At 41.9% G+C, this 144179-nt stretch overlaps 6 protein-coding genes, 1 long non-coding RNA gene and 1 other non-coding gene across 10 annotated transcripts in view; 1 reads left to right on the forward strand and 7 right to left on the reverse strand.

Annotated features, from left to right (window-relative positions):
* Window positions 1-11117: 11117 nt before the first annotated feature.
* LOC147267497 (serine/threonine-protein kinase 35-like) lies at window positions 11118-25562 on the reverse strand. The gene is made up of 3 exons (XM_086198361.1): window positions 24887-25562; window positions 22691-23432; window positions 11118-14054 (listed from the first exon to the last, which is right to left on the reverse strand). Exons 1-2 carry the CDS (start codon window positions 25374-25376, stop codon window positions 22714-22716), a joined length of 1209 nt encoding a protein of 402 aa, XP_086054487.1. The 5' UTR covers window positions 25377-25562; the 3' UTR covers window positions 11118-14054; window positions 22691-22713.
* Window positions 25563-29548: 3986 nt separating this feature from the next.
* On the reverse strand, window positions 29549-57277 carry LOC147267498 (3'-5' exoribonuclease HELZ2-like). The gene is made up of 20 exons (XM_086198362.1): window positions 57038-57277; window positions 50503-52085; window positions 48797-48980; window positions 47958-48065; window positions 45969-46483; window positions 45254-45886; window positions 44127-44922; window positions 43943-44018; window positions 40319-43685; window positions 40133-40218; window positions 39853-39990; window positions 39640-39777; window positions 39390-39534; window positions 39183-39299; window positions 38689-38881; window positions 37902-38048; window positions 33950-34159; window positions 33690-33846; window positions 31844-32011; window positions 29549-30608 (listed from the first exon to the last, which is right to left on the reverse strand). Exons 2-20 carry the CDS (start codon window positions 51849-51851, stop codon window positions 30496-30498), a joined length of 8640 nt encoding a protein of 2879 aa, XP_086054488.1. The 5' UTR covers window positions 51852-52085; window positions 57038-57277; the 3' UTR covers window positions 29549-30495.
* A 3681-nt stretch (window positions 57278-60958) lies between these two features.
* On the forward strand, window positions 60959-72391 carry LOC147267499 (uncharacterized). 2 transcript variants are annotated; one of them, XR_015112255.1, is made up of 4 exons: window positions 60959-61037; window positions 69536-69597; window positions 70956-71058; window positions 71499-72391. It is a non-coding gene; the product is annotated as an uncharacterized LOC147267499 (long non-coding RNA). The 2 variants fall into 2 exon arrangements; XR_015112254.1 differs by lacking the exon at window positions 60959-61037 and having other exon boundaries at window positions 69309-69597.
* Window positions 72392-89497: 17106 nt separating this feature from the next.
* arfrp1 (ADP-ribosylation factor related protein 1) lies at window positions 89498-99993 on the reverse strand. The gene is made up of 7 exons (XM_086200592.1): window positions 99623-99993; window positions 98936-99023; window positions 98511-98593; window positions 98022-98103; window positions 93497-93567; window positions 92900-93000; window positions 89498-91447 (listed from the first exon to the last, which is right to left on the reverse strand). Exons 1-7 carry the CDS (start codon window positions 99713-99715, stop codon window positions 91360-91362), a joined length of 606 nt encoding a protein of 201 aa, XP_086056718.1. The 5' UTR covers window positions 99716-99993; the 3' UTR covers window positions 89498-91359.
* A 3372-nt stretch (window positions 99994-103365) lies between these two features.
* Window positions 103366-115045, reverse strand: csnk2a4 (casein kinase 2, alpha 4 polypeptide). 2 transcript variants are annotated; one of them, XM_086198364.1, is made up of 14 exons: window positions 114689-115045; window positions 111496-111828; window positions 111291-111402; window positions 110580-110681; window positions 110413-110475; window positions 108161-108211; window positions 107819-107878; window positions 107314-107397; window positions 106978-107088; window positions 106472-106573; window positions 106075-106175; window positions 105528-105676; window positions 105210-105299; window positions 103366-104473 (listed from the first exon to the last, which is right to left on the reverse strand). In XM_086198364.1, the coding sequence occupies exons 2-14, from the start codon at window positions 111594-111596 to the stop codon at window positions 104355-104357; spliced, it is 1245 nt and encodes a 414-aa protein (XP_086054490.1). In that variant the 5' UTR covers window positions 111597-111828; window positions 114689-115045; the 3' UTR covers window positions 103366-104354. The 2 variants fall into 2 exon arrangements, with proteins under 2 accessions (XP_086054490.1, XP_086054491.1); XM_086198365.1 differs by lacking the exon at window positions 110413-110475 and having other exon boundaries at window positions 114689-115040.
* Window positions 107978-108114, reverse strand: LOC147267502 (small nucleolar RNA SNORA57). Its single transcript, XR_015112347.1, has one exon. It is a non-coding gene; the product is annotated as a small nucleolar RNA SNORA57 (small nucleolar RNA).
* A 15257-nt stretch (window positions 115046-130302) lies between the features above and the next one.
* LOC147267503 (transcription factor 15-like) lies at window positions 130303-133014 on the reverse strand. Its single transcript, XM_086200594.1, has 2 exons — window positions 132241-133014; window positions 130303-131261 (listed from the first exon to the last, which is right to left on the reverse strand). The coding sequence occupies exons 1-2, from the start codon at window positions 132706-132708 to the stop codon at window positions 131196-131198; spliced, it is 534 nt and encodes a 177-aa protein (XP_086056720.1). The 5' UTR covers window positions 132709-133014; the 3' UTR covers window positions 130303-131195.
* An 11000-nt stretch (window positions 133015-144014) lies between these two features.
* Window positions 144015-144179, reverse strand: part of LOC147267504 (transcriptional repressor scratch 1-like) — a 3451-nt gene continuing 3286 nt past the window's right edge. The window contains exon 2 of the mRNA XM_086200595.1: window positions 144015-144179. This exon is cut by the window's right edge and continues 1075 nt beyond it. The gene's annotated coding sequence lies outside the window, so the exon portion shown is untranslated.

The raw sequence follows: 144179 nt of genomic DNA on the forward strand, positions 1-144179 counted from the left end.
CCCAATTGCGTGTCTTTGGACGGTGGGAAGAAGCCGGAGTACTAGTAGTAATAGTAGTAGGAGTAGTAGTAGTTGTAGTTGTAGTTGTGGTAGTAGTAGTAGCAGTAGTAGTAGGCAAGGCAAGGCAAGGCAATTTTATTTGTATAGCCCGTTTTCACCAACAGTTTGTCTCAAAGGGCTTCACATGGCATCATAACAACATCCTCTGCCCTTAGACCCTCACATCGACTGAGGAAAAACTCCATAGAAAACCCTTTTAACAGGGAAAAATCTGAGAAACCTCAGGGTGAGCAACAGAGGAGGGATCCCTCACCCAGGACGGACAGACGTGCAGTAGTTGTTGTTACAGACAAGAAAACAGTTTACAATGCAGAATGTGGGAAACACGGAAATGTTAATAACAGCTGAAGAAGGAAGCTTCTGGTAGGGGAGGCAGGGAGAGCAAGCCAGCTTGATGGGGGACTGGATGGCAGACTGGTTCATGGAAGGGATAACAGCAGGGAAAAAAAGGGGGGGTAGGGGGGCAATGCAGGTGGCGGTTGGTGCAGAGAGATGGAGCTCCGGTGGATCTGTGGAAACACAGAGAGACTGTGAGACACCAAGGCCAAACTACAAAGTGCAACAGGTAACAATAATGACAGTTCCAAAATGTGCGGAGAGGAGAGGAGGAGTGAGGAGAGGAGGGGAGGGGAGGGGAGGGGAGAGGAAAGGGCTGCATGTAACCTGATGTGTCCCCCAGCAGTCTAACCCTGTAGCAGCATAGCTATCAATGGTTCAGAGCTACCTGAACCAGTCCTAACTGAAGGCTCTGTCATAGAGGAAGGTCTTAAGCCTGGACTTAAACGTAGTTAGAGTGTCTGCCTCTCTGACCCATGGAGAGAGCTGGTTCCACAGTAGAGGAGCCCAGTAACTGAAGGCTCTACCTCAAGGTCTGTTTTTAGACATACTAAAAGACCTTCATTCTGGGAGCGGAGTGCTCTGGTCGGACAGTAGGGACTAATGAGCTCTTTCAAATAGGATGGGGCTTTATCATTGAGAGCCTTATAAGTCAGCAGAAGGATTTTGAACGAAGCGAAGTAAAATCTGGTCAACTGGACGTAAGTTTACGTCCAGTAGACCAGATTTTACTTCGCTTCGATCTACGATGACCTGGATGAATGAGAACCTACACAGACATCAAGGATTTTGAAGTCGATTCTAGATCCTACAGGAAGCCAGTGGAGCGAAGCTAAAGTGGGAGAGATGCGTTCTCTCTTCTTAACTCCCGTCAAAACCCTCGCTGCAGCGTTCTGGACCAGCTGGAGACTCTTTAGAGAGTATTTAGGACATCCTGACAGGAGAGAGTTGCAGTAGTCCAGCCGAGAAGTGATAAATGCATGCACCAGTTTCTCAGCATCACTCTGGGAAAGGATATTCCTAATCTTAGCGATACTTCGCAGATGGAAGAAGGCGGTCCTAGTCACATGCTTTATGTGGGAGCTGAAGGAAAGGTCCTGGTCAAAAATGACCCCAAGGTTCCTTGCAGTTGTACTTGGAGTTAGGGTGATGCCATCTAGAGTAGAGATCCGATTCAAGAGTGTGTCCCTGAGGTGTTTAGGTCCAAACACGATGACCTCAGTTTTATCTGAATTTAGAAGTAAGAAGTTAGAAGACATCCAGGATTTAATGTTTTTCAGGCAGTCTTGCAGATTAGTAAACTGGCTTGTGTCGTCTGGCTCCAACTCTGCTATACTCTGAATGGTCGTTATTAACATTAACAAACTGAAACCTGTCAGATAAGTAGGACTTAAACCATTTTAGGGCAGGTCCTCTAATCACAATTTCATGGTCTAGGCTCTGTGGCAGGATGTTGTGGTCATCGAAGTAGTAGTATTGTTGTTGTTAATAATTAACACTGAATATTCCAACACAAACTTTTATCGACAGATACACAGTACGCTCTCTGTCATGGATCAGTAATTTCTCAGAAATACACGGGGTTTCAACTTCTCTCTTTGACAACCCTCCGTGTGTTAGTTTGTTTGGTTGTGTGTTTTGTGTGGATGCCTCATTCGACACACCAGGCAGCAACATGAATGCCTGTAGCAGTGCAAAGACCCTGTTTATCAGGAAACTCCCCAGATTATCAGGAAAATCCCTGCGGTCATACTCTCTCAGCTTCTGAGTGCTGTTGTCTTGCTTCTTCTGAAAACCTTTTGTGATCATACAACTTTTCATCTGGAATGTTACATCTGTCTGCCCCATTCAACATCAGGAAATGCTGCTCTTCACTTGGATTCCATTGTCATAATCTTGAGCAATAAAGCAATTGCTCTGTGCTCTGTGTACCATTGAGTCCAGTCTCCTAGTACAACAACCTCTTGGATTTCCTTTCTCTCATTCTCTCAGTCTGTAAACACCATCTGGTAAGAAAAACACCAAGTGGCTTGATAAATGTGTTCAAGGACTTAGAGGAAACATCAGGATCAGCACCACCCAGTTGAAAAGCAGTTGGCTCAACAAACCCACAGTCAAATGTGGGCGGGTAATTTGTGATGACCAGAAGCTGTGACTTTGTGTGTCTGTGTGTACTGAGAAGGCCAATAACATCCCAAAGATGGACATAACAATAGCATTTATTTGCTTTCCCATCATAAACCGTAGCCAAAATATCCATATCACTGCTTTGCAGTCTGATATTTTGGAGTATCAAAGACTTCACAGTCCATAACAACATCAAGAGGTGCACACAGTCCCGTGAGTTTTACAGCTTTGTTTTTGTTGTGATTTATTGTGTGAATAGCTTAGAGTCATGCTGACATACTGCAACTGCATCATAATTTTGTCATGTTTGTCAAGTGAGCAACTTTTAAAAATGTTTATTTTCTGAACGCAGTTGTCAGATCAGCTGCAGTAGATCTGATGCACTGTCACTTGAACTCCTCTGAATAGCTTGAGTTAAAAATTTGTCCATACATCCATCCATTTCATCCATCCATATTGCTTGTCTGGGGCTGGAGCCTGTTCCAGCTGACAAGCTGAGAGGCGGGGCTCACCCTGGACGGGTTGCCAGGCCATTGCAGGGCCATCAGGTGCAAATAAAGGCTAAATATCTTGCTCAAGGACACTTCTACATGGTCACCAGGGGAAGTGAGGATCAAACTAGCGACCCTTCAGTTACATAAATCGTACTCATATGTGTTACTAACACGTCTTCTTCTCAGGAGCCTTCGGGCTCCCCTCATCCCAGATCCCGGGTGCAACTGGAGGAGGCTACAGACCTGAAGAGGCTCAAGCTGACACCCGTAGCTCCACCTGCTCACGTCCCCGTCTGTCCATCAGTCTCTTCCCTTCTCTCTCTCTTTATCTCTGTCCCACCCTTTCCTTCTGCATATCTGTCTTCCTCCATTATCTGTCTTTGTCTCTGCCCCGCTCTCCTGCTCTCTTTCCCCCCAACGGGTCAAAGCAGAAGGCCGTCCCCATTGAGCCTGGGTCTGCTCCACGTTCCTGCCTGTTAAAAGGAAGGTTTTCATCGCCGCTGTTGCAGGACGTGCTCACTGATGGAGAATTGTTGGGTGTAAATTCATTGAAATTCATTCATTCTTCACTTGTGGAGTGTCAGGAGATAACTCTTGTTGTGATTTAGCGCTGTACAAATAAAACTGACTTGACTTTACTTGACTAGACTCGTGTGAATTTGCTGCTTTACACTGACCTTGACCCCCCCCCCCCTTTGCTGAGCAATGCTTAACAATTTGATCACAATTTCATACCCTGCCACAATGGGGCACATGTGTTCACAGTTCAACAGGCAGTGTGTTTGGGGGAGGTTTGTAATAGGTGCTACTTTGGCATTGCATGTCTTTTCTATTCAGACATCTGGGAAGGAGTGAGCGTAGCATACGTTTGTGCAGCGTACCTTCTGTTCATTGTGGCTGTGTTAGTTCCATGAGGAAAAGGGGAGGCAATGTGAACTATTTTCTTTATGCAAAGAAACCTCTCTTTAGTCAGTGTGTTTTGTCTGTCATCTCATTTTGCCCCTGGACTGAACTGGTGCAGCTGTGTCTGTGTGTGTTTTGGCTTGTTTGACTATAAACAGCCTTCAGTGCCATGTAACATCTGTCTTAGCACTCTTCCCCTTGTATCTCAACAATTCTAGACTTGTAACACACACTTGAGGGAAGATTATGTCTGCAGACAATGTTGTCAACACATGAAATCTTTTTTAAGTCAGAAAAGGCTCAAATAATCTCGTCATCACATATATAAGCCATTACAGGGACAGAACTAACCCCAGCAGGACAAAATTTACTTTCAGACCTATCAGTTAGAATATTGACGGTCCAGTAAAAAAGAGGAACTAACTGAAAAGAGAATGGGTGGAATTTTCTACACACTTTTTCCCTGGCTGAGTCAAATTTGATGTAGTTTTATATTGGTTTGAAAGTTTATAATTGAAGCAAGTGAAGGCTGTCATTTGTGGATCTCCCATAGTTCTTCTGTGTTCAACATCATAGAGAAGAAACCAGACTAACCCCCCAAAAATGAAGACACAACACAGCAGAATATCACATCTGTAACTTTCGGATTCATCTGTCTGGTTGCACAGGTCATGAAAGAAAGTGTGAGTCTTAAAATAAGAGATGTTTATTGTACTTCCTGCAACCAACAGCATTTCTCCTTATTGAAAAGTGTCCTGCCTTTACATCACATTACTTAAAATTTTCCATCCATCCAGCATGTCTTTGGACTGTGCTTGAGCAGGTACCTTCTTGCTGTGAGGCAACAGCGCTGACCACTGCACCACTATGCCGCCGTAATATTTTATTTTTTTAAAAAGCATTTTTTTAATGCAAGAACAATTCTTTCAGAGAAAATATTCCAGTAAAAATGTAGGTTAATTTTGAGTGATGAACGTTGACGCAGCACACGTGGATCACTGTGAACGATGTTGTTGTAGTACTCACATTCTACCACTTGAGAGCAGTGTTCACGTTCTGGCCGAAGATGACTGAGGCAGGTATCACGCTTGATTAAAGACACCAGGAAGAATGTAAAGAAATACAGGGGAAGTAATTAGCTGAGACATAAACTTATGTCCAGTGTCTCACATGAACTGTCCACAGTTATTTTTGTTTTTAACAGCAACGATAGACAGATTGCTGTCCTGCGCCCTCATGATTTGAGTCTTTCTTTTAAAGCGAGCTGTGTGTGACGACTGTGATGAACTAAAGGTAACACACCCAAGGTCAAACAAATGCTGCACTGGTTGATGATTGCCTTAAGAGATGTAGGGAAGAATGGGTAAGTTGAGCTGGTAGATATAGCGCGCCATCCCCTGTGTGCAGATAACTGTAAACAAAAGTAGTCATGTGACCACAACTTTAAGGAAGTACTCCTCAGATTACTCAGTTCATCTCTGACCAAAGTACACAGAGAGAGTGGTGAACAACAAATGTTTTTAAAGTTCCCAATCCTGCATGTTTTCCTCATGATTATTTGTGATTTAACTCACTTTGAGTGATAACATCCAAAATGTGGCTGAACAGTCATGGAGGTAGTGTGTGTCAAGGCAAGATGAGCCCTAAAGACAGCTTGTCTTTCTGTTCATTCTTAGATCATTTACACCATCTTGTTTTGTGTGCATAAACACATTTAGATATATGGTAAATTTATACAGATGGCACGGTGGTGTAGCACTATCGCCTCACAGCAAGAAAGTTCAGGGTTTGAGTCCTCAGTCCTCAGGCACGGGATCTTTCTGTGTGGAGTCTGCATGTTCTCCCTGTGCCTACGTGGGTTCTCTCAGGGTACTCCCATACAAATGAGGACTAGGCTGATTGATACTCTAAATTGACCGTAGGCGTGGCTGTGAGTGTGAATGGTTGTCTGTCTCTATGTGTTGGTCCTGTGATGGACTGGTGATCTGTCCAGGGTGAACCCTGCCTCTTGCCTGAAGGCAGCTGGGATAGGCTCCAGCCCCCCTGAGACCCTTAACAGGATCAGCAGAAGAAAATGGATGAATGGAATAAAGTCCAGAATTATCTCCATTGTTTCATTGTTTTATTTTGTGTCCTTTTTTAATATCAGTATATAACAATGGCTGTTTACCCATGGAGGGTTCAGTTGCCCCCCCCCCTACTCTACCCCCACCCAGCAACCCACCTAGGGACAGGTAGTGCCATCGGACTATATTTGACTGGCAGTTGTTCTGAAACAATCATCAAGTGCTAGTCGTACAACTAGTTTTAATTTGCAGGGATACACAGCAATATTAGGTATGAATAGCAGCTAATGTTTGAAACAAATGCACTTCTGTTTTGCTGTCAGATTATTAAATAAAAACATTGGCGTACAGAACGCCGAGTCGACCTCTAGAGGTTGATATTTAGGGAAAAAGCTGCTTGTCATCTGTTATTGTGAGTACACTGGTGGATTCACATCTATTCAACATCTTTATCTCACAACAATACTCCCCTCTGTTCGGTGGGTAAATAGGTCAGTGACGGGCTGACCTGATTTGAGTGGCTGCAGAACCCAAAGTCCTCACGAAGGAGGCTCAGGAAGATTTTCCTGGACAGTTGGAGAGGAAATGGATGTATTTCAGAGGGATCCTGCTCTTGCACGCTGACTGCGTGACAGTATGTGACCTGTCACATTCCAGCTGTGAATCCTTTCTGTGCTGGAGAAGTTGAAGTGAGTGAGCAGGCAGTTGCTGATGGCTAATTACACCCGTCAGGAATTATCAACGTCAGGTTCTGTTAACAGCTCCAGTCAGAGTTTTCTGCCTCCGTCTGCACAAAAAAACAACTCAGGAATGAAAATAATAATCAGAAATATGGGGTAAATGGTGTGTGATCATATTCTCAGTGAGAGGAATTGTTGTTAACAACTCTCGGGGAGTTTAGGGTTCCAGTTTGACCCCTAAAGATATCAGAATCAGAATCAGAATACTTCATTAATCCCAGGGGGAAATTCTGTTGTTACAGTTATTAAGCTCTTGAAGTACTATAAAGTAAAGTATAAAGTTACAAATTACAATAATTAGAAAGTGCAGACTTTAAGAAATAAGAATAAGATAAAGTGTAAGAGTAAGAACAAAATAAGAATAAGAATAAGAATAAGCTTAAACTATTTACAAAGCACAGTAGTTATAACAAGAGTATTGCACAGTTCAAGTATTGCACAGTTAAGTAATGAATCACTCAGAGGGAGGAGTTGAAGAGTTTGATGGCCACAGGTAAGAATGACTTCCTGTGGCGCTCTGTGGTGCGTTTAGGTGGGATGAGTCTAGCACTGAATGTGCTCCTGTGTTTAACCAGGACTTTATGGAGGGGTGGTGGATGCTGTCCAAGATTGTGTGGAGTTTAGACAACATCCTCCTCTCTGTCACCACCGTCAGAGAGTCCAGCTTTGCCCCTACAATGTCACCTGCCTTCCGGATGAGTTTGTTAAGTCTGTTGGCATCTGCTACCTTCAGTCTGCTGCCCCAGCACACAACAGCAAACAGGATGGCACTGGCCACCACAGACTCATAGAACATCCTCAGCATGGTCCTGCAGATGTTAAAGGACCTCAGCCTCCTGAGGAAGTAGAGACGGCTGAGGCCCTTCTTGTAGACAGCTTCAGAGTTCTTAGAAAAGTCCAGTTTGTTGTCCAGGTACACCCCCAGGTACTTGTAGTCCTCAACTATGTCCGCACTGACCCCCTGGATGGAAACAGGGGTCACTGGTGTATTTGTTCTTCTGGGGTTCACAATCAGTTCCTTTGTCTTTGTCACATTGAGCAGGAGATGGTTCTTCTCACACCATGTGACAAAGTTCTCCAGCACAGTCCTGTATTCAGTCTCATCACCCTTCCTGGTTCATCCAACTACTGCAGAATCGTCAGAGAATTTCTGAAGGTGGCAGGACTCTGTGTTGTAGTTGAAGTCAGTGGTGTAGAGGGTGAAGAGGAAGGGAGACAGGACTGTCCGCTGTGGAGCCCCAGTGTTGCTCACCACTCTGTCTGACACACAGTGTTGGAAGCGTACAAACTGTAGTCTTCCGGTCAGGTAGTCAACGATCCAGGACACCAGAGGAGCCTCCACCTGCATGGCTGTCAGCTTCTCACCCAGCAGCACCGGTCTGATGGTGTCAAAAGCACTGGAGAAGTCAAAGAACATGACCCTCACAGTGCTCTCCGGTTTGTCCAGGTGAGCGTAGACACGGTTGAGCATGAAGATGATGGCGTCCTCTGCTCCAAGGCGGGGCTGGTAGGCGAACTGGAGGGGATCCAGCAGGTGTTGGACTGATGGCCTCAGCTGTTCCAGGATGAGTCTCTCCAGGGTCTTCATGATGTGAGACGTCAGTGCCACTGGTCTACAGTCCCGGGGGCTGTTGGGACGCTGCGTCTTTGGCACCGGGACTAGGCAGGACGTCTTCCACAGCACAGGGAACTTTTGAAGACTGAGGCTCATAGTGAAGACATGATGAAGGACTCCACTGAGCTGGAGGGCACAGGCTTTGAGGACTCTGGGGCTGACACCATCAGGACCTGCAGCCTTGCCTGCGTGGAGTCTGCTCAGTGGTCTTCTCACCTGGTCAGCTGTGAAGGACACTGTGGGGGTGACTGGAGGGGGGGAAGGGTCCTCATTTGTAAGAGGGCTGTCAGCCTGGGAGCCAGAGGAGGCGGGGGGATGGGTGAGACCCTCACCTGAAGAGGAAGGGGGACTGTGAGGAGGGGGTTGTGTGGAGGGCAGAGGGGGGTCTAGTGGCCGTATGCAGGCAGTAGAGATGGGGGCTTGAGAGTTATGATATATGTAACACTTATGAGAAAAACATTGAAAACTCAAGAGCCATCAGAAAAAGATCAGAAAAAAATTTGCAATCATCAAAATAATGATTGTCAAAGACTGTGACGCTGTGGTTTGGATGTCTGGCAGAATCACACCACTAAGAGAAAAAACTGAAACTTTAGATTTACAGTTTCTCAATCCACTTAAGTGATTTAATTATAATATTAATAATAGTATATAGTGTCAGATTGATCAATTGGAAATGTTTTGAAGTATCAACTTCAGGGATATAAGAGGTCAAGGTTCATGTAGGAGTTGGAGAAGATGATAACTTGTGATTGTGTCTACGTTAGATGTGTTTCGTGAGTGAAAGTGTGTTTTGGTCCGAATGAACCCCTGAGTGGTTTGGTACGTAGATAATGGCGGTGTAGATTTACATCAGGTTCTGGCTCTTTTCTTTGAGTGTGACCTGTAAGGTCTGGTCTGGAAGCTGCTTCTTCTTCTGCTCTTGTCTGTCATACAGGAATAGATGACTTAAGTGTTACTCACCTCAAGAGAAGAGCGCTGGAATAACATGAGCACCTTTACAAAACAGCTGCACCTGACACCCATCGCTGCACACACACACATACGCACACACACATACACACACACACACACAAGTCGGTCGCGTCCCTCTTCCTGGTGCTGCAGTTTTTTTTAAGTGGATCTTTTCAGGAAGCAGTCATCAAACCATACATACGTATCAACAAAAGTATTGGCAAGGGATCCTCCATCACCTCCTCACCTGTTCTTGTGTCTTGACCTTGGATTTTACCTGATCAGTTTGTACTTATTTGTTTTCCTGAGTTGGTTTGTCTCATATTTGTCTGCTCTTCTGTCTCCTGTGGTTCAGTGTGACAAAGGAAGTCTAAGAACATTGGAAGGGGTCAGTTACACCACTGATCACATCGGCCACTTAAAAAACAGTCCTATACTATAAAAATAACAAGTCTTGCTAAAAGTTGATTTTTTTTCTTTTTTTTTGTTGTTATCCATCTTATCACACTTTGACGCTTGAGACCTTTGAACCATTCTTCACTCAGGGGCCAGTTTTGAGACTGAGGCTCTTCCTGCCTGAGCCTAGACACCTTTTTCTGTCAAAGTTACCACATTCAAGACACAACTAGACTCTATTAGTGGAAGATACAGAGTCCAAATAAGCACTGGAGTCCAACAAAGTTGAGTCCGGAGAGCGATCCTTATTATCCATTCATTTAGATATTTCCAGATTTCTCTTTCTTCTCTTTTCTGATCTTGATATTTGTCACCCAGTGTCTTCAGAAATAGTTTTTAAACTTTTTTTTAATTAAAAACAATTTTTTTTTTAGATTCTTCAAGAGACAATATTACAATGTTGCTTTATCTGGACCTATAACAGCTGGTTTATTCCCTGCAGAAAAAACTGAAAGTTTCTTAATAGAAAGAATTTTTATATTATTGGTACTCGTGTGGATTAGGATCTGAAAAAGCTGTTTTTCTGATGCACAGATGAAACTGTTGTGAGGCAATTGTTTGGTTTTGTAGTCTCAGGACTTGTGAGAGCTAGGACACTGGATCTGGTGCTTACAGTTTTGGAAAAGGAATGGAGTTTTCAAGGAATGTGCCTCAGTGAATGTGAAATACATCTCAGGCTGAACTGTACACATCTTTCCAGGGGTTACTATACTGACTGAATTATTCAGCCCCACATCTCACCAGGTTGGTCCAAGAAAACTATAACTGAACAGTTTTCCTCACGAGGGTCCCCCTTTATTTCAAGACCTTTGTGGGAACAATCAGGGGGAGCTTTGGAAGCTTCAGCAAGACCTGCAGGATTTGCACACGGTCAGATGGAAGGATTCTCCATGAGGAACGTTCCGGTGCTCCAAATGCAGATTGAAATGGTAGCCAGGACGGATCGGGGCTCATCAGAACCAGGACAAGCAGCTGAGTTAGCTGAGCGGTCCTGTTGGCTCTTGATTCCCACGACGAGGACGACGGGACATGAGAACATTTCTACCTGACTGTCACAGCTTCAACATACATTACTAACAGTTACTGTAGTTACATATAGAAGGGCTAAATACGCGTTACTTAAGCATAATTATCTATTCATTAATGTTCTTAGAACATGCATCCCCTAGCATGTCACCTAAACCCACCCCAACGCCTGCAGTTCTATCCGTACTGTCAAATCCTGACAAGATAGTTAACTGCTAACTGATAGTCAAATACATACTAGGAGTTATTAATGCGCTCTTATTGTGAAGAGTTGGTTTACCTGCCATGTTGCATGTTTGCCAAGGTTAAGACTCAGACACAGAAAACACACCGCTCAGAGCTATTTCCCACCTTTATTGAAACAGAGCTTTGATATGTACAACATAAGCAATAAAAGTGTTTTCAACCAAGCAACCAGCTGTACAACCATGTACAACTACAGACTGAAACGCCACTTGGATAAAGGGTCAAACTATCCGTGGGCACCCAAGGAGGTTGAGTTGTCTAGAACAGTGTCTGTCAGGATGAGGGAGGCTACATTGCATAGAAGAGTGTTGCATGTATAATCAAAACAAGTGGATTGATCATGGTGGTCCTGCGCACACGAACATCCCTCAACAGGTGGGTGTCGGCGTCCCAAAGGAAACCATCCAGAGGAAGATAAACACCACGGGGGAATGCTTTGCCTCAATCTCTTAAGATAATTATAGGCTTCATTCTTGTACACTGAAGTAAAATACCAATAACTCATAAATCAAAAATAACTGATTTAAAAAAAAAAACAAAAAAAACAAAAAACAACAACAACACTGCGAGCTGTTAATCACAAGTTCGGCTGGCCCTTTTAGCTCAACTCCAGATCCAAGATTATCATTTCTACCCTGCACAATAAAATATTCATACATTAGTGGAAAAGGCGCAGAACAAAGGTCCTTCATCAACAGAAGTACACTGTGACCTGTGTTGAGACCAAGGTGTGTAAACATCAGTACAGGACAGCAACAATAGTCACAACTGGCAAACGTCAGGAGTAGTGTTGCTTCTTCCAAACCCCTCACAATCCAATACTATTTCAACACAATAATGCAAAAACTGCACACACCCAACAAAATACTGTGGTGACGTTAAATAAAATGTCCGTCCTTTGAAATTTCTTGTTATTGCCTCTCAAAGAGGAATGTATTTGTTAGAAGAACAAAACAATGGCTCAGTTAAAATAAAAGGAAAAAAAAACAGAAGGATGAGGTAGTACAATTCAAGAGAAAGAATTATGGAGACAAACGGGAGATAAATCTTGCATTCAGATTCTGCAGTCCTGCATCTTTGGTTACAGGGGGAACAAATCAACTGAGTTACAACATTTAGCTTCCAACCTAATGTTCCAATGGGCTTCTTGACACCTTATTTTCCACAATCTACTCTTGATAAGACACAATTACAGCTCGCAAAGGCCTGCAAACCTATTGAAGCAAATCATGCATTGAAAGTACTTGTTTCTCACCAAGAAACTAATTTCTAGACCGGCTTTACACAGAGGACACATTCAAAGGACTTTCGTTGGTGTAAAGCCTGAAGAGCCTCCAAATAGAGGAGCAAACACAAAAATAGTAACTTCCCTTTAAACTTGTCATTTTACTCGACTAAATGTGAGTGGAGAGGAAATTACATTTCCTCATCTGTGATTACATTACTGACGCTGACAAAACTTAAGACCAGTTACCAGGAGTTCTTTTATTGAGTGCAAAATCAAAGAGGAACTTTTCAGCTGATCTGGAGCCAAATCTTTCCACATAATCAAATTAAAGGCACCGAAGGTGTGAAGAGTTAGACTACAGTGGAGATGGAAAGTAGACTTAGGACACCAGTAAACCTGCTTCCACCATGTTGTTTCAGTCAGAAGCAAAGAGAAGCATGAAAAGTTTCATTTTCTAATACTCTTTTGAAGGGTTTTGATGGAAAATGTGTATAAATAGCAGATGTTTTCACATTTACGTTTGCCAGGAGAGGTGGTTAATTCTAGTTCACTATTATGTTACTCTTCTTTCCACAATGTGCGATCAAAGAGTCTTGCAGATGATCTGAGATCACAACTATCAACATTGCAATCACAAATATATTTGTTATGAAAAATATACAATTGGGAATCCAGATGTTGTCCTTGCTGTAGAGTCTTGTGGGTGGGACTTACACAGGAGATTTAAATGAGCGAAGCTGACAAAATGTTTCTGGTGACATTTTTTTGTCTTTTAGTCACAAATCTGACATGTAATCAAACTTGTTGAGACAATAATTTGATGTAAAATCTATTTTTGCTTGTAAATCTCAAGTTATCTCTGAGCTTCACACTCAGCTTTTCTGTTCCTCTGGAATAAAGTCCAACCGAAACGCAACACAACTGCACCTCCAGTTGTCTGTTATAAATGCGTCCCTGAGGATGCACATTTTTGATGTTAGTTTTAAGAGAGGTGGCATGTGTACAATGTTGGGGACTGCGTTCATCTCTCTGTGCTGCTGCAGCACTGCCAGCAGGCTGACACACTGAAGATGTTTTCATCACAAGTTTGTTATTGAAGAAGTGACTGCATCAAGGAGCAGGACTTCCCCACTGCTGATAACCAACTGTGACTCAGGTTTCTGAAGAAATTGAACTCCAAGGGAACAAGGCGGAGACACTCATCTTTCACTACAAAAAGCTGTTGAATCTCGCCGTGGCAACATGTGGCACTGGTGCCTACACTGGAGCACTGTTGATACAACACTACTGACAGGAACTACATCAACACAAGACAGGTAAGCATGTGGCGTACAATCCAAATGGTCACAAACACTGGCTCAGACTCCACTGAGATTTGAAAAATAATAGAAACTACCACAAGAAGCAAGAGGCTTCAATTGGGAGTGTGTAACCGATGTCAGTGTTTCATGAACTGTTATCAAAGTGCAGGACACAATGCGAGAGTATTTACCTGTAAGTGGGAATACACAAAAGAAACCAGAGCTACAAACTTGGAGCCGATTTTTGTGGCCACATCAGTATCCCCGAGCTTCCAACTAAGAGCAGCAGACTAAAACTTCCTTGCTTTATTACTATAACCAGAGCAAGTCAAGCATTCTCTACCAGGATATGCACTGTAAACAAGTTCAAAGAATACAAAAGCTCAATGTTAGCATCCAAACTGCAGGAGGATTTGCTGCTCCCCTTCTCCTTTATCTTCACAGTCGTCAGAACACAACAGGGAGCCTCTCTGGTGTAGCAGCTCCAGGTAGTGATGCGTGTCTGGGGACAAACAAAAGAACATTGGCAGTCCATTACAAGTAACGGCAAGCAGCACAAGACGTTCATGTTTGACCCACTACAGCAGCAGAACACAGATTATTTATAAAACTGTGCATTGATGTGTGTGTAAAAGAGGACAATCTAGGGTCACTTGAAGGCTTGCATGCTCTGTGCACCGGACAGCACAGTCCTGAGCAGTGCTGCATACCTTTACACACTAAAACTGTCAGAACTGGAGTTGAGGATACTGTTCTAAATTGGTTTAATACTATTTGATGTCATCTTCTTTCAGCTGTACCATCCCTCCTCTGAAAAAGCACTGACGATATCAAGCAGATTTTAGAATTGTGTTGGCTACAGCATTTGAAATTGTGAGATGGTACTTGAGTGGTTATGGCTCACTACAAGGATGCAGAACATGCTGGTTTTAGTATTTACAGTGCAGTGGCTCTATTATGAATGTGACTGTAAACCTTGATCATATATTCCACCTGATTTCACTGGTTTTGTGTGTGTGTGTAAACATAAAGAGTTTGTTATCTGTAAACAGCTTGGCCAGGGTTTCTTTCTACTGACCAGATGGCAGCTTCATGTTCCTGGGATAACAATATCAGGCCTAAAGTTCCAGATACACAAGAAAACTAAAATTAGAACAAACATCAAATTAACTTAATAATAGGGATGCATGATGTCTATCAGAGACAGTACATCACCAGCAGATTTTATTAGGCTCTGGATTATTCTCATAATTCAACTACAGTTGATAAATGGGTGGTGATAATTCACCTAAACACCAAGCTAAAAAAAAAAAAAGAGAGGGAGGTATCACACATAAAATGTGAAACCGGTGCACTTTGACGAGAGCGCAAAGTATGGTGTGAATGAAATGACTAGGGCTGCAATCAACCAAAGAAATTCTTGGTCGACCGAAGCCCTCAAACTTTGACTAAAAATCAACTAATTTTATATATGAAAAATATACTGTGTCAACTATCAGCACAAAACCTGTTGAGGAATATTTAGACAATTGTTTCTGTCATGTTATAATAATTGACCGACACCATCATTTGTCCTGCGCACAGAGCGAGACTGAACAGAGGAGCTCAGCATCGCGGCTGAGACACAAATAGACTTTTAACTTAAAACTTTACTCTTAAACACAAAAGGCAAGTCCACAGTAAGAATTTTTACAATCAAAACAAAACAATTATTAGACTAAAACACTGAACTGTCAATTCCGATTTATTATATACTCAAAACTGACGGGGCAACCTAAGGTGGACAAGTTAGCTCACCGTTTCTAGGTGATACGTCGTCGTGTTTGAACCGGAGCTGTGACATGAAAACTGTTGTTTGCAAACTTTGCATTCGACTTTTTTTCCATTATCTATTTTCATGAAATGCTGCCACGCAGCACATGTCTTTGACATGGTGGACGAGGACTGACTTTAAATGAAAACGTCAAAATTAAATATACATTCATCAAACCACCAGACACTGGCCTAGTATTCTTCAGTCTGTCTGTCTCTGCGGGTCGGGCTAGTCCAAAATAGCAAAAACAAGGGGGTGTTTAAAGATAGATTGTTATCTGTGAAACAGGGGTGCTTTCGGTACTTTCCTCCTGATGAAATTAACGTGGCAAAAAAAATCGACCAATCAGAATTTTGGTCGAGGCAGAACGTATCGACTAATAAATCGACCAGTCGACTGGGAGATTACAGCCCTAGAAATTACCAGTCATATCGTTGTCAATTTGGGGGAAATTATAATTAGTTGGAGGGATAAATGCTGCTGAGAACAAAGACTTCCAAAAAATTTAAAAACTAAGGAAACTTAATATTGTCTGTGTAGGTTCTCATTCATCCAGGTCATCGTAGATCGAAGCGAAGTAAAATCTGGTCAACTGGACGTAAGTTTATCTTGAAGACGTTTCACCTCTCATCCGAGAGGCTTCTTCAGTTCTAGTGAAGAGTGTGGAAGCCTCTCGGATGAGAGGTGAAACGTCTTCAAGATAAACTTACGTCCAGTTGACCAGATTTTACTTCGCTTCGAAACTTAATATTCTATTACATGCGAACCATTATGTTAACTCAATTGCTGTTTTAATGTTGATGTTTGGCCAAGAATCCTGTTACTAGATACTTAAATACCAGATTTAGAGGCAGTGAAAACATCTTAAATAGTCTTTGTGAGAGGCGGGAGTTTTTTAGTGACATCATCAGGCCAAAATGCAGAGACCCTGTCAGTTTCAGAGACAGAGGCTTCTAGCCCTCCACAATCCTCTGACCAAACGTTAGTGGGTCAATCAGAGCTGTCTGCTTGCCTTTAATATGAGAGGTGGAGTTATGAACACACTTATGTCTGCACTGGTGAGAGCACTGAAGGCTGAATCCAGGGCTCTGGTGAGAGCTCACCATCTGCCTCTTGTAAAAACCAGATTAGAGGAGCTGCTGCTTGCTGAGGAGCCATTTAGAGGGAGTTCACACTCACTGACAGGGTGTTCGAAAAACATTGCCTAATAGCATTAGTCCAATAAAAAGATCAATCAGACCCAAGTCATACAGAGTCCATCCCCTCGAAATCAGTCTAACATATCAAGAAAATCTGATTGAGGATCAGTTAAGTCTTGCTGGGTATATGCTTTAATTGGCTCCAAATTGCCCTGAAATTTGTTGTGGTATTTAACCTGAAGGTTGAACAGCACGCAGTCACAGAGGCATCTCCATGGCAGGTGCTGAGGCGAAAACAATGCATTTCTGGACAGACAAGGAGAATAAACTTCATGCTGTCTCACTTTAAAGAGTTAACCATCTAAAAACACATGGATGGACTATAACATTGACCAATGGCTAACTTGTTCTGTACGTAGTAAACAAGATGAACCAGGCTAAAGTCTGATTGCAGTCAGCTATGAGGGGCCATTCCGCCATCCACCAATCTTTAGGAAGACAGACTGCCAAAAAAATGGATTCTTCGCTGGTCCTTGAATGACAGTAGACGTATTAGGGTTAGGGTTAGGGTTATGGCTTAACAACTGTGCATGGCACTAACCGCCGCTGCCTATATACAATATACAGTTCCAACACTTTGTGGGGTTTAGTTCATGCTTAAAAATGAATGTGCTGCTTCACTGATGGAACTGTCAGCACCTCTGTAATGAAATATTTCCAGGAGAAAACAATGTCTTGATGGAGGATTTCACACACCTGCTAGCTTCTTGATCCAGATTGAAAACCCTCTATGTGAGGCATACAAACACTTGAAAAGAGCTCAGTCACATTCTAGCAGCTTGATATGAATCACCAAGCCATACCACACAGCATCAGACTACTAACACAGCAATGTGCTGAGTAAGTGCAGCAATGCCACACTGCAGCAGCAAATGATGTCCCTCTTTTACAGCAGCACACCTTCAGCCACAGAAGAGTGTTAATCAGTGGAATAACCTGTTGAAGTGTTTGGTTAGAAGGAAAACCTGCATACACACGGCCCTCCATGGCACATGGTTCCCCACCCCTGATCTACAGAGACCTAAACCATTTTCAGGAGCCAAGCTGTACATGTTATATCTGCTGATATTTCCATGGAGGGCGGCACGGTGGTGCGGTGGTTAGCACTGTTGCCTCACAGCAAGAAGGTTCCGGGTTCAAGCCAGGGGCTTTTTTGTGTGGAGTCTCCATGTTCTCCCTGTGCCTGCGTGGGTTCTCTCCAGGTAGTCCGGCTCCCTCCCACAGTCCAAAGACATGCAAGTTAAGTTAATCAGCGACTCTAAATTGACTTTAGGTGTGGCTGTGAGTGTGAACATTTGTTTGTATGTGATGGGTTGGCCCTGCCACATACTGGTGGATCCATCTAGGGCAGGGGTGTCAAACTGATCCAGTAAAGGGCCGTGTGGCTGCAGGTTTTCATTCCAACCAAGCAAAAGCAACACCTGATCCAACAAATGAGCTGTGTGGACACAGCTTGATTGATTTAAGTAGATTCAGGTGTTGCTTTTGCTTGGTTGGAATGAAAACCTGCAGCCACACGGCCCTTTACTGGATCAGTTTGACACCTGTGATCTAGGGTGAACCTCTCACCCAAAGGCTGCTGAGCTAGGCTAGCGAGGTGGTGGTGGCGATGCCTGGTCTCAGAAGCACACAGACTGGCCAGTTGACTCAAGAGTCACAAGCGCTTCAGATCCAAATAGTTTCATTGATATGTCTGACAACATGTCACTTTGAAAAGCGCTGTGTCGTGGTTAATCATCAGCTATTGTCGAGTAGTGGCGAACAGGAGCCTCTGGTGTATCATGCTACACAGACACTCCTTTGTTCACCCTGACCTGCAGCACCATGTGAAGAGGCCCATGTGTTTGGGAAGCCAAGGCACTTGGCTCATCACTCACAGAGGCAGCTTGTGCCCAGCTATGCTGTCATAGATTTCCCTCATGTACGCTGTTACATAAGGAAGTGTAAAGGGATTCAGGCAGGGATTTAGAGCTTAATACTGCAGTGAGTACAGACAACAGGTTTTACTGAACAGTGCTGACTTGTCACTTTTATGTAGCAATGGAATTTGGAGGACACATTCTTGGTCAAAACTCATTCTTTGTCATATAAAGCTGTCAACAGGGTCACCTGTTAATAGGCTCTGGACTACTCAGGGTTCCACATCATGGCTACTCCAGAACAAGAGGAAACGTGAAAGTTAAGTGTAAGAGAAGCTACAAGTCATTTCTAATCAATGCCATTTACCTTCACATTATGCGCTAGCCAAAGAGATTAATTTGACTGCGTGAATTAGGCTAGGGTCCAATTCTGTAACGTTTACCAGGGTTACTCTACTTGGCTGACAAGTAAGTGATATTAGCTAAAAAGCATTAGCAACTTTAATTTGCTATAACTCTAAACATGTTACCATACACTTCTGAATGTTACTGCAGAAACAACCTAGAGAACTGATATTGGTATTAATTAACCAACCAACAGTTTGGTCCACAAAATGTGCAATGTCAGCAGATCTGGTGTGATAGGCATAAAACAGCAATTTTATTAGCACAAAAGTGTTCTGTAGTCAGAGGTGTGCAGTGTAATGACATCACCAGTGTCAAGTGAGAGCTGTTCAACTGATCCAGCTGTCTCTTTTACACAACTGTAACTGTTAGCACTGTGAATACCTCTGCTGCAAGCCCAACTTTCATCAGTCTCATCGTGCGCAATTTACAAAGAAAGAGTAAAGACTCAGTCACTTCTCAATGACAGGAATGACAAAGTCATGGCCCATTAACTACACCTGTTTAAAATGCTGCACCTACTCATTTCATTTGACAATTAAATCATCATAAATCGGCACAAGACAGCAATGCCTACTTCACAACACAACTTTAACACATTTTTCCTGTCACTAATGGGTTTTGGAGGCCATTGGAAAAAAGACCCAGATCCGAGGCAAATCAGTGCTCGTAAACATGAGTGCTGTGTGTGACCCGTTCAAAGACACCACCCTAGAGGTTTGCAGTTACATTGCTGACATATTTCAGATATTTAGCATGCTAAACACCTAGATTACAAACAAAAAAAACAACAACTTGATGCTGTCTCAGCTTAAGGAGGATTTTGTTTAACAGTATTTGACTTTAAGTCTGCCAAATGAAAGGCGCACCATTTGTCGCTGGTTAACTTGATCTGGTATGTGATGAAAAAAGGTTATCTGACAGAGTCAGATTTGCAGCCAGCCTACTGCCACCTAGCACTACAGATGCAGACAGTAATGGCAGCATTGACAAGTTTGCACCCACAACTGTAGGATCGCTACTTGGTGCGAACAGAAAGTTTCAGACAAGCAGCACATACAATAGTCCCATGCTCTGTACTGAATTATATTCTAACAGGACAGGACCAAATTATATTTAAAGGAATGGATGCATGTAATGTAAAAAAATGTTTCCGATCAGTGGACATGTATCGAGATGGGTGTTGAAGTGCCATCAGTTGGTGACGTGCACCCCCTAATCGCTGGTGTCTTTCGGACATCTATTTTTTTGAAGGGAAAAAAAATGCCTCCGTTTTGTCATTTCCTTATCACTTCTCACATGATTTCATGTCAAATTGTAGATGGAGACCAGACAAACTCCTCCTCGTCAACGATCATGTCCCCCCCCCTTTTTTCTACGAGCACATGATCTTTTCCCTGAGGTGTTACTTCTTTATAACTTCAAACCGCTGTGAGAGCAGGCACAGTTTATTAAGTTTGACGCTCGTGGTGACTGATGGCTAACAACTGTACTGCAAAAATGTCTGTTTACATGGGAAGAAGATAAAAGTGTGAATTATACTAATGGCCTTTGGAGTTTGTAAATGGACATCTTTGAATACTGTTATTAGCCATCAATCGCAATAAGCTGAAAGCTAAATAAACGTGTCTGGTTCTGTGTATTTTGGAGCAACAAAGAAGTGATGTAGGAGGGAAAAATGTCTTTTGAGTCAAAGACACCTTTTTGTGTGTACTTGAAAGGTAAAATACAGTTTTTGAGCTATGTATCACTCTCAGTCGGGCAGGAGAAGTGCAGTCACCTGTGATTCTTGCTGTCTGTCAGTGGCTGACTCCTACCCCCACCATTCTCCCATAATAGGGATATCTTCCCATCCCCCTACAAGGGCAAAGCACTAACACAAGAACAAACAAAAGCTAAAACTATGAGAGTGTTTTCATCCAGGAAAGAGCAACACTAGAATCTTCCTGGTAAGGCTTTTAAGAAACAAGCAGTTCATGTTACTACACATGAACCATCTCTGTACTAAACAATGAGAGGAGTGAATGAAGTGCCTCTATGAAACAAAAGCATCTGTGTACTGATGGATCTGTGCTCCCAGAATCTGAGGCAGCAAAGGATTTAGTTGCATAAGAACTGTCCTAGTTCTCCATATAAAAAAAACAGCCACGCATGCTTATCTGTGCAAGACAACAGGGCGCACATACAGAACAGGGCAGTCACTAAATAAGTCAACCTTTGCTTTTGACTATTCACTCCAGGACATGTCACAACACCTCATACTGCAAAATGTCCTCTTCAGCAGCTCACTGACAGCCATTATATACAAGCCTAAGCAACCAAAAGCCAGAGGAATGTGAAAGCTCGGCAATTTAAAGAATTGTCACTGAAGCAATTGTCAAAATTAACATCAGCCCCAAAAGAAAACCACAGAAGGTGACTTCATATTTTGGCTAGAAATAGTGGTGGTAGTGGTGCTGTCTCTCCTTAGTACTGCAACTGATGAGGATGGTCGGGTAGAGGAAAAATAAAAATACAGCGATATTACGAATTCTACTTTTGATTCCAAAGGTTGAGAATAGGCAATAATTCTCATTGAGCCCCTTTCACACTGCATCAAAAACGCAGATGAACATTGGTGTTTGGGCACTCTGAAAGGGTCGACTCAGCATTTCGACCCGCGTCCACCAACTCTCCAAGTGACCCGGGTGTTTAGCGGTTCTGCCCGGTTCGCCTGCAGTGAGAAAAAGGCAACCCGCATTGTCTCAGGTTTCCTGCAATATGACTTGTTGACATAGATCTACCTGCCTGTTGCATCCTGATTTTGTCACTGTGCCCAGTCAGGCTGTCATTGTGGAAGCTTCGGAAAAAAGAATGAATAAAAAAAAAAAAATTGGGCTGGGCTGCACTGACAGCTGCTCACTCATTTCACTCGCCCAGTTTTCCAAAGGGGCAAAATTGCAATGCACACAACGACCATGCTAACGTTTGACTGGACAACGTCCATGATGTCGTTTGTTTACCTCGCAGTGTTCCAGCGCACTTTTATGTGAAATAATGACCTTGTCAGCACGATGACGTATGAGAGAAAAACACAGGCACGCAGCCCTCACAGTGGGAGCTCAGACCCGCGTCTGCTGGAAGCTTGAATGTGCCCTAATGCCGGGCAAATGCAGTAACAAAAACCTACTTTGACATGCATGTTTCAGTGTGAAAGGGGTATAATTTAGAATCCAAACTTAGACACCTTTTGTTAAAACCACTACATGAGTATTGCCACCCACAAATAACCCCAAATCTAAAAAGTGAGAGAAAGAAAACATTACACTGCTCCACAACTGTTAGTAGAACTTCAGCTATACAAGGTTATATAGGGGGTAGATTCAGAGAGATGAGCAGTGAGTTTTTCATCTCCACTATTTTTACACAACCAGTCCTTTCACTTCCACATTCATGCCATCCATATCAAAGCTTGAATAAAAGTGTGTTATAAGTATAAGTTTGTTATGAGGTAAGGACTATCGAAAGATAAAAATGCAATGTACGTCAGTCATATGTTAAAACAGTAGTTTTTGCACATATATTATTACACAGCCTCAACAAGCCATGCTCCAAGCAGAATAAAAAATCTGCATGTCTTGGCTCAAAGGACGGTGTTTTAATTTAACTGAGTTAGATGCACATTTCTGCTGCTTGTTGCAAGTCATATAAATGTAATGGATTGTATTAAAAGGGAATATTGTCTCAGATCAACCGCAAACCCCTTTGTGGAATTAAAATAGCACATTATTATGTGATCTATACACTTAAGGCACCAAACATGCGCATGTGGAAAAGGGTCAGACAGTGACAAGTTATCAAATAAAGACAGAAGCAAAATTACCTGTAAATGAATCATGATGAGGGTCATGTAGCACACATAACCTGGTCCATTCTGGCTTGCAGCTCAAAAGCATCCGGGCGGTCCTGAGGGTTGACTGCAAGCATGTCCTGCAGCAGCTTCCTCACGCCGTCAGACATGCATGACCTTCGTTTCTGTGGGATGTTCAGTACCATCTTTGGATTCTCTAGAAGTGCCTCACCCACTGGCACAATCTCCGCTCCTTGTCTCACATATGTTCCAAGGAGCTCCCTCTTAGACTCAGCATCAATGAATGTAATTCTCTCCAACATGGCCCAAATGATGATGCCTAGGGCAAATATGTCTGCCTTAGCTGTGTAGTGACCCTCCCACACCTCGGGAGCCATGTAAAAGTCTGAGCCACATGCCGACGACAGCCAAAACTTATTAACATTGACGATTTTATTCTTGTCCTCACCCTCTTTGCCCTCAATGGCATTTCCCAAACCTGCACAAACTTTGCTCAAGCCAAAGTCAGCCACCTTGAGGACAGGAACCCCTGACTTCTCTGAGATGAGGATGTTGTCAGGTTTGAGGTCTCTGTGGACAATGTTGTTTTCGTGCAAGAAAGCAACAGCACTGGTTAGCTGGAGCATGAAGCTGTTGTTGGTTCCTGGGTCAGGCCGTCGAGACAGGATGAACTGGTTGAGATCACCACCTTCGCAGAACTCCATGACAAACCAGAGGTAACATGGCTCCTCTGGAGGACTGAGTACTCTTTCTCCTGCAAGAAACCCACACCAATCATTCAAACAGGAATGCAGTTAATCAAAATACTATCAAGTACTGGGAAAATGTCAAGATACATTTTCTTAAAACTAAATTCTATTGATATTTAGACATTTAATGACATGAATACATTGGGCCATGGCAACAGCAACAAATATGGTACAGTTAATCTACTTTCATAGCTATTTTATATGAGTGACAGATTACTGTGAAATCCATTTCCCCGTTCTGACTAGAAGGCCCAATCTCACTGCATGCATGTTACCCTTCTCAATAAGGGCGTTGCTTTATAAGGTTGTGTGTGTGGTATCTACATTACAAAGAGTCTTGTGGAACCAGTTTAAAAAAATTTACAGCATGCTTTGGCATGCACAATAGATTTCCAGGAGGAACAGTATATCAGACCCTGCCTTGAAGAGATGAGTATTAATCAATAAATGGCTGTAAGAATATAAATAAATAAAAATGTCTCTATATTCTCCATTTATATAAGAATGAATCCATTCAGGTCATTGCTAAAATATACATCTTCAAAAAATATTAAACACTGAGAAATACTCTTTCACCAGAAATGATCCCTATGTCCTTTAGAATATAGACCATTGATTATGAACTTGATCCTTTTCAGAAAAAACTACAAAGCTGCAAATTTGGAAAGACTTCGGTGTTGTGACTTCAGTAAATGTGCAATGGTTTTCCGTGGAATGTGCTAAAAAAAACTAAAAAAAACAAAACAGAACCTGTGTATACAGGCAACACAGCAGACTCCATTTTAGTGCATCTGAGCCTGGGGAGCACCCTAACTAACCCACCCATCCCCCAGTGAGTCTGTGTCATGGCGACAACAATAGTATTTGCGGAGAATTCTTCTAAATTCAAACTGTCATTGCATGCTGAACACACATTAGTTGTTTCCGGGTTGCGGAACTTTTTTATGGGTCAGAGTAAATGTAAAGGCAACAACAAGATTAAAACAAAGCCTCTGAGTTTGATGAGCAAAAATACTGCTGTACACAAGTACCTTTTCTTGATTGAGAGCAACTAAAATCAAACGATCAAGATGAGATAACATTTAACGAAACTGTTGACAAGGCACAATGAGCGGTTACCTAAAAACGCTGTCTGCATGACCACAAACAGTAAATCAATGTCTACCAGGGAAGAACCACCCCCTACTTTGTAAAATTATACAACAATCCATCCATCCATCGACCTCAAAACATCATTTAGAAATCTACTAGTTTATCGTTACACCGCTTAAAAGGAGGTCAAGAGTAAATTTATTAAAATAACTTAATGGTTTCCGAGGGATGAAAGGTTGTTTTCTTTAATTCGGCATCAATCTAAACCACAAAGCAGCACTGGCGTCCCCGTCATCTTGAGGTATGCTAAAGTGACTCAGCTCAAACGGCTAACGCTAACTGGTGAAGGGCCAATAGAAAGCCTTACCTTTTAGGGAGGTCTCCACCAGACGGAGGTACTGTTTAGACCGTTTGTTACCATGGCTCATTTTCTGGGCCATACCGTCCCTTTGCAGCACACACTCCTCCAGCTGTACTACATTTTGGTGCCGTTTCTCCAAACTGGCCAGCGCCCAGAACTCCTGTAGGGCTAGCTCTACGTTCTCCGGCGCGTCGCACCGCAGTTTCTTCACGGCAACTTTAGCCCCGGACCTCCGTGCCACCGCTTCATACACCACGCCATAGGTGCCCCTTCCGACCTCCCGGAGCAGGCTGTAACGGGGAGCGGTGACTCTCCGTTCCAGGTTGTCCTGCTTGAAGAGGCCGATGTCATCCTCCATGTCATGATCTTCCGTGTTTCCCACACTCAGACACCGCAGCACGGCGACGGACTCATCGCCTCGCGCCACGATTTGCCTGCAGGAGGCTCGCGCGCTCCTCGTGCGTCTCCGCCAGTTGTCACCCCCGGTCGTGTTCATCGTGAATCTTTCACGGTCCCAACATGACACGGAATTGTGACCGCATGTTGTCGCCAACGACAGAGTCCATTAAATTCCTCGAAATCTTTATTTCGAATGTGTATAATCGAAAAGAAACTGGCTGGGTAGCATAAAGAGGGAGGAGGGTAAACTTAGGTAACAGAAGAGTAAAGAAACCCACATTTTATGACGTACGATTTCCGGCCTTTCCTCTTCAAATTAAAAGCCCGACATTCTTGTCTTTACGGTACCCCTAAACAGGTGAATATTTTTAAATTTAACCTTTATTTTACCAGGTACCAGGTAGTCACTTGAGATCAGGTGATCTCTTTTTCGAGCGAGACCTGGCCAGAAATGTAAGCCTGATTCATTTTCGGGGGATCTATAGATTATTGATCATTTATACACTTGTTTGGAAACAGAGGAAAATAGCACGTGTCTCTTAATATTGCCCCAGGTCAAACTATAGACTGCAAGTTTAAAACCCTTCAATATTGTGCAGTGTAAGGTAGGGAGAGCTAGCAACATATATTTATGCCCACCTTAGCAGTTACCAAAATATTTGTTTGACTGATTATCTGATAAAATAGCTTGTGATTTGAGGCATGGAACTACATGACAGCAATCAGCTTTACTGCAGTGTTTTTTGTGGCTTTGTTTTTTTTTTATGTATGCGGACTAAAAAGGAGGTTAATTCTAATCACTTTATCCTTTCATCTTCTTGTCAGTACTTGTTAAAATGGGCAACACAATGATAAACGAATCAGGCTAACCCCGCGTTTTCCTTGTCGTGTGTCACACCTACATCTTTTATTTCTGAACTGGGAATTATTGAGTTTTCCGGCCCTTTTCATGCAGCGGATGTAACTTGACACAACCAAAAGAAGGTAGGTCACAGAGTTCGACTGTACCATTACAAAAGAACACGGGGTTATCAACACATTTTGAAAAATGCAAAGGACTACGGATGTGCTAGTACTCAAAGTACAAACATAGATCGCAATAATTATCTTCAATAAACAATGTAGGCGAACTTTCAAGATCGTGAGGAACACGCAAAAACGCTCAATTTCATCGTCGGACGAGGCTCTCTGTAGCATTCGTATCATACCATTACGCTCGAGTTTACTCTTAAAGATGTCAACGCACCATTAAATGTGTAACAATAACGTGACCTTAAGTCATTTGGTAACGTTAAAATGTCAAAATTTACTGATTTATTTTAATGAGTTTTCAACTGCTTCCCCCGTCGGATTTCCTTAAATGGCTTCTTCTCCCTGCTCCTGACCCGCATGGATCTTCACGTGCGCGCGTCCTCATTATTATTCTGCCGCGAGGACACGTGTTTCAGCACGCTCCCTTCAGAGGCTGGGGCAGATGACGTCATTTCTCCAGGAAGCCAAGCAGTCTTTTTTTCCGAAATCTTTATTAACAACACACTTACAATACATAAAAAACGACACAAAAACAGGGTGGTCCTAGAATTCCAAGATATGAAATCAGTTAAATATCTAGAAAACCTCAGACACCCAAACCTCAAGTTGACCGACAAACAAATTAATTGGCAATATTTCACTTTAAATGATTAAAATACGATTACAAACAATACACTCAAATGAAATGTGTGGTAGATTTCCTCCCTTAGATTTCCGAACTCAGAGAGCCAAGTTGGACAGACAATACCGATTATAAATATCAAAAATATATTTTTGATAAGTATATTGTAAATAAACTCATGGACATTTACTGAATATTTGACACATTAAATTTTTTTCTCTCTGTCCTGTATAGAAATATTTCCTCATCGTGATTTAGCAAATTATTTTAATACTAACTTGTTGTAGGCATTTTAGCTCAGTGAGGACACTGGTATCTCTAGTTTTGATCTTTCAGAGTTTTTAAGAAAGAAAGATCAGTCACACATGTCCAAATGTATGATTTCATCAGTCTGAATTTCTGTCACCCATCCATCCATTGTCTTCCGCTTATTCCGACACATTAAGGGTCACAGGGGGCCTGGAGCCTATCAACCAACGGGCGAGAGGCGGGGTTCACCCTGGACAGGTCACCAGTCCATCGCAGGGCCAACACATATAGACAGACAACCCTTCACACTCACACTCATACCTATGGTCAATTTAGAGTCTGCATTAACCTGGTCCCCTCTTGATGTCTTTGGACTGTGGGAGGAAGCTGGAGTACCAGAGAGAACCCACGCAGGAACAGGGAGAACATGCAGACTCCACACAGAAAGATCCCGTGATGGAGCCGGGACTCAAACCCAGAACCTTCTTGCTGTGAGGCGACAGTGCTGACCACTGCACCACGGTGCCGCCCTGAACTGCTGCCACATTTCAACAATATGTGTTGGGATGTAGATGGTATCCCACAGTGGAAATTAATAGTTTATCAAATTCAATATCTTTTATGATAAGAATAGTGACTGATTGGGTGTTCCATTTTTAGTATCAAGGAAGGGGGACAAACATTGAAGGTAAGAAATGTGTTTCATTTTCTGTTCAATGCCAAAGATGACAAAACAGGAAGGTGTTTTTAGAGTCTTCTGACCACTCAAGGTGCTCACAGTCACCCATTCACTCACAGATTCTGATGTGTACTTTCATGTGCTTATTGTGCACTTCCTGTTGGATTTAGGTCAGGGGTGTCAGCATACGATTTATTGGTCTTGATGAGACAAATAATTGAGTTTTGGTTCGATGTCTATGCGACATTCCTATGGGCCCCTTTTTAGATACCTAAGTGGGGCTGTGGAGCACTTTTTTTTTGGCACTTTGGGAGTTAAATTTTACATGTTATCAAATTTTTCACCAGACCTGATGTGCGTGCCAAGTTTGGTGAGTTTTTGAGCACGTTTTGGGGGTCAAATTGAGGTCTAAACTGGCGGAATAATAAGAAAGAAAGAGAGAAAGAAAGAAAGAAAGAAAGAAAGAAAGAAAGAAAGAAAGAAAGGGAACAGACACAATAGGGACACGATTATTATTAGGGCCTGAGAGCCAGAGGGGGTGAACCCTCTGGCTCTCAGGCCCTAATAATAATCGTAAAAATAATAGATAAAGCGATGCCCCTAAAATTTGTCAGCTGACTGTCAGTGTGTCCTGTGTTTGAGTGTGGTGAGGTGACAGATTTTTGCTGACGTCATCCATCGTGAAGCAAGTGCTCACCGCCAGAGATGAGTTCATCCGTCTGCTGGTGACAGCATGTCTGCTACGTGTTTATTGGTTCCATGTAAGTCATTTCCTTGAAAGCATCAAAAGGTTCTTCCACTTTTTAAAGCTGGATTTTTCCTGCAGGTTTGCTCCAGTAAAAACGACTGTTGTGTTGATTCGACTGTTCATTTCAAATAATTTTAAAACCACACATGCATTCTGTTTTTCCTTCTTTAAAAAAAATCTACAGTGCTACACATGATAAACATGAGAGTGTGACTACACAGGACATGGAGGAGAATTAGGAAAAGGACAGAAATTAATGCAATTATTTATTCAAAATAAAACTGTCCAATTAGCTATTCATTTCATCCAACATACCACATGCCCCTTTGTGCTTGTTAGCAGAACTACATGAACTCTGCAGGGTAAAACTGGCGTCCCTGAATGGCGTACAGGGTCAGGGCGGTCTGTTTTATATCACTTTAGCTGTTTGAAACAAATGCAGATCAACAAGGTACTGGGTAGAAGGACAAGTAAGTTGTGTGCTTTAAATATTAGTTGTCTGTGTGATGTTAATATTAAATATAATATATTCATGTAATATCAGAATGCTATGATTCCGAAGTGGTTATACAAATCTGGAAAATCTGAAAAATGTGTTTATTCATCAGAAAATGAGACCTCTTAGTTGAAAATTTGCCCTTCAGTATGTAAATGTGTCCAATTTTTATTTATACTGTAAACATTTTTAATGACATACTAATTTTTTAATTAAACAATCAATCATTTCCGATCTTTACTTTATCGCAGAGGCATCCGATGGCAGACTAACAGTTTGAAGCATTCAGAGCTTCCCCAGTACTCCCACATTTTGATTAACTTGTCCACACAAGATAAAATGACCGCAATGGCAATCGGCAATGTGAAGTCAAGAGTGACATAGCATAACAATAGCTTTGCACATCCGATTCCATCTAAAGATTAATTTGGGATTATTGTCATGATGAACTAAACCTGTAAGGATCATAAACCTTTGTTTGCCACTAACTTTATCTTTGGCAAAGATTGAGAATCCATCGTAAAGATTGAGTTTGATTTTGGTAAGGAGAACTGATGGTTAACTTCCAGGTCGGCAGAAACAAACAGTAAAACTTAATCTCATTCTTGCCGCTGTCCTACAGTCCCTTGGATTCCCCTCACATGAGGCCGGCAAATACGAAGAAACCTGAACTGGTCATTTTAAAAGTTTCTGTTCATTACACATGTACCAGGAATCACTGAATAAAGACATGCTTAGCAATGAAAATAGGCACTTTATTAACAATTCTGCAGTAAAAATCGAATCCCTGATTATCAACCATTAAGAGGTATTGATTAAAAAAATTGACCACAAATCACAAATACAGATTAGCAGTCCTACAATTGAATGCAATGGTGGTTCACTCATCAATCAGTGCATGGCGTAAACAGCTCAGTGGCGACAATTTCAACAATAAAATTCACATTAAAAAGGAATGAAAAGATTCAAATGAAAATTGAGCAATTATTATAAGAGTAAGTCTTAACTGTCTACACAAACCCCCGTGATTAAAAAGTGCCTCATAACCTGCAATATATAAGCTCAAAGTAACAAAAATAAAAAAAATACATATGAATAATTCCTTGAATTTAAAGGTTTAGAATTGAAATTGAAATACCTAAAAATAAAATTACTGATACACATTTTCACAAATAGATTTATATTAATGGAAACAAGAAGGTTTGGTTAGAAAAAAAGCCACTCTTCGTACAATATTAGCTTAGCCAAGCTGAAAATGAAAAAAATAAATGTATAAAACTCTTAGAGAAATTTAAAAAAGGATACAAATATTCTATAATGCCTTGTTGCATCAGTTCGACTGCGGTGCCAGTCGTAATCTCTAAGGAGTCTCTCAAAAGGATCAGCTGTTCTAGGGAATGCCTTGAAGAGATATATTCTGTGCATCTGTCACAGCGTTGTGATGCCTGTAGTGATCCAGGAGCTTTTTCCAGGAGTGACTGCAGCTGAGCAACTCTTGGTTCCCTTTATGAGAAAATTTTAAAAAAGAACAGATACATTTACAGTTGTGCCTATGTTACCGTGAAATGGCAATAAAAGATGATCGAACAGAAGAGGTTTTGTGAGTCCAAACTTTTGTTTGTTTTTCTTGGTGCTATGAGTCAGTGGCCTTAACTGGTGGGACCTCCAAACCTTTTTTGCATTGACTCAATCTTATCCAGAGGTCTCTCATCGCTGAGACGAACATATGGTCAAATTCTCTTATTTTGAAGGTATTTATCTTATAATGGATACAGTAATATCCCTTGGCATTAAGACTGAACAAGGAAACCGATACAGCAGTATATCAAAAACTTTTTTTTTTTTTTTAAAAAGGCTGTATTTATATTCCATTCCAAAGCACTCACATCACAATATATGCCGATGATGCCATACTGTGACCCATGTACAGTGTGTTCTGGCTATGTTATTTCAGGTGATGTTATGATGCCAATATATCAGCTGACGTTACGGCAGCTGTATTTATGATGACGTTAAAGCAGCTTTATTTCATTTGATGCTTTGAGGTTAGGCCAGTTATATTTTGGCAGCTATTCCATTGGCAGCTCTATTTCAGGAGAGGTGACAGCAGCCATATGTCAGTGTTACTCTTCAGTGAATGACAGAAGAACTTTTTCCAATATGATGTTTTTTCAATATTATGACAGCAACAGTTATTCTGTTCATTGACTCTGTACATCTGCATAACTTTCCAAATATTATTCTCATGAATGGGAATGGACATTTTGAATTAATTAGTTACATTCAATGTGTCCGTTGAGTTATCAGTATAATATACTGTACACATTACTAGACTATTACTAGTATTTCTGGCTCTGTTTTGAAAGATTAAAAAAAAATGTAGAATATTACAATATTTATCATAATACATTAATATCACCATGTATTTTGGTAAAATCCTATCATGTACCATGTATCACGAGACCAAGTATTTAACAAATTACAACTAATTCAGCAATGTCGACTTAAGACAGTCAAAGAGGCATCACCAAGATAATTACAATCTTCCCAGTAGGGAACATTAATTAATGACTAATTAATGATGAGACTGCTCTCAAACCACACTTGTAGTAGGTAGTTGAGGAGTAGTTATTGGATCACCAAAACCAGTAGACTGAAGTGACAACAGAATTGAGTTAAAGTACTGTGTAATATACAACATGTTAACGTATGATTGATATGATAGGGGATGAGCTCACCAATGATGCACAGTCCCTCCTTTGCCCTGGTGATGCCCACATTAATCTGGGTCGGATAACCCACAGAGCCCACGTGTTTGGAAAGCCAAGCACCGTCTGGGTCACGCTCAATCTCTTTAGTTGGTAACGAGCACACGGTGGATAAGATGACATAGCGCCATTCACTTCCTGGGAGATAAAATGTTGAGTCACTCAGTCAGTCACATTGATGAAAAGAAGCAGCAGCTACAGAGCAAGCTCATCTTATGACCATAGATGACAGTTCAAATGTACATAAACAAACACACTGAAAATTTCGCCCACCAGCACATCCTAAACAAATGAATATAACTTTTCTTTGCAATCAGGGAGAAGACCCTGTTACTGAACTGGTTTGGTATGACAGTTTTAAAACAATCTAATTGCGCCACTCCTGAGTTGTCTCCTCAGGATGGGTTCTGTTACAACCTCAAACATTGCTGTCTGATGAATTATTAATTTTTAATGCTGAGCAAACTTTGTCTCAGGCCCGGGACTCCAAAGGAATGATTCAATAGCTGTACAAAGGTCTCTCTTCAATTCAGTTCAGTTCACTGCTTAAGCTATCAGAGTATTCTGTCAAAATGCTCCTCATGTTCAGAGTTCTAATTCCACACCTGCGTCTAGATGTCATATTGGGATCACATACTTAATCCACGCATATACAGTATAACTCATTTAAACATACTACAATTTACAATAATAAACACATGGGGAAATCAGGAATTCATTTAATTTAGGGGCGCTGGAAGCGGAGACAAGCAGCCAGCCCAGGCCGGTTGCTGAGGTAAGATGCCTGCATAGCAACATAAATTTGGCCAATCATCACATTCGAAAATAATGCCTGAGGGGCAATTCTCATATCACCCCAAGTCATTAGTCAGTGGCGGTGGAGTAAGGAAATTTGATGGTTAGGGTAATGGGCGATATGATAATGACTCCAGTGATATATTTGATAAAATATGTCTCACTACTACATAATCAACTTTCCATTCTGCTGTGATGGTGTACTTCCTGCTTTGCCTATTTACTGTTAACAGTACCATAACAGTAAGTTGTGCCCAACAATGTAGCTATGCACCCCCACCACAAGGGGGCACTGGTGTAACAGCTTTTCCAACACACGTCATCATTAAATATAAACAAATCAATTCATTGTTAAGAAGTTCAGTTTCAGATGAAAGCTTGAGTTTGTACAGTATCTCTGTCTATGTAGCAATGAGTAGTTTATCTTTGGAGTTAAATACTGACTGACTGTTGAACACAAGTATCCTACAGTTTTTGGTAAATGGTATCAGAATGGTTACTGAAAATGACTCAGTATGGCACAGGCCCGCCTAAAATGTTTAATTTTTTTTTCTGGGAATATCAATTTATTGAGAATTCATAAATTTGTGAATGACCGATAAGGATTACAAATAATAATAAAAGATTTATTATTATTAATGTTTCCCTCTTAATTTGAAAGTAGTGAACTTGAGTGTCTCTTGCTTCATTTCCTATGACAAAAGTGCACCACCACCAAACATTCAAAATGACCACATAAGGAGAAGTAGAGTCTCGGTGTGAAAGTCTTCAGCATAAACGGCATCCAAGCACCCATCACACTCCACTTCCTCCACATGCTCAGATTATATCATCAAAAACACTGCACCCTTCCTCTGGAAACAGGAAGCATTGTATCATATTCAATCATGACAGGGCTGAGTGTTGTTGTTCCAAATTGTTAACCATTTACATCTTAAGTATTTTAACTAACTTACAGCCCTAGATGAAACATAGTCCAGCCCAAACACTGCTACACTTGGATTTGTTGGTATGTATGTACCTTGGCTTTTAGTGACAGTGGTGACAGTGATTCCGGTCATCCCTCTTGATTGCAGGATCTCTTTGATTTCAGCTACTTGGGCGTTGTAAGGTGAGAGAATTGCGATACTTTGTTGTTCCACCTTGGCTGCCTTCACCAGCATATCAGCTATTCTAATCTGCAAAAGAACCAAGCAAGTGATTGAAATCTATAATGAAACTACCAAGACATTATACTGCTTTTAAAAACTGCAAGAAAAGTGAGAGTGCCCTATACTGTACCACTTGGTCTCTCTCCTGAGGGTTGGCTTTGGAGTTGAAGTTGCCCTTGGCTGTCTTGGTGACCTGATGGATGGTCTTTCCTTGGATGTGTCCAAAGACGATGGGCATTACTCTCTGGCCGACCCGCAGTACACTGGGGGGCTGCTGCACCCCGGTTTCTAGCTCTCCTCCGTAATATGCTTCTGATGGGAACTTGCATATGTCCTCATGCTATTAAGATACATAAAAAATTATGTGGTACTGCAGCATTGACAAAGCAGAGGCATGCGTATATAGTATTATTATAGTAATTGTGCATCACAACAGGCAGCATGCACATATTTCACACATCAGTGTGTTTCCAGGTGTTGTGAACTACAACTGTATACCTAACAGATTTGTATTGAGGAAAATTAATATGATGTCACAGCTGGTGGAGGTCATTAAGTTATACAAATTCCATGGCAGCTACAGCCTTCAGCTTGAATACAGCAAATCACAAAAACATCTCAAGTAGGAAAAAATTGTGGGATTGGTGTAATTGAAATCATGGTCCCAGCTGTGACAGTCACTGGTTGTGTCCTCTCTCCCTTCCCTGCTTGCTGTCTTTAGTGTGTGTGGTGGGCGTGGTGTGGTGACAAAGATCCCTCGTGCTCAGTCCAAACAATACTGTTTGCTTAACTACACATTGTCAAACAATTCAAAACATTCTTCCCCTCCTGGGAGGTGTGCCCACATCTCTGTCTTCTCAGGACCATCAGCCCCCTACTGTCAACTCCTCACCACATAAACAACCTCTAGCTTTAAGAGATCTGATAACCAACTTTTACACTAAAATTTGAAAATAGGAGTAAATTTCATTTCATTACAATTTGCAGCACGATACTAAAATGGCACTTGACGGTGATTTAAAGTGCTAGGGTCTTTGAAGAGAAAACAACAAGAGCATCCCAGATTAAGAACAGCATGAATGGATTCATTTAAAGACACTACTCTGGGAGAAAAATACTTACAACCAAACTGTAGTACACAAATCCAACATTAAAAACAAGATTGACAGGTTCTGTTCTTAACATGGCATTTGAAACATCTGCAGCTTAACCATCATTGCGTTTTATTGCTTCAGTACTCTTCAAAGACAAATGTGAACCACTATGGAAAATATTAACATATAATATCCAGGGAAATCAAGGTGGCACAGTGGTTAGCACTGTCACCTCACAGCAAGAGGGTTCCAGGTTCGAGCCCCAGCTCGGGCAGGGGTCTTTCTGTGTGGAGTCTCCATGTTCTCCCTGTGCCTGCGTGGGTTCTCTCCGGGTACTCCAGCTTCCTCCCACAGTCCAAAGACATACAAGTGGGGATTAGGCTGATTGATACTCTAAATCGTAAGTGTCAAACTGATCAAGTAAAGGGCCGTGTGGCTGCAGGTTTTCATTTCAACCTAGGAAAAGCAAAAAAACCACCTGAATCTGCTTAAATCAATCAAGCTGTGTCCACACGGCTCATTGGGTGGATCAGGTCCAGAGTGAACCCCGCCTCTCGCCTAAAGTCAGCTGGGATAGGCTCCAGTCCCCCCCCCCACACACACACACACACACACAACCCTTAATGGTTACGCGGTATAGAAAATGGATGGATGAATGGATCCAGGAAAACACACTACGAACCCAACTACAAACATATATGTGCCACAGTTTCTCTGCATTTCTTCTCTCTGACCAGGCATCAAGCCATACCCTAGGTCCGTTTCACAAAGCAAGTTCATCAAACCCTGAGTTTATTCCTGATCTCCAAGTTGATCTCCCCTAAGACAGAAAACTCTGAATTTTCGGTTTCAGAACAGCGGATCTGAATCAGTTTGATCAACTCGGAGTAGGTTCACCTGGGGTAAAGCGCGATCACGACAACTCTAAAAAGCCAGCATAAATGGAGCCCCAATTCACCGAGTCACCATGGCGACGGGGAAGCGGAGAGCTTCGTTTTTCACGTCAGTGGAGTTGGAAATCTTGATGCGGTCATATGAAGAGTTCCAACACGCGTTAAAAAAGAAGTGCAACACCGCTGTAGCTGCAAAAGAGAGAGAGATGGCGTGGAAGAACACTGCTGCTCGGGTCAATGCATAAGTTTAAATGTAGTCCTTTGCAATCATGATCATTACAGAGGAAGCTGCTTACATGGTAGCGCATTAATTTATATCGTTTAGATGCAATACCACGGGGGAGAAACGCACTTGGCAGCAACTTAAAATGAAGCATAAAAACATTATTTAAACAGACCATCTCAGGGGTACCCCATGTTCTGCATTGTAAATTAAATATTAAGTGGCTGTTTGACTGTGTACAATAGTTGTTTTATCCCCAACATAATGCTGGTTTCATACACAAATGTGTTCATCGATATAATGTTCTGTTAAATAATTAAGCCTATTTAAACTAACACAGACTTCTACTCAGCCAACAGAAAGAAGGCAGATGCCCGTAAAACGGGTGGTGGCCCAGCACCACCACCTCTAACAGAGGCAGAGGAGCTGGCCCTAAGTCATAGTTTAGGAAGGCCAGTGGCTGAGGGAGTTCATCCTTAGAACCCAACCCCCAAGACACCAGTGCCTTCATAAAATGTAATATGGCTTGATATATATATATACATATATATATATATATATATATATATATATATACATATATATATATATACATATATATATACATATATATATACATATATACATATATACATATATATATACATATATACATATATACATATATATATACATATATATACATATATATATATATATATATATATATATATATATATATATATATATATATATATATATATATATATATATATATATATATATATATATATATATATAAAATACTCTAAATTGACCGAAGGTATGAATGTGAGTGTGAATGGTTGTTCGTCTCTCTGTGTTGGCCCTGCGATGGACTGGCGACCTGTCCAGGGTGAACCCCGCCTCTCGCCCGTTGACGCTGGAATAGGCTCCAGCCCCCCCGCGAGCCTTAATGTGTAGGAATAAGCGGAAGATGACGATGGATGGATATATATATATATATATATATATATGACGTGAGAGCATGACTATGACTGGTGATGTTGCAAATGTAAGGACGGAGGAGGTTGTGTATATAGATGATGGACTGTGATGTGAAACGGTACCGATACTGTCTGGAAAAGCAAGAACGTCTATGCGCGGTCTGATCACCATCTCCCGACGAATATTTAATTCTCTGCACAGCAATGCTGCACCTTCATCCACGGGATCATCAAGAAAAGGACGTGCCATGTTAGTTGAAAAACTCACCAAAACTCGCCTGCTGGTGAATGACTGCGGAAATCAAATGGAGTATGTGGCTCTGAAAGTGGGCGGAGACACAGAAACTCGAGGTTCATTGACAAAAACCTGGTCCCGACCAGGTTAGTTTCATAGCGTCTGTTACTGCGGCAACTGACCGAGAGCTTAAGTTACCGCTGTCTGTGAAACAGGCTAGAGTGAACCCTCTTTCTCTGGTTTGAGTGACCTCCTTTTGTGAAACGGAAAACTCTGTGTTTTCCTTATTTCAGGGTTAATAGAACCCGAGTTTTCACTAAACCTGCTTTGTGAAACGGGCCCCAGGTTTTGTTTTTTCGTTTTTTTCTTTAATCTTTTGCCCACCCAATTTTCCCCCTATATTGTACAGTGCCAATGCTATCTACCAAGCTGTCCTGGTAATCCGCTGCATCCCCGCCCCCTGCTTTGCAGACTACCACACACCATCAGCATCTTTTCACTTAATAATGAGGAGTTTCACATTGGAGCATTAGAGAGCTGGAAACCCATAGGCTACTGCCTTGCTAGGGCACACGGGTCTATACAGTTTAAAGAAGGGTGTTTTTAAGTGCCAGGTTTGACAATATAGAGGGACACATGGGAGAAAACAAAGTGGTTCTATAATGTGCTCACCATTCTGTACTGAGTTTTCAGCATCATGACCTTCTTCTCATGGATTTTGTGGTAGCGTTCAAACAGAGATCTGGCCATCCCCAGCTTCCTCACCTGCTCATTCTTCACAATGGGTTGTAATTGTTTGTGGTCTCCAATCAAAACAACCTAAGAGTTTATGAGTAAATATGAATTTCATTGTGATGTCGTTAGTGCAAAAAGGATAGATAGTGGAACCTTGATCCTTTAGCAAAGGATGAGTGCATCAAAGAAACCTCGTCTTCATTCACTTCGCTGTGCCTACATTCATGACAAGTTCATGGGGGATATTGAGTAATGCTGCTACAAATTACACTCAGGTAGGAAAACATTTACATTCTGACTTGACATGGCTAACTGAGGTTAGCGGTTCAGAAAGAGACATGGAGATGAAGAGTAGGTGAAAAATTGAGAGTTGAAATAAAGATACTACACTTCTGCAAGACACTGCCAAAGCTCAGCTAGTGTGAAGAGTGTACAGAATCAATTGTTGGTAAAAAAATAAATAAATAATAATAATACTGTACTACAAGAATAAAACAGTATGTTTTTAAACACTTTTCTTTTTCATCTTCTCCATGTCACCTCTGAGGCACCGTACATAACAAACTGTGAAATAATATTTACATATAATGTGTTGAATCAAGGCAAATCTTTGGGGTGCTGTTGAACTGAATGCAAAATTTTACATTAATACGTGCAAACGTATCACAGAAAAAAATATTCATGGAGAGAGAGCAGAATACTGATCATTATATGGAAATCAAACCTTCTCTGGCTTGTTGCACACTAGTGGAATCAGTGTCTGAGGTTCAGTGGCCATCGCACATTCATCAACGAGTATCTGCCGTGCACTGACTGTGTTAGTCAAGCTTGGGGTGGAAGACTGCGTGCATGTGCACAGCACAACATTATGCTGTCTAAGTTCATGTGCCCGAGCATCCTTGAGAAGATCTTTGTATCTAGGACAGAAAACAACCCATGCAGTTGGAGCATTTATCATTCACCATTCGTAATGTTGACTCCTTATACTGTACATCTTTTTTTCCAAAGAATACATAAGAAGATTCTGAGATTACACATACATATGCAACACACATTAGCAGGGCTCTGATGCCTTTGTAAGTCCAAACTGATACTTACAAACATCATGGAGGAACAAGAAGTGACTATCACAGTATTAATAGTAGTTGTTACAGCAGAAGTAGCAGCAACAAATTTTGACTACCACATCTGTAAAATCCGCATTATATTTGAACTTACTTTTTCACCTCGTCTGCGGTCAGCTCTTCTTCATTTCTTATGCGTTCATCAAATTGTCTTATCTGTTCTGAAGAAGGGTTTTGCTCCTCTCGCATGCGGTGATGCAAAGTGATGCTCCTAAAATCGTGTGAGAGACAGTCGGCATTCAGAAATAAAAAATGGGAAGCCATGCCCAAAAAAGAATATTAACTGTGGTTAGTTCAATACCGGAGCTCTTGTTTGGAACGATCTTGGCGCAGGGTCCTGGGGGAAAACTGAAGGCTGTGGTCTGGATAAGGGTAATCAAGCATCTCCACTTGTTGGCTGTAGACCCGAAGGGGCTTCAGTTTTTTTCCAAATTTCATCAGGTACTCTGCATGTAAGAATTTTAGTACACATTCAGCACATACAGTATGTTAAATAGGTTAAGGAGGGAAAGGAATAAAAAGCAGGTTAATTTCAGCACAGAGTAACTTGCCAGCAACAACATCAACAGATTTGTTGGATGGGCCACAGTAGAGGACAACTTGTTGTTTGTCCTTTGTCCCTGTGTTTATGGAGTTCAGCTCAACAAACCAGTAGACTAGGTATGCGCCTACCACTGTCTTTCCAGTGCCTAGAAAACAAACACGAAAAATAATTAAAACAGGAAATACAAATAATCAGTGTAAACATAGGTTCTCCATCTTACCAGGTGGTCCCTGTATTATTGTGAAAGCCTTATTCAGAGCGCGGTCCACAGCAAGATACTGACTCTCATTCAGCCTTGGCAGCCCATTTGTTTGCTCTGCTCTCATGATGCGGTACCTTTGGACCACATTTGATACCACTGCAAAGACAAAATTGTAAAAATATCATTCAGTAAACTTGTGATGAAATGATTATATTTTGAAAACAAAAAAGGATCATCTGTGAAGGATTGTAGAATTTAACTACGCTTGCTGTAAAAAAAAAAAAGCAACTGGATTTACCACTCTCTGAAATGCGCTTTCCCAGGGCGATGTTTTTGACAAGGTCACATGCAAGCGGTAAGTTAACGACAGCGTTTTCTTTCCGTCTGCAGTGTAGAAAGGAAAATGTAATTAATTACACAAATAAATAAACTACAAGTTACTGTATAAAAGACGTTACATTTGCAAAGTGGAACTTGAACTTACATGTCAGGCAAAAGCTTTGGGATAATTTCAACTGTGTACTGTGTGTTTTTCTGAAAGACACACTCAGGAATGGTCTCCATCGGGAGGTGGTTAACATTGAACTCCACACTTTTTCTCCCACTTTTAAGGTCTCCCACTTTGTACGTGACTCCATGTGCCACCCATGTGTACTCTTTTGGGTCCACTTCGGCAGAATGTTCCAGAGTCGAAGTCAACCCTCTTTTACGAATACAAAGTAAGCACTTAGAAAGGTTACATTCAACTGCGTATTCATTGATCCATGCCAGAGGTAATGAGAAGCTTCCTTTTAGTATGCCTTGCTGCTCTTCCTTGAAGGTTACCTCCAGGTTCTCAATCACTATACTGTCACTTTCATCCACTGCTGTGGCAACAGATTCCATCTCACACAAAGGTTTCCACATCTGAATGTAGTCATTGATGTTACGGTAAAAGTCCCTGGAGTGATCATATGCAGATCTGGAGAAGCATGGAATAGGGTTCTGGACATGGTCGACACAAACCTGAAACATTGGTGTGATATGCACCAACTGAACAGCGGGAACTTGGTAGTACCTTTTAGTGTTTTTACAAGTCATTTGTATCTTAAGGGTGTCACCTGGCTGCAATGGGAGGCTGATGTTGACATGGTGATCTTGAGGCACCTCAGCAGGCTGATTATGATTTTCAAGTTGCATTATATTTGCATTCATTATGAGCCACTTTACACGATCCCAATTTTCATTGTCAATTGCTCTGACAGTCTCTCTCCATGTTGCCATTGGTAGCTCAATGCAGGTGCCACTGTGTGGCTGGATCTCCCACCCCTGCTGGACTTGCATGTTTTCAGCTGCAAAGATCCTCTTTTTCCATGTGAGAGTGATGCAATGATTTTCTTCATCATAAGACGGTGGGTCTTCTAATTGTAAGTCTTTGTACATGATTTGTAACCCTTTTGCAAATATGCTCTTGTTAAAAGGGAATGAAATGGCAAAACTGTCTCCATCAGGATCTGCACTGACAACAAACGCTAGCTTCGGAGCATTTTGTTTTATCATGCTCACTGCATAGATCACTTGCTCAGTCTTTTGTTCAAATCTCTTGGCATCCTGGAGGTTGTGCTCAAAATTGTTACACAAGGAGTCAATTTCTCTCCTTGTGTACTGGACATCACTGTCACATATAACAGAGTGCAGAAGTCTCTGCAAGATAATGTCCATGTATCTTCGTATGGGTGAGGATGCTTGAGTGTAAGGCCTTTTGTTCAAAGAGTAGTGGCCAACATCAGCTCTGGAGGAGGAATTGAAACGAATGACATACGCTTTATTTGAGCATTCCCTGAACTGATCAATGACAGGCTGAAGTAGAGGGTGGATGTCATCTGCAGCAACAAGATCCACAATTTTGTCTGTGTCATCCACTGTGACTGCTGATTGGATATCGCTCCAAATTTCTTTGACAACGCGGAAAGTTTCACAATCTGGAACTTCGTTATCATGGTCAACTTTTTCCCGCACATGAAAAGACAGTGGTATAAATCCTTTACATTTCTCCTTGAATTCTTCAAGTTTTTGTTGATCTGGTCTTGCCTGACAGCGAAGGGGTGTGTAACTTCTTGTTTTTTGAGAAGAAATCAAAGTCTCGGCAGCTAGCGAATTAAATAACACATTCAGCTCTTCAATCATCAGCTGAGCTTTGCGCTTCCCAGGCACCCTGTGATCATCAGGTTGAGCATAAGGCCAGTCAGCAAGTCTACTCTTTCTCTGAGCTTTTGCAAAACAATAAGCCACTGCAACACAGTCTTCCACAGTATTAAATCTGGGTTCTTCTTTGTATTTGACATCGATAAATTGCTCTGCGTCTTCATAAGATAGTTTTCTGTCGGAGCTGATATGTGAAAGTTGAAATGTGGGCTTTCCAATGATCTTGTGTGTTTCCTTTTGCACTTTGCATAATAATGAAACCACCCTGCGAAGTTGACCAGGTAGAAGACTTAACTGGTTAGTGCTCAAAACTTTGGGGAACATATACTCAGGTTCTTGACCCCTGCAGTAATATGTAGTGCCACGTTCTTTTGCAGCTTCATCGAATCTGTCACCGCGACGCACAAAGCTTGCCACATCTGTGATATGTATTCCCAACTCGTAGTGGTCTCCTGCATCCCTCACGCTAACAGCGTCATCCAAGTCTTTTGCTACAGCTGGATCCACAGTGAAAGTGATCACCTTTGACATGTTCTGTCTAGGCTTTCCATCTATATCTCCTAAGGAGTCATCGAAATATTCATCAGATCCATCTGTCTTGGGAGCAATTTCAAATTCCTGCCTCAATAACCACAGCTCATCTCCCAAAGAGTTTGCAACTGGAATAACATCTGTGACGTACCCAAGTGGGTATGAACAATGGTCTTTCCAGCCAATCACTTGCACCTGGAAAACAAATCTGTAGTTATGGCTTTCCTTCAGATGGTGAAATTCTGTTGCTGTCCACCATCCATCAATTTGCTTCCATACTGGAATGAAGTTGGATCTGTTCTTCTTTATCAGTATGCATATTTTGGGTGCACTTTGAACAAAGGGTACCATCATCCTTTTGACTAGGTCGTGTGCAACTGTCTGTATTGGCTTGCTGTAATCTTGATCCTCAAGAAAGCATAACAGCAGACGGGCTGATTCGACAGGCTTGGTTATGCTCACCACCTTTGCTGTTTGTGTCGCTGTTGCAGTTTGTAAAAGCACTACATCTCCAGAGAAAGCCTTGCCCAGGTTTCCCCTTCCCTTGATGTTGATGTGTATGTTGAGGGAATCAAATGGTATGACATAACCTCTGTTGTATGACTCTCGAACCAACTTTCCTTGCTTGTACATTTCGGGTTGTTTTTCGCATAACTTCAAAAGGTTTGCAGAAACATCACTGACATTGTGTGATTGTCTGGAAAAGTGGTGATGGGAGTTTTGAAAGTCCAGACTGTCTTCATCTGAACTATATTCCATTTTCAGCTGTTCATATTCATCTTTCATCTCTTGAAGAATTTCATCATTGAGAATGTTGGTCTCATCCAAATGTTCAGATTTTTGAAATCTTGCCATTTCCTTCACATCTTTTTCAAAGAAATCTCTGGTGAAATGTGGCGGTGCAACACTGCTGTTATTGATACAATGGTCTATGTAGCTTTTCCAGATTCTGGAGCATGTTCCAGAGTGACAGAGGGCTGCTGCATCTCCAACCACAACCACCTGGGATTGAGCCCTTGTCATTGCGGTGTTCAACACACGGGCATCGTTGAACAGTTCCAGACCTTGCAGGTGAGCCCCTTTTAAGCTCTCACGTGTTTGCACAGTCACTATTATGACTGCCCTGAACTGCTTGCCTGTTGACAATTTAAGACAATAATTATGATTTAAAATGATGTGATGACATATGACAGGCAATAGATGCTTGTTTAAACAGCCAGGACACTGAAAAACAATTGTATAAGTATAGCGGTAAGAAATAATGTTGCAGATTGACATTTGAATTGCTTCTGTAGCTGAAAGTATAAAGTCAACTTGAAAGTCACACTAAAAATTCCATAAAGAAGCAGAGTAAATATTAAGATGCTGAGTATGCATATAGTCACATTATTACCTTGCACATTGGCATAATTCTCAACATGGACTTTTGAAAAGCCAGTTCTTGAAAGTGCTGACCGAATTTGTCGAACCTACAAACCATTAATAACAGAAATATTAAAATGATTACAGTGCATACATGCAGATATTGTGCCTGTATTGTTTTTGCAAATCAACTTAAAAAAAAAGTGTTCATTTACTTGATGTCCCTCCGATAGAACACATATTGCGTTTTGATCCTTGGTCCCCCATGTTGATGGCCAGTGTCCGAGAATCTTTCTGACCTCTTCAACAGCCTTGGCAACCTCTTCCTTGTTATACCAAGACATAGACAAAGTATCCAAGAAACATTCTCCTCTAACGTGGTGGAACTTAAAGGCATGGCCATTTGCAGGCGGTGGAATATTTCCAGTGGCTTTGATAACGTCATTCTTACCAACGTAGAAATGGGCAGATACAAAATCCACAATTTCTTTGGTTGAGCGGTAGTTTTCACCAAAAATTATTCGACTTTTTTGAGCCGAGTCACAGTTCTTGCTTTGGTAGAGGTGGAACAAGCGGTTGAGGAGTGTGTGATCTGAGCGGTGATAATCATCCACTGAGAAAAGCTTAGGCCCCATTTGCATGTGATCTCCGGCTAAAACCACTCTCGTGTTTGGCCCGGCAAGACCAAGGGCTATCAAAGCCTCATGTTCAAGCATCTGAGAGGCTTCATCAATCAGAATGTGAGTGAAGTATCCCTCTGGTAGCTTCAGGTCATGAAAACGTCTTGCCATCATTGTAGTGGTTATGACTATTTTGTGACGATCCAACACAGCTTTTGTTGGTGGTAGAAAAGACTGTCTATCTTCTGAGAGCAAACAGTATTTCAAAGTGATGTCATCGGTGGCAAACAAAGCAGTCTGTGTGTTTGCCTTCACCCTAATTGGTCTGATCCCATCATTTGTCTGGTCAATGAATGGATGGAAGTGATCGTGGATGTATAGATCTGCAGAACTGAGAGGAAAAAGAAAATGTCACGGACTAAACTTCCATAGCATTGCTATAATTTGTAAAAGTATGATAGTGTAATCGTGCAATTTAGAATAAAGAATTTAGCATAGAGTAACAATTTTTTAGGGTTACATATGGGATACATGTTCCTTATTTTACAATAAGGGTCATAATGAGACTTAAGCAAGGCTTTTAAGCACTCTTTAAACATTAAAACCACTGACAAATTTTGAATTAATTATGATAAAACAGTCCTGTACTAACAGCATGGACTATCTGTTATTAATTACCCTTACTGTCTAGTGCTGCCAACATTATCAATAGAATGTATTACCTGTTGGTGTGTGTACAGATTAGCACTTTATTACCAGGCTGCTTACAAAGCTGTCTGGCTGCTGTAGCAAGGGTGAATGTCTTCCCAGTTCCAAATGGTCCATAAATGAGGAGTGGTGCCACAAAGGTCTCAGTGTCCCCTGTTATAAAGTTAACTGCGGACTGCTGCTTTGTATTCAGCTTCTCATCTTTGATTTTATTCTCTGGAACTCCACAGGTCTGAAAGTCTGGCAGCACTCTTCTTGTGTCAGGGAGGAGGTCTACAGCCTTATGCATGGTGCAGAAACTGTAGCGGTCCAGCTGGAACTGCACCTCCATTTCATACGATTCATTGCTTTTGAGGGAAAGATCTGAGCAGCATCTTCTATGGAGGTACAGATACAGTGTATCCTCACTTGCATGCTCATGCAGAATCTTGGCTTCATAGACCTTGGTATTTTGGCCACCTGAAGATAGAGGGGCTATAAGGCCAGACCGAATGCTTCTCTTTAGTGCCTGTCCCTCAGGGGTGTCTGCTGTGAGATTGCAGGGAACTGAGACAGCACAGAACAACTCCCCATGTTGTGCAGTCACCTGTTCCTCTCGTGCAGTGGAAATTGTTCCCAGTGTTTTAATTTGTCCACAAAAATTCAGTCTAGAGTAAATAAGAGAAAAAAAATTAGGCATATTTTGGGGGTATTCTGAATTTCCAAATAATAACAGCAAACAGATATTACCTTGAAACAACCTGGTCTTCAGCCTGTTCCTCTTTGTACAAGAAGTGGTGCATTCTTGCTTTATAGTTCTCAGGATTCAGGGGTGTATCTGTGTTGTGGGATGACTTATACAAAAAGTTAATCTGAGGAGGCTTGTACTCCTTTAACAGAAACTCATGTTCTTCGGTCTTGGATACACATGGGATGATAAGCCTGTTCTCTTGATGCCAACGTTCAACACTTTTTAAAGTGACACCATGACCCACAGCTGGTTGTTCAGTTTCATCTGTAGATCTCTGGCCCACTCGGACTCTGAGTTTTTTCAGTAGCACTGGCCTGATGTTAAAGTCAAGCACTAACCACTGTTCATAGGAACCTGGATTGATGCATGTGAAAGACACTGTGATGTCATAGGTCATGTCGTCTCTGGCAAAGAATTCACCCGAACTGTAGATACAGGGGATGGAACTGGTGTGATCAAGAGTAAATGCCGCTCCTGGTTCTTGCTTCAACAGGGCTACGTGCACAAGCTGTCTCTGTATATGGACACATAAGTGTTTGTTAAGACCACAATGACAAAAACTGTAACATTTCTCACTGTACATCATGTACCTAAAACCTAGCCTAAGATCTTCAGCAGGCTTGTATCTTCATTGGTGTGTTGAGTACCACAGAGACCTCCGGCTTCCTCCCACAGTCCAAAGATATGTTAATGGGGACTAGGCTGATTGATACTCTAAATTGACCGTAGGCGTGACTGTGAGTGTGAATGGATGTTTGTCTATATGTGTTGGCCCTGCAATGGACTGGTGACCTGTCCAGGGTGAACCCCGCCTCTCGCCCATAGCCACTGGGATAGGCTGCAGCCCCCCCCCTCCCCCCCGCAACCCTTAATAGGAATAAGCGGAAGAAAATGGATGGATGGATGGATGATCTGATCATTTGACTGACTGTGTCTCAAACTACTCGGCCCTATCGTAAGAATGTTGCCATGTTCTGAGTACAAAGTTGTACTGACTGATAAAATCAATGACTTAAGTCACAAAAATTAAATTTAAAAATCAAGCGTTAGCGTTAGTTCTGTCAGGCCGTGGTAGTCAAGCGCTATTGGCTTTCCCGTCCATCAATCAAACTGATTAATCAGCCAATCTGCAGCAGCTCCGCATCAACTGATCAAATCCCCCGCTTCTGATTGGCCCCTCTCAAACCTAAATGTCACCCGGCCTCAACTACCGCACCGCTAGCTTCTGGTTTATGCTGCTCTGTCCGCTGCTTATCTGCTGCTACACTTGCTCCTGCTCGCAACTTGCTCCCCTCCACCTCCCCAGCTCCACCTTGTCGTGTATAACATGGCATAGATCGTTCCATGTCATGTTGCTGCTCAGTCAACGGGGGTATAATTGCTCTTCCAGTCTTAAACTGGGAGAACCTTCCCTCACGCTGCTGGTCCCCTGTTTCATGGTGCTCATGAAAAATTATCAGGGGACTCCTCTGAACAGAGCCATACCGCCAATTGTACTATAATAAACAAATCAAGCTCATTATCATCTCTTGTGTTTCTTGACATGAATAGACCTGACAGAAATAAAATTATTGTAATAAACAATGAACACTCTTCCTTTAAAAGCAAAATAGCACAGAATAAGGATGTAGGCCCAAAAATGACAACATTTGTTTTGGAAATGAGGATTGAGAAGGTGCTTATTTCCTATTCAAACTAATGAGAATATTGTTGATCTCTCTCTCTCACACACACACACACACACACACACACACACACACACACACACACACACACACACACACACACACACACAAGACAAATGGCTTTATGGTTACACAGGCTGCACTGCAGTGTTTTTATTGAGTTGGTTTTAGGTTACATATTAAGTAACTGTAGTCCCTCTCTGTGTAAGATGAACTCATCTTAAAACAACAGATGCTTGCTTGTGTATTTGACACAGCCGTCTTCCACGTCTCATTCTTATTAAATCCAAGTTAAAATCTTACCTCTGTTTCAACTTGGAATTTCCACTGCACGGTTGCATCAATCTGTTCACAATCCACAGTTAACTCTTTATCACAAGAGATGCTGACATCTTCCACCTGCTCTGATATCTGTTCAGCATACAAAGACATCAATTAAAATACAGAACAGAGTGGCAGAAAAATGAAAATGTTCTTATATTTGTTTTCATAAATCACATCTTTTGCACTATTTTGTGAAAACACAACAGTCATGAAAACCCCGTTCATTTCCCCTCTTTGAAATGAACTACCTCATCAGTTTCCATTTCAAGGTGCATTTTGTAAAATACTAAATAAGAATAAAATACAAATTTAAATACAACTTACCTTTTCTCTCCCTTTTCTATATCCCATCAATGGACTTGATTGCTCTACATGTCAACCTCGAATGACCCATTATCAAGCTTTACCCTTTTTAAACACATTTATGCACATACATATTTTTCTCATTTTCCGCCTCATAATAATTAAGATTACATTGAAACTGTTTGCTAATCTGAGGTTACGGATAATAACGTGCTTATCCCTCCCTCTGGTTTGCAGCACAAAGAAAAGGAGGGGATGATAGATGAAAGAGTGATGAAGCAGACGCAACACCTTTTTAAGGCCCTGTATGCATGTGATATTTTCATATTGGGTCTTGGGGGCCCCTGATGACTGCGATGGCTGTGGTCTTGAGTAAGAGGGTGTGTACAAGAATGGATTCAAGGACTTTTAGTAAAGAATGTTCCTCTCATTGAGCACAGCCACTGTGACAGCTAACTAAATACCCAATCTTCCAATTCAACATGCTGAAACAACAATTCAAGCTTTGTACTCACAACGGGAACTTCTTTACTGCTGTTTCTGTATTCCTCCAAGAGTGTTTCATTGTAGCTCATGAGACCTTCGGCTTCAATGTTATGTCTGACTTCCATCTCTTCTTTAGTCTGCATCATCCATTCCTTAAGCTCTTCTACAGAATGAGCTTTGGGGCAGTTGTCTCCATACTCACAGGTTTTTGGCCTAGAAAGAAAGAGCATATTCAGTACAAAAGGAACAGCCACTTTGAAACAGTGAATATGATAAAGTATTTAAACAGAAAGACATTCAACTCATTGTCATTACTCAGTGCAGCAGTGGACTACTATAACTCCAATGCTGCAGGCTCACTGCACAGCGCTCTACTCAACAACCCTGCTGAAACAAAGGAAGCAGTTCATAAGGCTGTGCAGTAAACACAATACATCAAAATATTGCAATATTTTTCCATGATACTATTTCTACATTCCTGCCCCTGCAATAAATGTGGGAATAATTGCAATATATTGTGCTTAAATTGTATTGCAACTCATATATGTTATGGCAGCAAGAACTTCTATGCATTTTAGGTTGCAAAAAAACGAGTCCATGCTTGTCACTTCCAGGCTGAAGAGGTTCACCCTGAACAGGTCCATCGCAGGACCAACACATATAGACAGACAACCATTCACACTCACATTCATACCTACAGTCAATTTAGAGTCTGGATTAACCTGGTCCCCTCTTGATGTCTTTGGACTGTGGGAGGAATCTGGAGTACCAGAGAGAACCCACCCAGGCACAGGGAGAACATGCAGACTCCACATCAAAAGACCCCGTGCCCGAGCCAAGGCTCAAACCCGGAACCTTCTTGCTGTGCTGACAGTGCGGACCACTGCACCACCGTGTCACTAACAGAACCCTAATACAGAGGGAGTCAAATCCCCCCCAGAATTTGGCAAATGAACTATACTCAGAATATGGGCGCTGTGAGATGGAGAGTCTGTGACATTAGTGTACAAATACACAACTGTATGCAGTTCTCAGAAGTTCAAATAAACTGTGCTGAGAGTGCTTTTGAAAGAGTATGGAAGATTTGTAGAAAAAAAAATTCCACATTTCTGGCAAAAGCATATAAAGCCTTTATGCGGATGGCTCTTTCTCAGTTAAATGCATAAAAACCCAGACAAACCCCTGATGAAATCATCAGCCAACTGAGTGGTGACAGACGCTACATGACAGTAGTATGATATACTAAATATATTATGAATGAGGTTAAAAGGTAGATTGTGGAAGGAAAAAATAGAAAATAGACAAAATGCTCTAATGACACTATTCACTCTAAAAAAAAAAAAAAGCCATCACGATAAATGCTTTAAACATGCTTTTAACAAAGGAGTGCCTTGGCGGTTTTTTGGACCAACAGGAGCATCATGGTCAAATTCTCAGTACTGAACCAAATTTTGAAGGAGATTTTAGAGTGATTGCTTGTCAGATATCGGACTATCTTGACACTGTTGCTCTAGCAGTTCTACAGTTATTTATTGATGTGTTCAGTTCAATATATGACAACTTTTTAATTCAATGTCATCTATCATACACAGTCATACACATACATATCTATCGACGACAATGAATCATACAACTGTACAGTTTCAGAGGACAAAATGTGTAGTATCAATAATTGAGATGCTGCAAAGAAAAGTTGGATTATTGCATCCTTATAATCCGTCGTATTGTTGTTTACCTGCCACACAGCCAAAACTCAGCTCGGCGGTTGTGAGGAGGATGTCTTCCTCTCCATATGGTGGTGGTGTCTTCAGACAGTAACAGGGCATGTTCCACAGAAGAGCAGTGGTTGAAGAAACTCTCCGGGGACAGCAGGTCCAGGCAGCAAATTTTGCAGTATAGGCGGACCTGTCTGGACTGCACCTGGCTTGGCTTGCTCAGCTGGAGGAGATGAGGTCGTATGGCGAGTCCATTCTGCTCTGCTTTCCACACTGCCATCTCCACTTCGCTCTGTGCAGACATGCAATGGCTGGCCTCATGCCAGCAGGGTTTGCCTTGACGTACATGATTGCAGTACTCAAACTGACAGTTTGGGGGAAGAGGACGCACTTGACTGTAGATATGCTTCCTATTATTCTCTGATAAGTGATGAACTAGAACTGGGTTCCAGGTGTGTGCTGCATCTGCTGAACAAGTGTCAGTCCACCTTTTGTGTGTTAGCTTTTGCGGACGATCATAATAACATTCTTTACAAAGCTCAATGAATACACCTGAAAACTCTAGGAGTATGTTTTGAGCTGCACTTTCTGGTGTTATCACAGATGCAGACTCAGTTATAAGTCTGATCAGCTGGTCTTTATCTATGCCTTCGTCTCTTGCATAGTTCCATACAGTAGCCTCTTCATAGCTTCTGGCATATGTGCATTTCTGTCCGTGTTGTGTACATCCAGATCCCTCATCATAGAACCGGCACACTTGATAAAAAACCTTTTGGCCAAATGGGCCACATGTGGGCCGCTCAGAGACAGGCCTCCATTGGTTAGAAATTTTGGTTTTGGCTAAAAGTTGATCTCTTTTACACTTGTGACTAACTGGCTTTATTTCATAGGTTATTTCCTTCTTTCTCACATGACACAGATCACACACAACCTTCAAATCTAATGTTTCCAAGAGGTCACCCAGAGGTTCAGACGGGTTACACTTATCTTGGTCTCTGGCTGACTGAGCTACAAGACTACAGAGAGAAGCGTGGTCCAATTTCTGATGCTTTTCAAAGTTCCAGACTGCCGCTTCCTCCTCACTTCTGGCAAAGGTGCATCGGTTTTTATGCACTGTGCAACCATGACCCTCCACATAGTAGTTACATACCATGTACCGAATCGGATTTGGAAAAGCAGGGCGCCTAGAAACAGGTCTCCATTTGCTGCCGCCTGTGGCTCTACAGAGTAACAGATTATGTGCACATTGATGCAGGACTGATTTTATCATATAAGTGATTTCATTCTCTTGGATAGAACATTGAGCACATACAAGTTTGAGGTCATGTGTTGATATGAGAAGACCCAGGATGGACCCACTAGCTGACATTGTGGCAGATGCATAATTCGGATACTGGGAATTGAATGCAGACACACACCCTGCAGACTAAAGGAATGCAGGCTTAAACCTCGGCTGGGATTTCTTGTCTCTGTCACAGTCAGATTCAGATTAAAGTTTTAGACTTGACTAACTAACGCATCAACAAAGCTACCTTTGACAGAGCCATGTGGGAGATCTCTAGTATCTGTTTTACATCCAAGGCAAATACATGCGAGAATGAATCTGAAAGACAAAACAGCAGAAAAAAAAGAGTCATGAGAATTACATTAAAAAACATTATTCAGTTTCTTTGGCAAGTCCCAACAGCTTTTAGTATTTATATTAAGATTACTTTCAAGACTATGGCTTAAAAATTCATCGTCCAAACAAGCTATCCTTCACTGCCACTTGTGCATCACTGAGCCTCGTGTACCCATGATGTGGTTCACCTGTTTCCCTTCCCTGGACCACATTTAGTAGTACTAATCACTGCACACCAGGAAGTTTAGGCTGTGACTTGGTCATCCTGCTATCAGAATAAGCCAAAGTTGCTTAGATCTTCACTTAGGACCATTTCCCCCAAAACATCCATCATTCAAGAGTTGACTGTTCACTTGCTGCCTCATACAGCGGGTAAAATAAGCATTGAACACATCCTTTTTCTCAGTAAATATTGTTGTACATTGCAGGAGCAAAATTTGGTGGTTAGAAATAATTTGTAATGATCAAAGATGATTATTAATTATTCTTAAAAATAATAAAGCTTAGAGCAGCAAAGTTGTGCATAGGGCTGAGCAATTTTATCGATTCTGCGATATATATCGATATTTTGTTTCCCTAAAGAGTATAAATTTTTCAGCCGTGAGTATCGTTACATTAAGCCCCATTCAAATCCCCTGTGTCCCGCACTTTGCAGGAAGAGCAATTCCGTCTGCCAGCCGCTGGTGTTGCTGTAAAGCATTTGTAGTTACCCAGACGCTGACACCTTTCTCATCAGGTTAGCGCTGAGCGATTCAGGAAAATGGCGACGCATATAAATTCAGCGCCTGCATGCTTAAATGCAGATGCGTGGCAGCATTTTGGGTTCGAAAACAAAAAGGAAAGCAACAATTTAGACAAAAGTATGGCGGTTTGTGAGCTGTGTCACACAACAGTAGGTACTTTGAAAATACCACCAACCTGCGAGCTCACCTCAAACGTCACCACCTGGACAAGGAAACGCTAACTGAGCCAAAGAAGCTGCAGTGCAACCCAAAACAAACCATGCTGGACAACAACGGCGGTTGTTGCCACAAGTTCCCATCTTTTTCATAGAGGTCGCAGAAAATTACGGAGGCCGTTGCCTACTTTATTTGTCAGGATTTGAGACCTTAGTGTGCGGTGGAAAACACCGGCTTTAGGCGCATGGTGAATGAAATGGAGCCCCGCTATGCAATAGTTACCCGCGAAATTGAATTATTGGCTGCCCTGATTTATTTTTAGTTAACTTGGCAGCTAGACTGACTAGTAGCTACCTCATATGTTCAGTATCAAGCTTAAAAAGCTGCCAAAGAAGGCCACTTGCTGCACTTTAACTCTCCATTGTTCACTTTACTTTTCAAAAGCTTGAAAGCTACAATTTGCACTCAGTTTCAATAAATGAAACTAATTCTCTCACCACATCTTTGATGCATTTTGTCCAGCATTTGCAAGCTGCCAGTCAGGGCCATATATATATAGTAATTGATGCTTTCTGTTCGCTTAATTCAATCCAAGTCAATGGAACTCACAAGATGTCACCAAAATCACTTTGTCCCTTTAAAATCTTTCAGAAAAGGAGGTACGTGTATCGAATTGTATCGTGAGTCCAATGTCGTGTATCGTATCATATCATGAGATTAGTGGATCACTACTACAGCCCTAGTGGTGCAGTGGTTAGCACAGTCGCCTCACAGCAAGAAGGTTACGGGTTCGAGCCCCGGCTGTGTGTGGAGTTGAATGTTCTCCCTGTGCCTGCGTGGGTTTTCTGCGGGTACTACAGGTTCCTCCCCCAGTCTAAAGACATCAAGAGGGGACTAGGCTGATTGATACTCTAAATTAACTGTAGGCGTGACTGTGAGTGTGAATGGTTGTCTATATGTGTTGGCCCTGCGATGGACTCGTCACCTGTCCAGGGTGAACCCTACCTCTTACCCAAAGGCTGCTGGGATAGTGTACAAAGCAAGCGGTGTGTGTGTGTGTGTGTGCCAGAGAGGGGAGGCGGACCAAGGGTCAGCCACAGGGAAAAGTGTAATGGTGGTAACAAAGGAGAACAGCTGAGTGGGAGGTTTAAACTCTCTGGAGCACAGATGTATTCGTGTGTATGTGTATGTTAGTGGAGAGAAAGAGGTAGAAAGGTTCAGCAGCAGTGTTGCGAGTATTGTAGTCAAGGAGCAGTATTTCTCTGTATTACACAGACACTCGCTCAGCTCAGCTGATGAGCAGCGCGAGTCTTAACTCCAAAGATGGCACTCCATCCATTTCGGGGTGAGAACCATGGACTCAGATTTGGAGGTGTCGATTCCCATAGTGCCTTCACATTCAGCAGCAAACTGATGCAGCAAGAGCTGAAGGTCATGGCCTGATGAAGCCACCAGGACCACATTGTCTGCAAAAAGGAGGGACCAACTCCGGCAGCGACCAAACCAGATCCCCTCAACACCCTGGCTGCACCTAGAGTTCCTGTCCATAACTACTGTGAACAGAATCGGTGACCTGTGTTATTCCATTTTATTACACATAATGTATCTTAACTTAATTTATGAACATCTAAGGTTTGATTTCTTTGCATTGGTTGTTAACAGCATCAGGGAAGATTTCATGTCAATAGCACCTTTAGAAATATATTTACTGAGAAAAATGGTGGCATGTTCAGACCATATTTTACCTTCTGTATGTCCTTCCCTGCCATTGCAACCATATCATCAACATTCTGCACTTCAAATGTCAATGATATCAATGTTGAGGCAAAAACTGCACCTGTTTTTTTTTCTCAGAATGTATAAAATAATGTTTCATTAAAAAAAAACTGTCTGCCCTATTTTTCCAATCAAAGAGATTGTATTTCCAAAATAAACAAAAGAAATCCTTCAGCAAAAAAATGACATTTTTCTATATGACCACTAGGACTAATAATAATAATTCAGGAGAAAATTCATAATTATTATTTGTCCTCTTGGTATTTTTTCTCAAATGAATGCATATATGATCTCAAGGGTGGGGTAACCCTGCTAGATTAAGTGGTACAGTCATAAACTGGTTTTCCACCATTCTCAGGGTTAATTAAAAAAAAAGGAGCAGCTAGATCATGCTGAACCTAGCAGGAGTCGGCTTGCTGTCACTGCTAAAGTTCATTTTGCTTGCTCACGTCTCTTCATGAGTTCAAGGTGACAGCTGCCTACATCATTTGGCATGTAACTCCCTACATTGTATGACTGAACTTTTCTGACCCTGCACTTGAAACGATATATTGCTGTTGTGGGAGACAGGTTTAGGGTTTGACCAACTAGCTTTGCAGAGGTTGATTTTAGATACCAGGGAGTTTGAACCCAGATGTAAGACAGAATTGTGAAATATGTGGTTCGCTTATTTCAATGACTGTGGGTTTCAGCTTAATGCCGGACATAAGCTCTGTTGTCCACACCAGCTTAAAATATTCTTGATATTTGTATTTGTTTTCTTTTGGGGGCATAAAGCACATTAGTAAATATCAAATTTGTGAATTTTAAAATGTTTTTGTGTCTTAGAAGGTGCAGTTGTTGACAAGTGGCTGAATGAGACAACAAAACATTTTCACACCAGGAGCAGAAGAAGCATGAAGATTGCTGCAGTGACACTGAAGCCATGCGACATAACAACAGTATAACAATAGCTTTGTACTTCTAACAATTGCAGTTACACATAAAGAGTCATGAAAGTTGTGTTCATTTGCACTGTGATTCAAAACCCAATGTAAAAATTCCATTGTCTTCCGGCTCATGCCAACAACTGTGTTGGCCTACAAAATTATGTCAACCCCGAAACACTCCATTATAGACGCAACATTGCTGAAATAAAACAATCAAATTTCTGATCTAAATGTCCAAAAGAATTTTTTTTTTTTAAATGAATAATTGAAAAATATAGTTTTAGATGTTTAAGATGTGCTGGCCCTGTGATGGACTGGCCCAGGGTGAACCCCACTTCGCGCCTGAAGGCTGCTGGGATAGGCTCCAGCCCCCTCCCTGTGACCCTTAACAGGATAAGTGGTAGAAAATGGATGGATGGATGGATGGATGGATGGATGGATGTTTAAGATGTTCAGCTTTGTTTAAAACTACATTGAAAGTTGTGGCTCTGCACACAGTGTGTTACAACACATACACTCACAGAAACTTCCAACATCAGAGATATTGTCACAGGATGAGACTGTTCTTGTCATCACTACTCAACCAGACCTGGTCCAGGGGGATCAAACCTGGACTGGATGAACCAGGTAACCCCCAGAATCTTTAAAACTCAGTTTCAGATTTGTGAAAACTTTATTATATTGTTTTAATACATGGAAGGGTGAATTCCCTGTTGTTTTACATAAGCTACATTACACCTGAAAACCCTGTAACAATGTTGTAATGAGTCTCTGGGGTCCGCTTGGTAGTCTAGAGGGTCTAGGACCCCTATAAGTATAGTGTGGGGTTCAATTAATATTCATTCTCTTTTATCTAACCCCATCTGTCTCGGATTTCACTCTAGAATCAATCTGAAAACAACGGAATAGCGCCATATACAGGGGTTATACTTCTTCAAGGTGGACCGGATAATTCCTGTCAACCGTTTAGGTTCGCCGGGTGGCGCCGACGCGTCTTTTATCATGGCTCCTACGTCCAGGAAACAATATTTTAACTGTTTATCTATTTGCTTTCACAACTTTGAAATCAGTTAATAAACATATATATGTCCCTCACTGCAACAACAACCATGATATTCTCGGTCACAGTTCACCTATTTATTATTTATATAATTTATAATTATATAGTGTGCGCTTTTAAACAGGAAATTCAGTGGCGATAGTCAAACTAAGACAAGTGGCGCGCGCGTGTGTGTGTGAGAGAGAGAGAGAGAGAGAGAGAGAGAGAGAGAGAGAGAGACAGAGAGACAGAGAGAGAAACAGACAGAGAGAGAGAGAAAGAGAAACTCACCACTAAGCAGGTGTTTACAATGGAAATCCTCCAGCAATAGCTTGGACGCGCAGCATCCTGCGGACTCACCCCTCGGACGGTCCAGAGAGATACCGAATCCAATTTTACGGATTAGGAATGGAAGCCTCCTCAACCTCGTCAATTTCCTACATTACATTATACCCTCCGATGAGGTGTCGCCGCTTCGTAAATCGTCGAATCAAACTTTCGTTTCCTAATTGTTCTGTCTGCATCATGCCCCACCCTCTCTCTGTCGCTCTCTCTCTCTCTCTCTCTCTCTCTCTCTCTCTATCACACGCGCGCGCGCGGGTTTACTTCCTCATATGTTGCTGTAAAAGAGCCACCTTCAGCTGGTGTGTTTTTCTTATTTTAGAATGGTTGTTTTCATGACGTAGAATATGACGCACCAGAAGAAAAAGGCTGAAAGGCTGTGTTTAAAAATAATAAATGGGTGCAGTGCAGTGACAGAAGGGTAAAAGAAATAATAAAATATTTCAAATCAAATACTTTGTGCAGTCCTAGTAACGACCTATTTAAGTTGACCCTCTTAAGTTCACCTTGGTAATATTATTTGGCAACATTTGTTGCACACAGGAAGGGTGAGTTTCATTCTTTATTTGATTTCCTAATTTTTAAAAGGACAAGGCAATTATGTGAACTCATGTTTTACCCGTGACTTCTTCAAGTTCACTGCAAAGACAATTCACCTTTTACTGTCTCGTCGTCCTCCACTTATCCAGATCCGAATCAAAATGTCCTCTCCCCAGCCACTTCCACCAGCTCTTCTGGGGAAATCCTGAGGCATTTCCAGGCCAGCCAAGAGATACAGCCCTCCAGCGTGCCCCGAGGCCTCCTCCTGATCGGACATCCTCACCAGATGCCTGGACCACCTCAAATGAATCTTCCTCATGGCTGAACCTCGGCGACCGCAAAGGCTGCACACCGCTTGGCCTGCCCATACCGGTCGGCCCTGCCTTGGTCTGCTCCCCAGACTACACTGCACCAGACCCGTCCAGTCCCTCCTGTGGGTGGTGAGTCCACATGGGGACAAGTCCATGTAACCTTTTCGGGTTTGTCTGGCCCTTCGCCTAGGACCAGTCTGGCTTAGGTGACCTACAAGGGGCAAAATGCCCCCGACAGCATAGCTCCTAGGGTCTTTACAGCACGCAAACTCCTCCACCCTGATAAGGTGACGGTTCCTGGAGGAGTCAGCCTTATTGTGATGAGAGGTTTTAGATTTATCTTTCTATGTACTGTAAATCTAAATACTTTAACAATAAATCTTTGATTCACTTGGGCTACATTTAATAATTGTGATGTGTTTTATTTCATTCATTTTCAAGTCTGATACAAGTCATTTCTTAACTATATTTTCTTCATCACCTTCACCATGACTTTACCAAAGACTGGAGTAAGACTATCCACCAAAAGTCACTAATAGGCAGACTGCGGACCAGCTCCTGACCAAAACACTGTCCTATCCAGATCCAGACTAAGAACCGGTGAAAAAAAATAACATAACCTTTGATGGAGAATTTCTATTTTTAATGGCAAAGCTTTTCTAGCCTTTACAATCCTGGTTTAGCATGCAAAACCACACTTGCACACCAATTGATTGTGTAGTAAATCATTGCAAACACAACATAATCTGTTTCTCTTGTTGACCTTTTTACTTTATTACACCTGTGAATTCAAAAGAACATCTCAAGAAATGAAATAAATGTTGCTGCAAAAAATATGCGTGTAACAATAGCAAAACTGGAAAAGAGTTTTTCAGTTTCAATTGGACTTAAACTCGGTTTGGTGCACATTCAAAGTAGCACTTCGCACGACCAGCTGGTGCATTCAGCTGAACCAACTCACACCTGCTCGCTCACTGTAGCGCTCCCCCACATTTGCTCTTGTTTGTTTTAGCTCAAATCGCAGTTTGTGTGGATCAGTGGGATAAAAAAGAAGTGGACAATGAGATCTGTAAACTGACTTGGAGAGTTTTGCTGCTGTTTTCAGTGGTCAGTCACCGTTGGCGTCAAGTTAGACATACATAGCTGGCTCTTTCTACATTGTTAAATTTAGTGCTACAAGGAGGAAGGGGTCAGGACAGGGGTTCTTGCTGGTTTGTACTTGTCCTTATTTATTATTTTATTTACTTATACATTTATTCATTTATTTATTTGTTGTTGGGAGCTTTACAAAATCCAATCAAATAAGTAGAATTATTTGGAAGTTTAAACGGTGAGCTGCAGGATGATAAGGGGGAATACTGTGCCAGTGGGGGAAAAAAAAACAATGTCAAAGCGTAGCCAGCATCTTCAACTGGTGCTTGTTGCTCACATGGCCAGAGGGCAGGGCTTTCCTTGAAAATGAAACTTAGAGGCACTTCATGTATTTTGTTCTCCTGTTAAGACTGAGTTGTAAACACCGTCTGTCAGGAAACAGGAAGTGTTCCTGTTCTTTGGAAATTTTTTCTAGGTATTATCAGAGCTATGTTTTGTCTTTGAGATGGAGTTGTCATCGTATCATTGTTTGTAGGTCAGTTTCATGATACATTTTACTGAACATGACAAACCGGCACATACATGCAAATAGTCCCCATCTAAAATATGGTTGTAGATAAATGTGTGTGGCCTAGACTCCTCTCATACCAGGGTACATGAAGTTTCACTTGATTAGTTCAACATGTAAATGCGTATATATTCAGTTGATATTATTTAGAATTTCAAATACGTGTAATACTTTACAATAATGATACATTAATAACTCTGTTTTTTATGGGTGCTGAATAAGTTACTTAGGCAAAATTAACTGATTACTTGATATATTAGTGAACTTGGGCCAAAACTGCCGTCACAGTGATGACATCTGGCTCACCAAATTATATTGACAATCAGATATTTTTTTTAATTGCTTTATTTCATTGCTCATCTCCAAAAAAAAAAGAAAAAAAACCACAAACATTTCGAGCTAAATTAAGAGATTATATTCTTTAAAGTGCTGAATGAAATTCAATTCTGCTGTGCTGCTTTTGGGGACCCACTGGTAACTTTATGTTAGACACCTTGTACTGGGACGTTGCTGCACTGTGTATAATGAATTTGGTGTATTGGTTTTATGCTGAGAAACAGACACTGTCTGGATTGTTGTGATTTCTATCTTCTGCTGTTTATTACGAAACATAACCAGTATAACCAGCTGTATCAGTCTCTGTTATTGAGAGATATTATCTCTTGTCTATCAGCTGATCTCTCCTTCTCTCTCTCTCTCTCTCTCTCTCTCTCAAACAATACACCAGTTAGATCTTTCAAAACAAGACGGCAGTTCATTAAGACTTTAAAATGTTGTATTTTCTTTCACCATATGTAAACATTATCAGACTGCTCCAGATCTGTTTTTTTTTGTTTTTTTTTTAATCCAAAAGACCACTATTAAAAATCAGGTTAGTCCACATTAGTATAACTTTACAATAATTTATAACAAAAAAGTTTACCAATTATTTTGCAGGAAAACATGTATTTCAACATGATCATTATATGGGTCACAGCAATGGAATTAAAGGAGGGGTAGGCTCCCAGATTTCTATGTGCTTTTTGTTATAATCCCTGAATTTGTCATGGTGTCTTGATGGCAGTCAATAAACTATGATCTTTAAAAAAGAAAGCATCAAAATCCCTCATACATAAGAGATGCAGGACCAAATTTACCTCCACCCAATCAAAAACCGCTACCAGTTAGACTGGTTGGCCCGTTCTGCTTTCCATCAAGTCAAGTCAAGTGCTTCACACCATCAACAGTCGAAACCAGACTGCACCTGATTGGAAAGCTTAGCTGTCCATCAAAAGGCTGAGGCCAGGAAACGTAAAGCGGGTATTGTTAGATTGGAGAAGGATAAAAGGCTCGGTGCAAAGCAAGTGATTCTTGGGGATTCGTTTGCTCGCTGGAGGGGTGGCAAAGGATCAAAAGGTTCAGCTACGGATGTGCAGGTAGCAGCCTTTCTTTTGGACAGGTAAGAAACCCACTTTGCTAGCAAGCTATTGAGGCTATATGTTAGGTAATTAATTGTAAACGTAGGTTGTGAGCTGGAACAAAACGCTATGTAACGGTTGCATGTGTATCATGTTTCTTTTGTAAAATTAAAAAAAGAACATAAAAGAAAAATTCAGACGGCACCTACCCCTCCTTTAAGGAAAGGTTTAAAATGATAAGGATTTCTTTGTAAAAGGAGTCAGGTTAAAAACTTCATTTAGTTGAATTAAAAACTCAGTCAGCGCCATCATGAGTTGATGATGTGATGACACATTGTTAGCCCTACTCTTCTCCAGCTCTACCCAAGACTCCTCCTTCTCCCAGGGGCAGGATAGGGGAAAGAGATACCAGTGTCTCTCTCTCTATCTTTCTCTTATCCTTCTCTGTTATATTCCTTCTTTCAAAAAAATGGAACCAAGTCAGAAAGGCCTATCCATCCATCCCTGCAAGAGAGAAAGTTGGTTGATAATCAAAAAAAGAATAAATGCTTTGATGAGCTGATTGACAGTCAAACTGACTTCATATAAATGTTTCCTGCGCATACACGGATAATAACCTCTTGCTGCACCCACTCCCTAGTTAACAGTTAGGGTAAAGGTAGAAAACATCACGCTGCTCATAAAAAGATTGTCCATTTGCACCACTCAAGTATCATGATAAGAGCGGTAATAACATTGTCTCTCTGAACCCTGGCATCAGTCTAGCACGGAGACATTCACTGCCAAGGACAGCAAAAACTATTTTTATGTTGGTATGTGAGTCATAGAAACCTGGTGAGATGTCATTCCAACACAATAAAGAAGAACTGCCATCAAGACCTTTCTACTGAAATATTTTTTTGTTTTTTTTTTAATTTTTAATAAAGCACAAGCCAAGACAAGTTCAAAAGTACATTAATAAACCAAACAGGTTATACAAGTCCCACATCAAATTATGTAAGTAGGGCACCACCTCCATTTTTGGTGGATTGCAGGATGAATGTAGTTCTTTAATCCTTTGTGATTTTATTGCACACCCAAGATTCAAGTCTCAATCCAGTAGGGAAGGAGGTGTCACGATCCCTGTCTCGTGTCTCCTGTTTTATTTTGGACTCATGTCCTCTCTTCCTGACCTCCCTCATGCGATTACCTTGTGTGTCTCACCTGGGTGATTGCACCACCTGTGTCTTGTTTCCCCTCGTGTATTTAACCTCTGTGTTTTCCCCTGTTCGGGGTTGGGCCATTGTTTTGGATTTTGCACTAATGGGCCTTCGTGGGGTGTTTTGCTCACTAACTGTTTGTCACGAGTCTCCAGTCTGCAGTCTCAAGTCGTCAAGCCGTCAATCTCCAGTCTCAAGCCTCTGTTTCCAATAAACCTCCTTTGTGCACCGTCCCACACTCTGTCTGCTGTTGGGTCTACTTCCCTCCACCTTATCACGTGACAGGAGGCATCAGATCCAGTTTATTATGTGCATTGTGTCAGATGTACTGAAACCTGTTCCCTGTGCCCAGCTTCATGGAATGACTCATCATATGACGCTGACACTCCTTGGTTTCATTTCACCACTGACTTAAGAGTTCAGAAAATTTTCCAAGACATTGCACACCACAACCTGAGAGAGAATCAGCACATATCACAGCTGTAGCAGCTCTCCTCACAGCAATGTGTTCTTTGATTTAATGTTTTTATTATTATTATTGCTGATGATGTTCACTCATACAATAGTGTCTCTGTTGGTTCTATCAACTGGGAACTCTGCTGTTCTCAGTAGTTGTTCTCTTGTAACATGGTCATGACAGTATTCTCTTTGCAAACATTTTAGCCCAGACAATATGAAACCATTGGTGGGGGGCATTCAGGATAACTGACTGCAACACAGTGTAAACTGATGAAGAGTAAAAAAATGACTTTTATTGGAATTACAATGCCTGAATTACAGCAGAGTCTGCTTTCCTCTGAGAATCAGGACTAGGGTTTGGGGCATGCAGCAGAGAGGTGTAAGCAGAGGCTCAGGGGAGTTAGTTTCACAACAGGTTCTGATGAGTATGAGGTTTCACAGGAAATACTTCTGCTCAACTCACTCAGTTTCACTTGCAGCTTGGAAGTACAGGTAATGGGGTCAAAATCCTCCTCACAGAAACAGTGCAGGCAGGGACAGCGGCTGTAATCTCTCTGGTGACCATGGTTTATAAGAAGGCTAGTCAATGTGGCAAAGTACCACTAACAGCAGAAGCAGAAGGCACAAACTGTACGAACAGATCTACTGACCAAGGAGCAGAAGCTTGTGATCTTAACAGTGGTTAGCAAAGGGGTAGAGGTCAGGAACAGGTAAACTGTCCTGAAAAGGGTGCTGGAATGTTGTGCATAATACAAAGGAACAATCTGACAATGACCAAGTGGCAGGAGACGTTTATATGCTAGCTTGATTGCAGGTGAGTGGCGGCTGAAAGTCGAGGTGAGCGAGATGAGCAGATGAAGCAGGTATGGCTGACTGGCAGAGTGAAAAAAAATGCCAGAGGGGGCAGTTGAGGGTCAAGAGCAGACTGTGACACGGACAAGTTGAGTTGAAAATTAACTATTAAGCAAACTCTGGCATATTTACACTGATGTGGAAACTGAGATGTTGATTAATGATCAGTATTTAGTAAATGGTAAGATTTTATATTCAGTGTTGTGCTGCATTGCCTTATTTTTCAAAAAACCCCTCATCAGCTGCTCTGCATGCGCTATCATGTTGAACATTTTAAGATCATGGATACAGATTTGATTCAACATCAGTATTTAACTGTTGTTTCACGTCACCCCTGACACAAAGAGGTACTCATTTTAATCCTTTTTATTTTTTTTATTTTTTTTTTACATAGCTCTGTTTAGTTTGTGTGACACAGAGGGGGGGAAGCAACCAAATTTAATTAGAGATCCATCACTTACACACTGTTACATAAAAAATGAAAACCAAAATGTTAACATCAATAGTTCTAATGAGTATTGGTAACCCCAGCTGCCCCAAAGCTTAATATTATGATCTGCAAGTAGCGTTTAGAGTTAAAACTAGAATGGTCACAAAGAACTAACATACAGAGTGAACTGTGACGATTAAACAAAGTCACTCCACCTTGTAAGGCTAATTACCAGTCTCAAGCTTGAAATTGCATTGTTGAGAAGGCAGCTGCAGGAATGTAGGTGAATCATCAGGAGTGGACCACCACGCCCAGCAGGATCGCAGGATACGGAACAAGACATGAGAACAAAGAGTGCTCCGTTCTGCTCTGTTGAAGGGAATTTATTATCTGATCCTTGCACACTCAGATGAGGGCACAATGTCCATCCATCCATCCATCCATTTTCTTCCGCTTATTCCTGTTAAGGGTCGCGGGGAGGCGGGGTTCACCCTGGACAGGTCACCAGTCCATCGCTGGGCCAACTCATTTAGACAGACAACCATTCACACTCACAGTCACACTCACTGGATCCACGCTCCCATTCATACCTACAGTCAATTTAGAGATTCCAATCAGCCTAGTCCCCAATTGTATGTCTTTGGACGGTGGGAAGAAGCCGGAGTACCAGAGAGAACCCACACAGGCACAGGGAGAACATGCAGACTCCACACAGAAAGATCCTGTGCCCGAGCTGGGACTCGAACCAGGAACCTTCTTGCTGTGAGGCCACAGTGCTGACCACTGCACCACGGTGCTGCCGAGGGTACAATATATACAATTAAAAAATACATTATATTGTTTATGTTTCTGAGATCCTACCTGAATAATGAATGCTACTGAAGCAGAAATGAGGTGCATGATTGCTCAGGCTGCACCTGGGATACCGTCTGGCGTGGTAGACCCCGGCCTCTCCTTCTGCTGACTTATAAGGCTCTCAATGATAAAGCCCCATCCTATTTGAAAGAGCTCATTAGTCCCTACTGTCCGACCAGAGCACTCCGCTCCCAGAATGCAGGTCTTTTAGTGATTCCCAGTATGTCTAAAAACAGACTGGGAGGTAGAGCCTTTAGTTACCAGGCTCCTCTACTGTGGAACCAGCTCTCTCCATGGGTCAGAGAGGCAGACACTTTAACTACGTTTAAGTCCAGGCTTAAGACTTTCCTCTATGACAGAGCCTTCAGTTAGGACTGGTTCAGGTAGCTCTGAACCATTGATAGCTATGCTGCTATAGGCTTAGACTGCTGGGGGACACATCAGGTTACATGGAGCCCTCCGCTCCTCTCCTCTCCTCTCCTCTCCCCCTCTCTCCTCCCTGCACATTTTTGGAACTGTCACTACCACTACTTGTTGCACTTTGTAGTTTGGCCTTGGTGTCTCACAGTCTCTCTGTGTTTCCACAGATCCACCAGAGCCCCAACCGCCGCCTGCATCGCCCCCCCCCCCCCCCTTATTCCCTACTGTTACACCGGCCTGCGCTCCCCTTCCATGAACCAGTCTACCATCCAGTCCCCCATCAAGCTGGCTTGCTCTCCCTGCCTCCCCTACCAGGAGCTTCCTTCTTCAGCTGTTATTAACATTTCCGTGTTTCTCACATTCTGCATTGTAAACTGTTTTCTTGTCTGTAACAACATCTACTGCACGTCTGTCCGTCCTGGGTGAGGGATCCCTCCTCTGTTGCTCACCCTGAGGTTTCTCAGATTTTTCCCTGTTAAAAGGGTTTTCTATGGAGTTTTTCCTCAGTCGATGTGAGGGTCTAAGGGCAGAGGATGTTGTTATGATGCCACGTGAAGCCCTTTGAGACAAACTGTTTGTGAAAACGGGCTATACAAATAAAATTGCCTTGCCTTGCCTTGCCTCTCTATTGATCTTCTACCAAGTGGATCAAGTGTATTTTTATATAATTATATACATATGTCCTCATAAAATGAGGATGCATCAGCCCCTAGAAACCAGTTTATTGGGGTGGTGGTAAACTTCACGTGCTGATAACTGTCTCGTGCTGCGTTACGTGTGGGGAAAGTGATGTCATGGATGACAGTCAGCATGCAAACACTGCAAATGGGGCAGAAAAAAACAAATCAATACTTACACTTTTGGAGTAAGAGCATGTACTTCTTTACTTTTACTTGAGTAAATGGGTTCAACCACTTTTGAAATGTATTCCGTTTTGTTACACAAGTATATGAATGTCTTCTTAAGTGATGTGTGTACTTTTGTCACCTCAATCATCAGTGTCTGTATGTGTTTTGTTGTTTTGTGTGTGTGTGTGTGTGTGTGTGTGTGTGTGTGTGTGTGTGTGTGTGTGAGAGAGAGATTCAGATTCAGATTCAGATAACTTTATTTATCCCCGAGGGGAGAAAGAGAGAGAGAGAGAGAGAGAGAGAGAGAGATGGATAGGAGAACATTTTGAATTTTATGGCATTTTTCACTTCATTGCCATAAAAAGCTTTTAAAGCACTCCAATGGTTTGAGTGTCATAAAGGACTTAATCTCTGTCATTATTTCGGGTATTCTTTCCTCCTTAGCCGCATTGCTGCCCATTTCCCTCCACACCCCTATGTGCTGGAGAAAATGGAAACCCACGTCACACCATCCTCTCTATACAATGTTTGAAAGATCAATAAGTAACCTCTTATTTGTCATGAGCAAGCGCAGTGTGTCTAATTTCACAACAGGTTCCTCCACAGGGCTTCAGCTCGTCTCTGGTTGCATAGAACATATTGTAGGTTTCCCTTATCTTATCTGAACAATGAACACCACTTAAGTAGAAATACAAGACAGCATGAAAGATAATATTGCCTAATGGGTAATAGTTCAAGCTTCATAATCCCCTTTCTTGAGAACAAGACCTGAGATACTTGAACTCCTTCATTAACAGTAAGGACTCATTCCCTTCCTTAAGTGGACAATCCACTATCTTCCATGGGCAGATTTAGAGGTGCTGATCTTCATCCCAGCCCCTTCTCACTCAACCGTGAATTGATCAGTGAGAGGTGAAGGTCACAGACCAATAATGTCGTCAGGACCACATCATCCACACGTTGCTATCCACCAAACTGCAAACCCCGGAAAAACCATGCTTTGACATCCTGTCTATGTACATCACAAACAGGAGTGGTGACAAGGCGCAGACACTGCAAGTCTTATAATGCATTATTTGTATTCTAAAAATTGAAAATTGGTTGAACTGAGAATTGAGATGAAGAACAATTTTCACAGCCTTTTTCCCTTCTTCACACTACTGCCTATTTGTGTACATCCCTCTTTTGTGATGTTGGACTGATTAAAATTGAAGAGCTTCATTCTTCCCTAACGTAAGTGGTGAGTCAACATGTTTCTTTCCCCTTGAGTTTTGAAAATAACACCCCAGGTCATGCATGTGGAGTGTGCCCGCCACAGAAAAGAAACTAAAAGTGTATTGTTACATCATGAATTTCTTCGCCTGCAATAAGATACAAGAATTGATTTCTCTTTTATAAAACCATACATTTAACCGTACTTACCTCCTCTCAACAGAAATCTCTAGTGTGCTCAGCTTTGCCCTGGCTATGAGGCAGAAAGCTCATGTTATACAAGCATAATTCAACATCAGCAGCATTGTGTAGCATTGACAGGTCATGATCTGGCAGTTTCACAGCAAAGATCGCTGTCACACTGTGTCCATGGAGTTACAGCCTGTAGAGCCTAGCTGACTGGCTAATGGGATGTGAGACGATAGAAAAGTATGATACAGAAGGTCAGCATACTTCTTCAAACCAACTGACACCAAATATTTTCAAAGAGACAAGTTGAAACTTAGGCGCCACGGTGGTGCAGTGGTCAGCACTGTCACCTCACAGCAAGAAGGTTCCGGGTTTGAGCCCCGGCTCAGGAACAGGATCTTTCTGTGTGGAGTCTCCATGCTCTCCCTGTTCCTGCGTGGGTTCTCTCTGGGTACTCTGGCTTCCTCCCACAGTCCAAAGACATCAAGAGGCGACGAGGCTGATTGATACTCAAAATTGGCCATAGGTGTGACAGTGAGAGCCAGTGGTTGTCTGTCTATATATAGACAGCCCCCCGTGACCCTTAACAGGATAAGCAGAAGAAAATGGATGGTAGTTCAAACTTGTAACTACTTGCGACTCCTAAAACCTGCCAGTTTGCTGCTGCAGAAAGACAAGAGGATGGATTGTTTCCATAGCAATGACTCCCTACACTCCATGAATGAGACATAGATAGTTCTAGTAGTGATACCTATAGGTGTTGTCTGCTATTTTGTCAATTTCTCCCATCAATTCCTGGAACAGTTCTGTCTTGTTGACAAGAATAGCAGAGGATATACCAATTGTGGAGATGGCATTTCCCCCGGGGGAACAGTTGATAATAAGCCTGTGCTTCTTGGTGATGAGTGAGAAAAAGAAATATTCCACTTCCATTCTAAAACCAGCCGCTGATGACTTGACGATACGAGAAACCCCACAAAGAGTCCCAACCCAGTATCTTCTCACTGTGAGGCAAACGTGCTAACGACTGCACCACAATTCCAAAGGAATTGGAAAAAGAATAAAATAGAGTAAAGAATACTGACATTTATTGATATCTGTTTTATAATTTTTTTTATAATCTGTTTATAATTTTGTTGTTGCTGTTTTCAGGGGGGAAGGGGTCCTGTCTAGCAAATTGGACCTATTCTGTTGCATTGTTCTTTTGCTCTCTTTCTTTGATGAAGAGAGAATTCTTCTCCCTTTCCACCTGATGCTCAGGAAAAAAGACTACTGTCCCGTCCATTTCCTTCAAGAAAACCTGCTCCTTCAAAGGCTTCTCTCTGCTGTGCTGCAATCTCCGGACATGTTTTGATGGGCTTCTTTCCACTCTTGTATCTTCCTTCACCTTGATTTTTCAAGCCTGCTTTTTCCTCTGAAGCCTTGGGTGAAAGGTCTCAGCCTTTAGATGAACCGTTTCAGTCCTCATGATGATATCCTTTAGTGAAACGATAATCTGCCCCATCTCCTCCATCAGGGGAGTGCTCCGCTGTTGCTCCACCTGGAACTCAGCATTAAATGTGTCTTAGCTCAGAAGGAGGGACTTTTTAAGCTTTTTGACCCATGCCTCCGCCCTCACTCAGCAATCTGTTATATTGTGTCCCTATTTCCTCTGCCATTATCTCACATAGGGCTTCCTGCTCAGCCCTTAAAGTCAGAGTATGGATTATATCCCCCCCTCATTTTTTCAGATTTATGGCTGACCTTGTCCCACTCTCTCGAGACAAGAGCGTTCTTCGCGCTCTCTCTCTCTCTCTCCTCCTGGAGCTCATTTGCAAACTTTTCTTCACTCTGGACAAATGCCATTCTCAGCTCTTCTTGCTCCTTAAGGAGCTGCATCTTTGTCCTGTGTCTCATGCTGCTCCTTACTGGAGCAGCAGTCTCTTCTATTTTAGGGGTTTGAGGGGAATGCATATAATTGCATCATCTCAAGTTTCTCTCTTGTTTATTTGCCGTTATAATGAGATGTGCTTCCTGATTTTTGCATTCATCCAACTCTTGTCTTTTTATCCCTTGTCCTCTGATCTCGACTTAAGCTGCTGGGCCTCCAGCTGTGGTGCATCCAGAAACATCAGGCCCTTCTCCAGATCTCTGTCAGGTACTTAATTCTTTTCCCTTCTCTCCTTTCCCAGCTCTTCTTTCAGACTGACCGCTTGTTTGCAGAAATTCTAAATGAGTTGTGTTTGTGCTCTACTATTTTTATGTTTTCAGCATTTTGAAGTTTATCTGGCCTATCCCATCCATTTATCTCCACCTCATGTAGTTCTGCCAGGGTCTTGCATCTAATCTGAACTACTGGAGAAAGAATTTTTCTGCTCATTGATCTTGCAGCAAAGACATTTATTAGATCAATATGTGAGTGTAACTATTCAATAGCCTGTCTGAATACAAGATGTTTTGGTGGCCAACATGCCACAATGAAATAATGTAATTACATTGTTCTTATATAGTATTTTATTCCAAACATTGTAGATATTGGGTATTTAGATTTTTTTTTAAAGTTCAGTTATTTTCAGCTAAATGATTGGGGAAATATGTGTAGAACTGAGAAAAAAAAACATTCCATGTATCTGATTTCCTTCTGGTGAAGATGAAGGGAAAAAAACAGAATACTAAAAGACTTGCCACACAGTGAATGGTCAGATGTAACAAAGAGGGAGAATTTCATTGTCATGGATAAAAGGAAATAAACTGCATATCAAGCAAAGGGAGGAATAAGAAATACAATTGGACTTCAAAGGTCCAGTTTATATTTGGGTTCAACAGCAGGAAAATGCATTCAGTTGATAATATCGGTACTGCAGCAAGGCTGTTTTCTCTTTTTCATATTCTCCTACTATCAGTTTTGAAAAAAATGCCACATCTGTGCCCTTTCACCCAACAGTGTTAGGACCACTGAACACAGATTTGATACAAATTTGCTGGTAAACACAGGAGAGCATTCATTTGCAGCAGTAGGAACAAAATGTGAGGTCCGTACAATGAGATTTGTATGGACAGAAATAAAATCTATCCACAAATGAAAGGTAACCTGCTAATGTGGAAGTTGCATTTTTGGCACTTTGGAATTGAGTCAAAACTCCCACACAAGGTCAATTGCGCTTGCAAATAGACAGTGTTTTGGTGTCGGTACGCCCTCTTCCAGGTGCATCTGAGCCTCAGTTGAAGTGTAAGAGATACATCTCAGTTTCAGATACATTGATGGAACTACTCGTCTAACCAGGCACAGCAGCAAAAAAGCTATGTTTTAACTTAGGTCAACCAATCAAAGCATTTGTTCACAACTAGAGGTGTGAACTAGTAATGCACTAGTAATGCCCGACCATTTGAGGAAGAATGACGAGAATTACTTTCAGACGAAGTAAGACCCTAATCCAAATTTTATGACCTTGTTTTCTAGCGTCCACTGACCTTAATCATGTTTGATAATGTCCAAAACATATTTCTTTTATTCAGGATGCAATGTTAAGGCTGCACGGTGGTGCAGTGGTCAGTACTGTCGCCTCACAGCAAGAAGGTTCCTGGTTCAAGCCCCGGCTCCAGCACAGGATCTTTCTGTGTGAGTCTCCATGTTCTCCCTGTGCCTGTGTGGGTTCTCTCTGGTACTCCAACTTCCTCCCTCAGTCCAAAGACATGCAATTGGGGACGAGGCTAATTGATACTCTAAATTGACCGTAAGTATTGCAGGAATTTTTCAACAAGTCATCATTAATCAATCAGAAGGACCCACAGAGTATATATTGCGCTGTTCAAAATCTTGGGAGGACACCTTCCAGTTGGTTCAAAAGAATTTATTCAGATTAACAGGAAAGAATACAGAGCTCTGGAGATTGTCTTCCCCTATCCTGGAGTCAGCATACGCAGATGCGTCGTCCCTGGCGTTGGGGCAAGAAGTCCAACGATCTAACTCTCTCTCCAGTTTTATGTGTTACAAGGAGGTGCTTATGTGATCGCTTATGCATGCAAGTGTGTATTTTTGATCTTCGTGTTATTTTGCAGATTCTTCCGTCTGACCGCGTGCCAGCACCATCTGTTCCCATCGTAGACTTCTTGTTGCATCTGTGAAGATCAAAAACCCCTCTTTTCCTGATTCATGACCTTGCGCTTATCTACTTCTGACTCCCACCACTTCATGCTACCGCAGAAATTCTGTGGACTTTGTTCTGACCTCGAATAGCTTGAGGAAGTGATGCTAGCCATGAGCTACACTCCTGCTATTCCCTGTTGTGACCTTTCACCTGTGTCCACTCATACAATCTGGCTGTGCAATATTGGGATTAGGGTTAGGGGTTACTGTGTGTGTGTGCGCGTGTGTGTGCACGTGTGTGTGTGTGTGTGAGTGTGTGTGTGTGTGTGTCTGCGTGTGCTCTGTCTGGCTCTAACTGGGCTGAGATATGACACTGCCTGACAGGATATTCCACCCATCCTGTTTCGTTGTTGGTGGTGGGTCTTATCAGCCCAGGAGTCACATCAGGACACACACATTGGTAAGATTACAAAGGTTACACTAAATTTTCCTCAAAAGGTTGTCAGTAGTGGTTGAATAAAAGGTTCCATTTGATAAATATGACTGATTTATAATTATGCTCTTATTTTGTCATTAAAAGTTTATTCTGATTCATGAGCTGTGAGGAAGTTAAATTCATGTTGATCATCTGTATTTCTATATGTCACTGAAACCCACTCGAATGGCTGAAGAGTGCAAGCTAGTTAACAGGAATATAAGGTTTAAGCTACTTAAAATATTCACATTCCAAATGTTTTATGAGAAAAGATATGTACACTTTTGTTAGACCACAAGGATTCAAACAATAGCAAGAAACGCTTACGGACAATTCCCCTTCCAAATGTGTTTCTCTTCCTGTTCCCAGAGATTAATGTTTGAGCTTCAGTGTGTAAAGTTATTGTAGAAAAAAATTGCTGTTGAAAAAAACCACTCCAAAGAGGTTTAGATCTGGTCCAAGGAATCTGCTGCTTGTCTCCAGAGATGCTTGGACTGTACTAACTGGGAGGTGTTAAAAGACTCTGGCAAATACACTGCTGTGATTTCCTCTTGTTACCCTCTGTGAGAGCATTCATTCCTGATGATATGATTATTGGACCTTATGCGAGAACATTTTGGTATTTTATTTGTAAATTTCTTGCTCTTTTTCCACGAGCGGAGCTTGATGAATGTGTCATGTCCGATTCACCAAATAATCATATTGCCAGAAAGCACTCATAAATGAGCTGAATTAACATGATAAATCCCATCTGTTCTAAAGGAACGTGATAAAGCAAAGTGATGTGATGCTGTCATATTTTCCTCCATCCACGTTAGCAACTGCTGCAGCAAGGGTGAGTGCGGTTCAGGTTGGAATTCCTGCATGTTGCTCCTCAGCTCTGTTGGCAGCTAAGATGCAAGCAAGCAGAACTATTGGTGGGCTAGCTGCTCATTCTGTGTTGAGTAGATCAACCTTCACTTGAGGAATTGTTGTTGTCTTCGCCAATCAAAACAAAAATGTCGGTCTAACTTTTGTGAAGGCCTTCTGGTCACAATCAAAATGAGCTGTCTGCTTCATCCAAGGCCACAACAGCACGCCCTGGTGGGGTGAGAGAACGCCATCATGATGGCCGATCCTGGATATCCCCACAACCCTGAGATGGCAGGTAGAGGGATCTTCCAGTGGGATGTCCTCTCCTGAGTTACCACATCCCGGTCTGTCAAATTGGGGGAGTCATTCTGGGCCATCGGGAGTTACGCAATGTATTAGAAGTTGTTTGTGGGCGGGTGGGAGTTCAGGGGACCTCGATCCCAACTCATGCCCAAAACAAGGGGGGAAGGTCAGTGTATTTTTATCGTCCCTTCAGGGAAATTGTTTTGAATCCAGTATCATAAAACAGACAATACACAGCATTAATAGACAGTCTAAAATCCGAAAATACAGCGCAGCTCTGTGAAAGAGTGAAATGAGTGACCAGAGTATAAAAAGAATTGCTGTTTAGCAAGTAAATGGCAGCAGGTACACAAGGGGGGGAAGGGGGGGAAGGCGGGGAAGGCGGGGAAGGCGGCAACTTGCCCACACTGTTTACAGTGGGGGTGGGAGGCTGCTGACGTTAACTGGGGAGATAATTGGGCGGTGGAAGGAATACTTTGAGGAACTCCTCAATCCCACCAGCACGTACTCCGTGGAGGAGACAGAGTCTGGGGAGTGGGGGGGGGGGTCGTCCAATCTCCGGGGCAGAAGTTGCCGAGGCAGTTAAACAACTCCGCGGTGGCAGAGCCCCGGGGGTGGATGAGATCCGCCCTGGGTATCTCAAGGCTCTGGATGTAGTGGGGCTGTCTTGGCTGACACGTCTCTGCAACATTGCGTGGACATCAGGGGAAGTGCCTTTGGAGTGGCAGACCGGGGTGGTGGTCCCCGTCTTTAAGAAAGGGGACCAGAGGGTGTGTTCCAACTATCGGGGGATCACACTTCTCAGCCTCCCTGGTAAGGTCTACGCCAGGGTACTGGAGAGGAGGGTCAGGGCGATAGTCGAACCTCAGATTGAGGAGGAGCAGTGTGGTTTTCGTCCTGGCCGTGGAACCATGGATCAGCTCTTCACCCTCGCTAGGGTGCTGGAGGGGGCATGGGAGTTTGCCCAACCAGTCCACATGTGCTTTGTGGACTTGGAGAAGGCTTACGACCGTGTTCCCAGGAGCATACTGTGGGGGGTACTCCGGGAGTACGGGGTGGATGGCCCTTTACAAAGGTCCATTCGGTCATTCTACCGGAGGAGTGAGAGTCTGGTCCGTGTGGCCGGTAGTAAGTCGGACTTGTTCCCAGTTAGGGTTGGACTCCGCCAAGGCTGCCCTTTGTCACCGGTTCTGTTCATAACCTTTATGGACAGAATTTCTAGGCGCAGCCGGGTGGTGGAGGGGGTTGAGTTTGGTGGCGGGAGGGTGTCGTCTTTGCTGTTTGCGGATGACGTAGTCCTCTTAGCGCCATCGGGCCACGACCTCCAGCTCTTGCTGGGACAGTTTGCAGCCGAATGTGAAGCGGCTGGGATGAGAATCAGCACCTCCAAGTCTGAAGCCATGGTCCTCAGCCGGAAAAGGGTGGTTTGCCCACTCCGGGTCGGGGGGGAGGTCTTACCTCAGGTGGAGGAGTTTAAGTATCTCGGGGTCTTGTTCACAAGTGAGGGTAAGATGGAGCGGGAGATTGACAGGCGGATTGGGGCGGCATCCGCAGTCTTGGGGTTGCTAAACTAGTCTGTTGTGGTGAAGAGGGAGCTTAGCCAAAAGGCGAGGCTCTCGATTTACCGGTCAATCTACGTTCCAACCCTCACCTATGGTCATGAGCTTTGGGTAATGACCGAAAGAACAAGATCGCGAATACAAGCGGCCGAAATGAGTTTCCTCCGCAGGGTGGCTGGGCTCTCCCTTAGAGATAGGGTGAGAAGCTCAGTCATTCGGGAGGGACTCAGAGTAGAACCGCTGCTCCTCCATGTCGAGAGGAGCCAGTTAAGGTGGTTCGGGCATCTGGTGAGGATGCCTCCTGGGCGCCTCCCTCTGGAGGTTTTCCAGGCATGTCCAACTGGGAGGAGGCCTCGAGGCCGACCCAGGACACGGTGGAGGGATTATATCTCTCGGCTGGCCTGGGAACGCCTCGGGATCCTCCCAGAAGAGCTGGTTGAAGTGGCTGGGGAGAGGGCAGTCTGGGCTTCCTTGCTGAGACTGCTGCCCCCGCGACCCGGACCCACCGGATGAAGCGGAGGACGACGAAGAAGAAGACGAAGACGAAGAATAGACAGTCTAAAATCTGAAAATACAGCGCAGCTCAGTGACAGAGTGAAATGAGTGACCAGAGTATAAAAAGAATTGCTGTTTAGCAAGTAAATGGCAGCAGGTACACAAGAATCTACATGTCTGACACTTTGCAATGTCTTCATGAGGAAAAGAGTTTGAACTTCTCATGAAACTTTTTTTCAAGTGTTGCATTTATTTTGCTCATTGCTTTGTGCAGGGCAACCTGCTCCAGAGACACTTGTAACACATGAACAGCCTGAGAGCACTTCATTTTAACCACAGACATATCCTGTCTTACCCATGGACGTGTTTTTCTTTACACCCTGACCTCTTTTTTTACTCTGACAAGGACATTCCCCATTCGCTGTCTCAGATTCATTATTGCTTGATTCTCAGCGACCAGAATCTCAAGCAAGGTGACTGATTCTCTCCTGATTTCCAGATTGGAAAAACAACTACAAAAGTCAGACTCTGTTTCCTTGGGTACTCATAATTGTCGTAAGAGCAACTTTGTCCATAGGGTGATTTATTTCTAATGAACAGAAGTTGCTTTCCTACCACCTGCCTGTTATAGTAGTTGACAAGCTGGATTTGACTCCTTCCGGAATTATTGTTTGCCACTTTAAAAACGGCTTAATGTCTTTTTTTTTTTTTGTTAGCTAAAGATGGCAAGATTTCCATTCAAATCAAAAAATAGACATTATAATTATTTCATTAAAACCTACAGAAGAGAGCCATCATTTCAAATATATAACAAGAAGCTTAAAAATATAATTCTTGCTAAACCTTTTGTGTTCTATCAATATGTGAGTCAGAGGACAGTTTATGGTCCACTTGTCACACGTTTGGAACTGTTCACCAGCTCACCACACCCTTTATCATGAGGAACAGGGAGAGTCTAACAGAAGGTGATAATCACTTCTTGAGTTTCTAAACTGTTTAACTCAAGTTTCGATTCATCACAACAAAATGTGAACTCAACCAACCACAGGACAGCCTGAGACGATGCTCCTCCCCTTCAAGGAAACTGAAACCGACAGAACCTAATGTGATATTTCTGATGTGTTCATTTGTTAAGCTGCTGCAACGGTCACTGGTGGAGAAAAACAACATTGAGAACCAGTGGAAGCTGAGTCTTACACACTGGGATCAGTTACAAAGTCTAGAAGTAGTCCAATATTCATCCAACAAGTGTAAAACTTACGAGCTTCAAAAGGTTGTACTTTTTTTGCGCTAAAAGATGTGGCTGGTCCAGATTGAATTATAAGAAAATTTAAAGAATTAAGGAAATGAATGTTTTCTGTGTGCGTGTGCATGTGTGTGTGTGTGTGTGTGTAAAGCCCTCTTTATTAGGACCAGGATGAGTATTACGATGAGTATTGAATCACATTTTGGGAAAGTGAGGACAAGATTCTGCGACTTTTGTTAAGAGCCATGTGGGGGGTTGGGACTTGGATTTCAGTTTAATGCTACAATTAAGTTAGAGACAGGAAGGAGGGAAGGGAGGACGAGGAGAAGGAAATGAGAAAGCAACCGTGCCTGAACAGGAAAAGGGGACACTATTAAGGGTGCAACAAAATAGTCAACTCAGGAAATGACACCAAATATGAAACAGGGCTCACAATACAAAATAAAGATGACAGAAAATCAAAAATCAGACATGCGAAAATCAAATATTCTTTATTTTCTTCCTTAATATGCAGACAGACAAGTTATTACCATGTCAGTAAAAAATAAAATAGTCTTTGCTTTGAAAATCAAAATACTTATATTTTTTCCTTTATTTAGACTACAATGCAAATACAAAACCAAAAATTCAATTAAAAAAGCACTTCATTGTTTTAAACAATGAGGACAGCTTCATTCTTGAAAATGAAAAGGAAAACAAATATTAAAAATAATCCTCAGGGCTGCCGTCCAGTCTAGATCTATAAATGTCTGAGCTCAGAGTAATGTACTAGCCTCCTTTTCCTTCATCGCATTCCTCAGGATGTCTGGCGTGACCCCCCCCCCCCCCCATGACACTTAGTTCTGAAAGAGAAGCAGAACAATCCCCTCTTGACCCTTCTAACGATAATTCACCACTTCCATCAACCATCTTTTGCTTCTCCGTTATCAAGATGTGTACTAGTCTACCAGCATTGTCTCCTGTTCACCTTGACCCACGAAGGTTAAAAAAAGGGGGTTCTCACCTCTCTGAAACTTCTATCCTCACAGGAGGCAATAAAGCTGGCAGAAAAACCCAGGACCACTAAATTAAAGAAGCATTGCCTGATTACATTAAAGCCCTTTTCACACTGCACCAAAAATGCGGGTCAACACGCGTTTTTCGGCACTCTGAAAGGGTCGACTCGGCATTGCGACCTGCGTCGACCAACTCGCCAAGCGACCTGGGTGTTTAGCGGCTCAGCTCTTCTCGGCTCACCTGCAGTGTGAAAAAGGCAGCCTGCGTCGTCTCAGGTTTCATGCGACCTTCCTGTTGCATCCTGATTTTGTCACTGTGCTGCCTGTCTGGCTTCGCCTGTAGCTTCTTCGGCTGTTCTCCCTGTTCCTGCGTGGGTTCTCTCTCGTACTCCGGCTCCACTGTGCAAAGACATGCGAATGGGGACGAGGCTGATTGATACTCTAAACTGACTGTAGACTTTATTTGAGGTGGGCCGCTCTGATCCGGTGCTGTGCACTGTCATCTACCGACCCCCCAAATACAATAAGGACTTTGTGAATGACTTCTCTGTTTTTCTGGCTGGAATCATGCTAAACTATGATCGTGTCCTCATTGTTGGGGATTTTAACATACATGTGTGCTGTCCTGATAAGCCGCTGGTGAAGGACTTTTTAAGCCTTATTGACTCTTTAAACTTGGTGCAGTGTGTGTCTGGTCCCACACACGAACATGGACACACATTTGACCTGGTTCTCTCCCATGGTTTGTCTGTGTTCAACCTTGAGATCGGTGACAATGTGCTCTCTGATCATATGCCCGTAATATTTGATGTTGGCTTCTCCTGTGCTGCACTTAAATCTCGCGCTCCTGCTCGGCGCTGTCGGACTTTTAACCCTCTCACTGCTGGTCAATTCTCTGCGGCTTTCGACCAGCTCTGTGTCCCCTCCGACTCAACCTCTCTGGATACGGAGCAGCTCAGTTCTTGGTTTCACTCCTCCTGTCAAACCATACTGGACTCTGTGGCTCCATTAAAAACTGTGCAGCCTAAAGCTAAACCCGAGCCCTGGTTCAATGACAGAACTCGTGCAGCTAGAAGGGAGTGCTGCAGAGCTGAACGCAGGTGGAAGAAGGACAAGCTGCAAGTGTCATTACTAATGTTGAAGGACTGCTGGTGTCGCTACCAGAATACTGTTAGAGGCTAAAAGAGAACACTTGTCAGACATTATTGTGTCTAATCGCCACAACCCACGTGTGCTATTTAAAAACATTGACTCTGTTCTTAATGCCCCACAGCCTGTCTGCCTGGAAGCATCCACTGAAATGTGCAATAACTTCCTGCTCTTTTTTATTGATAAGGTTGTTATCACGAGGGCTCTCATCTCAGTTCCTGCCGCTGACCCCTCTGCTTCTGTCCGTTGTACGGCTGTGTTCGATAAGTTTGAGCCTGTGACTTTGTCATTTTTAAAAGATGTGGTTGGCCATATGAAGCCATCAGGTTCCCCTCATGATTCTGTCCCTCCTCATTTTTTAAAAGAGGTTTTCCCCAGTATGGGGCAGTCAGTACTGGGCGTTATTAACAGCAGTCTGTCTTCTGGTGTTGTCCCCATTAGTTTTAAACATGCAGTAGTGCAACCACTGCTTAAGAAACCTGGCCTTGACAACACTGTATTGGCTAACTTTAGGCCCATCTCTAAGTTGCCTTTTATTTCTAAGGTCTTGGAGAAAGAAAGTTGTGTATGCTCAACTGAAGTATTTTCTGGATGAGCATGATATTCTGGAGATTTTCCAGTCAAGTTTTAAGACTGCCTAGCACAGAGTCAGCACTGCTTAGGGTCTTCAATGACATCCTCCTGGCAAACAACTCTGGAGATTAAATGATTCTTGTCCTGCTGGACCTAACTGCTGCCTTTGATACAGTGGATCACAATATTTTATTATCTCGGTTGCAGCACCTAGTGGGCATTTGTGGTAGTGCTCTGCTGTGGTTTAGGTCCTATCTGACAGACAGAACTATGTGTGTAAGCCTTGCTGGTTCTGAATCTTCCCCTGCTCCTCTGTCATTTGGGGTTCCACAGGGCTCAATTCCAGGGCCTCTCCTTTTTTCATTGTATTGACTTCCTCTGGGCGCCATTCTCAGAAAGCATGGCATCTCTTTTCACTGTTATGCTGATGACAGTCAGATATATGTGCCACTAAAAAAGAAAGATGCTCTCTCAATCAAGCCACTTCCGTTATGTCTTGATGACATTAAAGCCTGGATGGCCCTAAACTTTTTAAATTTTAACGAAAAGAAAACTGAAGCGATGGTGTTTGGTCCCAGTGGCTCCTGTGAACCTCCCCCTATTGACTTGGGCCCCTTGGCACTGTATGTGAAGCCAACTGTTTCAAACTTGGGGTTTAAGATGGACAGTGATTTTAAACTAGATCGTCAAATAGGTGCAGTAGTGAAGTCCAGCTTCTTTCATCTGAGGCAGTTAGCAAAAGTGAAGCCCTTTCTTGCACGTGAGCATTTTGAGACTGTGATTCATGCCTTCATCACGTCTCGGCTTGATTAAAGGCAAAGGCAAATTTATTTGTATAGCACCATTCATACACAGGGCAATTCATAGTGCTTTACAGAGGGAATGAGACATTGAAAGTTAGAATCAGTTTATAATTGAAAATATGAATTAAAACATTCAAAAATCATTTAAAATCAATTAGATAGCAGACAAATCAATATTAAATCAATCCATAAATCCCAAATCACCCAGATCAATCCCAAATCAATACTATAAGAAGGCTGCAGTAAACAGCAGTGTTCTCAGCCCTGATTTAAATGAGCTGACAGTTTGTGCCCCCCTCAGAGGTTCAGGGAGTTTGTTCCACAAGTGTGGACCACAGAAGCTGAAAGCAGCTTCACCCTGCTTGGTTCTGACCCTGGGGATGCTGATTAGACCTGTCCCTGATGACCTGAGGGGTCTGGATGCTTCATACCCAGTCAGCAGCTCTGACATGTATTTAGGCCCAAGCCCATTCAGAGACTTATAGACCAGTAACAGGATTTTGAACTCAATCCTTTGACACACAGGGAGCCAGTGCAGTGATTTAAGGACAGGTGTAATGTGGTCCATTTTCTTAGTGTTGGTCAGGACTCTGGCAGCAGCATTCTGGATGAGCTGCAGGTGCTTGATTGATTTTTTACTGAGACCATTAAAGACACCGTTACAATAATCTAGCCTACTAAGAATAAATGCATGGACGAGTTTTTCCATGTCTTGTTTAGAGAAAAATCCTTTAATTCGTGCAATGTTTTTGAGATGATAATAGGCTGATTTAGTGACAGTTTTTATGTGGCTCTTAAAATTCATATCTGAGTCCATAACAACACCAAGGTTTCTAGCTTGGTCAGTGGTTTGTAGTTTCATTGAGTCAAGTTGGCTGGTGACCTCAAGCCTTGCGTTTTTGGGACCAAACACAATGACTTCTGTCTTTTCTGCATTGAGCTGGAGAAAATTCTGGCCCATCCACTGATTGACCTGAAGGATACAGTCACTCAGTGAATGCAGTGGACTGTAATCGCATGGTGACACTGTAATATAAAGTTGTGTGTCATCAGCATATGAGTGGTAGGAGATGTTATAGTCAGGGGTGCACATAAGTGGTCCGCATGCGCGCATGCGTAAGGAACCCTGACAAATGCGCTCGGCTTCAAAGGCTTTTATACGCTTTTGCTTACCGACTGCTACCAACCGCGGGGAAAAGCACTTCTCAAAATGTCAAAGAGACAGGCCCTGCTAAGTAATTATTTTCGTAACACGAAAATAATTCGTGTTCCCCCATCCCCTTCACAAATAAATTATTTGTGAAGGGGGTGGGGGAACACGAATATAATTACTTAGCGGGGCCTGTCTCTTTGACATTTTGAGAAGTGCTTTTCCCCGCGGTCGGTAGCAGTCGGTACGCAAAAGCGTATAAAAGCCTTTGAAGCCGAGCACATTTGTCCAGGTTCCTTACGCATGCGCGCATGCGGACCACTTATGTGCACCCCTGGTTATAGTGCTGTATGACCTGGGCCAGTGGGAGCATATAGATGTTGAACAAAAGTGGCCCAAGAATAGAGCCTTGCGGGACCCCACATGTCATCTTTGTTCGCTCGGATTCACAGTTCCCAAGCAAGACAAAGAAGTCACAATCTTCTAAGTAAGATCTGAGCCAATTTAGCACCGCACCAGAAAGTCCAACCCACCTCTCCAGTCTGTCGAGCAACAGGTTGTGATCGACTGTGTCGAATGTGGCACTAAGGTCTAGTAGTACCAATACTGATATTTTAGATGCATCAGTATTAAGGCGTATGTCATTTAACACCTTAATAAGTGCAGTTTCAGTGCTGTGGTGTGGTCAAAAACCTGACTGGAAAGCATTGAAGAGATTGTTTTGGGTCAAGAAAGAATAAATTTGTTGATAGACAACTCTCTCAATGATCTTTGACAAAAACGCAAGGTTAGATATGGGTCTGTAGTTACTTATTACTGAAGCATCCAGATTAGGCTTTTTTAAGAGAGGTTTGATTACTGCTGTTTTCAGTGCCCTGGGAAATTGACCTGATTGAAGACAAGCATTTACTATCCCCAATACATCTGATGAAACACAATTAAAAACACTTTTCAGCAAGCTTGTAGGCATCATATCAAGGCAGCACGTCGTGGAGTTTAAATTCTGAACCGTTTCTGTCAGAGTTGCATGGTCTATGGGTTGAAATATTTCTAGATTTCTGAGAAACTGAGGAGGAACTGGTGACATAACTAAGTTGCTTTTGGAGGGGCCACATATTGTTTGTCTTATTTTCTGAATTTTATCTGTAAAAAAGGCTGCAAAGTCATTGCATGACTTGTTGGACACCAGTTCAGCAGGAATAGATGCCGAAGGGTTTGTCAGTCTGTCGACAACAGTGAATAAGGTGCGGGCATTGTTGGAGTTATTTTTGACCATCTCAGAGAAAAAAGACTGTCTTGCCTTTTTATTATTACTGCAATGCACTTTATTTTGGAATCAGCCAGTCTTCCCTCTCATGTCTCCAGTTGGTACAAAATGCTGCTGCTCGACTTTTAACTGGAGCACGTAAGAAGGAACACATAACGCCCGTTCTGGCCTCCCTCCACTGGCTGCCTGTGCACTTCAGGGTTCATTTTAAGATTCTTTTATTTGTTTTTAAATCCTTAAATGGTCTCGCCCCCCCTTACCTTTCTGAGCTGCTTCACCCTCATGCTCCTGCTCGGTGCCTCAGGTCAGCTGATCAGCTGCTCCTGGAGGTACCGAGGTCTAAGCGGAAGCTCAGAGGGGATAGAGTCTTTTCTGTTGCTGCTCCCAACTTATGGAACGATCTGCCTTTGCACATCAGACAGGATTCTTCACTGTCCATTTTTAAAACTAATCTTAAAACCCATTTTTATTCCTTGGCTTTTGACCCAGCATGAGACTTTGCTCCTGTTTTATTATTTTTATTGTTTTTCACTTGATTATTATGATTTATGACTATTTATGTACAGCACTTTGTTTTCAGCTGTGGTTGTTTTTAAAGTGCTTTATAAATAAAGTTGAGTTGAGTTGAGTTGTAGGTGTGGTTGAGAGTGTGAATGGTTGTCTGTCTATATGTGTTGGCCCTGCCATGGACTGGCGACCTGTCCAGGGTGAACCCCGCCTCTCGCGCAAAAGCCGCTGGGATAGGCTCCACCCCCCGCGACCCTTAACAGGATAAGCGGAAGAAAATGGATGGATGGATGGATTTTGATTCACAACTGCTCTAATTCTCAAGAAATGCACCCAAGTGGCAAGAAATGCAGGTGGTGAGTAGCGTCATCTTGGATTTACTCCATGAATCAGCCTTGCATGAGTCCATGTCATCTTCTAAGCTGCAAGCTGAGAAGCAGGAAGCCAGATGAAAGGGTAGTCATTGGCATCTCCAGAATAATAAAAACAGCCACAATAAAGGGACTAGTGATCAGTGATCAACTTCTCTTGGATGAACTCAACAACCTTATGAACTGCTTTCTGTTTTTTTGATGTCGTGATATATATCTACTCTTGCTCAGAAGTAAACAAAAATATTTAAATATGCACCCTGTATTTGAGGCTAAGCATGTTGTAAGCATTGACCTCTTGACTTCCATTTCTGCCTATTTCAGTGCAGACGTCGGTACACAGTGGCTTATGGGACTTGTGCTGAAAATGTATCTCCATCACTTCTACCAGCAACCGGTCTCCAACAGTTAGTTGTGTGTAGGAAGATTGTAAATCAACTCTTTATCTTCTATTGTGGCAGTCTACAGCGAGGATGAATGCCTCGTGTTCCTACTAGTAGAGGGAATGAGGGTTTCCCCTGGTTTTCTGAGGAAGGACGACATATTATGGGAGAAGGCAGATGGGGGCAGTGAACCAGACTGTCCCCAGCTAAAGCCTTCGGTCCAACTGCTGGATCGAAACACAGGGTCCTGCTTCGATGACTCCCAAGAAACAGGCCCCCCGAGATCCACATCTCTCAGAGGGAGGGTTCGAATGAAACACTATTAAAGTGTACTTTATCTTTGTATGAGATGTTGCTTGATGTGGAGTATCAAAGTGGTCTCATCATTCCTCTCACTCTGACAAGATTCCAGTGAACCTGTAGTGTCTCTTTTTCATTCTTCCCATTTTATCTGAGAGGTGTTTTTCAGACCTCCCCAGATTGGGTTCACATACTCAAGGATTATCTGAATTAAGGTTGAAAATATTTGCTCTGGGATTTCAGATTGTAGCTGACATGGATCTTTGGCCTGGGGCTTGATGTTGGTGTCTCATTATAAATTATCCATGCAGTTTAATGGAAAGACTCGACTGATGTTTCTCAGATATTGGCGAAGGTGGTGGAGCGTGGGCATAGAGACGGGGTGAGGAGAGGGAGCTTGGAGAGGAGGCGTTGCACTCTCTTCTGGCACTGAAAGCCACATTCATCAGTCTCGTACCCGCAGACCAATTCACATTAGTGAAAATCTAAATCTTCTTACTTCATTTCATCTTTCCAAGGAGAACAAGTACAGGTTGATTGTGTCAATGACAAAACACAGTAGGAGTATAACTTGAGTCTTCACACTGTACTGGCGTCCAGCGCCAACAAGCTCATCAGGAACATCGAGGCTACAGTGTCTTTGAGAAGCTCTCAGGAGAACCTGGGTGTCACGTTCTGAGGTTGCGGGAGTAAACCCAGATGCAGACGGGGACAGGGAGAGTTCACAAAGGGGTGTTTAGTAGAAAAGAGACTAGTATGAACACGAGGGGAGACCGAAGGCTCAACGCAGGAGACCTGACGCAACAGACGCAAAACAGACAGCACTCATGACAACAGACGCAAAACTGATGACAATGACCCAACACGGACAAAGGGAAACACGGAGGTTAAATACACAGGGGAAAACGAGATGCAGGTGGTGCAATCAAACAGGTGAGACACATGAGGTAATCACAGGAGGGAGAACAGGAAGACAGGACATGACAACACGGGAAACAAGACAGGGATCGTGACACTGGGGATCAAACCAGTGGACTTTCTATGACTTGCTCTCTGCCACAATGAAGTCACCAAAAAACATTGCAGCAGATCCTGCAACATAATCTCAGTGATATATGGTTATGGGACATATTCTCCATTTAAATGATTCATTTCTGCCCTCATTGGAATAATTTCTCTCTGTAATAATTTCACGACAATTTTCTAAAAAGAAAATTCCAATTGCTGGCCTTCCTATGTGGTGTTTGCATGTTCCCTCTGGGTGCTTCAGCATCCTTAGAGACCCCCAAAAACATGCTTGATTGGTTAATCAAAAACTCAGAATTGCTGGTAAGTGTGAGTGATAGTGTGTCTGTGTATGTGGCCCTGCGATGGACTGTAGATCTGTCCAGGGTGGCCTCTTGTCTTATGACAGCTGGGATAGGCTCCAGCCCCACTGATATGGAATTTTAGCTGGTATCCTCTGTTTTAACTTTCTTGTACCTCAGCTTCATAATTTGTCTGTAAGGTCAACAGCTGGTCTGACCCCAGGGCCTTGACCTGAATCGGGGGTGAACCTGTGATGCCTTTCCATGCATCCATTTTCTTCCACTTATCCTGTTAAGGGTCACAGGGGGGTGGAACCTATCCCAGCAGCTTTCAGGCAAGAGGCGGGGTTCACCCTGGACAGTCGGTCACCAGTCCATTGCAGGGCCAACACATACAGACAGACAACCATTCACACTCACAATCATACCTACGATCATTTTAGAGTATCAATCAGACTGGTCCCCATTTCCATGCAAACTCCACACAGAAAGACCCCGTGCACGAGCTGGGACTTGAACCCAGAACCTTCTTGCTGTGAGGCGACAGTGCTGACCACTGCACCAGTGTGCCATGCGATGCCTTTCATAGTCATAAATTTGTTGTCAGAACACTTACTGAGAGCAAAGCTGACAATCACAGTGCCAGTGCTGTCTGTGCGTAGCTGTGTTTAGACTCAGTGAAGGTAACATTTGGACAGAATATTCTAAATGGGTAATACTGGGTAGTGCCTGACACATATGACCGTTTACGGAGGTCAGGCACTGATGTTCTGGATGGAGCTGACTCACAGACTCATCTCACAGAGAACCTGGGACAGCTGCTATGGACATGTCCATTTAACGTGGTCCAGTGTCAGCCATCTCTGGGTCTCCAGCCTGTTTCTTGTGTCTCACAAATTCCTTCATCACACAAAAAAGCTCCACACTGAAATCCTTCACTGCCTGTAAATCCAGTGAAGACGTTTGTCTGCCACTGCTTTGCACTGTAACAGGATTTTTATATTTTATATCTTATACTCCTTTTTAGCTCCTGTCTTAACTTCCATCCTCCATCATTTTCTTCGGCTTGTTCAATCAATCAATACATCAATCAATCAATCTTTATTTATATGACGCCAAATCACAACAAAAGCCATCTCAAGGCACTTTAAACAAAGAGGTCTAGAACCTCACTCTTCAATTCAGATGAAAGAGACCCAACATTCCCACATGAGCAAGCTCTCGGCAACAGTGGTGAGAAAAAAACTCCCTTTTAACAGGAAAAAACTTCAGGCAGAACAGGCCTCAGAGTGGGCAGCCATCTGCCTCGACCAGTTGGGGTTGAGAGCGGGAGGAGAGAGATGGGGCTGGGGGTGGAGAGGAGAGAGAGGGATTGGGGGCAGGGAGACAAGAGGAGAGATAGTTGGGGGGTAGAAAGGAGAGAGAAACATAAGGTCAGGGCTAGAGAATGGTTGATCCAGAACAGGAAGCGACCAACCCAACATCTACAGCCCTGGTGTCTGCAGCCCCAGGTGCCCTGAAGGGCAAGAGAGCACAGGCAACTCTGGGGAGGAAGTTTAGGTTAATGGATGCACTGATACATGCAAATGTTGTGGATAAAAATGGCTAGAAACAGCAAAGAGGAGAAAGCTCAGTGCATAATGGAAGTCCCCCGGTAGTCTAAATCTATAGCAGCATAAATTAGGAGCTGGACCAGGGTAAGCCCGGACCAAAACTGGAAGATGGTTCCATAGGAACGGAGCCTGATAACTGAAGGCTCTGCCTCCCATTCTAGAGACATAAGGAACCACACATTGACCTGCATGTTGTGAGCGTAGTGCTCTGGCCAGTTCATAAGGAACTATGAGGTCTTTCAGATATGATGGAGTCTGACCATTAAGAGCTTTAAAAGTGAGAAGGATTTTAAACTCTACTATGGATTTTACCGGAAGCCAGTGCTGCGAAGCTAGGATGGGGGGGGGGGGGTTGGTCTCTCTTCCTAGTTCCTGTCCATATGCGTGCAGCTGCATTCTGGACCAGCTGCTAGGTCTTTAATGACTTGTTGTTTCAGCCTGATAATAAAGAGTTACAATAGTCCAGCCTAGATAATGTGTCTCTAAGGTGTTTGGGGCCAAGCACAAGAACTTCCGTCTTATCAGAATTTAACTGTAAAAAGTTACATCATCCAGGCCTTTATGTCTGTAGCGCCTGTTTGTAGTTTTGAGAACTGTTGGCCTTCATCCGGCTTTATTGATAAATATAATTGAGTATAATTTGTTTAACAGTGGAAATTTATGGAGTGTTTCCCAATAATATGACCTAAAGGAAGCATTTATAAAGTGAAGAGTATCGGCCCAAGCACTGAACCTTAGGGAACACCGTGTTTAACTCTTGTTTGCATAGAAGGTTTATCATTAACATGTACAAACTGAATTGACCTGATAAATACAATTTAAAACAGTTCAATGCCGTTCCCTTACTGCCAATTGAGCCTTCAAGTGTCTGTGGCAGGACTTGATGGTCAATTGGCAGTCAAAGGCAGCACTGCGGTCTAACAGGACGGGTACAGAAACAAAGCCATCATCTGATGAAATTAAAAGGCGGTTAGTAATTTTTACCAGCGCTGTCTCGGTGCTGTGCTGGGCTGTAAAACTCGACTGAAAATCCTCAATACATATCCATCCATCATACATATAATCACGTCTGAGCACTTGTGTTCAAGTAAATATATGATGACAGCAGGGTTTTTATTGGGAGAAAAAGTTAAGTACACTGCAGTTTTTGACCTCTAGTAGTGTGTAATACTCCACCCAAAAAGTCAATTTTGCCTTTCAAGCACTCACAAATGGGTGTTTTTAGCTCACAAAGACATTTCTCCTTCTTGTATCACTTCTTTGTAACTCAAAAATGTAAAAAATTAAAAAAAAACAGTATACATTTATCTAGAAGCTAATAACGATTGACTGTTAACAGCAGCTGCAACAGCAAAGCAGCAAAATTGCCATAAAATGTCATTTGATACTTGTTCAGCAAAAAATACTTTTGGGTTGAAGTATCACGTCTATCTCCAGAGCTGTGGGAGACGTATGCTTGTGCCAAAGACAAATTACCATTGTATCTAAAAAAAAATTCCTGGACAATTGTAGTCTGAATAGTTGGAGGCCATGGAAACAATGTTGACTCTACAAGGGGTCTAAAGAGTTGAAATTAATTCTAGTCTAACAAAATAGCTATGAAGAAGTATCAGTTATTGTCTAATCATACAAAATGACGCGGTGGCAAAAGCTAAACAGATGAGTACAGCCTAAAATAGTCTAAGTTGAAAAATCTGTGACCCAACAAATTTGCCTGAACATTTACATTCAGGCAGAGGTAGACTCTGTAAGCTCCAGGCTATCTGCTTTTAGCATTGAAGCTAAAACACACCCTCTGCTGTTCAGAAAGGCTCACGGCTCATGTGTGTTGTGAGTCTGAGTACGGCATAAATGGGGAAACAATAAGCTCCAGCAGTCTCCTTAAATGTTCTTCACGCTTAGATCAGTTCGACATTCGCATCTTGGAACTTGTTGGAACCTCGTTTCCTGTTACTCGCACTTCAATGTGGTTGCACCAAACAAGGCGGTCACAATTTTAGAGGAAGAGAGAAATACATACCATTGCAAGTATACTTGAGGTACTTGGTGCCAAGAGGATACTGTAGCAGTAAACAGAACCATTGAGAACAAAATCCCACCATAAATCATGGAAAAATTATTCTGTAATACGAAATCAAGTCGTTCAGTAGTGGTGTGATGGATTAAGAGCCTGAGGTCTTTGTAATTTGTTCAAGTGCAGTTTAGAGCATATTTGTTAGATGACAAGAGGGAAGGAATGTTCTTCCTCAGCCAATGTTCTCATTGGTCCTGTTCATGAGAGCTTCTGCCAGCATCAGGGGGAACAGCGCCACCGTCATGTGCACTGCATCCCCAGACTGAAACTCCTCGCTGTGGCGTGAAAAGATACAGTTGACTAAGGAAGAGATGGAGCAATGACTTCGACTGCTTGGAAGGGTGAACTGGTGATGTACAACTGGGGGGAAAAAAACAGAGGAAAAAGGCAAAAAAAAAAAAAATCCTAAAAAAAAAACAACCTGTAATTCCAGCCCTCCTAGCCTGCTCGTCCTGGACGGAGCAGTGAGGGTCAATATGACATACTGACATAAAATATGAATGACACAACTTCACCATTAAATGACAGGATTCTTTTCAGATTGTTTTCTTTAAGAAGTCAAGAATTTATTATGATTCATCTACCATATGAGACCGACAGAGGATACCACCATAATTGTTTTAACCGATTGACAGTCAATTTAAACTGCTGGTGTACAGTCATTTAGCAGAGGTCAGAAAGGTGTGTGTTCAGCACACATTTAGTTTGTATACAGATTATCAGAACCATCCGTAGTGTCTGTAAATTACACATATCAACATTTACACACTCAACCCAAAAGAACATAATCATGTGTACCCACAGAGTGATCGTGCTATCGATGTCGTAGAGGCTCAGGATAGTCGTATCGTAAACGTTCCTTTCACTGGTGTCCAGCGACTTGTCTACTTTGACCCAATGGTGCAGGAAGCAGCAACAGTTGATGGATTAGCTTCTGTGCCTCGTCAAACAGGGGTGCATAATTTGAAGTAATTCGATTAAGTTTTCCACAGCAGCATTTTAACATGAAACAGACTTGTGTTTACTATTGCGCTAAACAGCCAGTTTGTACCTCAAGAGTGAGTCACTGTAATGTCCAGCCCTCTCTCAGTCCAACATGGAAGGATGTAGAGGTTATCACACCAACTGGACAATTAGCTCACCAGCTAGCAACCACAATGTACTGAAAAACATTTCAAATGGGGCTGATGAATAGTTTGCTTTGGCTGTTTGCTTACTGCACTGTTGCGAAACAGATTAGCAAACTGTGGTGCAGGTTGATGTCCCGTGATACACCAAATACAATATAGCTGTTGTATTATGGGAGTAGTTAGCTTTTTGTCTTTTTGTATGAAAGTGAAGTGTGTAAAGTTAAGGTTCTGTCCACATGAGTTAGTGGGCTAAAGAAATAGTGATACACTGCTCCCTTTAGTTTGGAGCGATGAGTATGAACGAATTCTTAAGGTCTAAAGGCAGCAACGCTGAGTTTCCCTTGATGAGGTAAAGTTAAAGGAAACGGACAGCGGAGATTTCAAATCCTAAAAAATGTGAGCAAACTTCTTTTTTTTAATAAATCTGACACGATGAGCAAAAAAGGGATGACTTATCCTGTCATAGTTTAGTCAGTATTAATTGCACCTTCAAGTCAGACAGATGTTGATGCACCTATCTGAGCAGAGTAAAAGTCACTGGAGCTCTACAAAGGTGTAGTTGCACCAACCACAGCCAACAAACACTGAGGCCACTGCTCAGACATGATGCACAAGAAAGCATAACATCACTTTACAATGTGTAACATTTGGAACAGACCGTCTGTACAAAGCACATCTGATATGCTGAAGCTTTGTTTTATAGTTGTGCGTTAAATCAAGTCAGCAGGTTGTAGTCCAGGTAAGTCTACAGCCTGGCATGCAGCCTCGACAAAGACCACAACAGCCGTGACCAGCAGCCTCGTAACTTTCCCTATACAACATTTCCACATTTTCATTAGCTCTTTTTGGCATTATATTCTATTTTAGTCCATTTTCTTCAACATTAACCCAAAATTCAAAAGTATTTAGTTCTTCTTAGTGGCTCCAGCTGAAGTACACAAGAATCTCAACACAGTGGCATAGAGACCCACCACCAACTCGCATTCCAGCAGTATAACTTCAATGCAACCCAGCCAAACCACTGCAGAAATACGAACACTTACCTGCAGCATCAGCCACCTAATTACCCTACAGAGTCCATGCAGACCCAACGCACAACTATAAATCAAGGTTTAAGGATAAAATAAAGTCTCTCCTCTTGTACTGAACTCCTTTTCCCAGAAACCCTGTAGTGTCCAAAGTCACAGCAAACACAAGGAGAGGGTTAAGTCGCTCAGCTTCAGGGTTGATGTGGAATGTCCAAGAGGGTCCAAAGTGAGAGAGGACGGATCTGTTGCCTTCTTATGTGATGTCCTTTTGTCTGGGAGGCCGGTGAATGTTCCTGATCACACATTTCACCATCCATTCAATGCCTTCATTCACTCCGTCCCTGCATCAGAACAAGTGTTGGCCAGGTCATTATTACATTGAAACGAGCCTGCTAAAAACAAGAATACCAAATCTAATCAAGAGTAACACAGCAGGACATCAACCGACAGGATTCGATCCCTGTAACTCTCAACCAAACATACAGATACACCTAATCCATTATGTCAGGCATGATGGCATCACTATGATCATACATCGCACCACATGTCTTTGAACATGAGGAAGGGTATTGGCAGGGACCTCATGTTAACGAAATGCATCACAATACTTGGGTCACAATACCACAGCATCTTGCAATATTCTGGTGTGGTGTCTTACTAGGAGGGCACAAGTTGGTTGTGTTCCTGGAAAAATGTAGGCGTCTTGGCTCTGAATGTCACTCACGTGGACGCACTGTGTGCCGACTCTTCTTTTCACTCAGTTGTTAGTTGTCTTGTCATCATCAAGTCAAGCACCTGCCTTTAACTTTTGTTTTTGTTTTTGTTTTTTGGATGGCTATGTTTTGTTCATCTAACACATTTAAACATCCAGATTCATAAGTCAGAGTCATAATTTAACTGGGAGCAAATTAGTCAATTCAGGACAAAGTTCACATATTCTGTTGAGAATTGGTTCAGCAAATTTGCATCTCATGACTTAAGCAATGAAATAATGCCCCAATGTTTGTTTTGTGTGTGTGTGTGTGTGTGTGTGTGGGGGGGGGGGGGGGGGGGGCGCTACACTGTTCAAAAGAGAACCAATATCATGCAGTTGGATCAATACGACTTCATGATTCCATGTTGTAGGAAAGGGTGGGAAAATAGCAAGAATGTGCCAAAGGCTTAGAAATACGTTCAAAAGAATGAGAAATTGCTTTTACGATGTGCATCAACCTGACGATGTGGAGGTTGAACAAGAAGTTCTGAGATTTTCACTCCTGATGTGAGAAATGTACCAAAGCAAATGAGAAAAACAGTAGAAATTGAAGAGGAATGTTCACACTCTTTTGGAAATGAGTAACCAAGATTGGATGATAAGAAAAAGGAAATTATTGCCCAATCTTTCTCGAAACACATGTGTTTCTCCCCAACATAACTCCCACTGCCTCTTGGAAATCCCATTGCAGGATCTCAAATTTCCATCCACAATGAAAGGAAAATAGAAAGAACTGCCCAAACCCATTACGAGGTAACAGTGCTTTCGATTCTTCTGTATCTGTGTTGCACTTTACAACACAAATGCAGACAAAAAGTTGGCAGCATTGTCTGATTTATGGAATTCTATTCCTCACATTTGATATTTGGGAAGGGTTATGGTTTGTTTCTTTTAAGTGAAACGCAGCTGTCCTCCTCTCCATGTTCATGATTAGTCTACTACTACTGGCTCCTCCATTTTAATATGAACTGGGTGACACCAGGGAAACTAAACAGTGGAGTTGCAGACAGTTCAACTATGAGCTCAGACTCTTACTTACCCTGTGAGAGCAGTACAAGGCTGAACTAAACAGTCTCTCTTGCCGATCTTGGGAGCGCAGTCACTGAAGGCTGTTTTAATGTCCGGCACTGACAAACAGTTCTGAGAAAAGAGCGTACGACACATGACATCCATATATTCATATATTCACACGTAGTTACGACCTTATCAAGGGGGACTCGGGTACATCCACACTAGGGTAACAGTTAATGAGTTGAATCAGCTGATTTCAGTCTTTCAATTAATTATCAAAGGAAGTGAGACATGACTAGAAAGGTGTTGTCTAATGTTGTCAATTACAATGGCAAATAAAAGTATCCAGTAACAGGCACTTTTACTGACCCGATTTTGATACAAACAAATGCCTTGTAGCAGCAACTGCACTGTTTTACAATTCTGTGCTGAAGCAAGACTCATCGTTTTGGTCCCCATTCATTATATCGACTCCAATCAAAGGAAGGATTAGGCTCATGTTTAAAAATGCAGGGAGTGTCATGTTATCGTCAGCTCAGTGTGAATGAAAGATTAAATGGTTCATCAGTGTTTCCAAATTCATCTGCTTTAATGTGAACACAGTACGTGAACGGTGGTACAGTACCGGTACATCCTGCTTGTTGGCCAGCACCAGGAGTGGAACACCTTCTAAGGCCTCACTGCTGATCATTTTCTCTGGAGGGGAGGAGAGTGAAATGATTATTGGCACACACTGAAGTACAACTGAATATTTTTAGACACCAGTTCGGAATTTGTCACAATATCCAAAACAGAGAATATCCTTTTAAAGATTTATTTTAAACCCTTCTCAAGTAAAACAAAATGAACTCAAACAAGATGGAGTGCATAAATGTAGCTGCTGCTTCCCCAAGAAGGACAGCGTACCCCCACCGATGATCTGCTGGTCCAGACCCAGCCACAGGAATGAACAAATTAGATGTTGACTGCAGGAAGATCTGAAGGTCTGCCCATGAGATATGGAAGATGTGAACGTCTGCACTTCAAGACTTTGAAGGTTTGCATCCACCTGGACTGGCATGTCCTTTGTCCGACATTCTCTTATCATGTCCTTAAGAAATCCTTAAATGTGCCAAAATATTGCGACACTTTGATTACGTTCCAGAATCACTGTGACATCAGCCCCTGACACATATTAGGCCGTAGTTCTAAAGAACGTGCAATTTCAAATGTAGTGTGATATGCAACTTGTCTAGAGGGGAGTACATCCAAACCAAAAGGTCAGTGGAGGTGGGGCTAGAACCAGATATACACAGGGCTGTTCAGAGTGCATGATGGATAACACCAGGATGTGCCTAATGCTCCTGTTGAATGCAGATTTATGAGAAACAGATGTTTTCCAAAGGAACTGGTGTTATAAGTTCCATCCATCCATCCATTTTCTTCTGCTCATCCTGTCATGGGTCACGGGTGGTGGAGCCTATCCCAGCAGCTTTCAGGTCAGAGGCAGGGTTCACCCAGGACAGGTCACCAGTCCATCGCAGGGCCAACATATACAGACAGACAACCATTCACACTCAATGTAGAGTATTCCATTAGCCTTGTCCCCTCTTGATGACTTTGGACTGTGGGAGGAAGCCAGAGGACCCGGAGAGAACCCACGCAGGCACAGGGAGAATATCCAAACTCCACACAGAGAAATCCAATGCCCAAGCCGGGACTTGAACCCGAAACCTTCTTGCTGTGAGGCCACAGTGCTAACCACTTCACGACCGTGCCGCCACATGTTATAAGTTATGCCTCCAAATGTTAAATTTCCAAGGTTGTTCATAAGAACCTGAGAGTAGAAGAGCTATTCACTCTTACACTCTGCAGGCTACACTCTGTGAGACCCTGGGGCCTCTTTCCACAAAGATTTATCAAACGTACTAATTGATTTTGAACTGATTCTGGATCAGTCTTATTTAAGTCAGAATTTACGTATCAAGCAGCAGAGCTGAAAGCCGATTGACCACCTGACACCCGTGTGTTTGCGTTGCAGGATTCAGCCATGTATTTTTATTAGTTTTCTGTGATTACGGCCATCATTATTCTTTCATTATAAACTGCAGGTGTAATGTGGAGAGTAGTAACCACGCGGATCTTATTCCTACTTCTTAAGGATTGAAAAACCCTTTCAAAGGACAATGGTGTCTTTTTTTGGATCTGTGACAAACAAAGATGTCTCTTAAGTCTGCAGACGCTGTGCTGGAGGCAGGACATCTCTGCAGCACCACAGTATCTAATTTGAATTGGTATTTTGACGCACAATAAGCCTTTAACAAATACAGCATCTTCCTTTGATTTGAAAATAACATCAAATCAATACATTTTTACAAAACTGATATTGCTTTATTGCTCAACAAGCATCTCTTTCTGAACAGGGTAAAAATACATACACTTCATACCTTTTTAATATATATTTCATACTGCTGGGAAATCCCATTTCTCACTGTATTCAAATCTGACACCCTGATGATACATTTAAACCAATTGTAATTCAACTGAGATGACATTAAATACGTTAATGAAAGCTAATGCAGCCTCACTAATTTGAAGAGCGTTCATCCTGACTATTTCTTCAATGATTTGAATAACTAATTATCATCTTAAGGGAAACACGGTGCTGCAGCGGTCAGCACTGTTGTCTCACAGCAAGAAGTGAGAGCACAGTCGTTCTGTGTGGAGTCTGCATGTTCTCCCTGTGTGGGTTCTCTCTGGTACTCCAGCTTCCTCCCACAGTCCAAAGACATCAAGAGGGGACGAGGCTGATTGATACTCTAAATTGACCGTAGGTGTGAATGTGAGTGTGAATGGTTGTTTGTCTATATGTGTTGGCCCTGTGATGGACTGGTAACCCATCCAGGGAGAACCCCGCCTCTCGCCAGAAGGCTGCTGGGATAGGCTCCAGGATAACAGGATAAGTGGAAGAATATATGGATGGATGGATTATTATTCTTTAAGTGGCTTGACTTACTACAAAGTCTCAGCGTGCATAGCAGAGCAAGCCTTGCTACCTTGAGAGGACGGTGATGATGGTGATGATGAATTGAAAATTATTATTGGACAGTCAGTTGTGCTAGTGGATTTATGTTGACCAGGGACTTAAGTATTTGGAGAGCTGTGGACTCAAGTCAAACTCTAACATTACATTTTAGGACCCACGGGATATGATAGCTGTATGTAGCCAAACAGATTGATTTTGGGGTTTCGAAAAAAGTGGAACTGGATCCTGAATAAAAACAGCTTTTGATCCCCATTCCTACATGTAACTGGAGTTTAAAACAGATCTAAGGAAAACTGATCACATGTGCTTGATTCCCATTTACACGTGCATGATACCGATCTGATTTGTGCCACGTGAACAAAAAAAATCTTATTGGGGTCACTTGAACCAGGCAATGTAAATATGCATAAACCACACCAGTGTATGTGCACGAGACCAAAATAATCCGACACTGATTCTGTCTTGAACTTGTGAATGAACTCCTGAGTACACAACAAACACATCCTTAAGATTGTAGGAGCCAGGATAATTTGGCAATAACATGACATTCTTTTCCTGAGTGTTATTTGAGAAGAGAGTTTAGGGGAGTGGACTGATGAGTTTCAGGAACCGCAGCAATGTCAAGCTGACCCAAGACATCCCATCTGCCAGAAAATGAAATATTGCCAGATATTTGAGGACATATTTGTTGGGGAGTTGATAATCTGTGTAATTATCCTGTATTTGGTTTATGATCATTCTGAATTGATCCAATGGAGGTGTTCACAGGGAAAAGATATAAACGTCTGAGGTTTCCTCTGTATTGGCTGGTCGATTTGCAAACTAACACAGCTTGTGGTATCTTTAGTGACAGTCAGAGTCTTGAGGGAGATCCTCTGTCTCAGGCTTGTTCATTTCCTCCACAATGATGACAGGCCAAATAGAGTGGCTGCACTTTTCAAAAGCCAGACTGCCAGACTTTCACTTTCCCGCCACCTACAGCACTGCATTACAACACAAAGGAACAGCCAACCTTCTGGCTGCTTGGGTCGATAGCTTGTGTTTATATAAAGTCATGGTAAAACGATGAGCAAAATGTAAAGGGACACAAACAGCCACTAATTCAGTGGGGATTATCCAGGTCGATGGGTGAAACAAGTATCCAGTACAGATCATGCATTTCTTACAAGCATGAGTGCCATACCATTCAAATGTGTCAGTATCTGTACGTTGGCAAGCCAGGCTCTGTTCAAGTGTCATTTTTTAACATAACTGAACATCTGTGACTCCACATCTCTGTACACACACGAACACATCAGCTGAGGGCATGAAAATACGGCTATGCAGAGCTGTGGGTTTAAATCTTTGTACCTGTGGTGCTCCTGCTGATGACCTGTAAGACGTGCATGATTTAACTATGGTGCATTCATTCAATTATAGTTCTGGTGGTCTATTTTGGTTCATATAATTTGATTGGTCTTGGACAGTTATTAATTAGGCCCACCAAGTTTCCCTGGGGCAACCACACTGCGATTTCTGCCCACACTACAGGTATATTACTATATACAATATTATTACATTATTATATTATAGAATCAATCAGAGTCTACCTAATGATAATGATACATGATTGTTTCCAAACCCAACATTTCCTGTCATCACACTAAAAGAATTTGAATATAAAAGTCTGTTTGTTTCCCCTGATATGTTAAATTTGATCAGAGACCAATCATAGAGCTCACATGAGTCTCAGAGCCCGTTAGGATCATGTTGGTGCTTTAGTAGTGAGCCGTGCCCAATGTAAGTATATTTACTGAAGTCATGTATTATTAAGGAGCCCCTGCACTTTCGGTATTTCAATTTTCTTCCGCAATACTTATAAGGGAAACTTTGTATATGTGACCAATTATTCACAGTCTCAAAATTTGAAATGGTGCACAAATGAACATGTAAAAGAACACAACATGCAAAATAAACATCATTATTATTATAAAGATATTTATAGCATTATTTCATGCCATCTGTGTCTGTGTCAAAAAACACGTCACAGACTTTAGGAAACATGTATGTGTGTAGTAACAGCGCGCACGCTCACATACACACACACACACACACGCGCGCGAGGGCCTGACAGTCTGTGACTCACCAAAGGCTTCCTTGGATTCGGACAGACGCTCCTCATCAGTTGAATCTATCACATAGATGACTCCATGGGACTCAGCATAGTACTACATAGACAGGAAGTAGACAAATGGGGTGTCAGAGAACATTCCAGCTTACTGGCACTGTCACCTAAAGTGCTCTGATAATGACTCATTTTAGTTTTTTGCTTGCTATTAACACCAGGTTGTGCTTTAAAATAGATATTTTCGACATATGAGGCTATAAACAGTAAAAAAAAAAAAAATTAAATCAAGGAGGCTTAATGAATGAAAGGGAAAGAATATAATGCTGGTTATTATTTTGGTAATCAACAGGACAAGTAAAATAGCCTAAACTTCCTGAATCAATCATGCAGCCCTACAGCTTGTAGTGTATGAGAGTCTTCAGCACAAATATGCCGTATGTCTGTCAGTAAAAAGCAAGTGAAGAATTCTATCCAGGGTATTTTAGTGCCATTTAATTTTCTACTCACTTTGTCCCAGAGAGACTGGAGCTCGTCCTGACCTCCCAAGTCCCAGAACATGAGACGTGCCTTGCCTACATCAATTGTGCCAACTGTGAAGAAAAAGGAGAAATATTTTAGAAAAGCAGGAGGATTCCACCACAGGGAGGATTTCAGAGTGAGAGTTTCCTGAGAGAACAACATGGCAATATGTATTTACAAAGACATTCTCCCTTGAAAATGTAACCAAAAACTACAATATTGTGGGTTTAGCCGCAGTTGAATAAACTGATCACCTAAATTAAATATTGCAGTCTTAAGTATTTGATTTTAGGTGGTCACAATTAGTCATGGTCCTCTCAGGCTTAACGTGAAAGACTGCTGTAACTCTGCTGCTTTAAAAAAAAAGTCAACATTTCCATTTCTCGCCATAACAATCACAACTGAAAACTTACTGTTCAGGCCAACTGTCGTTGTGATCTTGGACAAATTCATCCCTTTGTAGTTCTTGCTGAACTTTGTTTTGGTTTGTTCCAAAAAGGTCTGCACAAAAACAAAAAAAGAACATGAGAGATTCAGCTTACATGGCAAAGTGCAGCAAACATTGTAGAGCCATGCAGTGTAAAAAGGACAGAAACATTTGCTTTCAGACTCGGCAAGTTTTCATCACAAAGTTATTAAACTGATCAAACAAGACCAAGTTTTGCTAAATTATCAAGCTTCACTCAGAAGAAAAATAACACATATTTCCTCAACGGGTACTTTTTTTTAAACCTTTTTTATTTGAATTAGACATTCAACTCCATTGAAAATGCTAATTTCCTAAGTTACGAAGTGCTCCAACTATTTTGCCAGTGAAAATTATTTTACATTTAATTTAAACGTAGACGGAAGGTGGTCTTGATGCCACCACACACAGGTGACCGAGACCCCCACGGTCCTCCAAGGTGGTTCAAAACACAGCCATTTAAACTTTAGGTTTAGATAAAAATATTACTCTGACACGTGATTTTAAAATGGAATGAATACTGGAAATGATTTCGTTGGCCAAAACTGCTCCGGGACGACGACAACACACAGTAAACAACGCTCCCGTTCAACACCATAATCGTGAGATCCAAGTGAACTTAAGCATAACTTACCGTTTTCCCAGCGTTATCCAGCCCCAAGATCAGAACGCAGTATTCGTCCTTTTGGAACATATATTTATATAAACCAGATAATAAAGTATACATCGTTGGGGGAAAATTGTAAACAACTGAAGTTCTTGCTGAACACTCTGGGCAAGATTAGCTTGATAACTTAGCTCAACCTACATTTGAGGCTAAAGCTACCGGGACACGACTCTGTGGCTTCATCGTGATATAACAAAAAACGATATGTCAATTACCCGAAATGTTTCACAACTGTACATACAACAAAAAATGTCTGTCAACGTCGTTGCTGGGGTTAGCTTGTTACACTAAAGCTGAAACAATAGTTTGTGACGCTACGTGTACCCGGACCCGGAAGTTGGGTGGCACCAAAGGAATTGTGGGAAAGGAAGTCAACAATGTCTCTTTAGAGGTATTTGTCAACCAGCCATGTGCGCCAATAGAACTACGATTCCCAAGGCGTTACCACATCTCTCGTAAACAAGGCGAGTCCTCGGTGCTTTTTAAAGGAATAGTTCCAAATTTTTTCTGGACTACTTTCTGTGTATTGAGGAGGGAATTTCAGTGAGCCTCAGTCAGCATGTACTTTCAGGAGCGTGACCCTGCAAGGCGTTTTTGTCCACCTCTCCAAAGCTATTAATAGCAACAGTATGGATTGTTCTCAGCAAGAACCCTCCCAGTAATCACTGAACTTCATGAAATCCGAAATGTTGCTCTAAAGGCGGACATGGGATGTTGTTGTTTTTCTTAAGATGGAAGCGCTGCATTAAATCAATGCCGTTGTTGTTTTTTGAAACTAACTTTTTAAGTCATTCATAGTTCATATATTTGTAGACCATCTATTCAAGATCCATTTAAGAAAATTTCATGATTTTAAGAGGTGAATCAGAAAATTTCTCAGAAAGAATGACTCAAATCACACGACAGTTATCACATGAAAGTCCCTTAAGTGGCATATGGAATTACTTTTAACAATCCATCCATCCATCAATTTTCTACTGTTTATCCTGTTAAGGGTCACGGGGGAGCTGGAGCCGATCCCAGCAGCTACGGGTGAGAGGCAGGGTTCACCCTGGACAGGTCACCAGTCCATCGCAGGGCCAACACATAGAGACAGACAACCATTCACACTCACATACATACCTACGGTCAGTTTAGAGTATCAGTTAGCCTCGTCCCCTCTTGATGTCTTTGGACTGTGGGAGGAAGCTGGAGTACCTGGAGAGAACCCACGCAGGCACAGGGAGAACATGCAGACTCACACAGAAAGATCCCGTGCTCGAGCCGGGGTAAAGTATTTGAATATATATTATATTTGAATAGTTCTCCAAAGACATCAAGAGGGGACGAGGTTAATCCAGACTCTAAATTGACCGTAGGTGTGACTGTGAGTGTGAATGGCTGTCTGTCTCTATGTGTTGGCCTTGCCGTGGACTGGTGACCCGTCCAGGGTAACCTTCGGGCATGGGATAGGCTCCAGCCCACCCCCCGCAACCCTTAACAGGAATAAGCGGAAGCAAATGGATGGATGGACAGAACTTTGAATGATCTCAGGATAAGGCGGCCTCTACCTGACTGACTGTGGCAGTGAAAGCCATCACAATGTCACAGTGTGTCTCCACCATGACTCCTACTAGACATGCTAGTATTACTCTTTCCCTCTGTCACAAACATGTTTTAGCCAGTCAACAGGAACACTGCTGCAGTCTTTGTTTTACGTTTTAAATTGGACCTTCAGACAGCTCGTGATCCCACCTCGACTGTGTTGTGCTACATGAAAATGCAAATGCAGATATGATTTATTGTCTCCACCTACTTGCCCAGTGAGTTCAGATGGAAATGAGCAATTACACCCCATTTTGGTACAATGCATCCCACCTAGTTACTAGGTTAATGCTCCTTTGTGCACTTTCCTTATCTAAATAAACAAAATGAAAAATATAAATGTGTCACCAGCCAGTTTGGTCTCCTTTTAATTAGCTGAACTAACAACACTTGAACAATCTTCTTGAGGACACAGCATGTAGTTCATGTCCCACTAGTGACCGGAACAATGGTTGTACTACAGCTGAGACAGTTAGCTGAGGAGTGGTGACCATTTAGGGGGGATGTTAAGTGTTGTCATTGGATGGCGCCTTTACTCCATATGTTATGGTACCTCTTATTGTGGTGTTCTCAGGCTGTTCGAAACATTACGGTATGTACAGGACGTGACGTCACCACGTTCCCTCAAGCGCCAGCTCTCTGCTCCTGGCAGGAGTATAATGAAAACAGAGAGAATAAATATGCCAGCAGGCTGAACGTTATAATGAGCATCTCTTACTTTATTCTCCACTATGCTACGCTGTGCACTCAAATGCTTGACAGGGGAGTTGGTCCTTTTTAGTTGCACCCGTACATTTTTCTGAACGTACAAAATGATATTGTAGTGAAAAAGCACTAATAAAATGGAACAGTGAACCGTTAGCGCTGCCTCTCCAGAACTAAGGGTTTTTGGGGTTTTTTGTATGAAAGGAAGACTGCTAAGCATATTTTTAAAACTGTTTGGGATATTTTTCAACATCAAACATAGGGCTTAGTGTGTGTCAGTCTTCTGAGTGTGAACATGACGTCAATCAAACAGCCTACACCCTTCGTTTAGCCAGCAGGTATCAAAACAAACATCCATGGGGGATTTTGGACCAACATGTTAGACTTGTGGTGTAAAACTGCATCCTACAGTCCATTTGACACAAGTTTAATCATTGTAGAATGTATTTGATTGGCCAGTGACATGGTGCTGGAAACATTCAACCGCTACCATGGATCCATAAAAATGCAGAATGGATTTGAAGGTGCACTGAAACTGCTCTGGCATCAATTCATCCATCAGTTACATTGGAAGAGACATTCTTTTTCAATTATCCTCTTTCCCTTTTACTTATCCCCTCAACAAACACACACACACACACACACCTAAACATGAGTTCTTTGCCCTTTTGTTTTTTTAATGTGTTTGTTCTGCATTACCCCCACTTTTACTGTGCTACATATTTTTGTCCAAAACCCAATGACAAATGAAATGAAAGCCATAATTCATACGATGCCATCCATACATACAATGCAAGATTAGAGTGTGACATGAGTGAAGTGGATGAGAAAGCAGGCAGACACACCTGATAAATAAAACATGTTTATTTACACAAATATTTTCAAATACTAGCCTTCTACATAAGGACATAAAAATATATACAGTGATATGGTGACTCAACTGCTCCATTCTCAGGTCAGTGTGTACATGTTCTGATTTATTTGCATCTTCAGGTTTTGAAATGAAAAGAAAATGTACAGCAGGATCTAAAACTTTCAGACTGTGGCACTAAAACACAGGAGAATTCTACCGTTCAAGTGCTCATCAACATTATAACTTCAATGTGTCCCTCGCCATGGCTGTGAAAGCAACTCAACCCACAGAGAACCCATGTGACTTGGCTCTTAGACTAACAGCATGCCAGTCAGTCAGACTGTTATTGTTGTGATGGAAAGAACTAGAAACCACATCATAGCACCTGCATGAGTAACTCTCCTTAAACAAGGTTTGGTCAGTCTCCTCCTCCAACACCGGAGTAAACTTTGGTTAGGTCTTGAAATCGTTCAAGGAACAGGAAAGCAGCACATTAGAGAAACCACGTCTGTGAGGACCTGATGAACCACATCTGGTTAGAACAGAACACTAGAGGTGATAGTGAAGGAATCTTATTCAGCAGTCCAGAACACTGCAGTTCACATCCGGGCATTTTGGGAAGTGTGTGTGTGTGTGTGTGTGTGTGTGTGTGTACACGCAACAGAGAGGGGGTGGGGGGTTCGGTTTGTCTCATATCAAAGGAAGACTGGTTTGTTAAAAAAGAAGAAATTAAAAAAAAGAAGACAAAAACAACTCTGGCAGACAAAGTGTGACATGTCATTGTGTTCACCTACACCAGTGACAGGGAACAGCACCAAACACAAACTGCTGCGATGCGGAGGGAGTTGAGATTCAACAAGGACGATTCAGCAGTAGTAAACGAGACAGGATGGGCTCCTTTTGGTCCTGATGGCCTACACTTCCTTCCTCCACCTTCTGCTTATTTAACTGGTGCCCTGACAATCCACCCAACAAACTTGCCATCTGTGGATCACACTCACCCAACATCAACAGCCCCTCCCCACTTTTTGTAATGGCTACAGTGTTTGAGGGACGATAAATGATCACCTGTAGATGTGAAAGTAAAACAGCCAAGGAAGATAGTAGGGATGCACCACATGAAATTCTGGGCCTATACTGGTACCGATGCTTAAAACACACAATTAGGCCGACAGCAAACCCCCTTTTTAAGCTAGTGCATTTGGCATTTCATCTCCCTTGAGTGCTACAGAAATAAAATAAACAATGAACATCATGGATCAGTTGTTGAGTATTCAAGCCCTTCACACCATCTTTGAATGAGCAAAAATGACAACTTGTTCTGTCACATGAACAGATAAGCATCGGCAAATGCTTATTTTCCAACAGCAGATAACAAGATGCGTATCAGTCCACACATCAGTGCATCCCTAGAAAAACATGACTCTTCTTCAGACAGTGTCCTGGAGGGGAGGGGCAGTGCAGCCACGCTGAGTTAGTTTGGATGTGGAGAGATCGGGCTGAGTGACACCTAATTGGGAAAGAGGGTGAGGGCGAGTTTGGATTGAGTTGGGGGTGTCACTGTGGGGCACCTGCAGCAGCGGGCACGGGGGTGCTCAGGGCATTTGTGGCGGCAGATAGGACGGGTGAGCCTGTGAGTGGGCCCAGGGCAGTAGAGGCTGGCAAGGCAGAGATACCTGAAAGAAGAGACGCACAGAGTCAAACTCTTCATACCGTGTCATGTATCTGCACTCAAACTGCATACTTTTACTGCAGGTTTTTGCAGGTTTTTTTTTAAAATCACAATTTGTACTAATAAGGACAGATACACTAAAATAAAAATCAAAAATCTTTTCAGTATGACAAAGATCCAACATTACAGAATTCTTATAGGTCCGGATACCAAAACAATACTTCAATAAAATGAATGCATTTCTGCTGAGGGGCAGAGCAAAAAGAAAAATACAGCAGATCACTAAAATGAGAATAGCTGGTTTAGCTTAAGTCACCGGTGAAGGTGATGCCTTAACTTGGCACTAAGCATAAAACCTCAATGGTACACATACAAGAAGCAAGTGTGACCCAGGAACAGCAGAGAGCATCCAGTGAATTATCAAAATACATCATCCTGACTGATAATGGCCTTCCTCAAAAATACAAATCTGTCAGTTGGGCCTAAATACACAGTGAGGAAGAAACGGGGAAGCAGCCACATACACACGAGCTGCAAGAGAACCCTGAGAGGGTGGAGTGGGGTGGGTGGAGGGGGACTAGGGCTGATAGAGCTTTACTCCAAGATTTCAACTACTGGCCGTAAACATTTGAGCAAAATTTGCAGCCAGAAAAACACACTGGATTAATGATGGCACTGCTTATTCATAAAATGGGAATTTCATGTTTTTTGTGTGTGAGTGTGTGTGTGTGTGTTCTCACCAGTGATCATGCTGGCTGTGCTAACAGCTGGGTTCCCACTGGGCAGGTTGGCTGCTCCAGGCACACGAGACTGATCCTTCACTATGGGGACTGCAGAAAGAAAAAATACCTCTCATTTCAAAGCTTCTATCCGCATAATACCCCATCTGATGGAGGAGACTTCGGTGTGTGTTCCTGAATCATGCCTTGAACAAGCACAAAGGTGCGGACCAAATAACCTCCATTTACTACTAATCATCAAAATTATTGACTTTAATATCATTCATATCCAAGTCCGAAAAAGAAAAGACCAAAAGTTGGCTGCTTGTGAGGGCTTACAGAAGTAGGGATGATCCATGGCCTCACGAGCAGTCAGCCGAGCCTGGTGATCGTAGCGCAGCAGCTTGTCTAGGAAGTCCAGAGCCTCAGGGCTGACCAGGTGCTGGTTCTCACTGTGGACAAAGCGCTCCCACCGCTTACGGGAATGCCTGCAAAGAGACCAAAGAACAAAACTCACATTTTCACAGGAACACTGCTGTGATGATCATTATTCAATCTTCATTGATTTGAATGACAGGAAGTTCACCATGTATGGCAGCATGGCTCAGGAGCTAGAGTGGCCCTCTAGTACGGAGGGTTACAGGTTCAATCCTCCTAGTCGAAGCTCTAATCACAACCACAAAGCAGTGTGTGAAAACATACATGACACTGGTATTGATCAGGGATGAGCTGTAGTTACTGTCCCACTTTTTTAGAGCCCTGCTTAGAGCTATTATTTTCGGTCCAATGCTGAAAACAGTTCTCCCAAATATCACTGTCATGATCAGGAACATAGCCAACACATCATCATCATCATCATCATTGTGCGACTGCAGTCTCTTCTTACCTTCCTAGGATGTCATTGAAGCGAGGTTCCAGCTCAATGTTGTACTTGTCAATGTAATCATAGAGGTCTTCTGTTCCCAAAACTTTAGCTATTCTCACCAGCTATGGGAGAAATGACAAGGAAAAATAACACAGTGTCAGCTGTTTAACGTAGCGCAAGTTTAATGTTTCAAACATACCCGGCAAGTGTTGGGTGGATGCCAGTCAGACCAGCCCCTACATGTTTTTTACAAGTGAGAATACTGCAAGAAGCATGGGCAATAGACATAAATGGTGAAAAGAACAAGGCACAGATTTCCAACAGTCCACTGCCTTTATATGAAATGAGTGGTGAATCTCTTTCACTGCTAAAAGGCTTAAAACATTGAAAAGCATTGACTGCTTTAAAGTGGGGTCACCTGGTCATAGTTGTCATGGCCATGAAAGAAGGGTTCCTTCCTGAAAATCATGCTTGCCAGCATGCAGCCCAGGCTCCACATATCCAGACTGTAGTCATACATCTGAAACACAAACAAATGTGAGAACATTCATGTTGCTGACTCCTCCCCCTAGTCTTATCTTGAAATTTAAGTCTTAACCCACGAACGGTTCTCTGAGGGTGAGATTGCTTTCTTGGACCTTTTCAACTACATATTACATATTTTACCAGCATTTGACTGGTGCTAATTTTGTGCTACTGCTATCTGCAAAGTAACAAAAAGGAATTGCCGCTGCAGAAGTGACTTCATATGAATATTAGTGATATATATGTGGTCTATTAAGACATAAATATGGCAGTGGTTTATGTTGTTTCTGAGATATAAATCAAGACCTACAATGCAAACAGCTTACAGAAGACATCTCCCATAACATCCTGACAGATATGTGGTACAGAAGCAAAATTCAAACCATCCCAGAGCTTTACCTGATAGTCCACCAGCAGCTCTGGTCCTTTAAAATATCGGGAGGCGACTCTGACATTGTACTGCTGTCCCAGGTGGTAAAATTCTGCCAGACCCCAGTCAATAAGGCGCAACTAGACAGAGACAGGAGGTAGTCACAAACTGTAAAAAGGCTGTATGCATGTTGTCCAACAGCCCAAATTCAGGATTCTGATTATTTGTCACACATCACTGTTCAAACACAATCTCATTTTACAAAGCTACAATATAATGAAAATGGTCAATGTATGATAATTCTAATAAAATTTGGGGTTTGGGCTGTTAGTGCAGGGACAGTGGCTGTATTCAGTACCACTCACCTTGCGGTGCTCATGATCAATCATCACGTTATGAGGCTTCACATCTCTGTGCATGATTCCCATGCTGTGGCAGTAGTCCAGAGCCTACAGGAAAGAGCCAAGACACCAATAGTAAAACATCACCCACAATGATCCAAAACGTGATCAAAACACACGGCATACAAGAAATCCCACATTAACAAGCGCACGGCCAAAACAAAGGCCTCCAAAGTAAAAGTGTAAGAATATGAACTGAGCAGAATGAATGAGAGCAAACAGATATTTCCCCCAATAGACCCAGCTGGATAAAAAGGGTCAAGAGTTGACTTGGAGAATTCCTGGATAGTTATGTCTTGCACAATGCAATATTTTGGTTGGAGATTTTTTCAGTGGGGCCTTGCTCATCATGTTAGCTATTAATAATTAGAGTATAACTAGGGTAAAAAAAAAAACTGGTATTGCTTTCAATGCTTGACATCAGAACAATTGTAGGGGAAACAATGCAGCTGCACTATGAATGACTCACCTTGAGGATCTCATACATGTAGAATCGAATGTCATAGTCTGTCAGGGTCTGGTACAGTTGCTGGAAACCAAAACAGACTCATCAGAAATTCTAATGGTTATGTCCTGATATAAAAAGATTTAAAGGGGGCAGCCATTCATCTCTCACATGAAGAGGTGGGTATATGCCAGTGATTGAGGATAGAACCAGAAGATGGTAGCCTTTCTGGCACCGAAGACATAGCACTGGACTTTAATATACCTCCATCACATACACACACGCGTATGGGAAAACAGCGAGTATGCCAAGAAAGGAGGCATCCACAAAGGAAGTTAGATAATAAGGACAAAATTTTCTTCTCACCTTAAAATCTGTGTTGTTAACATGTTCAAACACCAATGCAGGTGTCCGGGACTGGGGAAAAAAAAAAAATCTTTTTGTTGATGGAATCACACTTAAACCTCCATTAGCAGCACTAGCATAGCTGAGGCACTAAGCAGTAGGGTCCTATGACAACAGACAGAACTAAGAATTGCATTACTTGCACAATGTGAAATAGCCTTTACTTGCTATAATATGGATGCAATTTCTAAAAAGTGGAGTTTCTCTCCAGTGCCTTTACAGCTCCCCCAGCACCTGTGCCAAATGAACAGATGTTTGATTGTGGGCTTACTTTAAAGTCTATTTTTGTTCCAGGTTACCAGGAATATTATTACCAACAGACAAACAGAAAAAAACGTAGCTTTCATAAAAATTTTATAAATGTTGCAGTGTGAATGAACTTTTCAGTGCGTGACTTTTAGATGTAATCTGCCATTTCTAATTAGTTTTGGTATGAAGCTAAAGATGCTTACAGTCACATATCAACATTAATTCTATGAACTGACCATCCCTCTGAGGCTGCTGGACCGTGTCAAGCTACCCCAAGCTACTAGTTTGTAAATGGCAAGTTGCAAAATTCAAGCATGACAGCACGAGATGGGTCAGGTGTACAAAGGATTGTGCAAGATATTTAGTATTTAATAAGTGCCCCCTATTAAATTCCTTAATTCCTATCAGATGTTAACAGGCAATCCAATCACTTTTGGAAAAAAAGGATAGTGCTACGTCAATTACATTGTCACTGATTAATAATCTGATCAGCAATCGGAATAAGCCAAATCCACACCAACAGGGTTTTCATAATCCACTTTCATTTCATCACACAAAATGCCATTGCCAGGCAGTAGCTCCCAAAGGCCACAAAGTGCTCAGTCTTTGTTAGAGTCGGTACTAAATCAATGCTAAAATGTAGCAAATGTGATGGTAATTGTTTACTATGATGAAAATGATTGCTTAGCCCCAAAACTTTGGACAAATTCAACCCCAGCTCCCAGGCACAGGTTAAACATGCTGTCTCCAGGGATCAGTGAACAAATTCCTAGTATTGTGACATCCATAGTATACATGTTGTCAATTCTTAAAATAAATCTCTACTAAGTAATTAATTAAGGCTCCAAGTTTCACCACAAGCTTTTTAGTTTCACTGACTATTCCAAGCTTAATTGGGTCAAAGACATATAATATAAAAAAACAATTGAAAAACACTGCAAACTTGATTTGTAATATCATTTAGCCTGATAACTCAGGTACTTATTATCACGGGGTCCAAAATTAACCCTCCTCTGACCACCTAGGGTGGGTATTATTTCCATCACGTTTTGATGTCATTCATGGATGCGCTGCATCTCTCCTTTGCTACTTGTGTCTGACGTTTACGAACACAAATTTAGATACCCGTTTAAGCTTGCTGCGTGCACCACCACAAATAGCTTTTATGTAGCCATGTCTACATGACGTACCACACCCTTGAAGAAGAAAAAAAACACCTATGAAAAGAAGTTTCGGTGCAAAGTGGCGGTTTAGAATTGCGAGGTGGGGCGACTAAGTTAATGCTGAGGCTGAGGTGATGAGTTGCAATGTGTGTTATCACTATGTCAAAGACAAAACTAACAAACTTCAGATTTATGTTCACATTAAACACCATGCAGAATCTAAATTGAATATCATGAAACAAAAGCATTTGTGTCAAAAAGCCAATTTATCATTGTAGTTGGCAGCAGTTTAGGTCTTCAATGTTTATGAAGGTACTACTATATCATAATGAAACACAGCACTGTGATTCAAGTCTCTAGGGAGAGCCATGACACAAAACAGGAATACCAGACTAAAACTTCCTAGGAACAGATGGGTGACAATTTTACTGAAGAAAAAAAATTGTGTGGGTAAGCTGTCTGGCCACCATCAACTGAAAAAAACCACAATCAGTGCACCTTGGTGTAAATTCTGCACATCTCTGCAATGCACTTCAATAAACTATTCCTCAAATTTGTTGTTTTGTTAATAGTGCTGAAGAGTGCTGTTGAAAAACTTGGTCTGAAAACCCCAAAACTGCACAGACTGAAACATATGACGCATATCATTTTCAATACTGAAACCGTTCAGTGACTTTCTGTTCTGTGTGGACATAACTGCATTTGTAACTTTTCCACATTCATGACTCTGGGGTTTTTTCCTCAAGTTGTCACCCATCTGTACATTATTTCATTTAAAGCCACAGCTGGACATGTACTTACAGTCACAAGTTTGCCAAGCCCAAATGAACCCAATAAGCTTGCACAGGAGGTGGGCTCAATACGCTACGATATTTGTCAGAACCACAGTATAATTTAAGAAGAAATATCATTAGTATAATATTGCAGTAACCAAACAATTATCCCTTAGATGAATATACTATACTTACAACAGGGTCTTTCACAATATCAATGAGGGAGATGATGTTAGGACCTCCTCGGAGATTCTCCAAAATCTTGATCTCACGCTTAATCTTCTTCTTCTTCACAGGCTGAACAGAAAAGGATGAGATGAGTTTCTGAGGGGGAACTGAAGAAGTTACGTCGTGTTCAAGAACCCATATCTGCCTACGTTTAGGCATTAAATCACAGGCTTCTCCCATGTTGTGTGATATCAGCCATTAGAGACTGAACATTTTTGTGACATTAACGTAAGTGACAAAAACTTTGCTGTGACAGCCCTCAGATTTACATCTGCACAAAAACTTCAAGGGTCCTTCTTTGCCCCATTTCTCGCATCTCCACCAGCGTTTGTGTAAATCAGCTTTCTACATTATGTGCAATCTGCTAACACACAAGTGGCATTTAGAACTACTAAAAACAAAGTTCAGACATAGTAAACAGAACAACGAAAAGGAGAATTACAGATCAGTTATTCCTACATGCCCTGAAACCAAACTACAGAAAACAGATACACATTCACCATTAAACAAAATCTTTCCTTCATCAACTCTTTTCATGTCACGCCTTCCATTTTCCTCTATTTTTTGATTGCGGAGAGTCGTTTCAATGAGTGTATTGATAAGCATTGCTCATGATAAGCAGTATTCTACATCAATAAAACCGAACAATACACATCCCTACTCATTGTATACACTTACCTTCAGTATCTTAACCACCACTTTCTCATTATTGGTGATGTTGATTGCCTCAAAGACTTCACTGTACTTGCCACGGCCCAGTTTTCTTACCAACTGAAAATCATCCTGGTTTCTGTGAAAAACAATGGCAACCAAATATTAGCTGGGGTGAAGAGTTTTAAAGCAGCATGCTGCAAACATTGCAGTAAAGCCACAAGTATTTTACCCCCATTCCACTACGTGGGACTCATAGTCCCAGTACTCCCTGGGCCGGAGAGTGTTGACCTCGGCATACACTCGAGCCCGGTTTGGCACTGGTCCTGACATATCTGACAGCTTGGCAGAGTGGGTGAAGAGATCTTACTGCTGCGCAGGTTGGTTGGAATACAGGGAGAATTGGAGGGAGGTCAGGGGGAGGGAAGGGGATAGGTGGGGAGGGAGGGAGGGAGGGAGGAAGAGGAGGGAAGGTAGGGGGGTAAGGGGGTTTGATTCCAACAGGGCAGGGGGTTTGGGGGTTGCCTGAAGACAGGGAGGAGCGAGAAGGGGCACGATGGGATAGCTTTGAAAAAAGTGGGAGAGAAAATGAAACATGGAAACACCACATTAATATACTGCGACATATAAGGCGATTGAATTGCAAAGGCATGAAATAAAGACAAGCAAAAAACAATTAGAAAGAATTGGAAATTGCAGCTGTGTGGATCACAGATGTAATCAGTGTTGCAGCAGAAACTCGGCTTGTTCCGATTGGCATTGATATTGTTAATGAGCGACCGAATGGATGGATCACCATCATTCTTTCCAAAGATGATTGGATCACCTTTTAACATTTAATAAGAATTTAGCAATCAAATAGAGGTTGCCTATTCTCTACAAGGTAAAATGGAACCAACTCCTTTGGGTAAATATTTTCAAACAGTGTTCACTTGATACTGCTAACAAGGACAGGAGCGGTGCATTAGCGGTGCTAGCTTGACAAGGTAAAGCAGCCTCGGAGGGAAGATGAGTCTGCAGAATTTATGTTACAGTGTGACTGTAAGTAATTAGCTTCATATCAAACCTGACTCTAAAATGGAGACTATATAAATATAAGATATTGAAAACTATAGTCACACAGCAACATTACTAACAGGTTTATAAAGCAACATTGTCCCTTGTGATAATGGTCAACAGTAACCCAGAACAATTATTGGACTTAGAACACTTCCATTTTGGCTTTTTTATTGTCACGGTGTGTTTTCTATTCAGAATCATGTCTCATTTATTCACATTGTATCTTATTTATTTGCATCATGGTGATTTTCTTTGCAGCTAATTTCTTTGTCCTCCATGCTTGCTGCCCATCAGTGATGGAACTCCTCCCATCCTTCACTCAATTGGTTCATAAATCTGCGATTTCCATGAAACACAATTGGATGTTCTGAAAGTAGAGTGGATCATCCAACCTGAGCATGAATGTGGCACAGCTGTGCCTGAACAGAAGGGAGTGCAGGAGGGGAAGAAAACTGTTGTGCCAGTGAAGGAAAAAACAACTGTTTTCCTCTTACAGATTTAACACTGTTCCCATGCTACTAAAAATAGCAACAATCATGCACTTGCACAAATGGTAAAAGTGCAAACTAGGTAAAAAAAATTATTAAAAGGTAAATTACGAGACCATTTTGGTCGCAGTCTCGAGCCCTACCTAAAAGGTATCTTTTGGTGATCTCATGCCTTTGTGATTGGCTGTCACAGCCTGATGACAAGTTGCATTGCCCCTGAAGTTGTCTCTGTTTGAACTGCTGCTGCAGCCACAGTAGCTACACGCTCTCAAACCCCCATTCAAATGCATGAAAAAAACTCCCAACTTCACCTTGTCATCTGATTTAGTCTCAATGCAACCTATGAGCTTTCCAGCAGGTGGCAGTCAGAACTAGCATCAACTCAGTGTTTTAACCAGTTAGTCAAAGTAGCTCTGGATAATGTGGTCAACCTCCATCAACGAAACTAGCTGTTTGAGTCTCCACCAAGAGCTGGCTTAAACTGTGGCAGAGGCAGCCAGCAGTGGCACTTCCGGGACATGCCATGGTGGCTGCCGCTGTTTATAGGACCAACCACTGCATTTTGAGAACCTGCTACAGCAGTTTATGGACCTGTAACAGCAATTGTAGACCCGCAATTGTCTACAGTCTAGGTCATGGACTTGAAGCACCATTTCACAACGTACCACTGTGGTTTGTGGAAATGATGTGGCTTATTGTAGACTTTTCATGGCATGTTGAGGACCTGACATGGGATTTCCAGCTAATTTTTATTGACCAGTGACTTTAGCTGGAGCTGGAGTTCCTGTTCAGACACTCAGGTTGTGAGTTTATAAATGTTAAGTCCTAAAAACTTGCTGTTGCAGGTCTTCAGCTGCTGTGGCTAATCTTCATAAAGCAGTCCAATGTCCACAACTGCTGCAGCAGGTGTTCACATTGCAGTGGCAGCTGCCCCCTGAAGTGCCACTACTAATGGCCTCTGCCTCAAACCTCTACCAAACATCTTGGTAGCATAAAAGTCTAGAGGTAACATCATCATGGACTGCAGCTGAGAGCTTAATGTGGTGCAGCATGGTCTGCTACTAAATTTGCGTGGAGTCACACAACTTAATTGTGACTTTATTACCTATCTGACTGATGTAGCCACAAACTTACCTTTGACAAACACACAGACAACTTGTAATATCATTATTATTATTATTTTATTTTTATAGCAAGTTATGCTGCCACCTCTATGTTAGACTTGGAGTACTACATACACACAATGTCAGCTTAGCTTTTTCCACAGTTTAAATGGACAATTAATACCCAAGTATCTTGATGTCAAAATGTGTGCAAATTGGCAATGTTTGCATCGTGTACATTGACGTTAATGACACCATATTTAATGATTAGAACACAATTCCAAATGACACCATCACAAACCATGGATGAAAATATTCACCTCGTCGCAGTATCTAACACTGACAAGCCTTGCTGAAACCTCCAGACCTCGATTAGCAGACACTGAATTTTTTCCTACAATATATTCTAGTAATGATAATTATTTTGTCGAGGAGCATAAAGATAACTTAACTGGTTAGTCATTGTGGTCACGCAGAATTTACGTTCTTTGCTCACCATTCGTTCACCTGCGAGGAAAACCTGTACATGTATCTTAGAAGCGAAGGTTATCATCCGACAACGATTAAGCAAAAGGTTGTTGACCGGAGCAGCCCAATGGATAAACTCTGGTTTCCAGTAGAAGGTGTTGGTAACGTTCACTTATAGGTGCTAGGTGGGCCATGACTGGTAGAATGCTAACTTTAGCATAGCGAATGATGGAGCTTCGTGTATTTTCCACTGAGAAGGTGAATTGGAGAATATCAAAAGCAGGGAGCGGCTGAATTATATACTTACCCCCTTGATAAATTAAAAGCTTCCCAAGAGGCTCAATTTCGTCAATCCAGAGAGGTTAGCCCCCCTTATTTCCCGGTGATTCTTTGCCAGTAGATGATTTCTGCTGTATCAGAGACAATATGGCCGACCACGGCCACCTACTTACGGCAATGGCGGCCGCGGAGGGACATACATCTTTAAAATCGCAACTAACGAAACAACACCACTTGGTAGGCATTAGGTCTGTTTTTCAGCAATATTTCATTCTTATCTGGAATTTCACGTAGAGATCTCAGTAAAAGGCCGTTTCATCGAACTACTCGAATAAATGGTAACCTGGATTAAAAAAAAAATCTGCTGGGAAACCCAACGACAAACAAGTGTTACTGTGTGTTCACACCAAATGCCAATGCGAATTTAGCACTGTTGCCTCACAGCAAGAAGGTTCCGGATTCGAGTTCCGGCTCGGACATGGGATTTTTCTGTGTGGAGTTTGCATGTTCTCCCTGTGCCTGCATGGGTTCTCTCTGGGTACTCCGGCTTCCTCCCACAGTCCAAAAATATGTTATGGCTAATTGGATACTCTAAATTGACCGTAGGCGTGGCTGTGAGTGTGAATGGTTGTCTGTCTATATGTGTTGGCCCTGCCATAGATGGGTGACCTGTCCAGGGTGAACCCCGCCTCTTGCCCGAGAGCCGCTGGGATAGGCTCCAGCCCCCTGCGACCCCTAAAAGGAAGAAGATGGATGGATGGATGGATGGATGGAACTTTGAATGACCTTAGGATAAGGTGATCTCTACCTGACTGAGGTGCAATGGTGGCAATGAAAGCCATTGCAATGTCAGTGTGTTTCCACAACGACTCATGGATGGATTGATGGATGGGTGTATGTTTTCCAGACCTTGAAAAGTCTGCAATGTTGATTGAACATCTAAATAAAGTATGGAAAACTTTTCTCTCGTACTCGAATTTTAGAATATGCTCAAAGGCACATAATCTTGTAAAATTAGAAATACACATAGAAAGCATATAAAAACATACGATTTCCTTACTGGTCGGTCCTGGACTGCTATCTAATCAAAACTCGTTTAGCTACCTTTTCAGCTTGAACTTTTATACTAAACACAACAAGTTCAATCTCAACCAAAAAAAATAAGCACACAAGTATAAAATACATAAAGTTTGGGTCGGGGGGGGGGTTGTGGAAGTTTTGAAAAAGTCTGGATAAAGTCTGGAATTTTTACTGGATAAAGAGCAAGCACCCTGTATTAGGTTTAAAGATGATGGGAAACGTTTCAGAATTAATATTGGAAAATTGTGGCCCAAAACGTGAGTTTCATCTATTTTAATAGTCCTGACTTTAAAAACAAACAAATAATCATAGGCAATGCACTTCTCTGGGGTGAAAATGCACCGGTGCCGAATAAATGCATCCATGCTATAAAATCAGTCCTGGACATCTGCAAATCAGCACACACGATGAGGAGGGAGTTAGTCCTGTTGTGGGAATTTCATAAACCAGGGTTTGAGCATCCTTGTCCCACTTAAATGAAGGAGGGACCTCCAAGATGGCAACTTGCCGTTGAACCCTCTCCTTTATGTCGACAGTATTTACTGAGCTTCTTCTTCTTCTTCTTCTTCTTCTTCTTCTTCTTCTTCTTCTTCTTCGGAGTAGTAACTGTCACAGGGCCAGCTGGGCTGAAGATAAATAATTTGTTACATTCTATTTTCAAAACGAACCCTGTAAGCACACACCAAGGTGAACACATTTGTTTAGTATCTCCACGAGAGGGCGCCTCTAACATTTGACAAACGTGCTGTGGTCCTCTCAACTTTCTGAAACGCAACTACACAACAGACTGACATGTACTACAACATGCTGTTCCGTGTAATACTTAAATCACACAAGGAAAAGGTCAGGCTTTGACACTAAGAGTATACTGCTGTAAGAGTTCAGGATATATGGTCACTGAAGTTTGTTTGTCTGTTTTAAGACATGTTGATGGCCTATTTTTTAGCTTCAGTCAGGTTGTTCTACAAGTTGATTTTGTTGTTGTATCTTTTCTAGTCTCAGTTTCAAAAATATTTATTTATAATACTTATTTGAATTCGTTTTTTAATCACAAATACTATACTAGTTATATGATGCTGTGGTTTTGTGATTGTTGTCTGTGTCTCTCAGAACAGGTTCTTTTGCCCTTCATGGTTCCTCACATCTGTTTATGGAGACAGCAACTGCTCTCCTTTGTACACAAGCACCCAGCTAGGTTTTTTTTCACTCTAAGAACATTGTAATACTATAACTGTGCAATCATCATGTTTTCAGTGTGGTTTTTGTTGTTGTTGTTGTTCCCAGAATGTTCTTCTAAAAGGTAAGATACAAAACATTCTGAAATAAAGTTAGTGATAATCTTGTAAAAAGGTCATTAGCCTCTCTCGTTTTTTAAATATTATTTTTGTGCCAACTCAAGCTTCTTTAGTAGTGGAGAGAGAGACAAGGAAACAGGGGAGGAGGGATTGTGGTGCTGCAATGGTTCAGCCAGCCAGGAATCAATGCACTGCTCAGGGCATCTGAAGCAGTGTGCAGCCCTCGGCTAGCAGGTGACCCCCTACCATTACACTCTTATTGGCAGCAAGTGTTGTTTTTGTTCTCTAATTCTATTTTTAGGCTAAGCTGGCATGCTTTAAAACTTCAGTCAGAAATTTTTGTCCTGACATACACGACAGTTTAAGATTAATGGAACATTATGACACAATAATCCTGTACCTCTGTGATTCAAAACATGAAGGAAAATTCAGTTTCTGATCACTTTGGCAGCTTGGACCATGCTCAGTGGGACAGCTGCCTTCCTCGGAACTATGTCACTAACACCGTTTGAACATATGTGTCCATGTCAACCCTTCATTAACATTTGATACTCATCCTGTTAGAATGTCAGGATATTTAAAGAGTAAAATTTTGTTCCAGCCAGTTGCATTTTTCCCCAATATTTCTTTCTGTTAACCTCATAATATTTGTTCTATGTGTTGTATTTTATTTATACTTTTGTGTTTTTACATGCGTAAATAATTGCAGTTTTTGTACCGCCATACAAATATTGTTTGATGTTACGCTCACCCCCCCTTAGTCCTGGTAGACTTGGTAAACATTAAAACTTAATGGAAAATTATTTGCAAGATTAACAACCTCAGAATGTGACATAAACTTTATTACAAATAATCTCTAAGACAATCATAGCTGTCATGATCATCGATGATGAGGGGCGTCCCCAGTCAGCTGCGACCAACACTGAGCTATTATAAGATAAGTGACATATTTGAGGCCGCAGGGGTCTCATTTTTGGTGAAGGTTCAGGTGCTAGAGAGGTGTTGGGCTTGGAGCAGGCTGTCACACTCATTTGTCTCCAGCAGGCAGCAGGCCAGCTGAGGAGGTTGTTGGGGGCAGCAGGTTTCTGTCAGCAAGACTATTCATTGTGCTCTTTAGGGCCTTGATTGAGGATATCCTCTAAACAATTACTCCGGCTGTTGAAACTGGTTCAAAGTTTTCAATCGTATATTCTTCCTCCCATCCATCTCCCAGTTACAGGACGCTCCAAGCAGTGAACAATTGCTTTCATAGGCCTCAGAATCATTCTTCATGCCTTGTTAAAATGCAAATCCACAGGCTTCCTTCAGGAGAGTTTTTCCCATGCACTGTCACAACTAGAATAATTTATGACTCTCTGTATGTTTTTTTTTTTTCCTGGATTGAGAGTTTAAAAATTCACAAATGGTTGAATGGAAGTGCACAAAGCAGTAGAATCACCTCCTTATTTTCCACTGCACATGTAGAAAGTAATTTTGAATATCAAAATGTAAACTAGTCAAATCTGTGTATTTTCAAAGGAATCCTCACTCCCAGCTTCAGTGGTTGTCATTGACGTCAGGCCGCTGTGAACGTCAAACTCTTTCCTCTGTCAGTAATCTTTGTATAGACATATTGTTGTAATATTTTGGCAGAGGACAAAATTGGGCCTCAAACCAGTCACCTTTCACCTCAGCATTATGGAGCACCACCCGAATACTGAGGTAGAGTGCAGGAACAGGAGCCCAGCTGACGGCAATCTGAGCCTCGCCCTGGTGGACCGATATTGTGTGTACTAATGTCTCAGGTCATTCCACTGCTTCCTGCTGGCTGCGAGGGAAACAAGAGTCCCCAGAGTGACCACTGCTCAGAGGAGAGTGTCTCAACACCATCTCCTGTACACACCCACACTCATCTATACACTTTGACTGATATGTCTGTATAGGGATAGTGCTGGCCTGAGATTTGCACAGCAGCAAACATAGTCATCCATTACTGGCATACAGAAATGTATGTTCTTTACTGACAACTACATGTAATGTAGTTATTTTTATTTTTCCATTCAGAGTTGTTTTATTTATTTTGTCAATTTTTAATAATGTGGTGCCAACTTCTATTTTCACTTTGACTATTTTTGTTGTTGCCTTCAATAGCATCTGGCTCTGGTTTCTCTTTTAATCATTGTGTAACATACACTGTTGCAGGTCATTCATAAACTTTGACTTCTGACATGCAATTACGTTTGCTTATGTTTTTGGTTTTTGGTTTTTGAACAGGATGTTTAAAAGCCATTAATGGAGGCTGGCAGTAACTTCACTCCACTCCTTTACCTGGTGTGGTAAAACTGACAGACCCTGGCTGACAGAAATGCACTTTGACACTTTCAAATGCTGAGATTAATTGCCTGAAAGCTGCACATAGACAACAAACATTTATCATTTCAATGAGGCTAAAAACATTACACAAAATCAACATATTTCTATAATCTTTGTGAAAAGTAGGGTTGATGTTATAGAAGAAGCACTATGTTACTCTAGGACATGGCAGTGTGTCTACACTCATCTCAGAATTGTCACACGGTGTTTTGCTACAACAAAACTGTATTATAACAACTGTATTATAATACAGTCTGATGTCACCTGCAGCCGTCTGGCACTCTGGCATTATACTCTTTAGGCTCAGGTGATAATATTGCTGTTTAGTAGAGTTCTGCAGTGAAGCAAGGTTTTTTAATAGGTCAACCCAAAGGTTAACATCGTAATGGGTCACCTCAGACAAAAGCCAGTCAGAGTTTGGATTCCTGATTATTGCCAAAAATGAGCTCTGGTTCCAAAAACAGTTGAGATATTTTGTTTCTCACAATAATCTTCACATATGAATACAGCCTTATGATTTTTGATGCATTAGTACAATTGTTGGAAGCACAAAGTGACTGTTATTCTATGAATGAGCTACATGGACTGCACTACTTCTTCTATTATGCGCTTTATAAGGCAACTGCTGGTGACCCTGGGAGGTATAGACTTCCTTGTACTTCCTTACCTAACCTATGTTGTTGTGTTGTTGTTGCGTAACCAACTGTACCAGTCTCTGCTCCCTTAATTGCCTCCCATGGAGATAAATAAAGTTTTCTGAATCTGAATCTTTATCTGAATGACTTCAGCGTCACCAAAACTAGCTTTGCGTTTCTTCTGTTTCTCCTGTGCTGTGTACAGTGAATCAGTCAAGGCATCCATGCCTTTATTTCATGTTATTGTTTTGGGTTAGGGCGGCATGGTGGTGCAGTGGTCAGCACTGTTGCCTTGGAGAAGGTTCTGGGTTTGAACCCCGGCTCAGGCACAGGTTCTTTCTGTGTGGAGTTTGCATGTTCTCCCTGTGCCTGCGTGGGTTCCCTCCAGTACGGATGGGGGTTCCTCCCTCAGTCCAAAGACATCAAGTGGGAACGAGGCTGATTGATACTCTAAATTGACCGTAGGTGTGACTGTAGGTGTGAATGGTTGTCTGTCTCTATGTATTGGTCCTGAGATGGACTGGTGACCTGTCCAGGGTGAACCCCGCCTCTCGGTGGGATAGGCTCCACCCCCCTGCCACCCTTAACAGGATAAGCAGTAAAAAATGGATGGATGGATAATTAAAAATAGCTGATGAGCAAATTTTTGTTTCCTTAAGTGAATTTTTCTTTGTCCTCATTGAATTTCAATCAGAAAGCAAATGCATTTACTAAAGAATCACAGCAGCAACGACAACCTTTTTTTCTGAGCTTTTAACTGGCTGGATGTGGTATTTAATTCACATTTTTAGAGTAGCCAGGGGGTTTGACTCTCAGGTTTATAAAAATCCAGCAAATACAAAGTTGGCTAACCTGAGGTATAGTTGATTTAATGCAGCCATTTTTACTGATGTTGAACCCGTACATAAATAACAACTTTATTCATACAGCACCTTTTTTTTTAAACAAAGTTACCAAATGCTTAACAGGAAGAAGTAAAATAAGGCAAAGAAGAATAACAGCAATTAAAAGATCAATATAAAAGAATCAAATACAAACGAATAAATGTAAGAGAGAGAAACTAGACATGGCAGAGAATCTGCAAAAAATAAATCATATAACATGTAGTGTGCTGTGCCGTATTAACCAGAATGAATAGCCAGCTATGCCATTGCATTTGGTACCAACAAACAACTTTGCAATTTTTTCGGTTAGTTTAAATTTAAATGAAATATCATTAAGTTATTTATATACAATTTTGCTGTTGAGATTTTCTGAGCCCTTGAAACTCACTGATATAATGTTAATATGCTGTGTAGCATTATTTTCAATTTCAAATGCAATTTTCAGGCAAAATAGCTTTAAAATGATTTAATTGAAAAATCTTTATCAACTGATGGAAACAACAAAATCAATTTATGGCTAAATGAGTGTCAATGCGTCGCTGAAAGGCTTCTTTTAAGCTAATAGGTTAGCTGTTGATTTATGAATCAAACTCATCAATTTAATCAACTCTAGTTTTATTGTTTCATTTGTCTTTTTTAATATTATTTTAGAAATTAGAATGATAGATGTTTCAGTCATCAGGGTCCTTGTCGGAGGAAATTCTCAGCTATCCAAGCCCATGCTTACCAAAGGAGGGTTGATGTTTGCCTCTCATCCAGTGAGCTTCTCCAGCTCTGACTGCCTACAGGGAAGTCCCCCTTATTCAGGCTCTGTAGAGATATTTCTGGGATTCCCCTCCAGTCAGAAAGAAAGGAAGACACCCAAACCAATTTGTCCTTGATTAAACCACCCTTTCATGCGAGTCGTCTTTTTTGTCCTCGGATCACCATGGAGACAGATGAGGTCCTGCCAAATACAGGCTTTGATAAGTACCTGGGAGACTTTCACTGAAATTATTTACGTTATTCGTTGCCTTTGAGTGTGGAATTGTTTGGGCTAACTCAATCTGACTTTGCTGTCCCGTTTTGTAGACATTTAAGAATAATGACAGTTGACGTGCAACTGCTTCAGCGCCAGAGGTGCCAGAATGTTTACCATGAGGACTGTCACACGACTTAAATGACTGCCTGAAGGCGTTCATCGAGGGACTTGACCTGATTTGAGATGTTTGCAGGCATGTTTTAACAAATGGAAAATGAAGTAAATAGTTTTATATCTCAAGCCACTTATTAACATTCTTCTGTGTTCTTCAGTGTAGCAAGTGTGTTGCTGATGACCCAAGGATGCTCCCTTTTGTACTTTTGTTGCAGTTTTTGTGTGCATCCTTTCTGAAATTAATAAAAGCTTGCAAATTTTATTTGCCCCTCCTGGAACTGTCACCTTATTGTGGTGGAAGTGTTTGAGTGCCCTAAGGACCCTATGAGCTATGCTGTCAGGGCCCCTGGTAAGCTGAGGAAGGAGGCCTACAGGGTGTGGCTGGTCTGTGGAGCGGTCAATCTTCGTTCCAACCCTCACCTATGGTCATGAGCTCTGGGTAAGGACCGAAAGGACAAGATCGCGAATACAAGCGACCCAAATGAGTTTCCTCTGTATGGAGGCTGGGCTCTCCCTCAGAGATAGGGTGAGAAGCTCAGTCATTCGGGAGGGACTCAGAGTAGAGCTGCCGCCCCTCCATGTTGAGAGGATTCAGTTGAGGTAGTTCAGGCATCTGGTGAGGATGCCTCCTAGATGCCTCCCTTGGGAGGTCTTCCAGGCATGTCCGATTGGGAGGAGGCCTCGGGGCCGACCAAGGATGCACTGGAACACCTCAGGATTCCCCCAGAAGAGCTGGTGGAAATGGCTGGGGAGAGGATTGTCTGGGCTTCGTTGCTGAGGCCGCTGACCCCGGACCCGGACCCCAATTAGTGGAGGACGACGACGACGACAAATTTTATTTGATTTGCTCTGGACCTGAAGGTGGTGATGCGTGTAAATCCCACTGTATCAAAATATCTGGAATTGCCAGAAATAGGTGGAATTTGGCTTCCTTGGCCCACTAAAAAATGTGTGGGACCCTTTTGTTTCACAGTTTGATGTTTTTAAAATATATTATATACCAAGTACAAATAAACTGGAGTTAAGTTCATTTGCGTTGTGGAGACTCACTGTTGCCTGCTGTTCTGGAACAGCTTTAAATAGCTGAAATCAACACAAGAACTTAAACTGACCCCAAAAAGCTGCCAAACCCCGCAACGTATAGCTACAGATGCTGTTGAAGACGCCAGCTCAATTACCAGAGCACTGTGGCAACCCACTGGCGACACTTGGCGACCTAAACCAATGCACCTTTTCCTCACCGGAATCAAACCACCAATTTTGACCGTGACTTAGCAATGATACACAGGTTAGAGATGGGGAGAGTCCCAGGGAACATTTCCACCCAATACCTCAGGCACATCCATGTATTTCAGGAGGAGGGTTGGGAATGGCAGGCCTGTACCCCACTGAACCCAGGGACCAGGTTTATAACAGCAAGTTATTTCAAGCTAATTAAAGCAAAACATCACAAAACAATATTATTCCTTGGTAAACCTTATTATTAGGGCCTGAGCCAGAAGGTACTTCTGGTTTTGGTTTCTTTTCCTGCAGTGCAACAGCCCCAGAGCTGCTGTTGTTGCTACAGGTTTTCTTTCCCTTTCGTTTCATATCGAAAAGTAAAAGACACTGGTAATGGTACTGGGATGGGGTTCAATTCTCTACAGTGTCATGCTGACTGTTTGGCATGTACATGAAAGCCTGCAATTTCTACTCCTGTAGCAATAACAACTGCTATTAACTTCCAAAATTTGTCAAACGCTTCCTACTATTAGCAATATATACAACCTTTAGAAGTATAGCTGAATCTGTAGTTCAAATAATAGAACACTAGATTTGACGCATCTACCACCATCCATACTGGGAGCCAATAAATCCACCCAGTTCCAAAAGACACACATCCAGAAAAAGCATGAACTAGTTTTACCAATTTTCCTTTTACTGACCCCCAACTCTTTTGATATGCATATAGAAATGCACACACGCACGCAAACACACACACACACACACACACACACACACACGAAAAATATCATCAAGTATCATCTAAGTTGAATACCCCGCTGCACCTACGTCAGATAGACTTAAAACACACAAGGACTCTGGATGATCTTGAGGTCATTTGGATTCTGAGGTAGGTCATTTTGTGTCTTCATTACGCAATCAAAGAAAACAGGTTTGAGAGGTAAACTTTCCACACTGCAATCAGAAAATAGATTTGAAAGCAAACCGTTCGAAATTGTAATCACAACCTAGATTAAGTAAAATTTTCCCTTTTTAAAATGATATTTGAAATAGTTGTAAAATTGATTTGATTGATTGCAAAATTAAAACCTTTGCTTGCGGTTCAACCTTTTTTCTGCTCCCCCTTATTCTGAGGTATTTAGAGTGTCGTTACTATGCAATCAAACAAAACTGACATGAGAGCAAAACTCTCCTTACACTCATATGAGTATCTTCCGAAGTCTCTGGAAGCCTGTCCCGAACAGTAGTGTTAATTTCCTTTATTGCTGTTTCCATAACAAGATGTTTTTACGGTACCGTGTTGTTAGCCCTGTGCCCAACCCCCAAACCTGGAGGACCAGTGGATCATTCTTTGTCTGACCGACCCAAGAACACCTGGCGGAGGACTGTAGAGGGAGAACTGAAGACCCTGCATCATACCTGGGGTTCCATCAAGACTCTGGCCCAGAACAGACAGGAGTGGAGATCCTTTGTTGCTGCCCTACATGCCAGCCGGCATTTAAGGCAGTAAGTAAGTAAGTAAGTCTCCTTACACTGCAACCTCTTTTTCTTATTTGATTACAATTTATTGTAATTTGTGATTATCTTTATAAGTTTTGTTTGTGAGTCAAAAAAACTTTGCTGATCAAAAACTTTTGGTTGTGAATCTAAAAACTTTACAAGCAGTTCCGGTGAATGTTGTGGGCGGGACCTAAACTAAAAAGACACATGACAAGTCACAATTGGCCAGTCATTACTGGGATGACAGTTTGACAACAGCGACAGGGGAAGCTCCCATCAGTCACAATAAGAGAAGACAGATTTCAGAAGAGTTTGAATGGGTTGATGTATGTCACTTTTGTTAACCCTAAGAAATAATGGGCTAGAAATGTAATGTATTTTGTCCACCTGTGACTGCTGGCTCAACTCATGTGGTTCGGTATAGTTTGAAAGATATACATAGATTCCAATTTCTGGGATCAATAACTCAAAAGGGGAACACTGTTTAAAATCAAATGACACATCTCAACAACCCCAGTAACACAGAAAACGAGCTGCCACCTCAGGTTTTTATCTAAACCAGATGGCTTCCAGAGAGATTGAGATTAAGAATTTCTACAGTAACAAGTACAATTCAATTCCATGTGGGACATGTGGAAATTGTTGCCAAGGTTTTTTTTTTTTTTTTTCAAGTTAATGGTACTCAAATAATGTAAAAGAAAATACAATAATCCAGTCAGTTTAAAGCTTAGAGAAAACTTTTTTTTAACTGTGATTTGTAGGTAACTGCAACGACTGTCTCAATAAACTTCACTGAGGAGGACAAAGAACAATGTACTCAAGAAAACATATATTAGCTTGGAAACTATAAGTATTTCTTGCTAGAAAGTACTACACGTTTGTATGTAGCATTTACTTGGAATTCATGTGAGGAATGTCAGTTGCACCAAAGGGTCCATATCATGGAATCGAGTTGTTTACATTGTATTGTGCGTTTTTGTTGATTTGTTTTAGTTTGCATTCAATTGCATGATATCATTTTGTAGGCACATTTGAGTGTGTGTGTGTGTGGGGGGGGGGGGGTGCAATCTCAATTCAGTTCAATAGCAATAAAGAATATTCTTCTTCTTTGTCTGCTTCTACTTCTTCTTCTTCTTCTTCTTCTTCTTCTTCTTATTCCTCTTGGGTTACTTGCACAGATTTATTACATACAGCCTTAAACACATATGCAAGTACACACAGACATGTCTGGTCCAGTTAATGCTTGTTTGGCTGCTGCAGAGGATTAGGTTGCTCCCTGCTCTCCTACTCCACCCATCAGTGGAAAACAATCATAAAAATCAGAAGCAGCATATACAGCCTGTCCCATGAAAGCGCCTGCAGTGCATGTCCAGGGGTGATTATCCCCTCCGACAGGCTGGCTGGCCTGTGAAACCAGGGTTGAGCAAGAGGCAGTCGGGGGGCAGAAGTTGTCTGCCCTGTCAAGCAGTTGAACTACAGCACCATAAGGGTCTGTTCAGGGCTAAGTGTAGTGGAGGGGAACTGTACCGCGATCTTAGCCCTTCCTATTTGCCCCATGGTATCCTTGCTAATGCTTACCAGATGGAGCTTGAGACAGGGAAAACACAGCTGAAGACTTAGACAGAATAATTTATATTCAGATGGAACTTTATACTGTCCTGTGCAGGGATATCACTAACTTTACTTTAATAAGAAACCACAGCAGTCAGTTTGGTTGCTCCAAACATTTCTATGCACCTCTTACATGAGAAGAGTTGTGTTAACCAACTTTCCTCCTTCTGTCTAACCTGTGCTGGACATTTATGTCCTTATTTAGCCATCTCAAATCATGTCAATTATCTTTTTTTCTCAGTAGTCTCACAGCTCAATTCACAACTCTGATTTACATAATTCCATACATAAAAGTGGAAGCTATCTGGTATTTCACCCACATTTTACAATATTCACTGTAGATGTATACTTTTCATTTTTAATTGTTGTGTCATGTGACCCACAGGACCACACTATTAAATGAATCCATTGTGAAATTTAACGGGAGAATCTCTCATTTTGTTTAGCCATGCAGTATTTTCTCATTCAGGAATTAAAATAAGCTGCAGCTGAGCACAGTAGGCCATCTGGGCCTCGACTGCTGGCGAAGCTGGCACTGACCCAGGACCCCAGGCCCCAGAGGGAGGGCCTTGAAAGGTTCGAGCGCTCAGGCCTTTTCCTTCCTGTTCCACTATGACATCTTCCTGCTTGGGGAGGCCTCTGGGAGTCATTGAACATGGCCCCACCAAGCCCTTGGATCTGCAGGATAAGCTCACACAGCAGCTTCTAATTAGGCGTCAGCACTGACAGGTGGACAGAAACTGGAGGACTGGGATGCTTTATGCAAGTGTGCAGTTATTTGCGCCGCCCCAAAAGATTACAAGTGCAATAACTTTCCTCCAGAAGGGTGTACCTCTAAACATCACTTTGTGGGTGATTTAAAGGATTCAGTTGAGTTGAAACTGTGTTGTCTTCTTTAAAACAATCTGTTATGAATGTAATGGCTGGCTGAGATTTTAGTTTTGCACCTCACAATCAGACAATTAGTAACTTCTGAGTTTTTTAAACAGATTCTAGGTTTTGGGGGCTAGTATTGACCTGTTTTGGAGAATAAAATCCTATAATAATACATTGGCAGTACATTTCATGTAGTGATTTTAAAAGCATGTACTGTCTCAACGATGCATTGAAGAATCAAAAGTAAAGATAAAGTTTTGATCAAATATATTCGTGGTTTCATTGAAACTCACTTCTTTTAATTTTGTAGGGATTCTTTAAAATTGCAGAATATAATAATGAATATACAATAAATTGATCACAGTTTGGATATTAAAAGTTATCAGCACATTGGTTCAAGTGCTGCATGGATGCCATATGTTTGTTGGCAAACTTGGAAGTGAGCATTAAAAAAAGGGATTTTGCCACATTCCGTACTATTGCCAAAAAAGAAGCTCTGTGACAAACACACAGGTGTTCCTCATGTATGAATACTACTTATCTGATATTGAGGCAGTAATGTGATTGGTACAAGTGCTTTGAATAAACCATACAGCAGACTTAAACATCACCACAACTAGGTTTTCAGTTCTTCTGCTTTTTGACATGATGGCATTTCTAGTATCATTTTGCCACTTGTTAGCAATGGCCATTTTTAAGACAAATAAACGCTTCAAAATTCCCACGAGTGATATTTAATTTAGTCTTTAGAACAAAATGTTAAAATACATTGAGAGAGTGTGGAAAAACTGACCTTATTTCAGGCCAAAAACACATTCAAAAAATTCAAAAAGGGAATCGAAAACTCATCCCTAAGTCTCTCTGCAGAAATGTGCTTTCGTGTGCAAAGCTGAGATACTAAAGATGTTGAGCTGACATGTAAAGGCATATATATCTGGTATATTTTGCAACAAGCGATCTTCAATTATTAATGTGCCTCTCGTTCTCTCACATCAGCATGAGGCAAATTGAGGTAGCTTGTTAGCTTAGCATCCCCTCTATGACGTTTCCTGTCCAGGCTCTTATTTTGTTGACTTTGTTTTAGTTCTGTTTCCTGTTTTGATTCTGGGCTTGCTTTTTCGTTTCAGGACTGGATATGGTGCACCTGCGTGTAGTTTACGATCATCAGCTGTTACCATTCCTTATCAGGGGCAGTAGGCTACATCAGGCCTGGCCTCCTGCTTCCCTGTTGCCGGATCATTTATTTAGGCCCATTCCTAGAGTTTCTGTCTCGTGTCATGATTTTGCCCTCTCCTGTTATCCTAGTCTTGCACTCGCACTTTTCTTTGTTAACCAGTACCTAAAGTATTAAGTGATTTTTGTTCTTTCTTTTGTTATTTTGCTCCCTGAAGAAACTTAGCCACTGCCGCCACTTCCAGTCCCTGTGTTATTTTAGCATTTTTGTTATCTTTTGGCTGTTACTTTGTGAATAAACTTTATTCATTGCAGCTCTTGGGTGTCCAGCTTCTGCTTGTGGGTCAAGACTGTTTATTTCATAACAACCTCCAGCTGCAGTGGCAGTAGCCCTGCTTACATTTCCACTTTTCTACAGCGTAAACAAAGAATAGATGATGAGGTGAACTTACGGTTGTTGGTACTGGTATTTGTCTATAAGGTTCTAAGGCGATTTCCACTCCTCAACTTGCTTGAAACAAACTTGCTTGGGGAAGCTTATCTATCAAGCTGGACCTCTTGTCTAAGCTACTTTTATCTTAACAACTTATTTGATTGCTGCAAGGTAATGTGGTGCAGATTCTTCAATCTGCTGACATTCATCCTTAAAGCTCTTTAAGTCTTAAGTGCACATTTGTTTTTGTTTTTTTGCTTATCTAATTAAAAACCAGGATTTCTATCTGTTTCTGTGGACATGGATTCTCCCACAGGGTTAGTGATCTATAACATTAATTCATCAGCAGCTGTGTTTGTCTGGACACAGGGTGCTAGGTGATATTAGCTGTGACTGATCAACACCACATGTGGATCCCAACATAGGAGATTTACAACCAGAACACAAGCATGCCAGAGATGAGCCCTCAGAGTTCTATATATTCCTGAATACTGGCTCCAAATACCTAAACTCTGAATGCAGCATTAGCTACTCTGCCATTTAATAGAACAGTTAAGTGTTGTTTCTTTGCCAAATGCAAGAATACACAGATTAATGAATACTTATTTAAAAGGATGTTTTTTCAGCTCTGACACAGTTGAAACTCCTGCTCCTTTCTTCCCGTAGTTGCTCTTGTTGGCATCTCTCCAGCAATGTGCTAGTCTCTGATGGTCCCCATGAGTAATCATCAGCCACCACAATAGATCCAACAACACTAATTTGTGTCTTTCCTGTTTTTCTTTTACCTTTCCCCAGAGTTGACTCTGATTCATGCCTTCCTAACTGGCACTTTGCACTTGCTACCACCCTGACAGCCTCTCGGTGGTCAGACACTGCTGAGATAGATTGATTGCTTCCTCTGTTGGGATTCCTTGGCATTACTCAGATGGAGAAGGTGAGCCTTTACTGGAATTCCCCATATAGTTTCCTCTGAGTAGCTACAGGCAGAAGATGCCAGAAATGGCAGCTTGTGTGTGGTTGCAGAGCTTCACCTCGCTGGTTCAGCAAAGTTACAAAAGACTTTTTTTTTTTTTTAAATTGAATGTTGTATTATGTAGCCATGCAAATTTGGATTTCTTATCCAAGGTTCATATATCTATATATAAAAGCCCTCTCTTGCTCAAGTCTGCTTCTTTGCTGATCAAAGCTGAGGAAATAACAATAAATATATGTTTTACAGGCTTTTACATGTATTTCAAAATAAAAGAAAATATCTAATTCACACTGTTTTTTTTCAGTATGTCCAAAATATTCATAACATATACACTTGTTTTTTTATGGATAATAAGGACATCGGTAAATATCTGCTATCAGTCTGTTGTAAAATATGGACATATTGTAAATGCATTTCTTGTGCATCCATACTGCATTCACTCTGCTGCATTCAGCATACATGGAGCCCATATGTATGTAAAAATAAATTTAATTTCAATGTGCATTACAACATGGAAAAGAAAAGAAAATACAATAATGTCTCTTCGGTGGATGAAGCATTTTCCCCTCTAATATTATTCCTGAAACTGCCCACTGGTGAACTAAGCTCCTCCAAATAATCTTAGTTTCATCCTACAGAACAATACAAAATGGAGTTGTTTTCTTCTTCAGGAGTTCACCCACCACAATATTCAAGAATGGGATCGGCACCAAAAGCATCACTTCATCTCTGGTAGGGTCAGCTGTCCCGCTAATGCCTTCGCATGCAATATTCATAGATCCATTCATGGACAACAGCCTGTAGATGACTTGTACTTGAGGACTTTGACTCGTAGATGAAAACATTTTTGAGTGCACACACACCTGATTTACCAGTATTTGTGGCGCTTGCTGCAACAAGCACTGCTAGGATTATCATAGGCTGGAGATTCTGAACTGCTCACAGTTTTTGCAGTCATCATTAAATAAGTGCATATAAACAATGCAGGGACCTGTTCGACTTGTTTCACACCCACTGTAAACCAGAACATTAACAACAGGAGAGATATTCATTCTTTGTGTACAAATAGAACCCCTAAAATAGTATCCTGCCTTGTAGCTGCTTCAAACGTGTACGATTCCCAGAATATTATTGCATAATGAAGCATTAGTGTGCATACAAGAGTTCTGTATCTGCTGGGGGTGGTGTTTGTTTTAGTGCTCATCACTTCATCACATCTTGGGAAAATTAACCAATGATGCAAACTCCCGAAAAGTCTGAATAGTCCTCTAAGACTCCTGCAGCGCAGTGAAAAAGACTATGTCCTGCTGGAGGTTCCACTGAAGTCCACTCTGAGAGAAGCTTCTGCTCCAGGTCAAACAGTTTTATCGCCGACTTATCTGTCTCGCAATGCCTCCGTGCATTTTCACACAGTCTCTTCTGTCCTTTACCTGTCAACAAGGAGAGAAACTGCGGTCACTGTTACGTCAAACAATAGTTCCTACAGGATTTAACACAATATCTAAGTTCAAATGTTTTGACAAATCAGCTCAGCACAGTTACATAAATGCCTACGATTATTAAAAAAAATACTGCTTTTCCTTTAAAGGATATCACCATGTGCTGAATGATATGGCACCTATAAATAAACTAAATCCCAACAGAGGGATTCGAACACTAATATGGACTACGTCCATTTCACTGGGTGCAGTTTGGCTCCATCACATCATATGACCACCCTCTAAACTGGAATCCAGTCAAAAATGTGATAGTTTGATGACCTGATGAGAAAAAGTCTAGCTGACTTATCGCTGAGATTTAAAAAAAACAAAAAAACATCTAAACTGGTCTATGATCTGGTAAATGGAAAAAAAGTTACACATGCCTGGGAAACGGGCGTCTGCTTTGACCGGTTGGGGGAAAAGAGAGCAGGAGAAAGGGTTTTCTTGAAAATTCTACAAGCCATCGATTTGATTTTTTGTTTTTGTTTTACAGGACCAACTTTATGTAACCTAGCTTACCAATTGCACAGATTCCTTATTGTTTTGAAGCCCTCTCAACCCTGTCAGTATTTATAATGTCAAGGAAAGTGGAAGGTCAAGTTATACATAAACAGTACATATATATATATATATATATAAAAAAAAAACCCGGATGGTAAATTAAAGAAGTTGTTTACTTTTTCATTATTTGAACATTGCAAGCTTCTGGTGGTGTGAAGCCTATTTTACAGGAGAGGGTGCAGGAATTAACAGACGGACAGATAATATTACTGTGTTGCGAATGGATGAGCTGTGTGCAGTGACATTACACCACACATGATGAAGTGGAAAAGCATGTGCATGTGTTTTAGATACGGACTGTTAAATCTTTAAGTACAACACGTGTTGTCCGTGGACGCCCAGTGACCTATGGTATCTTGATATTCACCCCTTTTCGTTGGTTGCTGAGGCAGAATGTGCAGATAGTCCGCGGCTGTCTACCGTCACCGACGCCCTTCACCTCCTTGTAGACGGCGCTCAGGCACGGCTGGCCGTCCTCCCTCCCGTCCCCCACCACCAGGACGTTGGCAAGGTGGGAAATATAACTGGACGCCAGGCGCAGAGTTTCAATTTTGGACAGCTTTCTGTCCACCGGTTCCGTGGGAATGAGTGTCCGCAGTGCCGTAAAGGCCGTGTTGACGTTCTGAGTCCGGTGTCTCTCTCTGGCATTGGCGGCGTTCCGCTGCCTGACCACCACGCCGCCGGACTCCCGCGGAGTCCCACAGCAGCCGTAGCCCTGGTCCGTGCTGCCGTCGCTCTCGCTGCGGTTCTCCTCGTCGTCCGACATAAAGGTCAGGTCAGCTGGGTAGGAGAAGGGATGGGTGGACACCGGCCTCAGCATGGTGAAAGCCATCATGGGTACACAAGTGTTTCACACCAGTCCCTTTAATTTCAAGTAGAGGAGCTGCATGTAGACTCGAGCTGTGCATAAAAGCGGACTAACTTCACGGATCAGCCGGCTGTAGTCCCTCCCAGCTTGGTTGGACACTTCCCCATAAGATGGTTTTGTGTGACGGTCATCATGTCAGGGAGGGCTCTTATAGCTGCGGCGTCGCTCCCCAGCTTGGGGTGGGGGGAACGGAGGGGCATCCCTCCAAATGTTTGGCCCCTAAAACTGACAGGCATCATTTGGGTAACCTTAAAGCTAAGTGTGGAGCCCGACATTAACTCTGGTCGTCTAATAAGAAGCCTCACTGACTGACTCAAGTCATGATTGTTGGCATGCAACACTGCAATGAGAAATCAAAGAAAGACTCCCCCGCTTTTAGCATAGAAAATTGCAGATTCTCATTTTATGACACTGCCTGCGTATAAATAAGATGCATGTTTCTACTTTAACATCTCTAATAACATATTTAATTGTAAAACAAATATTGTTAATGTATTTGTGCTTGTACTTTTGATCTTAGGATGCTTCAAATAATGTATATTAATATCCATCCATCCATTGTCTTCCACTTATTCCTGTTAAGGGTCGCGGGGGGGGGGGGGGGGCTGGAACCTATCCCAGTATTTAGTACTATAAACAGGCGAGAGGCAGGGTTCACCCTGGACAGGTCGGTCCATCGCAGGGCCAACATAGAGAGACAAACAACCATTCACACTCACATTCACACCTACAGTCAATTTAGAGTGTTCAATCAGCCTCGTCCACTCTTGATGTCTTTGGACTGTGGGAAGAAGCCGGAGTACCCAGAGAGAACCCACGCAGGCACAGGGAGAACATGGAGACTCCACACAGAAAGATCCCGTGCCCGAGCCGGGAATCGAACCCGGAACCCTCTTGCTGTGAGGCGACAGTGTGAACCAACTAACTGGTTGTTCGTCTCTGTATGTTGGCCCTGTGATGGACTGGCGACCTGTCCAGGGTGAACCCTGCCTCCAACCCGTTGACGCTGGGATAGGCTCCAGCCCCCCCCCCCCCCCGCAACCCTTAATAAGAATAAGCGGAAGACAATGGATGGATGGATGGATGGATGGATATACACACACACACACACACACACACACACACACACACACACACGCAATTTGAAATAAGCAAGACTTTGATAAAATTAGAATTCTCATGTTCACCCTCCCATGGGAAAGCTGCGTGTTTGGCACTAACCACCTCCATCAATAAAACGCCAGCTGAGGGAATGTGACAGGGGACAATGGTATTCCTGGAAAACATGGAACTGGCTATAATGTTCTACTTGAGAGTTTTTAGTGTACACGGAATTGTCCATCATCAAGGTTCACTGACTTGTTGTTCTGTCTCTTGTCAACATTTTTTGCAGGATCAGTGTTTTGCCATTTTCTCACAAATTTTGAAATTCTGCTGGAAAAGTCTGTTTCGGTAATGTTACGGTTTCTCTTCCTCCTGCAGTTGGCTTATAGATTAGTAATTAGAGGTGTTGTCAACATGAACATTGTAGACTTTTGCCATGTCTCATGAATCCAGTTGACATCTTACTAAACCTTTCATTATTATATTTAATGATATATTAGTCTTTAGCTATCTGCATCATGAGCATCCATCAGCGTTTAAAATTAACAAATGGGTAATGGGTTGTGATGTTTTGACAGTCACACGCATTTAATAAAATCTTTTTTTTTTTTTTAATGAGATGCCTGAATATCAAAAGCGTGTTTATGTGGTCCCAGCATGATTGGTGACCTCAGTGGACCAATATGAGCAGTGGCTCTACAGTTGTCCTGTTTCAGTTTGTCTAATGGGTTAAGTGCTATGGGTAAATAAACACTCAGCAGATGCTGGGGGTGATCAAGCCTGAACTTTCTCTGTGGAAGTGGAGCAAATGGCTTCCAGATTGACTTGCGCTGTTGGAGGGAGGGTGGACTGACTGCTGGAAAGGGGAGAGAGTGTCATCAAAGGGCCTGTTTTTACAAACACAACCCCTCCACACATCAAACCAGGGCTCCGGCGGCCCCTGGCCTCTGCTTCAGCTGCACCAACAAGAGCGACCTGTGTGGAACCTGGTTCCACTCATAAAGCAGGACACCATGGTGTTTTATCACGTTCAACCAGCCAGCAACACGACCCCACTGCACTTTCTCTCCCCCAGCACCAGCACCATTTCACAGTTTGGAACCGTAAATACTTCAACCCCCACCAGCATTAACTTAAAGGAATGCCATTAAATGCCTGTGGAGGTGATTAAAATAGTAATGAAGTGTGTGATTGGTGGGATGTGTGTCAGAGAAGATGTGACAGTGCCACTCAATAAGAATGTCCCACTAAATGTTTGACCAGGGTTTAAGCTGATGCAATATCATGAAGAAATAAAGCTGTCAACAAATAATATATAGAGTGCTGTTTTTCATAATCTGACAAACACTTCAGTGCAAGAAAACGTTGTATGACTGCCCTTCACTGGTAGTTATTCTGACCATCTTGAAGGACTCTGTCCTACAAATAACCATATTTTCAATTAAGTAACAGCACTTAGATGTAAGATCTATCAATAATAAATGGCAGCAGAGTCCATTTAAAACTGCACAAATCAATATTATAAAACAATCCCCCACTGATATTTTTGGACATTCTCTCCTATGTCTCAAAATCGGGCCTGATGGGATTTTTTTTGTACAATATGCGAAAGTGGCTAAAGCTTCACATTTGAGCTGCCTTTTGTGGTGGTAAAGAAAAATACAATTAAGTGAGCAGTGACACAAGAGAGACAATACCCGCACCCACAACGCACAACACAATGCTTCACTAACCCACCTTATCTATTTGTCATCTGTCACGTCACTGGCTCCCCAAACACATTATGTATTAAAAAAACAGCAAATTATAAATGTGGTCTATTCTTGGAATGCAACTGCACACGTTACATGTCAGGTGACGACAGCAGAGCAATGCTTGAGACAAGACTGTCTCAGACTTACAAGATAAGAAAAAAAGAGCGCATTGTTTATAACAGTGTAGCTGATGAATTAAACTCTGGTCAGATAAGATGAGATAAGATAAACCTTTATTCGTCCCTCAGTGGGGATGCATCATATGAAATATATCATGGGGCAAAGCAACAGGGTGTATGGCAGGCTGTAGGCTATTCCCCAGCTGCAAATGGTACAGTCTAATCCTGAGCATAAAAGAAAAAGAAATGGAAAATTAGAACAGTTTTTTTGAAGTATGTTTAAAATTGTACTAAAAAATTAAATTCTAAAGTAACAATACAGAGATCTCCATTTGCATTGAATAATTTTGCACCTTACCCCTTTTTATGATGTTTGCTGACAAATTTGTGTCTTCTGATGTAAAAGTGCATGATATTGTTTTTTGTTTTCTTGCCTATATCCTATATGCTGATATCAATATTATCTGTGCAAAAATTTGTGTATATAATACTCAAGATCTGTACATACTGAACAACACATGTAAACAATGTGAATTTGAAAAGTAACACTTGTTTTTATTTCCAAATTTTTTGGGAAAGTCAATAAATCACATTCAGTATATTCTTCTATGTTTCCAACAAATAATAAGCAAATGTGATGAAGGGACTCGAGCATAAATGACTGATATAAATACCCTACCACATATCATCAGACCAATATCTGCTGCTACTGATGTTGTGCCAATGTTTTTTATTTTTATGTATCTTTAATGCAGTATATTTTTGATGCCTGTTCAAAATTCTTTCAGGAAATCAATATAGTGAAGTTAAAGTTAATCCAGACTCTAAATTGACTGTAGGTGTGGCTGTGAGTGTGAATGGTTGTCTGTCTATCTGTGTTGGCCCTGCAATGGACTGGCGACCAGTCCAGGGGAACCCCGCCTCTCACCTGAAGGCTGCTGGGATAGGCTTCAGCCCCCGTGACTCCTATCAGGAAGAAGATGGATGGATGGATGGATGGATGGATGGATGGATGGATGGATGGATGGATGGATAATACTTTAAAGTTTAGAGAGCTTTATTAGAGAGATTTTTACTCCCATTTGATCACTCCATTTCTCCAGCACCCTCCAGAATCCTGAGTTAGGTCTTAAGGGAAGTCTATCTACAGTCTCCTCTAATACAGCATTCTGTTTTGTCCTAGAAAACATCTGTAACTCTGTTATCTACTTTAATTCCTCAAAGACCCATCCTCGGCCCACTGCTGTTTTCAATTTACATGCTTCCTCTCAACCAGTTCATCCAGAACCATAGTATTTCCTACCACTGTCATTCAGATGACATACTGTTATACATCCCTCTTCAATCCAGCCACCCACGCAGCCTTGGTAATCTGCTTCTCAGTGGTATTAAATATTGCTTTTCCCAAACCTGTATTCAAATTCAGTAACAATAAGAGTTCATAGTCAAATTCTACCCCCTTGCTTTAAATAAGCTTGATTTCTTGACCTCTTCTATTGTAATTTTCCCGAAATCTTTGTGGTGTTTCTGTTTCAGTGCCCAAGAGAAAATGTCTAGTCATGCTTTTGCAACTCCCCTAAATCTGATTAGTCCTGTCTTCTGCTGATTTTTATTGACTCACACATAAATTGATTTTCTGCCATCTCAGCTACTGTAATGCAATTTGCCTGCATGGCACAGCAGGCAAATACAGGATTTTTCCTTGTAATGGTGCAAAAATAGGTGTGGAGCAGGATCTTGGAGGCAGACAGGAGTTGCAGAGAATAACAGGAGGAGAGAAGAGAAAGGACAAAACTATGGGAACGAGAGGATGTAAAGTTGGTAACATTATTAGTAGGATATGAATGCATGCAGATAGAAAGAGAGAGAGGGGAGAGGAAAGATAGTAGCTCAGTGCATCATGGGAAATACAAAACAGATTGGAGCTATAAACAGGGATTTTCACAGATAGAAACAAATGAAAGACTGAGCTGGCTTAGCCAAAAATTATTATTTTAAATGTTTTTGCAATTTAAACATAACACAGGAGTGAAACACATCATTTGCGCAACTGTGATTTACCACAAATAGAGTTAAACCAGGTTGTGACATGCTACTGTCGGACACTTTAACAACAAATTAACCAGATAAGTGCGCTGTAATTCTTTCTTTCAGTATTTTTGGTTTAAAACCTGCATCCTACTATGCAGGAGTTCACATTATGCACACTAACCATGTCATAAATTGACCACATTTTGGTAAATTGACATATTGTTGCTTTCTCAAAATAATTGCCTGTCATTTTTTCAAGTTTTTCAGAAAACAAAAAAGTGGAGACAAAACATCATCAGGAGTTGTTTTAGGCAAAAAAAATTGTCAGAAAATGGCTCAGGCAATTATTTTTAAGAAGATGACGATATGCCATTCAGCCATGAACTATATTTTGACCAAATCAAACAAACATGCTTTGGTGAATGAAATTGATGGGGCAAAATCGATGGGTAAAAGAAGTAAATAAACACTTATTCTTTTAAAACAGATCCTGAAATTGGATACAGATGTCCAACAAAATAAAGAACAAGGCATTAAACAGCCTACCAGTTTCTGCTCCCCTGCTAGTTGCCATACCAAAGTCTGGAGTGCCGAGACAATGAGCAAACAGCCAGTCATCGTTAATGTTGCGTTGTGTCCTATGAGGGAGGCTGCTGGGAAAGACTGCAGTTAGATTACCTGACTCATCTGAAACAGCTGCAGTGGCCTAACAGCTAGCTGCTGCCTGCTGCAAAGAGCCAAGTGCATGTGTGTGGGCGTGCGTGTGTGTGTGTGCGTGCATGCATGTTGCTGCATTAATAGATGGAGCACAGCTGAGATTGACAGTTCCTCATGGCCCGTGTCCATCTCTCTTTAAACATCCATGGTTCATTTCTGTCTGTTTGCAGGCTAATCTTACCATCATCAACACACAGGCAAAGCAGTATTTATACTACATAACCCAATACACAGACTAGCACCTGGAAACCTCTCTCTACAGAGCTGAACACACTAGACCCGCCCCAGCATGTAGTTCAAACCTATAGAACGGCTTTATGTATGTCCATCCATCCAGCCATTTTCCATAACACTTATTCATTAATGGTTGCGGGGGGGGGGGGGGGGGGGGGGGGGGGGCTGTAGCCTATCCCAGCTGACATTGAACCCTTAGGTTGCAACATGGCAACTCTGCCTCTGAGCCATGCCATGTATGTGGTTTTATATAAATCTTTTATATTAATCTTTAGGTAGAGTCAGCCATGGTGCCATGCTGCCATGCTAAGCTAAATGAATTGTCTACAGCTGTGATACAGATCCTCTTATTTAACTCTCAGGGAAAAAAAAGTGTTTGTTCCCAGAAAAAAACTGCGTGATGCACTCATCCATCCAGATATCTGCACTGGTAAATTAGTAATTGCTTTTCAAGCAGAACAAAGGTAATGTACCACCCCCCCCCCCCCCCCCCCCCCCCCCAGTACAGTAGCAACAGTATTATCTTTCAGTTGACCCCACATGTGACCTCAAGATAAGACTTTGCCCTCATCTGCCCCTCCTCCTTCCATCTCACCACTTTTCTCCCCCACATTATGAACGCTTCTTTCACAGCTCCTGACAGTTTGAGCAACATAGACAGGTGGGGCGTTGTGTCGGTAAAAGTTCAACAAATGGCCTCTTACTTTGAAGATGACATAAAGTACATCTGCACATTAAAAAAAAAACTCTTCATTTTTAAGAGCCCAAGTTTTCTTTCCTCATTGCATTATATAATTTTTAGTAAAGTTCTAAAAGTCAAAATCATGGTTTTATGTGTTGCAGTTTGAGCACCAGTTCTACAATTAATTCCTTGTGGCTGTTTCATAACGCTACTATCTAAAAGAAGCAGGTGTTTCTTGATCCTGGGTCTGATGAACTAGTCGGTCATCATCTCCCTTGGGATCTGTAAAGGCCCCTTAAACAAGCAGAACATCAAGTCAAACCCCTTTTTTACAGGAAGTTGACTCACACGCGACGATTCTTTTGGAAGAGACCACCACAGCCTTTAATGTCCAACAGGCCAGGCTTGGCGCTCCTCCAGCCCACGTCTGTCGGCTTCCTCCACAGTCACCAGGGACCTCTGAGCTAAGACCTCTGTGGGTCAACAGAGTTTATCACACTCGAGAAATCTACAGGTTGGCTGCAAAATGTGTGTAACGTGATGTAACAGACAGGGCTTCAGGTCTGATAAAGAAGCCTATATAAAGATTCATCCGTTTTGGCCTGGTGGATTCTCTGGACACGGTGGTCATATCCTCTGTGTTGATTGGCAAGCACTGCTAACATGCAGTGGTGCTCTGCTCCTTTGTCTGGTGCAAGTTTTATGTTCACCACATCTAAAGCATAATCGCTTTTTTATGACCATATCCTTTTCAGGGCATGAAAGGGTCAGGAGAGGCACAATTTCAGTTTGTTATGTTGTCCTATACACACAGTTTAGTTTAAAACTAAATCATTGAGTTCCTTGTCAAGTAAATGACATTTTGTCATTCAACATTCAGGATGAAATTGCTCAGTTCATGTGGTTGGCTTTTCATAAGTGAAGATATGCAGTGTTAGTGAAATTATTTAATGAAACAGAGGAAAAGAAAATCTCCAGATTTGAGAGGATGAAAAAAAAATGACACCAGACAAATGTATGTGGAAATGAGAGGTAAAATTGAATTCATTTTTATAACTTATTGCATTTTAATTCATTGCCAGTAAATATGTAATGTGACAAATGTGACTGAAGAAAACAGATTGGTAGCCATGAAACCAAAACAAGCTTTAAAAAATGCAAGACAGCAGACCACTGCAGGTTTGTCGCTGTAAGCAGCCCTCTTCTCATGACAAAATCAATTAATAGCTGATGAAGAAATATTAACAAATACAACTTGAGGCTCTTAATGAGGAGTTTGTAGGCTTTTCCTTTTTATATAGTTGGAAGTGCAAGAAAGGTGATCTTGGTGTTTCAAAAAAATAATTGTATTTTTATGTGCACATGTGTACAAGTGTGTGCTTTCAGTGTTTACCATTGTGTCTGAAAATAGCTGTCTGTAGTGTGTGATCTGTTGAGACACATACTTGCATTTCCCTGGAGGGCTGTGTGGCTGGGGGCCACTGAGGGCTCAGTCCTGTCTGGTCTCCACCAGCAGCTCAGTTCTCATGACACCTGACCCAGAGAACATCCTGTGGTCAGACTGCATCTCTGAGCTGCCAATGGTCAGGATCCCTCATGATCTCCATGGTGAAGATGTCTCTGTCTTGTTTCTAATGTGATACAGTCTTGACTGAGACATTTATCTTATTTACTGTACACTCTGGGAGTCAGTAGTGGGGCACTGTTGCATTTATATTTTAGTGCCCTCTGCTGGTCAGGCGAGTTCTGAACCACTCAGAGGAATCACAACACGATTGCCAGTGGCAGAAACTGTTTGCCTGGTTGTAGTTGTTTTTCTGTGTTTTTTTTTTTTGTGTGTGTTATAAATTTGTACATCTTTTCATTATAAGAAACCTTCCATAAGGAAAAAAATCACTGCTTGTCTAAACTCACACATATTCTAAATCTGAAAAGGGGCCGAAAACACATTTTGATCTCATTTATGTTGTTACCTTCGGGTGGCACGGTGGTGCAGTGGTTCGAGCACGGGATCTTTCTGTGTGCAGTCTCCATGTTCTCCCTGTGCCTGCATGGGTTCTCTCTGGGTACTCTGGCGTCTCCGCCCAGTCCAAAGACATCAAGAGGGGACGAGGCTAATCCAGACTCTAAATTGACTGTAGGTGTGGCTGTGAGTGTGAATGGTTGTCTGTCTATATGTGTTGGCCCTGCGATGGACTGGTGACCCATCCCGGGTGAACCCTGCCTCTCGCTCGAAGGCTGCTGGGATAGGCTCCAGCAGGGGCAAAACACCAAATTCTGGGCCCTGTACACTCTCAATGTCAGTGGGCCTTGATCCATGCCAGTGCATGAGGCGCGTGAGCAAAAAAAAGAAAAAGAAAAAAGGGGGTATTTATTTAAAACAAAAAAGCTAATAAGCTAAAGGCGTCACGTGAGCATATAAACATCAGCAGCAGCTGTCTTTAGTGGTCTACGTTAACTTTAATTGGACTTTGTGTAACAAGGAAACACCTTTGGGAAAGAAAGTAGTCAACAGCTGCCTCCCCTCATTCTGCCTTCTTTCTTTTTCTTTCCTCTCTTTCTTCTTTTGATACTCCAATTTATGCTTTTGAGCAGCATGATGTTTCGCCCCCGGTCATTCAATGTGGGCTCTCTGTCGTTACACTAGTCGCCTGTCACTGTCGGGTGGAGTAAACCATTTTGTGCCTCCAAGAGGGGCCCCCCAGAATGTTCAATATGTTGGGAGGACTGTGACATAAAGTTCATTCTCTCAGTTGATGTTATCGATATATTTGAAATAAATTATGACACCAATTAGTTGGAGGACCCAATTCATTCAAATTAAAAACATCACAAAAAAAAGTCAGGATTTTCATGAGCCCCCCCTCCCTTCTCAGGCCCTGGGTAGTCAGGTCCACTTTTCCCCCACTGCCACGCCCATGAGCTCCAGCCCCCCGCCCATGATTAACCCTAACAGGATAAGCAGTAGAAGATGGATGGATGGATGGCTTAAGTTCAGTTGAATTGATAGGTTCCAAGTTCATCACCAGAAATATCCTTCGGACAGTCAGCAAAGATACATAAAATGTCACCGAACGTTTTTGTTATGATAACTAGCTGTCCAGCAGTAAGGTAAATATACTGTATGGGTTGTTTTTTTTTAACTAGTGATTTGCAACATATCCAGTCAACCAACGTAAGAGTTGATGGCTTTGATTATTTACGTTCGGCTTAGATGTTCATTGCACAGTTTGACTGTTGGACTTACAAAGAGTCTGTTTTAGTCTCATAAATCCCCCATATATTTGGGGGTGTACTAAACCTACTAGTAGGTTCAGGTGTCCACTATCTTCCATTTTAGGCCTCGACTACAGACGCTGTACTCACAGATTTAAAAGCATTTGAAATAGGGGCAGGAGATTCTGTGGCGTCACATATTTTCTTAAGCTTCTGAATCAAAATGTTGTGTGCAAGCAGATCTCACAGAAATACATGACCTCCATGACCTCTTCACACCCCATTATGTGGTGGTGGCACAACATCTGTTAACTGATTACCTAATAAAACAATGCCAATATGAACTCCATTTGGCTTCTTCAGAGCTGGACACAGATTTCCCTTCTATTACTGGATACACAAAATCCCTGGTTCAACTATGTGAAGCCATGTGTGGTTAATGTCCTGTTTTAGTTTAGAAAACTGTATTTAACATTATTCACACAAAAAAAACAACTTCTTGACATGACAAACACTTTAAAAATGCTTTAAAATCCTTTTCTATGGTGTTTCAGTAAGGTTTAGGCCTTATTACAGGAAGTAAGATAAGAAGGACATTTCTGCATGAGTTAGCATGGAGAAATGCACTGATACAAACAGGACTTGAACTCCGATCTCCAGGTGTTTTGCTTGAGTTTGATGTAGGAAATTTGAGTTTTCAAGTTTACGCATGTGCACACACACACATGCACACACACATGCACACACACACACACACACACACACACACACACACACACACACAAACTTGAGTAAGAAAAGCACAACACCAAATAGAGAAGCATTTGTTTTTCTTTCGGATCAAAATTCTAACAACCATTTTAACATAAAGTCGTTTTTTTTTATCTTTGGCGATTTATTCCAATTTATTTATTCCAATAACTACACAATCTGTCTGTCTGACTAACTCTGTTACTTTTTGTGTCTGTTAACCTTTTGTTATCTCTGCTAAAAGAGAACAAAGATTGGTGGGTTCTGCTGAACCGGGTCATCTGAGATGTTATGTCATGATGTAAGCCTTTGGAATATGACACCATGAACGGAAAAATCACTGATAAAGGGAAGGCAGTTGGCCAACTTTAAATGCATCTGCTTGTCACCCATGAGAGGCACTGCGTTAATTCAAAAAAAGAGGTAATGTAGGCTTTGCAGCAGCTTGATGATTTGGAAAGGGACATTCTATTGAGCATGGGGTAAAACATGCAATGAATTTATTTCATAATTTGTGAAATGCTGACATTAACGCTTGAATATTTTCACAGGAATAAGTAACAAGGAAGTTTCATCATGTATTTTCATCATCTTTATTGTCATCACCATAATGATCAGACAGAAGGAATATAGTAAGCCAGAATAAAGGCTTATTTTGGCTTTTGTTCTTAACACAACCAATTAATGGCTTTTAAAGAATATCCAGGTCAAATACATTAACCAATAATAAGTACCTAATCATTAAAATTGGAAAATAAATAGTTGAATAAATTAATAAATACACAAATACATTATTTATCGAATAAGAAATCTTTGAGGTAAATTAAGAGC

Source organism: Aulostomus chinensis, chromosome 3 (assembly GCF_037954235.1).
Source record: "Aulostomus chinensis isolate RoL2024-O1b breed Wild chromosome 3, RoL_Achi_v1.0, whole genome shotgun sequence".
In the NCBI taxonomy this organism is placed as follows: domain Eukaryota; kingdom Metazoa; phylum Chordata; class Actinopteri; order Syngnathiformes; family Aulostomidae; genus Aulostomus; species Aulostomus chinensis.

What these genes read in the sequence shown, in the direction of transcription:
- LOC147267503 (XM_086200594.1), bottom strand. Translation starts at nt 132,708, where the DNA reads ATGATGGCTTTCACCATGCTGAGGCCGGTGTCCACCCATCCCTTCTCC. An exon ending in TCAGCAACCAACGAAAAGGG is followed by an intron (nt 131,262 to 132,240) that starts GTGAATATCAAG and finishes CCTTGTTGACAG; the next exon opens with GTAAAGGACAGAAGAGACTG.
- csnk2a4 (XM_086198364.1), bottom strand. Translation starts at nt 111,596, where the DNA reads ATGTCAGGACCAGTGCCAAACCGGGCTCGAGTGTATGCCGAGGTCAAC. An exon ending in TGGTGGTTAAGATACTGAAG is followed by an intron (nt 110,682 to 111,290) that starts GTAAGTGTATAC and finishes TTTTCTGTTCAG; the next exon opens with CCTGTGAAGAAGAAGAAGAT. An exon ending in CACAGCCAGCATGATCACTG is followed by an intron (nt 104,474 to 105,209) that starts GTGAGAACACAC and finishes CTCTTCTTTCAG; the next exon opens with GTATCTCTGCCTTGCCAGCC.
- LOC147267498 (XM_086198362.1), bottom strand. Translation starts at nt 51,851, where the DNA reads ATGTCAGCTAGTGGGTCCATCCTGGGTCTTCTCATATCAACACATGAC. An exon ending in AAAGCGCATTTCAGAGAGTG is followed by an intron (nt 39,991 to 40,132) that starts GTAAATCCAGTT and finishes TTGTCTTTGCAG; the next exon opens with TGGTATCAAATGTGGTCCAA. An exon ending in CTCAGGAGAGAGACCAAGTG is followed by an intron (nt 33,847 to 33,949) that starts GTACAGTATAGG and finishes GTTCTTTTGCAG; the next exon opens with ATTAGAATAGCTGATATGCT.
- arfrp1 (XM_086200592.1), bottom strand. Translation starts at nt 99,715, where the DNA reads ATGTATACTTTATTATCTGGTTTATATAAATATATGTTCCAAAAGGAC. An exon ending in AACGACAGTTGGCCTGAACA is followed by an intron (nt 98,594 to 98,935) that starts GTAAGTTTTCAG and finishes TTTTCTTCACAG; the next exon opens with TTGGCACAATTGATGTAGGC. An exon ending in CCAACAAGCAGGATGTACCG is followed by an intron (nt 93,001 to 93,496) that starts GTACTGTACCAC and finishes CTCTTTTCTCAG; the next exon opens with AACTGTTTGTCAGTGCCGGA.
- LOC147267497 (XM_086198361.1), bottom strand. Translation starts at nt 25,376, where the DNA reads ATGAACACGACCGGGGGTGACAACTGGCGGAGACGCACGAGGAGCGCG. An exon ending in GGTGGAGACCTCCCTAAAAG is followed by an intron (nt 23,433 to 24,886) that starts GTAAGGCTTTCT and finishes GGTTTCTTGCAG; the next exon opens with GAGAAAGAGTACTCAGTCCT.